This window comes from Phoca vitulina, unplaced genomic scaffold (assembly GCF_004348235.1).
Source record: "Phoca vitulina isolate PV1807 unplaced genomic scaffold, GSC_HSeal_1.0 scaffold17, whole genome shotgun sequence".
NCBI lineage: Eukaryota > Metazoa > Chordata > Mammalia > Carnivora > Phocidae > Phoca > Phoca vitulina.
Genome location: NW_022589720.1, coordinates 28,295,417 through 28,439,595, shown reverse-complemented (window position 1 = coordinate 28,439,595; position 144,179 = coordinate 28,295,417). Strand labels below are relative to the sequence as shown.

Genomic DNA, 144,179 nt, shown 5'->3' with positions numbered 1-144,179 from the left:
GTGATTTAAGTCCTGCCATTATGTTGCACTGGTGCAATGTTTCAAAGGGAGAAATGAGGCAGAGACCGGGTTTTTGCTGCTTCTGTTTTTTCTTCTAAAAGTTTGGCCATGGAGGTATATGAATTTTCTGCAGCAGCATTAGCAGAAGTTTGTGGGTGTCAAGAGGCAGGCACAGAAAACTCATTTTGCAAGTGAGGATTAGAGCATGTCTGGTTTGGTGTAGCAGCAGCTTCCTGTCCATGAAGGCCACTCCACTGTGCTGGCTTCTGGACTTTGGCAGTCATATTCTTTAGGAGATGGCAGCTTCCTAATCTTGGGAGAACCAAGAGCTCCCTTGGTGATCCAATTCTACCATATAGTTTTGGGAGCCATTTCTGAAATGTCAACCTAAATCCTTGACTCTCCTAATGATTCAGTGAGCTTTTTAATGCCCTATAATAATTTTTTTTTTCATTCTTCAACTTGCTAGAATGGCTTATGTTTTCTGGAACTGAACCCTGTCCATGACTGTGATTGGTACCCGGAGGGTTATAGGCAACAGACTCTAAAAAAAAATGGAAATTTGGATTTGTTTTTTCCTGACTTGATGGGGTTTGAAAGTAGCAATGATTATGATACCGTTAGAATATGGAATATTGGCAGTATAAGACATGGAGTGGTGAAATAGTGACTTAAAATATTGATCACTTGGAATGAAGTGCCCAGTGAGGCAAAGATTTTGGTAGAGTGCCTGCCGACCATCATGGTGAGATTAAGGAATAAAAGGTCTGTGGAGTTGGGTGGCTGTTTTACCTACATCGGAGAACTTCAAGAAAGAAAATGATATGCTCAGGATCTTAAAGTTATTGGCATGAGGCACGATGAGAGGATCAAGAAGCTTCCCTGACTTTCTAGAAGAATCATTTATTTCATGTAGTTGCAGGGCTGATGCATTCTAACATCAAATACCATTTGATCCTGTGGGTTGATGATTAAAAGACAATCTAAACTCATAGAACCACTAGGTCTTTTATGTAAAACTTTGGTTATTAATTGGGAAAGAGTGGGACCCTGAGAACTGGGACTATTTGGTGGGATTCAGCTGAACCTACGAAGATCCCCAAAATTCCATTGAACCTCTATTGCCAGTAGAAGCATCTTGTCCTTCCCTGTCTGATGAGGCTGGTCCAGCTTTGCTTAGAGACTCTGTAATGACCTTACTGAGGTAGTTTCCTTGCAAGAGGATGTCAGTTTTCTTCCTGCCCCTATTTCCTACCACTCATTGTTCTAGATCTGTAAGTAGTCAAACAACAGTATGTCCCTAGAAGGACAAGTACAATGTCTAGCTTATGAGGCAAATGTTTACATACCCAAGGAATTGCAAAACTTTGCTCATTTGTATCAGCAAAAACCTAGGGAACAGGTGTGGGAATGGATTATGAGAATCTAGGCCAGAGAGGAAGAAACTTAACTTTAAATCTGGCTTAATTTTTTTTTTTTATTTATTTATTTATTTATTTTTTTTTTTTTAAAGATTTTATTTATTTATTTGACAGAGAAAGACACAGCGAGAGAGGGAACACAAGCAGGGGGAGTGGGGGAGGGAGAAGCAGGCTTCCCGCGGAGCAGGGAGCCCGATGCGGGGCTCGATCCCAGGACCCTGGGATCATGACCTGAGCCGAAGGCAGACGCTTAACGACTGAGCCACCCAGGCGCCCCGTAAATCTGGCTTAATTTTTTTGGTGTGTGTACATTTCCCAAAGACTCTGGGTTCATTGTTCTAGTACAATGGTAATGGTTGTACTTCTTTGCCTGGCTGAATGACTGGAAATGGGACTCAGTGGTGGCCTCCATGGAAGGAAATTCAGGTGTCAGAAATCCATGGTATAATGTAGGGGGAGGAATCTAAATACTTAAGAGAAAGAACTATTAAAGTAGGTATTTCATATATGACCCAGTAACTCACTAAGGAGGCTCAGAGGGTGCTCTTTTCACTAAGGCATTGAGAAACAAAATTGTGAGAAATATATCCTTGAAAAGTATTGCAATGGAGTCCTCTCTAGGTCAGGGGTAAAGACAGGATGATGCTGAGAGATAATGCTCTTGAAATGGGCATTTTGATTGCAGTGGATCTGTTGAGATCCTGGAGTGGCGAAGGACAAGTAGCAACAAATGGGAGATGCAAGGTCGAAACAGCTTCTGGTAATAGAGCTGGGATAACTAATTGGGTAGTTGATTGGTCATGCGTAGTTAACTGATCATGAGGTTTCCAGGAATGAATAGATGGCTGATCTATCAGGATCGCACTGGACACAGTCGGACACACTGACCTGTTTTGTGGATGTCTGTAAGCCCCTCTTTCCACAGCCTGACAGCGTTTCCTCATAATTAGATTCAGGTATGCATTTTTGGCAGGAATATCACGTAACTAATATTGGGTCCTCGATGAAAACACCAGGAGGCACATGATATCAATTTTTTCCATTAAACTGAAATTTGAGACTGCCCCTCACCATTTGGGTACCATAGGCAAATGGACCAACAGGCAAAAGAGGGGTCATTATCAGGTCAGCTGGATGATTGAGCCCGGTTATCAAGAGGAAATAGGATTGCCATTATACGGTGGGAGCAGGGAGAAGTATTTTTGGAATGGAGGGGATTCTCTGGGGCATTTCATGGTAGTGCCATGCCCAGCGGTAAAAGTTATATTAAATTATATATTTAATGTGTATATTAAATATATACCTTTAATGGAAGACTACAGAAGTCAAGTATATTCAGGATCCCCTAGTGTTTAGATTCACCAGGAATGAAGATCTGGGTGACTCACCCAGCTAAATAACTTGGCCCAGCTGTGATGCTGACTGAGGGCAAAAGTAACTTACAAGGGGCTGTGGAGGACAAGAGTTATAAGACTTGCACCTGAAACTGGAACTGTCATAACCACCAATGATCTCTTCCTTGCTCTGATATGTAAACTTTATATAATTAGCCATTTCTTCCTCCCTTACCCTGACAATTTTATGTATGGTCTACCGATGGCTAATTTTACAAGTTAATTTATGTACAATGAATATCCTGGTGGAATTGAAACTGAATGGGAGAAGGAGTGAATATCACCCAAAGACAGATGCAGAGACTCATGGAAATTTGGGTCTCCTCTTTTGAGGGAAGGGGAGTACATTTTTTTAGTACAGGGACAGTTAAGTTATTATCGTTTGGAGGTTTAAATATGGAGAGAATGTCAGTATGGATGTTGACGACCCAGAGGAACAGTCTATGGCATTCATGGTGGATTGGTGCTCAATATCCACTCAGGCTTTCTTCCGTGAACCTTCATAATCTGCAGAAGTTGGAAAGTAGAACATTTTACCCAGACTCTCTTGCGGCTAAGATTTTGGAGGTCATGCAGGCTGGGCCAATCAAACACACTTGCACAAGATTTGGAAGGCGGAAGAGGAGTGGAGGCCATGCTCTGCTGTGCTTGGTTTTTTCTAAAAAGCACAGTCACAGGGGAATTTTTTTGTTTTTCCCCGTGGCAGCTTTACCATAGGTACCAGTGTCCAGGAACTCAGTTGGTTTGAGTACTAAGAGGCAGAACATCGGGCCCTCCCTTCTGCGGGTTCGTATGCAGGCCTGCGGCAACTTTCGCATGAGGGCAGGCTCCTCATTGTAGCTGCTTCCTGATCACGGCAGAGGCAGAAACTCCTTTGGAGGCTCATTCCTGCATTGTGGCTTTTTTGTTCCTGAAAGCTTGACTTGCAGGCTAGTTCTTCCGCTTTCCCAGTGATACAGGCCTTTACAGTAGCCTGTAATACATATTTTTCTTGCTTAAACTAGCTACAATGGACTCTGTTCCTTGCAAGTAAACCCTGATCTCTATACATAGGGGTTTAGGAGCCCACTGTCCTGGGCCAGTCAATGCTTTACACGAGGAGCAAGCAAAGTTCAGGTGTGGCTTGTTACTGCTGGTTATGCACCCTATTTACTCTGTAGAGAAATCTGTCAAGAATTACAGTTTATGTTTTTTATTGCTCTTTCATCTGCTTTTGATTCTAATAAACAGTATGGTCTGAAGAGTATGAGACCAAAAACTGCAGAGATACAGAGGGGTTAATGAAAACATGTCACAGCCTCTCTATGGCAGTGGTTCTCAAACTCACCTGCCCATAAGAATCATCTGGGGAGTTCTAAAAGTTTCTGATTCCTGGGCTGTACCCAGATCCACGAAATCAGAATTTCTGGGTGTGAGCCTCAGGGTTCAGTATTTTGGAAGCTCCGCAGGTGATTCTAATGTGTTTTCAAGGTTGAAGAACCAGTTAAGTCTGGGAAGAAAGAGGAGAATTTTCAGGTTATGTAGGAGTTGCAATTGGGGAGAAATAAAATACTAGGAAAGTAGCAAATTTACTATCTCATAGTCAGAAATCCAAAATGGGTCTCAATGGACTAAAATCAAGGTGTCTGTAGAGTCGGGTTCCTTCCCGAAGGCGCCAAGGGAGAATCTGTTTTCTTGCCTTTTCCAGCTTCTAGATACTGTCTGCATTCCTTGGTTCTTGGCCCCCTTCCATCCTCAAAGCCAGCAAAGCCTGGCTGAGACTTTCTCATGATGCCCTCTCCCTGGTTTTGACTGTCTTCCTCTTCCACTTTTACGGACCCTGTGATTCCATCAGGCCCACTAAAATAATCCACGTTAGTCTTCCCCCCTCAAGGTCGATTAGCCACTTAATTCCACCGCCAACCTTAATTCCTACGTGCTACGTAACCCAACAAATTCACAGGTTCTGCATGTTAGGATGTGGATTTCTTTGGGGGAGCATTATTCTGCTTATTATAAGAAAATAAGGGACAGGGACACTGGAGAAGAGACAGCCTAGGGATTCCTTCCTCACACTTTTTGAATCAGAAGAGGCACTTGGAGGGTCCAAGTCACTCAAAAACTATCATACTATTAATTCAGATGTAATGGGAAGCCTGGTACTCTGTATATTCATACAGGGTTAGCCAGGATGGGTTGCTAAGAAATTAGTTAGTAATTTGGGGTTGTTTGGTTTTGTTACTTTTCACCCAGGTGCAAAATTATATTTCAATGATTTGAAACTTCTGTGCAATCACCTGGATGCCTGGCTATAGATAACAGAATCCAAATATGCAAACCTTCTAGTTCACTGATCTGTAGCTTTTTTTTTCTAAGATTTTATATATTTAATTGACAGAGACACAGCGAGAAAGGGAACATAAGCAAGGGAAGAGGGAGAGACAGGCTTCCTGCTGGGCAGGGAGCCCGGTGTGGGGCTCAATCCCAGGACCCCGGGATCACGACCTGAACCGAAGGCAGATGCTTAACAACTGAGCCACCCAGGCGCCCCTGATCTGTAGCCTCTTGTTAGGAGCCAGGAGGGGCTTGCCACACACAGGTGGTCCTGTGAGCTAATTGTTTTTCTCTTTTTAAGAGCCACTTGACATTAACCATTCTAAAATGAAAATTATTCTTTTGGCAGATGTCCTCCAAAATTTACTGCTCTGTATCTGGTAACTGCTGCTGCAGGCTAATTCCTGTCGTTTCTCTAGGGGCACCTTGTGCCCCTAATTCATCCAGGCAGGTTCACTGGGAAGCTTTTGCTCATGAGAGTATTGCTGCAAATTTTTTTTCGTTTTTGCCCTTGCTGAGTGATTGGTAACACCTGCTTTAGGCAGAATCCGTGCCAAGATCATCAGAGCCGTGATCCACCGCAGAGAATGCCACAACCTTACATTCATTTGTTGCCGTGTTAGAGTAGACCCAGTCTCCTGAGGAAATTCCTGGCTTTGCCACAGGTATCCAACAAATGCTTATTTTTTTTACCACTTCTTCATCTCATCTTAAAAGCAGGGAAGCACCCTTAACCAGCATCTTGGACTGTCTACACCCTGGGTCTTTGGAAACCAGTCATCGGTCTGTCCCTGGGGCCATACTAAAAGGGATGGGGTGGGGTTAGGTTGCAGTAATGGAAATCAAGTTGGATATTTCTGGCTCACGGGCTACCCCCAGTCCAGACTCACAGGATCTTCGACCTCACCCTTCTGTATGCTCTTGCCCTACAATCGGCCTTGTGATTCCAGGGGCTCCTGCCTTTCTCTTCTTTCCAGGCCTGAGCTTGGCTTCATGGGCCCTGCCTCCTAGGTTGCTGCGCTGGCTGCCTGGGAACCTCTCTCTAGCTAAAATTGAGGCAAAATTCTAGGCTCTCTGTAAGCTGTCTTGGGCTTTCCTCAGTCTCAATTTTCTATTTTTATTTTGTCCCTGCTGCTGATTCCTTATTCTAATTTATATTGTCATAATACTATTGTATGGGTTCTTGCTAACAAGCTCTTCAAAACCTCTAAGCATTAATACAGGGCACAAGTAAGTATACAAGTATACAGAGTAGTGACACTCATGTCCATCTCCCCACGGAGAGACTGGTGATGAACATCAGCTGTGTATTTTATTCCTCTCCATCGAAAGCGGTGGGGATGATGCAAACATCACCCGTTTCACTATGTTGACCAAGGGAGGTCTTGGTTGCCTAAGTCAGGAGAGGGGAGCTTTAGCCAACCAGGCAATTTCCCAGGTATTCCAGATAGGCAAATGGTCCATGAAACTACCACACACCAGGATTTAATCTCAGGACCGAGTAGGTGGAAAACATGATCACCTGAGTCTTTCGTTTTTGAAAAAAAGGAAAAAAAAAAAGGAACTAAATATAGCTAACTGAATTTCCAATCTCAAAAAATGTTTTCTGGCATAAATTTAAAATATACCATTTTAGCTCAATTGGCAGCATCTAACAATCAGATTTGAAAGAAAAAGTCATTTTGGATTGTGCATCTAGGGTAGAAGTTAGGCTGAGGAAAAAACTTGTAAAAACTTGTAAAACTTGTCTGTCTGATTCTTGGTGTCTCTTTTCCTCTCCTGGTTCTCCCCACCTCTCCACCGCTTACGGTGCCTTTCTCCTCATTTTTCCTCCTCCCTTTGCCTAATACTGGATGGAGTTTCCCTGTGGGCCCCACGGTTGTGCTAATAATAGCAGTAGCTGCTATTTGTCAAGCCTTTGCCACTTGCCAGGCGCGTTGCGAAGTACCCTTGGATACATGACCTCAGTCGTTCCTCCTAGCAGCCCTCCAGGAGGGTGGGCATATTTGTATAATGAGCCTGGTCAGACATGGTGCTTAATTCCTCCATTAGGTCCTTTGTCAGCACTCCAGGTAACAAACTTATTGGTATTCTTGACTTTTTCATGCTTGGCTTAAACTACATTGGTAAATATGATGCTGGTTACAGAAAGGAGCTAGCAGGTGGACTGTGAGGAATTGGAGTTATGCTTTACATATACTTTTAATCCTTTCCCTGAGCAATAATCACTGGTGGTAAATGAAAGTCCTGGGAGATGTTGTTCTATTGAAATGTAACTGCTCCCTTGCCTGTGCTTGTTTTAATACTGGTAGGGAAGCATTAGAGCCTACAATGTAGGAAAGTGTTAAGTTTTGCATTAAACTTTCCTAGTAGGCTCAATATATATATATATATATATATATATATATATTTTATTAACTGTCATTTACAATACTTAACCATACGAGAAAAACAAAAGTACCAAGTCTCTCTACTGGGTATTTCATAGGCAAAACGTTCCAGGCTGTCTCTGGAACGTCTGACCATTTGGGTTGGAGCCAATGAATCAGGAAAGCATGGCAGGTCCACCGAAGCTGGGTTGTTTTTTTTTTTCCCCCTGTTCCTGGCGTGTACGTCACCTTCCTACCTTCCTCACTGCCCTGGTGAACCCACCTGTGTGCAGAGTTCTTCAGAGTTCTTCTGCTTCCCATGTAAAGACCTACGGTTGCTTTCAAAGCCAGGATCTGGAGCTCTGGGGACCAGCACATGTTCCCCAGTCAGGCAGCCGAGTTCTCATGCGGGGGACCAAGCCAGCTAGTTGGGTGAGAGGACACCGAGGGAGCAGAGTTTTGCATCAGACGCTGCAGATCTTTCATCATGTTGCTCTAACAATGTGGCTGGAACAGCCCCAGCTGGAGACTGATGCAACAGGACGGAAGGGGCCCGTAGCACTGGGGGTTAAGTTGCCCTTGCAGAAGGGAAGATGGGAAGGGAAGTTGAAAACAATATCTTGAGGCACTGCATTTAAATTACCCGCTGTGAATTACCGGAGACCATCCCACATCTTTTAAGACGAGCTTCAAGGGGATATAGTTAAAGTCCCTCAGAGGGTAAGTGACAGGGATGTTAGAGATTCATCAGAAGATAAACCTTTCTTAGTTTTGCCAACCTGCATAAGATCTGGACAACAGTGGGATTCTTGTTATTGTCATTAATTTGTGGATGAAAGCTTTAATGTTAAAAAATCCATAACTTATGGTTGTGGGCTGAATAAAAGCCCCCAGAGATAATTGGTGCTATTACCTGGAACCTGTGATTGTTTCTTTATTTTTGAAAGATTGTCTTCACAGGTGTGATTGAGTTAGAGCTCTTGAGGAGGAGAGGTAATCCTGGATTATCCAGCGGGCCCTACATAATCATAGCATACTCCTTTTTAGAAGGAAATAGGGGGAGATTTGACATACACAAAGGAGGAAGAGAAAGCAATGTAACTATGAAGGCAGAGATTGGAGGGGTGTATCCACAAGCCAAGTAATGCTGGCAGCCACCAGAAGTTAGAAGAGGCAAGGAAGAGAATTTGCTTTTGAGCCTAAGGAGGGAGCATGGCCCTGCTGACACATTCATTTTGACCCAGTGATACTGATTTCAGATTTCTTGCCTCCAGAACCGTGAGGGAATACATTTTGTTGTTTTAAGCCACCAAGCACGTGGTAATTTGTTAGAGCAGTCATAGAAACCTAATACACTTACCTAACTTGAACCTAGTGAGTTAGATTCTTAAGTCATAAATATAGATCTCTCTATTGAAAAATATGTCAGAACCAATATGTGCTTGTAGAGAAGAAGACACAAGAAATTGGCAGCCATGCTTGCTTCTGGGAAGAGGAATGAACCAAAAGAATAGGGTCTAAAATAAGAGGCAGACTTACTGTTCCATTTTATATATTCTGGTTCTGTTTGAGATTTTTTTTTCAAATTCCTTTTTTAAAAAAAATAAACTTTTTATAGACACATAGATCAATGGAACAGAATAGAAAGCCCAGAAATAAACCCACAATTGTATGGTCAATTAATCTTTGACGAAGGAGGCAAGAATATGCAATGGGAAAAAGACAGTCTCTTCAACAATGGTGTTGGGAAAACTAGACAGCTACATGCAAAAGAATGAAACTGGACCACTTTCTCACACCATATGCAAAAATAAACTCAAAATGGATTAAGGACCTAAAAGTGAGACCTGAAACCACAAAAATCCTAGAAGAGAGCACAGGCAGTAATTTCTCTGACTTTGGTCATAGCAACATTTTTCTAGGTGAGGCAAGGGAAACGAGCAAAACTAAACTATTGGGACTACATTGAAATAAAAAGCTTCTGCACAGCAAAGGAAACCATCAACAAAACTAAAAGACAACCTACTGAATGGGAGAAAATATTTGCAAATGACATATCTGATAAAGGGTTAGTATCCAAAATAGATAAAGAACTTATACAATGCAACACCCAAAAAACAAATAGTCCAACTAAAAAATGGGCAGAGGCAGGAACAGAAATTTCCCCAAAGAAGACATCCAGATGGTCAACAGACACTTGAAGAGATGCTCAACATCACTCATCATCAGGGAAATGCAAATCAAAACTACGATGAGGTATCACCTGTCAGAATGAGTAAAATCAAAAACACAAGAAACAACAAGTGTTGGGGAGGATGTGGAGAAAAGGAAACCCTCATGCACTATTGGTGGGAATGCAAACTGGTGCAGCCACTGTGGAAAACAGTATGTAGGTTCCTCAAAAAGTTAAAAATAGAATTACCATACAATCTAGCAATTGCACTACTGGGTATTTACCCAGAGAATATGAAAACACTAATTCATAAGGATACATGCACCCCTGTGTTTATTACAGCATTATTTACAATAGCTAAATTACAGAAGCAGTCCAAGTGTCCATCAATAGATGAATAGATAAAAAAGATGTGGTATGTATATAAAATGGAAGATTACTCAGCCATGAAAATGAGAAATCTTGCCATTTACAGCAACATGGATGGACCTAGAGGGTATTATGCCAAGTGAAATAAGTCCGAGAAAGACACATACCATATGATTTCACACATATGTGGAATTTAAGAAACAAAACAACCAACCAAAGGGGAAAAAAGAGACAAACCAAAACCAGACTCTTAACTATAGAGAACAAACAGATGGTTATCAGAGGGGAGGTGGGTGGGGGGATGGGTGAAAGAGGTGAAGGGAATGAAGAGTACACATATGATGAGCACTGAGTAAGGTACAGAACTGTTGAATCACTATATGGTACACCTGAAACTAATATGACACTGTATGTTAACTATACTGGAATTATAAATAAATAAGTAAATAAATACATAAAGTATATAAAAACTTTTAAATTTAGGAGAGTTTTAGACTTACAGAAAAATTACAAATATAGTACAGACAGTTTCCATATACCTACATCCAGTTTCCCCTATTATTAGCATCTTATATTATTAGTATGGTACATTTTTCACAATTTGTCACAATGAACCAATATTGATACACTTTACATACTTTATTTGAATTTCCTTAGTTTTTACCTAATGTCATTTTTCTATTCCAAGATCCCATCCAATATCTCACATTACATTTAGTTGTCCTGTCCCCTTAAGCTCCTCTTGGCTGTGATAGTTCCTCAGACTTTCCTTGTTTTTGAAGACCTTGACAGTTTTAATAAGTACTAGTCAGTACTGGCTACTAGTTAGTATAATATCTCTTAATTGGGATTTGTCTGATGTTTTTCTCATGATTAGACTGGGGCATGTTTTCCTTTTGCAGTTACAAACTAGCTAATAAAAAAGGGAATATATTATTAGTACAATAAAAATACTTTTATAGATTATTGTGAGGATTAAAAGAGTATATATGTGTGTGTATATGTACAAATATTGTTTAGGACATTATTTAGCACTTACTATACACTGCATAGGTATTATCTATTACTAGTACTGCAATTATGAGGTTAAAAGATTAAAAGCATATACTAAAATAAATGCTTGGATAAAAAGATGTTGTATAGGACAATGTGCTAAAATCAGAAAGATCTATGTTACAATCTCAGCCCTATCACTTGCTAGTTCTGTGATCTGGGGCAAAGAACCTCTTTGAGCCTCAGTTTTGAAATCTGTAAAATGGGGATAATAATACATGCTTAATAGGGTGGTTGTAAATATTCAAAAGAAAAATGTGTAAAGCTTGAAATGCAGCTACAATAAATTTTGTGTTGTTCTTAAGTTTAATATTGGAAGATAAACTAAATACAATGGATTGTAACTAATTTGCTTGTTTTTTAAAAAGATTTATTTATTTGAGAGAGAGAGAGTGAGTGGGGGGAAGGGCAAAGGGAAAGGGAGAGGAGAGGGAGAGGAGAGGGAGAGAGAGAATCCTCAAGCAGACTCCCAAATGAGCACGGAGCCTGACGTGGGGCTCAATCCCAGAACCTTGAAATTATGACCTGAGCTGAAATCAGGAGTTGGGGGCTTAAGACACAGAGCCACCCAGACACCCCCAGGCAACCTGTGACTAATTTGCTTGTAATATAGGTAATGTACAAATAAAGCAGCCAAGTTATTGCCTTTTTTTTTTTTTTTTTTTGAGAGAGAGGGAGAGACAGAGTGCGCAAGCAGGGGGGAGGGGCAGAGGGAGAGAGAGAATCTTACGGGGGCTCCAAGCTCAATGCCGAGCCCCACACACAGCTCCAGCTCATGACCCTGAGATCATGACCTGAGCAGAAATCAAGAGTCAGATGCTTAACTGACTGAGCCATCCAGGTGCCCCTGCCAAGTTATTGCTTTAAGTTAGTTGTATTTATAAACATCTCAGCCTTTCTAATTGTGATTTATCCATCAAATTCTTGTCTGCTGGAGGTGAAATACTGTGCAACACAAAGTTACATAAGACACAGTGCTTGCTTACAATATAACAGGGGCAGGAATGAAATAGCCCATGAGTGCAGAAGAGGAAGGGGTATTTCTGGTAGTTGAGACAGCTATGTCAGAAGTACAGGTGGCTAGAATCTTTCTCTTTTCTTGATTATCAACATTTGGATGTATACTGAAGAAAATTTGAAAAAGTATAGACAAGTAGAAGGAAAATATTCAAACTTAATTCTATTTTGGCATAATTCCTTCCAGTGTTTTAACCATGAATTTTTTTTAAAGAATTGCTGAGATCATATTATATAGAATTATATACATATTTATATAATATACATATTATATACATATTCTTAACAATTTAGTATCCAGTTTTTTTTTTCCACCTACTGTATCATAAACATTCTTTTGTGACATTGGAACTGCTTCTTAAAGCATCATTTAAAATAGTTGCATAATATTTCTGTGCAAATAGGAAACAGGTTTGACTGTTGTGAAAGAGACACAAAATAGAGTGGTTTAAACAAGATAGAAATTTGTTTCTCTGTTGTGGCCTCTGAGCCACAGAAGCTCAGAGGCTCAGCCTCCTTTATTGTAGTGTTTTGCCATCCCCAGGTGTGGACCCCATCTGCAGATCCAAGATGTCTCACTACCACATTTATGTGAAAATGAGAAAGAAGGGAAAGAAGATAGGCAAGACATACCCCTAATCTTTAAAGATGCAACCCCGAAAGTATGCCTATCACTTCTGCTCTCACATCCCGTTGACCAGACCAGTCATGTGGCCCTAACTGGCTGCAAGGAAGGGTGGGAAATGTGTTTATTTTAGGTGACTATCTGTCCAGCTAAAACCAGTGTTTCTACTTCTTTCATTTCTCCTTCTTTAGAAGGAGAAGACAGATACTGAGGGTCAATTAGCAGTTTCTGCCACACTTTGTATGGCCACATACTGCTTCTAGAAACCACATGCTGTTGCTAGAGACTTTTGATATTTCAATTTTCTTTTGCTTTAATGATAAATCTTTAACATTTTTGTGCTTACCAAGTGTCAAGTGTTTTACATATTAGTTCATTTAAGCCTCACAATAATCTTATAGATAAACATTATTTTCCTATTTTAAAATGTGGAACATGAAGTTAAGGAATTTGCTCAAGGTTATATTATTGGTAAGTGCAGTGGCCAGCATTTGAACTTAGAGTCCATATTCTATAACCACCACTATAGGCTTCTCATCTTTGACCGTGTACTGATGATTTCCTTAAAGAAGATTTCTAGAAGAAGAATTACTGAGTCAATGGTTATAGACATTTTTAAGACTTTTGATATATTTTTCCCAATTACTTTATAGAAAATTTGTACCAACTGACCATAACCTCCTATGAAAAGAAAAGATGTCCCCCACGCTGGTCCAAAACAAATCTTCCCAAGTGGGCATGTAAGTCATCGTTCCACTATCTCCCTGGAACTGGCCCCCTTGATAACTCTTCTCACACTAGGGCTTGATTTTCCCCTCACTTTTGCCTTCAGACATGGTAGTCGTGCTCATATATGGGCTATGGTTATTTTGCAGACACTTGTACCCTCCACGGTGTCCAGCCAAGTGTCAAGGGACTCATCGCACATTTGTTGAGTGAACATAAGGGACACATGCTCCTGTGGAATGTAAGCCCCGTGCCTGGCCATGGTAGGTGGTCAAAATATTTCTTACATGAATTTACAGACTCTTCTCATGTTGAAATGAATCTTTTCTTGCTCCTGTTACTTCCACGAACTATCTCATCACAAGCCTTTTTTTCATAGCCAAATTTCACAAAACCACAGCAGCATGGTTTTCTGTCCTTCTTCCCATCCACTCCCCAGCTTTCTCCCATCTAGCTCCATCCCAACACCCCCTCCCAAATGCCCTTTCACAGGGGAGTTCTTGGAATCTCTATGTCAGTAACAAGAGAAGGTAGCGCTGTATATTTAATCCACCACTGTATTCCCCTAACTCAGAGTAGATCCCCAGTAAATATTTGTTAGATGAATGAATATATCTCATGGCCCCTTCTTAATGATAAAATTATGAAATCTTTGATCCAGAAGGAGTTCAGCAACCCAAAACATAATACAGGCATAAAGTAGAAATTGCTTCAAGAAAAAACACAGGTAGTAATGATAAACATCTTTCGAAACATAGTGGTGGGAGTCTAATAAAAAATGGTGTTTGGTGATGTTGGTAATCTACACCTTCTACTAGCCTGGCTCCATATCAGGCTTGTGTTTGTCAGCGATTCCACTTTGACATCTTTCTCCAATCCCTGTTATCTCCCTTTGCGGGTCTTCTCCTACCCTGTGGTCTCCATTTTCTTCCACCCTTCAGCCGCTTAAATATTCTCATCTTTAATTTCCATTAATAACTCCCTGAGTGCCCCCATAGCTCTCTCATGAGATGTTCCTTTTGGCACTATAACTTGTATTAAAGTGGTTTCGTGGGGTGCCTGGGTGGCTCAGTTGGTTAAGCGACTGCCTTCGGCTCAGGTCATGATCCTGGAGTCCCTGGATCAAGTCCCGCATCGGGCTCCCTGCTCGGCAGGGAGTCTGCTTCTCCATCTGACCCTCCCCCTTCTCATGTGCTCTCTCTCATTCTCTCTCTCTCAAATAAATAAATAAAAAAAAAAAATCTTTAAAAAAAAAAAAAGTGGTTTCGTAATGCGTATTTGTTTCTTTGGTCTTACTTTGAATTTCCTGAGGACAGGAACTACATCTCATTTATTTATCTTTGTTCCTCTCAGGTTTGGTGCTCATGGAGTAGGCACTCAGCAATTATTTTTTTGACTTGAATTCCCCTCTAGTTGCTCATGGAAGTCCACGACAATCCCTCCTCTCCGACTGTCTTCCTTTCGCACCACCTCTCCCACTCCCCACACTTCACTATCAACCTACAGTTTCCTGAGCTCAGAGATAACTCAGTGAATAAGACTTTCTGCCCTGCTGGCCATGTCCTATATCTGTGCTGTCCAACGTGGTAGCCACTTAGCCACGTGGGGCTACTGAATACTCAAAATGTGGCTAGTGTAATGGAAGAACTGAATTTTTAATTTCATTTAATTTTAAATAAAATCAGCTAATTAATTTAAATAATGGACTTAAATAAGTTATTTAAATTAATTTAAATTAAAGTAGCCACTACCGTACTGGATAGCACAGTTCTCTAAACATGGAACAAACTCCTCAATCCGAAGCTCAGCCTGGAGAACAGGTTTTTGCAAGAATTCTGCAGAAGTGCATTCTTGAGTCCAGAAGTGAGGGCTGCTGGAAAGCTGTACAATTCATTTCCAGGCAGGTCAGTGCTCACGTTTGTTCTTGGGTTGTCTTGAGCAAGTCATCATGCAATCAGTCCATGGACTACACGTGGAGACACCGCCTGTTTAGGGTGGCAGCTCCATTGAAATAGGCTCATGTCTATAGGATAAAATGGGGGAGATGTCTAAGTGGCCTGTTATTGAATTGCCCTAAAATCCTTCAAAGGCATTCAGACACTAACTGGAAAAAATTCTCTTTTTTCCTTCTCTTCATTTCTGTCAAATTTAATTTTTTTGTTTTCTTTTCCTGTAACTCAAGTAGCTGTCAAGCATGTATTGCTGGGAGCCAAATCTGCCATTTTATCTTCGTCAGTTGAAGAACTTTGATTTTTATTTCTAAGGGTAATGCATTTCCACTTAGAGGATAGCTAAGTGAAAATGCACTCCTGAAACAAGATTTGTTCTGCCGGCTTCTTTCAATTTGTCAAAAGGACAAAAATCTCACCAGCCTCACTCTGTAATAATGCCCTGAGCATTACTTAGCATCATCTTCCACCTACTTTCCTTATCTCTATTATCTCATACGTGTGGCAGGGAAGAAGAAAATGAACACTTTTTGAATTTAGTGTTGTGTGTATCTGTGTATTGCCAAAGCTAATTGTTTTAAACAAGGTGTCTTATCACTGATTAAAATGATCAGTGCCTAAGAGTATAAAAGAAACAATAGTTGAGTTTCACAAGTCTTTCTCATAAGAGAATACTTAACTCTTTCATGTGCTGATACTGATTTCTAAGACACAAGTCTTGAGTTAAGCCATGATTATCCTTCAAAATATAAAGATGAAAGGCACATTCATTAATGAAATTTTTTGAGGTTCTTCCATGACCTATCCAGTTAGAAAAAGGGGTATTTTTTTTTTTTTTTTTTTCAAAATCCTCATTTGCAGAGAAGGAAACTGAGATCACCAATCACTTAGGGATTTTTGCTTTTTCAATCCAACTGGGTGTGAGCAATGTTGAATATTCACATAACTTTTAAGTCTCCTAAATCCCAGCACCATCTTCAGAGCACAGAAGGCATTCTTCTTGAGGTTAGCCATTTGCTTCCAACACAGACCTGATGTCTACTGCTTATATATTTGATGTTAACAATGGATAATGTAAAAGCAGAAAGAGATTTTTATTGCCATCACAAAGTGGGTCAAGTAGAAAAAGAAGGATAGGATGACCTCATTCTTGCCCTATGACCAACATTTTCTTTTCTCTGGGTTCTTCCTCTTCACCTCACCCTTCATCCCTATCATGGGCAGACTCATCATGACAATGCTATTGCTGGGTAGCTCTAGTTCACTGTCACCCAAGAGGGTCTCCTGGAGGGCCTAATATGTTCCAGGCCCTTTTCAGAGCTGATCTTCAATCCTCATGTCAACGCTGAGAGCAGGTGGTGTTTCCATTTCACACACAAGGAAATTGAAGCTTAGTGAGGTGCAATGAGTTGTCTGTGATCCAGCTGATAAAAGGTGACAAAGGCTAGCTCAGAAGTCCTGTCCTTTGATCCTAAAGCACCATACCATCCTGCTTTACTGTAGAGAATAAAGGTTTGTTTCATGGATGTGGAGCCTGGGCTTCATGGAGCTTCCAAGTACCATTGTGTTAGAGAGGAAGAGCCTTAAACTGGAAAACCCCTCACGGGAGGACACCTGGTCTTGGTATCTATGGCGGGCTGAGTCATGGTCACCCAAGGAGGTCCATGTCCAATCCCTGGACCCTATGAACATGTCACCTAACATGGTAAAAGGAACTTTGTTAACGATCTTGAGATGAGGAAATTATGCTGGATTGTCTGGGTAGACCCAGTATAATCACAAGTATCCTTCCAGGAGGGAGGCAAGATAAGAGTGAGCAGCGGGAGATATGCCAATGGAAGTAAGAGGTTGGAGGGATGCCAGGAAGGGGCCACCAGCCAGGGAATGCAGATGGCATCTAGAAACTGAAAAAGGCAAGAACATAGATTCTGTCCAGCAGCCTCCGGAAGGAATGCAGTCCAGTTAACACCTTGATTTTAGATTTCTCATCTCTAGAACTGTAAGAGAATAAATTTGTATTGTTTTAAGCCACTAAGTTTATGGTAAGTTGTTGCAGCAGCAAGAGGAAAATAATACAGCTTGTTAACAAAGAGAAAACAACCACCCAAGCATTGGGTTGGCTGACTGCTGTTCCCATTCATTGGAGCCAATGATTCCTCCCTACCCACACTTTTTTTCTGTGTAACACCCTGGTGGGGGGACCTCTTATATCAAAAGTATCATGAAGTTCTCAATTTTTAAAAAAGTAATTGAATTGTTTTTGTGTTGTATATGTTTGTTTATATATATACACACATATATATAATATATGTATACAAATATATACACACCAAACCAACTGCACTGCTGAAAGACCCAGAAGGTAGTACAAAATTAAGAGTTTGGTTTCTGTGATTTCATGAAGGAAAATAGCGTCTTCCACAATATCATATACCTTACAAAACAGAACACAGTGCCAGGCTGGGAGGAGCTTACAATGATAGGTAACTGACAAGCAAGGGTGTTAGAGATAGAATATCAAAATTCCATAAACATTGTGAATGCCTGATTCAGGGAAATTATATTCCATCTAGAGTAAAACCACCTTTCAGCTATACTGGTTCTTGACCCAGGGAAGGTTCGTTTCAAGGAACATTTAGAAATGTGTGAAGGCATTTTTGGTTGCCACGGCAACGGGGATGGGAGGGTGGGAGATGGGGATGGGTGGTGGAGAAGGTCGAGGGGTAGGGGAACAACCAACAGTGTCAGGAATCCAGGATGCCCGATGCCCGTGGTTCTCAGGGCAGTCCCTGCTGAATTGTCTCACCGAAAATGACAATAACATGTCAATGGAGAGACTCTGTAGAATGGGAGTAATGATAATAATTATCTGCAGAGTTTTAATAAAGATTAGATGAGACCATCTATGTAAAGAGCTCAGTACATAATAGGCACTCACTATGTGTTAGCTATTGTTATAAGGGAGGCAAAGGGCCAAATTTAGCTGAAAGGTTAACAGTATGCTTGCTGGACCCACACTGTTGAATTAAAAACATTAGTTCTGGGGGATGCCTGGGTGGCTCAGTTGGTTAAGTGCCTGACTTTTGATTTTGGCTCAGGTCATGATCTCAGGGTCATGAGATTGAGCCCTGCATTGAGCTCAGCAGGGAGTCTGCTTGAGGGTTCTTTCTCCCTCTCCCTCTGCCCCTCCCCACTCTCCAAACAAGCAAGCAAGCAAGCAAGCAAGCAAGCAAACAAACAAAAAAGTTAGTCCCAAGCTTGTGGCCTTGGGAAACCTATTAAACTCACCACACTTCATTTTCCTCATCAGTAAAATGGGGGATAATAGTCTCCATTTCAGAGGGCTGGCAGGACTTGATTTTAACCATGTAAATCTCTTAGAACAATGCCTGGCACAAGGTAAGCTCTTTGCTATTCTTTTAATATAGTAAGGCAGGCAAGCAATGATAGGAAGGAAATAGGAATCTAGATTTTATAGGACAATTAGTGAGTGTCTAATATAAAATGATGAAAGGGGCAAGAGAACAAATTTTTTTGAATTCTTAATAGGTACCTGGAACTTAACATCAAAGGGGTTGTTTTGAGCATTGAATAAAATAAGACACCCCCATGCCCACTGTGGGGGGTTGTTTTCTTATCCCAATTTTGCAGCTGAGGCTTACAGTTTTACCCAGAATTTCGTGATGGGCGATGGACTCTTGGTTATGTTTGCCTCTAAGTCCCTGTTGTTTCCCTCCTCCCTGCTGTGTCCAGCTACAAGAAGGGAGGTGATGCAGGTATGTGTGTGGGGGTGTGTGTGTGTGTGGGGGGGGGCACATGAGGAATTAATTCAGCTGCAGTTAGGAGTGCTACCTGGTTCCCAGGTTAATGCTTTCAAGTTCAAGATACTACGGTGCCAACCTCTTGATGACCACCAGATGTCAGTGCTAACAAGGAATTTCTGCCTTCATTCTGTGTCCAGAGCTAAGTGCCAGAGTAGACTTAATTTATCATCTGGCAAGAAGCACCATCAGATACGGCTCTCTAAGAGAAATTTAATCTGGTTGTGGATTCCACCTTCAAATTTATCCATGTGTTGAGAGACTTTGGAGGGCTGGGTCAGAGGAACGTATATTAGCAGAGCCCAGAACTGAATTTGGAATATGGGTAGTGGTAGAACACTTGGACATTTAAGATGAAAGTCCAAATCATCACTTCCTAAGGAAAAATTTATATTTGGAAAATAAAAGTTCCTTGAGGGTGGTCAGTTGTGGAAACCAAAAGGCACTTAAAACCTTGAGTTCATGAAGTAAAAAGTTATTAATTAGTTATTGATCAGCAAAGTCTTAGAAATGTAGCTTTAATCTTTTAAATCATGAAATGTAATTTATGCAGGATGCAAGCCTATATATGCACACGATTAAAATAAAAATTTCCTGAAACAGCACAATGTGTAAGGTACTCTGATATTTTCTATTCTATTCTATTCTTTCATTAAAAAATGCTAGTTGGGACCCACCAAACTGATGACCCACAGTTTGAAAAACAGTGACCTAGGAGATTATCCCACAGCATGTTTCAGATGAAGCCCTGCTTGATCAGAGTTAATTTCTAGGGTTAGAGTACTCTAAGGGAGAAAGCCACTGCTTTGGATATGGACCCAGACTCCAATTGCAACTTTGCTTTAAGTTACACATTTGCTGGAGCACCTGGGCGGCTCAGTCGGTTAAGCCTCTGACTCTTGATTTCAGCTCAGGTCATGATCTTGGCTCAGGTCATGATCTCAGGGTTGTGAGCTAAAGCCTCGTGACAGGCTCCACACTGGGCGTGGAGCCTGCTTAAGATTCTTTCTCTTCCTCTCCTCCTGCCCGTCCCCACCATCCTCCTCTAAAAAAAAAAAAAAAGTTATTTATTTGCTGAAAGCTCACCTTTCTCCTATATAAAATGGATGTAATAATGCTGTCTCACAAGACTGTTGTGAGGTGCCTGGTACACAACAGGTTTCCAACATATGCCTTCCCCTTCTGTACTTGAAGGGTTTTATATTCTATGTGGTTAGAGAACTTTATGGTTAAACTAAATGAGGGCATTCTGCTGTGAAGGGGGATTAATGCTAAAAGCAGTGAGTTAGGGATAGAGTAATCCTGAGCACAGGCATAATTGCATTCAGAGACAGAATGAGGGGAACCTCTTGGGGGCTTGGGGAGAGGAAGACATGTCCACTTTACAGGGATTCGTTCACTGGAATTCCTCTGTCTGACCCTCTCCTAGTACTGATTACGTGGATATTGTTAATGATTTTCCCTGCTAGGAACTGTGCTTGGCTAGTAAACGGTAGTTGCCCAAAATATTGCTGAATTACTGCACAATCATGGATGAGCATGGGACTATGGGTCAGACACATCATCTGGAGAATTTTAGCCATGAACCCCTGTGACGTACTGAGGGAGGAGCTGAAAAGACTGAATTTTTAATTTTCAAGGTAACAGATACTAATCACTAGGGTACTCTGATTTGTTTTATAACGGAGCTGCTTAGATAGGTTTTTTTTGGTCTGCGAGAGCCTCATAGATACGTTACCTGAGGAAGAGACCCAGAACCCCTGGCATAAGAATCCATACCACCACCACTGGGCACCTGGGTGGCTCAGTTGGTTAAGCGACTGCCTTCGGCTCAGGTCATGATCCTGGAGTCTTGGGATTGAGTCCCGCATCGGGCTCCCTGCTCAGTGGGGTGTCTGCTTCTTCCTCTGACCCTCCCCCCTCTCGTGCTCTCTCTCTCTCTCAAATAAGTATATAAAACCTCAAAAAAAAAAAAAAAAAGAGAGAATCCATATCACCATTGGCATTGTTTTCTTGTGATGTAATTCTCTCTCTCCTCCCCCATGAGATTGTAAATTCCTTGAATCTGTTTTATGCTAATGCCTGTTGTTTTGTGAGGAGCTGCTCCATGTACGCATGCTCACCTACCCTTGCAGCTACCATAGCAAGGTAGATGTTGGTATATCTCCGTTTTACAGATGACAGGAATGACGCTCAGAGAGGGGGTAAAACTTTCCCAAGGTCACACGATTAGGAACTAACAGAGCCAGGATTCCAGCTCACCTCTGTAAGGCCAGAGGTGTGGCCCGTCTCCATAGCACTCATGGCACCTCCCTTCTTTGTGGCCTCAATATGCTTGCACTCGATACATACGTATTGACGGTTGGTGAGTTGATAGACCCAGGACTCTGTGGGCTGATTCCCTGCAGACAAGCGGGAGCCTGAATTGCCAAGTCCAGACTGGAAAAGAACATTCCAGGATCCTGAGCCTGGCCTGTGGGGGGCATTGCTTTAGCGCACAGAGAAAGACAGCGATTGCATGCAATCAAGGGAGAGCAGAGGATTAAAGAGAAGGAGGGCAGGGATGTGGACAAATCGTCTGGGCCTCGGGAACAGAGCCCCAGACTCCCGCGGATTGCTGCCTGGATGGGAAGGAGCAGAGAACGATGCTCCTGGCTCCCACAACAGGTTTGTGTTACAACCCAATCCTGTTTGGCCCGACTCGATTCCAGCTAGAGAGCGTTTTCCCAGACTCGTGAAACTTTAGAGCTGGACAGGACTTTGGAGATTATTTGCTGCCATCCTGTGGCAGGATCCTTCTCTCCCTCTCTCTCTCTCTCTCTCCAGCTAAAGCCAACCTACAGGCACTGTGTGAAACAAACGTAATAGTAACAGTCAGTACTAACAGTAGCCAAAGGTGGATAGTAAAAGTACTTTATAATTGCTGCAGCATGGATGCCGAGTAATCAGAAGCGACACAGCAGTGAACAGTGGGGGTCAGGCTGTCCTGCCGCACTGAGTTTTCGGCCCCAGAAATTGCTACAGTGTATCGAGCACATGTATGTGCTAGGCGTCAGCTAAGTATTACCTAATTAAATACCCATAAAACTCCACGATGCCGATGATGCTTCACCAGAGGAAGAGACGTGGGGTTTAGAGAAGCGGTAGTACTGTCCCGAGGAGACACGATACATGAGTGGAGGAGTGTGGTTTGAACTGGGAGCGCCTGAGGGCAAAGCTCCCGCTCAGGCTTAGCCACCGGCGGGTGGGTCGCTGTCTCAGCACAGAGCTGTGGCAAGGCAGGAGCCCGGTGGCATCTGTGTGGAGTCCGAGAGTTTGAGACAGGTGGGTAGGGGAGTCTTTTCTGTTCTGCTTGGAACGACTCCTTGATGTTTCCCACAAGCGCCTCTGAGAGATGGTATGGCCGTCCTGGTCTCTGATTTCCCTCAGGGCAGGTGGGGGGAGTAGATTTGAAAAACATTTCCATTATTTTTACTTCAGGTCTTCTCTCCACTTCAAGAGGGCTCTTGCCTGAGGGAAATGTCTGGACTCAATCCAGGCTGACCCCCCCCCCCCCAGGGCTAGAAGCCATGAGGTGGGTTCCTTGATGGTATCCCAGCTCTAGAACTCCTCAGCTTTTTCTCCAAGCACGGTTCCTTGGTCTTTTTCCCATGGGGTGTCATGGGGCCTCTAAAGCACAGTGAAGAGGTTCATTGTGACTTGGGGCAAGTCACAACCTCATGAGAGAGACAAATGGGGGAAATAGAGGGGAAAATGGAAAGAAAATGTAGGCCAGACATATAGGCCCAAAGTAGTTGTAATTTCATAAATGAATAAATCTCAGAGAGAGAAATAAGGATTTCTTAAGTAGAAGTAAAAAAATTAGTCTTTGAAGAGACACTGGAAAAGTCCATCAAATGATTAAGAACCCCAGTGAGGATTTCCCTGCTCCTGGGCTTCATTTTTCTGTAATAATAATAATAATAATAATAATAATAATAATAAAGTATTATTACTACCTGATATTTTGATGGGAAAAACTGACATGATTTTCTCTTTTGCTTTTCTAAATATATTTCTGTCAACCCAGACAAGGGTCCTCATCTGCCTCAAGAAATCAGGGAAATTACTGCAGAAAGAAATTGATGGTATTCCGGTTCTGATTTTCAAAATAGAGTCTTATTTCAAGGCAACAGAGTTGAGAACAGGCATTGTGAAGAGAGATTTTCTAAATTCTCTCATCTCCTTCCTTAGCTTATCAAGACCCAGGCCAGTGAACAAGACCATAGGGTTTTCATTTGGGAGACTCATGAAGGAAGAGAAGTGGGTGGCAGAAAACCCTTCTCTTCCATCCATAGGGTGGCTGGCAAAAGAAGGGAGGCCACAGGAGCAGGTGATCCATGAGCTGAGGTGCACACAGTGGGTAAAGAGCTCTTAACCGTCTCCTTCACTGCTCTGGGCTGCTCTGCACCAACAGAGGGTGTGGTTTGCATGCCTGCGACCTCTCTCATTTCCTGTGTGGTATGGCTGTCAGGTTGGGGGCCAGCAGGTCTGAGTGGGACCCTGCCTTAGTGGGAGTGAGTTCCAGAGTTGGGTGAAGAGTATGGAGAGGAGGGGAGGGAATGGGAAGTCCAGAGGACTGCCCTGAAAGATGCCAAGCATTTATACAGAAGGTAGACGAGTTACCTCAAGGAGACCATTTAGATGGGCAAGGGCTAGGATTGTTAATCCTAAAGGGCAGAGAGAGAAGTTAGAGATGAAATAAAGGATCTCCGGCCTCTCAAACCCCAGTGGCATCCCATCGCACCTAGAATAAAATCCACAGTCCTCACAGAGGGCTGCAAGACCCTACCAGAGGGCTGTCCCTCAGGCCCTCTCTGACCCTCCCTTTTGTCCCATCCTCCTGGTCTCCGGGCTGTTCCTGCCACACAGCTTGCATTACACACTGGAGGTCTTCAGAGGTCCCCGGGCTTGATCTCTCACTCCATTCAGGTCTTTCCTAAAAGAGAGCCTCCTCAGGAAGCCTTCCCTGACCACCCCATTTAAATAGTGCTCCGATCCCTCTCCAGGCTCTTTCCAGCTTTTTTGTTCTTCCTAACAGTGATTACAACTTGACCCACTGTCTTAGTCAGCCTGGGCTGCCATAACAAAATACCATGGACTGAGTGACTTAAACAACAGAAATCTTTTTTATCACAGTTCTGGAGGCCGGAAGTCCGAGCTCAGGGTGCCCACATGGTTGGGTCCTGGTGAGGGTTCTCTTCCTGGCTTGCAGATGGCAGCCTTCTCCCTGTGGCTCCATGGGGCCTTTCCTCAGTGTGTGTGCATGGACAGACAGAGGGCCACCAATCCTGTTGAATTAAGTACCTGCTCTTATCACCTCATTTAAACTTAATTACCTCCTAAAAGCCCTCTCTCCAAATACAGTCACATTGGAAGTAGGGTTTCCACACATGACTTTTGGACTTTAGTCCATTCTAGTGCATGTTTATCGGAATGTAACTATATGAACGGAGGGACTTTATCTGTACATCCCTATGTCTATATTACCAATCACTATGTTAAATAGAGGAAAGAACTTCATTTTCTCTGGATATTCTAGTGGTAATGTGAACAAATTTATGACCCCATTATAATAACATCACACAGCACCATTTATTGAGCATGTATATGTCAGTGACTTTATTTATTTATTAAAGATTTTATTTATTTATTTGAGAGAGAGTGAGAGCGCAAGCAGGGGGAGTGGTGGAGGGAGAGGGAGAAGCAGGCTCCCCGAGGAGCAGGGAGCCCCATGGGGGGCTCGATCCCAGGACCCTGGGATCATGACCTGAGCTGAAGACAGTCGCTTAACCGACTGAGCCACCCAGGTGCCCCAGTGTCAGTGACTTTACCTTTGTTTCTTATCTAACCTTCAATAATCCTAGAAAATAGGAATGATTATTGAGCAAGTTGAAGAATGGAGAGGTTAAATGACTCGCCCAAGGTCACATAGCTCATAAACAAAGCCAGGATTAGGATAGTCTGTCGACGCCAAAGTCTGTTTCTTTTTGGACTCTAGACCAGTGGTTCTCAACCTTTGGTGTGCATCAGAACCACCTGGACAGCTTATTAAGACCGATGGCAGGGCTCTACTGTCCAAATTTCTGACTGGGGGGGTCTAGGGTGGGAGTGCGAGAATTTGCATCTCTGATAAGTTCCCAGGGGATGCTGATACTTCTGGCCTGGGGAACACACTTCTGGTCTGGGGATCACTGCTGGAGACACAGAATGCTTCAAGTTCCTTTTTGCTTCCGACTTCTGAAATATTTTCTGTCTCGATGGCTTTTGCTTGAGTCAATCAGTGATGCGTTTCAGGTCCATGCTGTTTCCATGTAGTCTGGTTGCGAGTGGCCGCGAGAAGCCCCGAGAAAGCCCTTTGCCACAGGGTGGTAGCTGCACCCCAGGGACAGTGTTGGTCCTGGCCGGGGACAGCTCCTTAGCACGCCATCCCCTGGGTTCCCACAGAGCGAGGGCCTGACTGCCTCTCCATTTCCCCTTGGCAGGGAGGCGGAGGATGGAAGGAGGCCTGGCAGAAGGGGAGGTCATTGGCACGCAGAGGGGCAGCTTTGTTCTCTGGGAGACTCAGGAGGAAGCTGGGTGGTCTCCTCGGAGTGTCGAATTGTGCCCTTCACAAAACCACCGTGCAGCGTGGTGCTGCTGGGAGAGCCGGGCCTGACAAAAAGCCCGCAGAGGAGACTGGCAGGCCTGCAGGTCCGCCCCGGCGCACAGGCCCGGGCCCCCTCCGTGAGGAGGCCTGCGGGTTTCTCCTGGTGCCAGTTTCCAGGGGTGACGGGCCTCCGCACAGCCCCCCTCCCAGAAGATGTCGGTCTTCAGCCTCCTGGCTTCTTGGTCTCCTCGGGGAGTTCCGTCCTGCTCACAGTGGGCCCAGATGGGGCCGGGAAGCACTCTCCCCTTCTCCAGCATCACCCCCACCCTCTTCTGCCTTCACCGAGCCAGTTTTGTTCTAAACATCTTAAGAATCTAAGTGCCCAAAACCGCGCTGGTGGTGTTCTATTATCATCTGTTTAATTCTCATTACATCCTCATGAAAAAGGTATCATTATATTCATTTATGATGAGGAAGTTGAAGTTTAATTTATCATTTGTCAAGCTTAGTTGACCACAGAACCCCATTATGACACTTCTGCCAATATGCGGAAACTTGATAGGAACATTGTTTTGAAGATGGTGGGTTTCATCCAACCCCCCACATGTACAGCTGAGGGCACTGGAGGGTCAGGTCAAGGTCCCACAGTTGGTTGAAAGCAAGTGAGAGGCTAAAACTCCTTTTTCTTGTCTAAGTCTGCTCTCCACTCCACCTGCCTGGTGAAGCCGTTCTAGAACTACCATTACCACGAAGTCAATGGATTATGTCTCAGGTTAACGGGGAGGATCCAGGGCCCCTGGTGACAATGCTCAAGGCTTCAGGTGTAGCAAGTGTGGATTCTGCCCAGCACTGTGTACAAGTTTGCAGGCAACCACCACTCTGAAGAGGCCTTTAGGTTTTAGGACGCATGAAGCTATTTTTAGTCTAGTTGTTTTAGTTTTCTAACTCACTTGTGGACTTTCTCGAGTTTGTTTCCTACTTCTTTGGCTAATAGCTCACCATCAACTTAAATGACACAAGGCTTCACAGAGGCCCTGCAGTGCCAAGGCAGTGGAATTTGGTGACACTTTTCAGACTGGTGTTGCTGACAGAATCTGTGAATGCTAAGTTCTCCCCAGGGCAGACCCATCATCAGTTCCTTTCATGGCTGAGCTGATCCCTGGATGGTCTTTATTTCCTCCTGCCATGTCTGCAGGCTCCTGGCTGGCTGCCTTCAGGCCTTTTATGATCCCTGAACCTACAGAGTTGAAAAAGAAATTCACAAGTTGTCATCCGACACCATTTTCCAAAGACTCAGTGCTATCTTTAACATGCGCATATGCGATGATTGGGAAAGAGTTTATGGCTTTTAGGGGCATATTTTGTCCTTCTGCAGTACCCATGGGGCCCTGCTTTTCATATGCTTCAGCCTGTGGTTTAAAGAAGGGGCTTTTGTGGGAATGATGCCCATCCTTGGAGGCTGGAGTTTCCTGAAGAAGCTTTGAAAAATGCCTCATTCCCAACTTTACAATGACTGGAAAGTGATGGTCTTTGAATAGCTCAATATGAAAAAAGTATGGGCACTTTCCTAAAAGGAGCACCCCAAATGAAAAAAATGTGTTCACCATTGGAAAAAAAATTTTCAGCCCTGAAATGAATTCCAGAAAATATTTTATGTTGGGGCAAGGGGCGGTGGTCAAGAGGAAGGAGTGAGAAAAAGGAAAAAAAAAAAAAAAAAAAACCAACAAAAAAGAATGAGAAGAAAAGAAAAACAGATGTGAATCTTAAAATATTTCAAGCATAGATATCTGAAATACTGTTTAATGTATTTAAGGCTGTTCTGTGAAATCTTTTTTTTTTTTTTAAGAGAGATTGTGGGGTGGGAGATGCAGGGGCAGAGGGAGAGAATCCAGAGCAGACTCCCTGCTGATCGGGGAGCCCAATAAAGGGACTGATCTATGACCCTGAGATCATGACCTGAGCTGAAATCACAAGTTGGACGCTCAACTGACTGAGCTACCCAGGCGCCCCAAGACTAGTCTGTGAAGTCCTAAAGGTGATTGATCAGGCTTTTTAAATGGAGCCACTAGATTTACAAGCACATAATGAGTGATAATGTCCCCAGAGCAAATAAACAGCAGGAAATGTCCCAGATCTGGACTGCCTTTTAAATCAGTGTTTTTGTTTGTAGAGAGAAATTAAAAGTTAGGATGATTATTTTTAACAAAATCACACAAACTTTTATCTACAGCATCACTTGATTGAGGCAAACAAATTGTCTTGAATTCTTCATTTCGCTTATATGTAGGTTGTTAGATTAAATAAAAATACAGGTTGCCCTATGCAATGTTTCGGGATGAACTTACACTAAAACATTGTTATTTAGTACTTACACTAAAACACTGTTATTTATCTGAAATTCAAATTTAACTGGATGTCTTGTATTTTATTCAACCACCCTGTATGTGCAGATTCAGTAAAATCTGACTTTCCAAACTGAAGGTTGAGACAAGAGTTTTGCGGCTGTGATGAGGGAAGATCAGCTGGAAAATGTTACCGCTTTCTGAGTTCCTGTCTGTGCCTGGGAAACATAAGTGATGGAATGGGAAGATGAGAATTCAGAACAGGATAGCAAAAAAGACTTTGGGAGGGGAGAGAGGCAGGGCACAAGGAGACAAAACGGAGAATAATGCCCAGAAAGGAAGGGGTTCCTGGAAGAGACTCTTGGAGAAGCAGGATGACTAGAGAGAAAAGGGAAATGCGGGCACTGAAAAATTTTTTAACAGCTTGATGGCTTTCTCATATTTATCCTCCCTCTGCTCTGCGGACCTTGGAATTCCTTATGTGCTTATCAAGCGAGTTCTCTTTAAGAGGAAGTTCAGTCCTTGGCCCCCAACCCCCGCCGCCCCGCAAAGAGCTCCGGGCTCCCCCTGGTGGCTGTCGTGGGTATCGCCCCCCCAGCCCCTGCCTCATTTATCCCGGAGAATCCTCATCTCCCACTTTCCCTCTTAGAAGCTGCCCATCAGCTTCCTTCGCTTTTGCTGTCTTGCTCTTTTTCCGTCGGCTTATTCATTCGGAGCCTGCCTTCGGCGTGACACCTCCCAACTGTTCTGGCCCCCGGGAACAGGCCACACAGAGCTGGTCATTGTTGCCCCAGTTCGGGGACCACCCGGGTGGGAACAGAGACTGCGCGCCGCCGCGGAAGCCGGATGATTGACAGCAGCCTCGGGTCAAGTGCCCAGCGGCCGCCCGGAAAGAGGGCTCCCTGCACCGCCCCCCCCCCCCCCCCCCCCCCCCCCCGGCCGCCCGGAAAGGGGGCCCCCCCCCCCCCCCCCCCCCCCGCTCCCCTCCCCCGCAGGATGCTCTTCACTGGGCTCCCAGCGCTTCCTCTAAGCTCCCTTCAGACCCGCGCAATTAACAGCACCAAAATCCCTGTTTTCAGCATGGTGTGTATGAATAAAGACTTACAAAAAAGGGTTTTATTTGGACAGTGAAACTATTTAACTTGGGAAAGGGAACCCTGCTGGGGGCGAGCCAGTGGTGCTGAAGGGATAAATATGAGAAAGGGAACACACAGAACCCCAACTTCTCAAAGCGGAGGATTTAAAAATTTTGTTAGAAATGTATTCACTTACCAGAAACATTTTTTAAAAAGTTCACCCGGAAAATTTTCAGTTAAGTTTGTGAACAGATCTGTTCCCTTCTCCATCATCTTCTGCGCCGCCGCCCCCCCGCCCCCCACTCCCAACGGGCCATATAGTCCCACCTTGACAGAGCTGCTATATCCCTCAACTCGTAACGGCGCCTCCGCAGACCCCCCACAGGCTGATGACCAGCTTCTCAGACCTGCACTGTGGAGGGGTTCAGGGTGCGGGGCAAAATGCAGCTTGAGCGGCAGAAGTGAGAAAAAGGCTGGTGACTGCTGGAGGAAGCACTTCCCTGAATGCTTTTGTGTCCGGAATGTCCTACAGGTGTACAGATAGGGGTCCCCTCAAGGTGGCCAGAGCTGGTTTGGTTCCCTCAGACTGTGAGCAGTCTCCTTCCACTTCCCCAACCATTTGAAGATCACAGATGCCTTGAAAAAAAGGATGTACTGATCAAAGAGCGATTTGTAAATTTTTTGGCCAAAAGATCCTTCAGACTACCCTGACTTTTGTGTTAACTTTCCTCTTCCTAGCTGTTTTCCTTTTGCGTGTTTCTCTGAACAATATTTTGGGAATCTGAAAAGTATATAAGTGAATCTAAAGATCAGTTTGGTGAGCATAACTTCATCATGATATTAAATCTTTCTATCCAAGAATATTGCATATCTGTCTGTTCATTGAGGTCTCTCACAGTCTTGCAATAAAGTTTTATATTTTTTCTCAGTAAAAAAAAAAAAAAAAAAATCCTTCAGAGAAACAGATGGAAATTAAAACGTCAACCCCAGAAAAAAACCAAACACACAAAACCTCCCCCACAATTTCAAGGCAAACTCATTCAAGTCTTCACAAGGATGACCTAAGGGTTTTCAGACCCTACTTAAGAACCTCTCCACTGTTACCTACAGGTAGAGAGAGGGTCAGATTGAAGAGTCTCCAGACACAACTTCAACCTGGGCATTCCATATTATCGTCTGCCAATTCTTTATTAAAAGCCTGAGGGGAAAAGCAGTAGTCCAAAAGTTGTTCTTTATGAATAGAAGGCATTCCCGAGCACAGGGGCTGCTTCTGAAACATCCCTTGAGATCTTATTCGGCTCTTTTCACAAATGGCAGCACAAATCACATAGATAAATCTACCTAATTTGAAGGCCAGGCAGGAAATTACTTTTTTGGAAGAGCCAATGGTGGTGTTACCCTTTTCTAATCCTCACATGGAAATGATTCAATTTATCTGAGAAATTTATGTGGACAAGTAAGTGCAGGCCGACACAGCAAAGTGCTTCCTTCACCAACTCTCCTTTCTGGCTCCGGTTCTAGGAGTTGGGCAGGGAGAGAGCACGTGTCCTCACTTCTTTTCTGGTGACTGGTTCCCCCAGCTCGTCCTTCCACGATGTTACCTAGTATCGTCTAGAAAAATCTGCGTGGTATCCTTTCCCAGCGTTGCCCTGAGCTCACTACAATACTTCCAGGGATGGAACATGGATTTTCCTTCAGGGAGAAGAATAACAACAAAATACACAATTATAATGTAAAACTAATTTTTTTCTTTATTGAAAATACATCTACAAAGTAATGCTTCTCAGTCCCCACTGGGCGCATGCAGATGCAGAGCCTGTGATGGGCTGGCAAGAGGATCATCCTAGAGGACTTGTTTTCCATAAGAAATGGTTAGTATAAAAAAAGATCACACTGTGTAACAGAATTAATTTGACATGATTAATTTTTTGCTCTACTGGTGTCACGAGATGCCAGCCATGGATATTAACTTTTGTAGTGTATTTCCCAAATAGAGCCTTGGCATTAAATGGTTACTCCACCACAGCCTAACGTTAACTTTTGTACACATATAATGCTCACGATCTATAGAAAAAAATATCTCTAATTGTATATTGGAGGGTGGATGTCTAGATTTTCAGTCTGTTAGCATAATTAAGTCCACTCTTTACCATTTTCGGTTGGAAACTCAAACACTGCTGATATTGTCTGATAGCTCTACTCCAGGTCTTTGAATGAATACTCCTCAGGAGGTAAAAAATGAATCTCCTCTAAACCTGGGAGCTGCCTCGCCTGCAACTGATGCCCCTTCTGGTTTTTTTCTTAGAACCACAGTGGCAGTGTCTTTATACTGATTCATCTTCTACCATTTCTCTCAGGGACACAAAATAAAACCAAACCCCACTCCTGCTGAAGGGTTTGAATGATTTGGTAAGTGGAATTCCAACACAAAGAGATATCTTGTTTCTCTCATTCTGAGAGCTTTTGATTATAGTCAAAAACCTTTTCAAATCAGAGACCACCCACCCAGCTCACGGACCCTCTATTAGAGAGAGAGCTCATTCATTTGACTTCTTTTAAAAATATATGAGAAGTGACCTTCTATGTTGATAGGCAGACTTCCTTGGGGGATGATTTTGAACTGAAGAGAAAAAGCACTTCAGGTTAAAAAAAAAAAATGAGTCTCTTCGTTTTAAATTCTTCCTTAAAGATGATCTATAATCTTGGTGTTTTAAAATCCTCTCTATAATGTCAACCATGCTCCATTCTTTCCTACCTGCCTCTTTAGTGTTCCATAGTAAGACTGTGGGCACCCTTGCTAGTTGCTAGTCTTACATTTTACTTTCTAAAAGTCTATAGTCAGTTGAGGAGTGGTGGGAGACATCCTTCCCAGAGCAGTCCCTTCCATTTGGGAAGAGTAGGAAAGAAGGGAATATTTCCCCTGTTGGGAAGAACTGAGCAGAGTTTCATGGATTATTCCACTCCTGGAATGGCCTCCAGCCTGGTGACTTGCATAACTGACATTTTGGACACAGGACCTGGTAAACCATACAGCCATCCCTCCCCTACTTAGAAAGGTTCATTCCCAGTTAAGTGTCCTTTCTGAAAGTCCCATGCTCCATGGGATGATACTTGCTATGGGATGTTCCAAGGGGGAATAGAGGGCAGTCTCTTCCATGATGTCACAGGATGTCTGGCCTAGAACAGACCGTAAAGGCGTCCAGGGAACTCACTCATTTTATAGATGAGAACACTGAGGCCTGGAGATGAGATGTAACTTGCCCATGGCCACATGGAAATTTCACTTTATGTGACTCCTCACAGCTGTGCTGGCTGTGTATTCATGCTGCCCTGCTATTAATAAAATCAGGATGCAAATCAGAAGAGAAAGGGAAAAAAAAAAAAAAAAAAAACCCTTCTACTCTCCCATTGATAACCGATTGTAGTTTATCAAGTTGTTTTGATACTAAAACTGAATTGTATTCTGAAGGATTTTTAACTTTTGGAAGTTGATTTAAAAGCATGTTTTAGCCCACTATTTGTTTGACTCTTCAGCTTATAAAAAATCACATTTACAGTTTTGTGTGCCACATAAACTTGTAAGATCTGATCTGACTCACAAAATCCTCCCTTGCTTTTGGATGAATACTTCCCAATCCTATCAGAGTACGCAGGAAAAGGGAGGTAAGGGGCTTCCTGGACAGAATGAGTTGTAACAGATGGAAACATTTTACAATGGTTTGCAAATCACCTGCTGCTCAAGAAAACATTTTTTGTGTGTGTTAGTCTACATCTTGGTTTCACTGTCAATGTGTTTCTCAGTCTCGCTTTCCTGGGCAATCAGCTGATACGGTTTCTTCATTTCATTCTCTTCGATCACGGAATTACCCATTTCCATGTCTCGGTTCTTCAGTTCGTGTCGCGACAAGTACTCCACAATGCCGGCTCCGAGGGAGTCTCCCAGCACGTTGGTGGTGGTGCGGAGGCGGTCCCTGGGGTGGGGGTGGGGGGGCAGAAAAAACGGGGCTTCTGTGAACATCACGTGATTTCAGCTCATACTTTGAACCAGCTGCTAAATCTTTAGAGGCACCTTTTAAAATTCGGCTTGGTGTATCCACCAACTGCAACATTACATAGTAGACACATAATGTTTATAACAGTAGTTACTGAAAGTCACAAGGACACATAGATGACCAATGTTCAGCTACTATGTATGTATGTCATGTGAGAGCACCAACAGTGGGGCGTGAGTCCTCCCTTTCTCCTTCTATTTAAAATTTCTCTTTGCCTCTCTTTCCTACAATTCACTTTCCTTTATACCAGTCATTCTCAAAGTGTGATCCAGAGACCCCCGAGGGCCCCTGAGGTCAAAACTATTCTCATAATAATGCAAAGATGGTTTTGGCCATTTCATTCTCCTTTTCTGATGAATGCCTAGGTGGGGTTTTGCAAAGACTACAACACGAGAGATGCCACAACGGACTGAATGGGAATAGTTAACCAGCTGTCTTGAATTAAGCCAGACACTAAGGAGATTTCCAAAAATGTAAAATGGTATCGTTCTTGTCCCTAAATTTTTGGTTTGGCAAATGATATCTTTTTCACAAAAAAATGCCATCTATGTTAAGATGTAATGAGTTTATTATTGTAACCTCTAAGTGAATTTAACATTTAAAAAATTTCTGTTTTCCTAATATGATAACTATTGATAGCTATAACCCACATAGATAAAAGCTTTTTGGGTCCTCGATAATTTTTAAGTGTAGAGGGGCCCTGAGGCTAAAAGCTTTGAGAACCACAGCTTTATACTCTAACAGTCCTCAGGGCAGGTGAGTGCTGACTGGGGCCCAACAGTGGGCTGAATGCCAGGCATCGCTGCACGTAATCCTCAAGCAGCACGGGGAGGTGGATGGCATTATCATTTCCACGTTACAGAGCAGGAAACTAGGATGGCTGGGGAACCTGCCCAACGTCACACAGGGCTGGGGCGCAAACACAGATCCAAGTGACTGTGGGACTCATGCTCTCAACTGATTACCCTCCTCCCACTTATCGTGCCCCGAGCACACCCGTCAACTCTTCATAATCCTTCCAGTGAAGGCAACATACAGTTGACTCCAGCACCTATTGTAGCCTTCTAGGCATTCCCTTGGGGCATCCTGTGGAAAATGTTTTTGCAAGTGAGAGGGAATTTATGAGAGAAAAGACGTCAGCTAGAAGGGCGAGGAGAACATGGGAGAGGGATGGACCCCCGAGATTAGGGTCTGAGGGGATGGAGGGTGCCTTTCTTGGAACATTCCCCAGAGCCCAAAGTCAATTCTACTTAATGACGCTAGTGCTCTTCCCACCGCACGACTGTCCCTCTCCCTGCTGGGTTCAGATGGGAACATCTGTGCTGCATTTACGCCATTGGAACGGGAGGCACAAGGAGGAGGGCCTGAGCCAGCGTGTGAGGCCTGTCGTTCTGCTCTGGCCACCGTGGGGATGTGTTGTGCAATTCAGAAAATGCCTGGCTCATTCATGTTGGCTTTGCAGAGGCCCGTTTCCCAATCGCTGGATGGCTCTGTGCGGTGAGAAGGGCAGTCGCCAGATGTGCCCCACGGGCTGCTGAGGGCGTGCGTGCGCGTGGCGTCTGCACCTCGGCCTCTAGACAAGGGCAGGGACTAGGTGGCGAAGACACTTTAATCACAAGCCACGCTGCCCCTCTTGGTGGAGCCTTTCTGGCAGGTGGGCCGAGCTGCCTGGCACCCTGGAATACCGCGGGGGGGGGGGGGGGGGGCGCTTGGGACAGCAAGCTGGAAGGCAGTCCGAGCTGACTCACAGGAACCAGTCCACGGCGATGATGAGCGTGATGTCGTCGGTGGGCAGGCCCACAGACGTCAGCACGATGACCATGGTGACCAGGCCCGCCTGAGGGATCCCTGCTGCCCCAATACTGGCAGCTGTGGCTGTGATGCTGTTAAAAGAAGTTCCAAAACATAAAACATTCGTACACGCCCCCCCCGACAGAGATACGCCGGCGAAGCACGACGGCGGCGCCAGGTCCGACTTGCCGGGGTAACACAAGACGATACGCTTCAGAAAAATCTCAAGGACACTGTGGAAAAACCCCACTGAGCTAACACTAATATTAACCAATATTTATCAAGGGCTTATTAGGTGCCATCTGATATGCTAAGCCTGCCTTACCTCCTTTGATCCTCACAACAACCCTTAGGAAGTCGGTCCTATTATTATAGCCATTTTTAAATGAAGACATTGGGGCTAACAGACTTTTTCACATACCTGAAAATATTTTATAGGGTCTAAAATACTGTATTGCTACAATAACAATTTGTTTCCTATAATTCCTCTATGCAAGTAGAGGATTGTAAAGATACTGAACTTGTATGATTAATGTGGTCAGGAAAAAAATTAAATATATTAATTCTAAAGCAAAATGATTTATGAACAAAGTTCTGTACCACTATAAATATTTTTTATGGAGGTAGTGTAGACCCGGTTTGTAAGGCACACAACCTTGTCTGGGACTCTGTTAAATACCTATTTGATAGAGTCTGATGTGAGAATGTGAAAATGTTTTATAAAGAGTAAAATATTACCTAGGTATAAAGTAGAATTAATAAAAGTAAGTCTGTAGAAGAGACTATTATGGTTCCCTTATATTGTTCCTCTTCTATGGTACTGGAATGTTTAGCTGGTCCATGGCTGCCCAGAATGAAGACTACATTTCCCAGCCTCCCTTGGAGCTTAGACTAAATTCTGGCCAATGAGATATGGATGAAGGTGATCAAGTGCCTTGCAGACTGTGCCCTCTTCCGCTTCTCAGTGGCTAGGATTTGAAGGTGGTGATAAGCCATCTGGACCTTTTGGATGAGGGTAATACCTCAGGAATATTGGAATCAAAGCCTGGGTCCCTTACACTGTATAAAACACCTACCAGCCTTGAGAGCTTTGAGAAAGAAAGTCACTCTTATTGTTATTATAATATTTTGCTCTGTCACATGCAACTGAGCCTTTTTTATAACTCAGGGCTTTTCAACCCAGTACACCAAGGTATGCCCAAGAATAGGTTATGGTCAGCTGAGATATTGATCTCCCAGCCCCAGTGTAGCTAGACTGTGCTCAGGGCTCCCAGAACCCTCAGACCAGTCACGTCTGGTCGTGATCAGCCTCATTTTTTAATATCGTAACGCATCCTACAGCTATTATTATTTTCTAATAACTCAAAACATATATACAGGGTCTAACATAACTTATTTCTACATAAACATATAGGTACACACACACACACACATACACAAAGTGGGGGGATCGACAGAGCTTAAAACTAGACTAAAGTGACATGAAAACCAAATGCAAGCCAAAAATCTGGATTTTATCTTGGTCTAGGGGAAAGAGTTGTAAAAGGCAATTTTGGGGCAACTGGGGAAATTTGGATATAGATTGGATATTCTGGAAGTATTTTAAAGAATCTTACTATTGTGGTTTTGTAAAAAATGATTCTTATTCTCAGGAGATGCATGTTGGACTATGTACACGTAAAATGTAATGAAGGGAGAGAAAGAAAAAAGCAAAAATGGTAAAATGTTATCAATTGTTGGATCTAGGTAGATGTTTGTTGTAATATTATTTCAACTTTCCCATTTGTAAGATAATTTTTATAATAAAGAGTTGTGAAAAAACCTGACTTATTTTGATATCCAAAATAAATTGCTAATAATAATTAAACACACACACACACACACACACACACACACAGAAGAACAAAGTCTGATCTGGCTTGTGAGGCTTAAAGTCTCCCTTATACTTACTTATTGGCCTATTGTGCATAACTGACTTTCAGTAAGCAAAAACAGGGGATTATAATCGCATATACACATGCATATGCGCGGGCTATCTCCAGAAGAATATAAAAGAAATTAGCAAGCAACAGTGGCTGCCTCTGGAGAAGGAAACTAAAAAATTAGGGGAAAGTATGGAAAGGAAAATTACCTTTCACTAGACACCTTTCACTAGACACCTCAAATATAATAGTTAAAAAAGTAGTCCACAGAAATAAAATTCTCAACTTGTTTGTCAATGGGGTCTCTTATCTATTTTATACTGCCTCAAAAATTAACCTAAGAGAAAATGTTAATCCAGTTTTTCAAGTGTATTTTAATTTTTTTTGAAAGATTTTATTTATTTATTTGACAGAGAGAGAGCACAAGTAGGGGGAGCAGCAGAGGGAGAGGGAGAAGCAGGCTATCCGCTGAGCGGGAAGCCCCATGTGGGGCTTGAACCCAGGACCCTGGGATCATGACCTGAGCTGAAGGCAGACGCTTAATCGACTGAGCCGCCCAGGCACCCCGTATCTTAATTTTTTAATACTGGCAATAAAAGCTAACATATCTTAATACCTTTTAAAACTGAAGTATAATCTAACATTTTTTAGAAAGAAATATCCATACTATGTATTCTGTAGATTCTAAAAGGAAAGAGCTAGATGTTTTATTGATGGTATATTGATAAGTCAATCCAGCAACAAGCAGTGCGTATGGCATGATTCCATTAATTATACAAAGAGAGTGTGTGTGTCTAGGTGTAGGAAAAGTTCTTTATACCCCAAACATTAACAGTGGTGACCTACAGAAAGATGGGGGGTGATGGTGGCAGGGAAGCACATTTTTTTAACTTCTACATTTCTATATTATTAGAATTTCATTATTAATAAATATATATATCTGTAATTTTAAAAAATGAATAAAAATATCTAAGTATCAAAAATAAATCTACTGCCACAAACCCCCAACCTCCTATTTAGGTTTGATCCCCTTTCCAAACAGTTTCTTCATCCAATCCCCGATCACCATCTCATTTAAAGTCATTCTTAAGAATATGTGTAGAACTTTCTTCATACCTGATTGTAATGATCTGTCCAAAGTTCAGCTCAAAGTTGTTAACTTGAGCAATGAAAATGGCAGCCAAAGCCTCGTAGAGGGCGGTCCCATCCATGTTAATGGTGGCCCCCACTGGGAGCACGAATCTGGTGACACGTTTGTCCACGCCATTGTTCTCCTCCAAGCACTTGAAGGTGATGGGTAGGGTAGCAGAACTGAGAATGGTTAAAAAAGGGCGTGTCAGCTGACTGTCCAGATCTTTTAGACCATGACTACGTGTTTGGTATTTTGGACAGAGTTCCTTCCTCTCCCATGTCCTAATTTAAAGGGAACTAAGTCAGCACTTGTATAAATAGGGGAACAGGGTTAGGAGTGTGTGGGTTGCCTCCCTGGGTTATTTGGCAGCTCTCCTGCTCCTGGGTTCTTCTGTGAGGCATCGTTTGTGATTATTCCCCTCTCCCCACACCTGCGCCGAGGGACTCTGCCATCTTTCCCTTAGGCACAGGTCAGCTGGAAGAGAGAGATGACAGTGGGCAGGAAAGGAATAGCTGATTTCCATTTGTCTCCCCAAAGGGTATACAGCCAACCATTCCCTGAATCCCAACTAGGTCTGATGAGCACCTGCGTGAAAATGCCAATTCATATGCCCTGAAGTTTGAAACCCAGAACCATTCCCTACCACCCCCCCGCCCCGCCCCTCACCACCACCACAGGATTCTGGATCAAAGTTAAGTTTGAGATACATTTTCTGATAGGGGTAAACCACACATATGTACATCCCTACCTGGAGGAGGTTCCGAGAGCTGTGATGAGTGCTTGCAGCAACCCTCCAATAAAAACCCAAGGGTTTTTCCGCGTTACCAAGAAGTAGAGGAGGGGCAAGACAATGACGGCGTGAATGAGCAAGCCAACGATGACGGTCACCGTGTACATGGCAAGCTGCCCCCCAATCACTCCCATGTCCTCCATCTCAACAATTTTCCCTGCAATCAGGAAGAGGATGCCCAGAGGGGCGTACCTATGTAGAAGCAACACACGCACGGTTGGAAGTCTGATTTCCAACGAGCTATTCCACAGAAACTACCAAGTGGCAAGAAAACATGAGAGAGAGTTGATTGCCAAACTTTTTGTACCCAGGATACTATCAGAATTTGCAGAAACTGTGAAGTTCTTTTAAAAATATAAATAGCACATAATAAGGCTTTCCTCTCACTCAGAATTTCTCTAGGTCACAATTTTTTTTTTTTTCTCCTGAGCCTATGAAAAAAGACTGGTACAGACGTTTTTAAACTCACCTCTTTTTCTAGATCACTCTCCTTTCACCCCACCTGGGTCACTTTTGTGGTCCTCAGATGCCACCCAACTCCCCCTGCCTTTTGTTCTCCTTCTAAGTACCCCGAACAGCCAGAATCCACTGAACCAATATGCAGACTTTTAGAAGCATTTCCCACATCAGAGCTGATTTTCAAGTTAAAGCAAGATGCACACAATGCCATTTCAGTGCTTTAGATTTGTAGTCATCGTTCTTAATCAAAGTCTGCTTTTATTATTTTTTTCCCACATTACACACCACTTACAATATTACTTAGCATCAGTCTTCAAATCAACTCTTAAATAAATTTACTCTAAGAATAAATTTTATGGGGGGAGCTTGGTGGCTCAATTGGTTAAGCGTCTGCCTTTGGCTCAGGTCATGATCTCAGGGTCCTGTGATCGAGCCCTGAGTTGGGCTCCCTGCTCAAGGGGGAGCCTGCTTCTTTCTCTCCCTCTGCCCTTCTCCCCTGCTCCTTCTCTCTCACTCTCTCTCGCTCACTTAAGAAAAAGAAAAAAAAAGAATAAATTTTATGATATGGTGCAAATGGAAAACTAGTACCATTTGCCATAGATCGAAGGCAACTGTATAATAAATCCAAAGCTACTAAAATTAATAATGTGCATGTACATACTACCAGGATCAGGTTATGGGTGTTCTAATTAAGTAATTATCACCCACAGGCTGCTACTGACATTTGTGATCTTCCCCCCCGCAGACTGGCAAGAAGGAACAACTGAGACACAAAATAACTCGTAGGTATGACAACCTTTGTTGCATAAAGTTCCCTCTGCCCCGCTTTCAACTCCCTTTGTCTGACGTGCGCAATAAAGCACAACCAAACTCACGTTACCAAAAACAGAGGGGCCCATCACCCTTAAGGAGAAGGGTCTGCTGGGAACTGTGGAGGTCTTATTTCAAGTTGAAAACACAATGCTTCTTTTTAAAAGTCCTTTCAAAACACAGGCCAGGAAATTATAAGACTACCTGTTTTCAGAAAAGTAATAACTCAACGTTGAATGTGCAGGCGAATGTACAGCTTGAAAAGCTACATGTGAGGTTCATTCAGCAGCCGTGAATGGGTTTCTTTCATAAAAGAGGGGAAAGGTGGAGGCATTTTAATAATATGAAGATAAATGTCCACTTTCAGCTCTGCCAGGATTTCAAAGGAGGGGCCCCAGGATTTCAACCGAGGGCTCCTGTGGAGATCACATTCTGATCAGCCTTCGTGCCCAAGTTCATATCCACCTCGTACAAGCTCCTGAAGAATGGATTTCTCTGGGCTTTGGTGGCCATAAAGACAAAGGATATTTTTAATCGTGTTGGTGAGTGCTTTTCCCAGAAATGGATGCCTTCCTCCTTCCAGTGCCAAGAAGGAGTCTGGATTAGAAATAAAGGATAAAGGGAAAGCAACCCCCACATGAGGCCTAAACCAATCAAAGGGTTCTCTCCCAGCTGGCGAGAATTTACTTTCCAAGGTCAATGTTCCTCTGTGAATTTAGTCTTTTCCTTTGTGCTCTCCTCTCAACTTTATTTGAAGGAAGTTTTGTTATGACTTGTGGATTGGCATTCTATAACACTTCCCATGAGTCCCTCAGGCAGGCAGCAGGACTGCCATGATTTTACATTTCTTTCTCAGGGCTAAAAACGGAGGAGAGGAGATCTTTTTCTGATGGTCAAGGGGGCCTCTAGGTCTGCTTTGCCCTCTACTGCGAACGCTCTTCTCTTGGCTCTTTGTGTGGCTAGTTTCTCCTAGTCATTTCAGATCTTAGCAAAAAAATCACCTCCTCAGAGGCCAAAATCCAAGCAAATTTTGTCCTTCCTCCCTAGTCACTTTTTATCACATCACATAAAATAAAATCTGCTGTTTTATTTATTTTTTTCACAGCACTTGTTACTAAAGCATCTGGTTGATTTGTTTATTTTTCTATATCCCTTAAAAGACTATAAGTTCCAGGACATCCTTGTCTGTTTTCTTCATTGCTATGTCCAGAGGGCATGGCATTGTACTCCTGGTATAGAGTAGACACTTATAACTAAACAGATACAGAATGAAGGAATGAGGAATGGTATCCCACCAGCCCTGGAGTAAAGGAGTAGACACCTTGTAAGAACAAGGAAGCGAACTTACTAAGAACGGCTTGCAGATGGGATCCAAGGCTACTACAGGCCCTGAAAATCACTGATTTTCTTGTGCTTACCCAGGTGAGATTGTTGCCATTGGCTATCCTGCCTGGTGGCATCTTCCTCAGTACGGAACCCGTGTTGATGGCAATAAGCATCTGTATACAGTGTATCCAGCCAATGGAGATACGTACCACATTATTACCGCTACCAATCTCATGATGGCTTCGTTAAGAGAATCAAAGAACTCTCTCAGGGCTTGCCCCTGCTCTTTCATGTTGCCAATCACAAATCCAAAGCACATGGAGAAGACAACTAGTCCCAGGGCATTGACCCCATTCACAGAGCCTGGAACTGGGACCAACTCCTCTGTGATCCTTGTAAGAGTCTCCATGGCCTCTGACACATTGTTTATCACGGCGCCCACGAGCGTTTCATTGGACTGGATGGGCACTTTAAAGCTTCTCTTCTCATAGTTGGTTTTAAACTTAAAAAAGAAAAGGCACAACAGGGATTAGAGGTGATTTTTGTTTTCTTCTTTTTACTTGTCTGCTGTCCAAATTTTCTCTAATGATATACATTACCTTGCATTCAGAGAATAGTGTTATAGAAGGTATTTAGCATCTACCTAATCTGTGACAAACCTCTACTACTTCCTCAGCACAGACAGACAGACACACACTCAAATACAAGACAAATCATAACAGGAAAGAGGTATCTGGTTGAAGAGTCTGAACTAAGAAGAGTCTGAACTAAACATACACATGTGCTTTTGCTTTCTTCTGAAATCCTAATAAAATGGCTAAAATGGGCTTTTAAAAAACTGTAAATCCAAATATTCACATAGTCCCTTTACTATCTATAGGATCATGCTATGGGATCATGGACAAATCACCAAGCACCATTTTGGTCTTACATCTGTGAAACAGAAATAACCACAGTGGTTCTACCTCATAGGGTTGTTGTGATGATTAAATTAAGCATAATATATGAGAATACCTTGTAAATTTTAAAGTACTACACTAAGGTTGGTTAATGGTGCTCAGTGACAAAGCCCTTTGGGGACTAGACTTAGCTGGAGATTTCAGTGAATATTAAAAATTTAAAACCCCCCTATGCACCCCTATGTTTATAACAGCATTATCTACAATAGCCAAATTATGGAAGCAACCCAAGTGTCCATCAATAGATGAATGGATAAAGAAGATTCCACACAATGGAATATTATTCAGCCATAAAAAGAATGAAATCTCGCCCTTTGCAATAACATGGATGGATCTAGAGAGTATAATGCTAAGTAAAGTAAGTCAGAGAAAGATACCACATGATTTCACTCATATGTGGAATTTAAGAAACACACAAAGGAAAAAAAAAGAGACAGAGACAAACCAAGAAACAGACTCTTAGCTATAGAGAACAAACAGATGGTTATCAGAGGAGGGGGTGGGGGGGGGATAAGAGATGGGGGCAATAGGTGATGGGAATTAAAGAGTACACTTATCATGATGAGCACTGAATAATGTATAGAACTGTTGAATCACTATATGGTATACCTGAAATTAATATAACACTGTATGTTAACTAGATTTAGTTATTTATATATATATATATATATATATATATATATATACATACACATACATATTTATTGTATGTTATACATATACTAATTCTAGTATACTAGTATTAAAAAAATTAGTGAAATTAAAAAAAAAATTAAAATCCAAAAACAATGGTCTTCAAGGCATTTCTGACAATATCAAGGCATTTCTGATAATATCAATAGATGCTTGATTAATAGTTGAGGACAACAACCCAATTCTCAAGTCTATAAAGGAATTTCTCTTCTTACTCAAGTTAGTCCTTTCCCAACAGCTTCTGCATAGATGTCCCAGACAGAAGACGCAGAGTATATAACTGTGACCATATAAAACAATTAAGCCCATCCATCTATGATTTTAATGAGAGTAGAATTCCTAGGCTTTATGTTGATAGCAGTAAAGGATCAGAGAGTAATGATGTACGGATGTTGACTGGATCTACAGTCTAGGGGAAGAACGCGCAGCTGTACATGAAGTGCTGGGCCATTTCTCTACCGAGAGTGAATGGGAGACCTTTTTGTCCAGTGGGAAACAACCGCTCTCAAACAAGGACGTGGCCAGCTGTCAATACTATGGACACATCCCTGAACAATCACTGATACTGCTGGTAATTCTAAGTAACAAAGAAACTGGCCCGTTTTGGTCTCCTGTTCCCAGTCAACTCTCAAATCTCTATTTCATTGGGATGCTTTAGGCATTTTATGGATTGTCTAGGGTAGATTTCCCATCCTGATTAGCCTTTCCTATGGCTCTAACTCTTTCCCCTTAGACACAGTTTGTAGCCTACAGAAATTGCAACCTCATTTGCATTCTGGTCTAAGACAAATAGATCTGGGAGGATACATTTGCTTCCCTTTCAAAATCCTGTAAATGCAATCCAAAACCAAATACAATAAATCTGCTCGAGTCAGCACTTTCCCCAGTGCTGCTAGAAATCAGCATTTTTGATGTTGCCCGGTGCCAACTGACTAAGTAGAATAGTCAGCCCCATGGTGCTGGGGTTGGCTGGTTGGATTGAAAGGGGTTTATTATTTATGGTTATTGCAGGTTTTGAATAAAGAAAGTTTGATTTTGGCTTCTTAGACTTTTTTTTTTTTTAAAGAAAGGATTCTGTTTGAATTTTGCAGTGTGTGCACGGATTACCTGTTAAAAATAGTCGATAACATTGGGGAGGGTGTGTGTTATGGTGAGCGCTGTGAATTGTGTAAGACTGTTGAATCACAGACCTGTACCTCTGAAACATATAATACATTATATGTTAAAAAAAAAAAAAAAAAAGAAGATAGCAGGAGGGGAAGAATGAAGGGGGGGAATCGGAGGGGGAGACGAGCCATGAGAGACTATGGACTCTGAAAAACAAACTGAGGGTTCTAGAGGGGAGGGGGGTGGGGGGATGGGTTAGCCTGGTGATGGGTATTAAAGAGGGCACTGGGTGTTATACGCAAACAATGAATCATGGAACACTACATCAAAAACTAATGATGTGATGTATGGTGATTAACATAACATAATAAAAAAATAAAAAACAAAAAACAAAACAAAAAAATAAAAATAGTCAATAAAAGTTAAAAAAAAAGGTGGGGGAACCATAGGGTGACTTGAATGAATAAAAGTTAGTCCTCCATGGGGTTGGAGTTTTATTTTGTTTGCTTTAGAGATCTTAAGCAGAAGGGTTAGGGAATTACAACTAGGGCGAAGTGACACCATCTGGAGAAATGTCCGGGAACTATTATTTAACCCAGAATGTCTAATTATTTTCCTTTTAATATTTTGGGCAACAAAGCTTTTTTATTCAGGTGAAGTGAGAATGAACTTTACCCCCTAACAGTAAAGTTGTATCCATAACAGAGAGAGCCAAGCATTGCATGTATATGGGCTAAGAGGAACTGGACCTCACTATAGCTTCCAGGCAGGTGTTTCATCCCTTTCCAGGAAGCAGAATGTAGGAACAGAAAAAGGATACAATTTGGAGTCAACACAATGGTTCTGAATTCTGGATCTACCATTTATTACTTGTGAGATCTTGTGCCTATTAAATACTCCTTCTGAATTATCATAGATGAGTTGCCTCATCAATGAAATGAAGACAATGATACCCATCCCATTCATGCGAGGACCAAATGTAACATTAGTGCTTGCCACACAGCAGGCATTCGAGAAATCATGATGCCATTTCTGATATGGTTCCTCCTTTAGAAGCCATAGGCCCTTAATAGATTTTTAAAAAACAACCCGTTGGGGCGCCTGGGTGGCTCAGTTGGTTAAGCGACTGCCTTCGGCTCAGGTCATGATCCTGGAGTCTCGGGATCGAGTCCCGCATTGGACTCCCTGCTCAGCAGGGAGTCTGCTTCTCCCTCTGATCCTCCCCCCTCTCATGTTCTCTCTCTCTGTCTCATTCTCTCTCTCAAATAAATAAATAAAATCTTAAAAAAAAAAAAAAAGACTAAAAACCTTAAAAAAACAAACAAACAAAAAAACAACCCGTTGATTTTTTAAATTAAACCCAGAAACTTGAATAATCTCCGTAATCTTTAAAGCAAGTTGAAAATGTGTCTTATACTGGAGTTTGTTTGCTTGGTGGGCTTTTGTGTGTGGAATGCGGGGGGCGTAGAGAGGGAGGGAGTGTCCTGATTGGCCTTCTTAATAATTAACAGAGACTCAATGAGTTATTTGTATGCAAGACTTAGAGTATCTGGCAACTAATTAGCCTTCAAAACAAGGTAAGACCTCCCCACCCCCGGCAAGTTCCTCAGAAAACCCTAGCGCTTTCCATCTGGTTGGCAAAAGAGTGTTTCTTATTGCAGAGAAATGGAAAAAAAAAAATAAACAAGAGGGTCCCACTCTGTGTGGTAGGCCAAAGAGGAATTTCAGAAGTGATTTAGTGGCTATAGTGTGTTTACCTGTTTAAAGCAGGCTTCCACCAGATTTGGAGGGAACATATTCCTGCAAAGAAAATAATGGTCATTTGAAAAATTTCTCAAATAATAAGTTTGCTTCTTAAATACTTTTTCATGGTGTCCAAGGTAAAGATTGAACTAAGCAGCAAATGGATAAAAAGAAAGGTTTTGGTGGATTTTATGACTTGAAGTGGGACATATGGTTATCCCTATGTGGGGCCCATGTTGTTCATATTTTTCAGGGAAGTCACAAATTCAACTCATCTGTCCTTTTGTCAGACAATGGGATTTTTAAATTTGGTCATTATCTCATCAAATCCTGCTCCCGGGAAGAACCAAAGTGAGAATGGAAACACCCTTGGTTATAAACATTCTGGTTAACTGAGGTATTATTTAATAGTGGCCCTTTTGATATTGTGCCATGTGTCCAGGGACCAGATGTTCTGAATCAAATGTCATGGTCAGACTGTGGAATTTTGTTCTCCATAAAGTCCTCCCAAAGGCCAGCTGGGGGATGGGATATTGACACTGAATTGCTGGAGCTTTTGAGGCTCTTTGGTGACCAATGGAAATATGGTTCACAAAATTTGAACTTGTGGTCCATGTGGCCAGGTTTGTCACTTTCTCAGAGCAGTGTTTTGAGTTCATGGTGGAGTTCAAGGGGCCACAGTCTAGCTGCAGAGTCTCTAACCAGCTGTGTGAACTTGGCCAAGTCACTACACCCATTTAGGTCTCTGCTGATTTATCTGTTGAAGAGAAGATTGGAATAAACTATCATTAGGGCTTCAAGGTTGAAGACTTTGGGCCAAGGAGACATGGCCCAGGAAGTTGCAGAGCCTGAGATTCCAGCAGTTGTGGGCTATCAAAGTCATGTTTTAACGTCATCAACTCTTGTCCCTTTTCTTCTTACTGCCTAGACAATCCTATTTCCTTTCCCTTCCTATCTGTGCTCTCTGGGTCTGTTTATATAAATCTTGATAGAAATGTGAGTTCGGGAGATGTCAGGAAAAATACTCGAGCCAAGTGACTGGTGGGGATAGGCTACTCATACACCTACCACTGGGGCAAGGAGAGGCAGAAACACACAGCACTCTGATAGATCAACCAGACTTGGGATGACCAAGATCCCAATTCTTCAAACAAGGAGTAGAAATTATACAGAAAGAGAATATAATAAAATACTCCTAACCTAACCTACCTGATGGTAAAGTTCATGGAAAAAATGGTGAAAAGCCTTAAAGCTTCCTATTGCTGGTGGTGCTTCACCATCCCTTGTAGGTTCCCTTAACCCTGCCTGTACCTTTCCAAACCCCTTTCGCTGATTCTTTTGAATATGCAATATGCTTCCTGCCAGGATCTGACTGACACAAGGGCAGGTGTGTAGAGAGGGTGAGCAGGAAGGTGCCAGGATCAACCTCTGGTTTACTTCATAGTTCTGTGTGAGATGACTCTACCATCAAGTCTGTTTCAAGTATTAGATAAGACTCATTTGCAATCGGTGTCTGGTTTGTACACAAAACAATGCTAAAGAAGCCATCCTTTAATCCTTTATTGCTGGTCTGCCAAATCCTTTCTTCGTGACTAGTATAAAAGGAAGACCTTAGAATGGGTATGACCAGATGATCCTTAAGGTCCTTTCTGGACAGAAACTGTTGTGCATAATGGATGATGATACAGATGACAAGTTCCACATTAGAAGAGTCCAATCAACAGGCTATAGTTGAATAAAAACTAGCCTTAAACAGCAAGACAGTAGGGTAAGACTTATTAATATTCCAAGGTAAGCTGCATAGCGGAGAGGAGAACTGAGTGATCAGATTCTGAATCCTAAAAGCAAGGCACTCAAAAGCGATATCCCCTCTCTGCCCTTCTCACCTCTTTCCCATTAGATCAGAAAACAAAACCTGTAACTTCTGTTAGAAAGAAGTAAAAATGTGACCTTCATTTCAAGCCCCGCAAGGCTGGTTCAGTTAGACAACTATTCTGCAGTCTGACTAGCTCCCCAAAAAGAGGGGCTGGGTGTCAAAATATATCCAAAGGGGTGGGCTTGCAAGGACATACCTGATCAAGTCCAGGAAGGCGTCTGCAGCAGTCACTTGAACAATTTTGCCTTCTCTGTGCATGTTTTCCTTTGTGCCCTTCCCGGGATGGATGATGATGACAATGATTATGCCAATCACCACAGCAATGATGGTTGTAGTCATGTAATAGACTACTGCTCGCATTCCCATCTTCCCTGACGCCTTACTATCTAGGGCCGCCATTCCTGGTGAAGGCAAACAGAAGGAGATTTTCAGGAAGTCAGTCCAAAGAAGTCTCCAGAGGAAGGTAATGGGGACAGTAATTCCTTCTACACCCCCTTACCCTCATTCCACCCAGCAATGGGATTTTACACAAGTTATGAGAACTTGGCATCAGATTTCATCAGGGCATCATAAAAGGTGAAGGAAAAAAGCCGAAGAATGGCCAGTCATCAGCCGTGGCAGCAAACATCTGATCACTGTTTCCTTCGTCAAGAGTTGATTTCACATGGCTCTCTAATGATTTAAAAGGGCAATCAAATTCTTTCCTAGGTTATTACTGGTTGGGGAAGCTATGAGTGTAAATAGTGAGTAGTGTGTGTGTGTGTATCTGTAGATGAAGAGATGCTCAAAAAAAATTTCTGGCAGGATAACCTGAGCATATCTCAAGTCACTGTGGTGACTCACATGGATAAACCGGCATTAAATTATTTTAAAAGACTTATTATTTTATATGTGTACTTGGGAGTCTTTTCTTTGATGTTTTTATGCAAAATGTAAGCCATTATTCTGATCACCTAACAACTTATCGTCAATATGCATTTAAATTAGACATTGGGTTATAAAACCAAAGTTCTCAAATAGTTTCTCTGTGGTTTCATTTCATCTCATCTCATCAAAACTTAAAAAAAAATTCTCTTTTTTGGTGGGGTTCTTCTCATGTTTCCACCTTCTCCCCTGGGCATGGAGTACCTCATCTCATGTTAAACATCTTCGCCCTCTCGTTTTCAGGACATCTTCAAAGTCTACCTCAGGCGAGGTGTTATATCCTAGGTAAAAAAGGAGGTGTGACTTTCAAGATTTCCCTTCCTGCTCTAGCAAATGGAACATATCTTAATGTCTCTTGGGGTGGTAAAAAATTGGAAATGACACAAACCCCTCAAAAGATTAGATTATACACAGACCTGTACCCCTGAAACAAATAATACATTATATGTTAATTAAAAAAGATTAGATTATAATAATATGGGCTCTTCTGTTTCATTAGCTATTTCTTCACTTTTCTTCTTTCTTTCCCTTCCCTAATCTCATGGAAACACTAAAATCCAAGTATAGTATAATCCAATCATAATGAAGGGACTATTTTCTTTACTATTTAAAAATTGCATTTTTATAAATGTATTAAAAGGTTATACTGTACTCCAATGATCAGTACCAGATTCTAATAGTGATTTAATCTTTAGGTAGTGACTCTGTTCATACCAACATATTTAGAGTAAGGTAAAATATTGAAAAAAAAATAGTATCCATGATAGGGCTGGGTTTGCCCCCAAAATGTGATATAATGTTAATTCCCATGATAATTGAAGCCAGGGCTTTCAATTTAGAATTTCATTTATATTTGAATCATATCATTCATAATTTTCATAATAAGCACTTACTTAGTACCCGATATGTTCTTATTTTTAACAACAACCCATAACGCAGATTAAAAACCACTTAAGTGACTAAGGTCTTAGTCAACACCAAGTAAAATGGAGTGGGTACTTGAACTTTGCTCTTATGTCACTAATTTTCATATACTTTCTGCCCTTGAGGAGACCAACTGCAGCTCCCACAAAGGAGGCCAACTTTGGCTTTAACGCATGAACTTAGCTTCTCTTACCCTTGCCCTGGGTTTCTTGAAGCCCAGGGCTAAATATCCATTGACTGGGATGGTGGCACTTCAACACTTTGCCAGCCTTAAAAATGGGCTAATCTGTTCTCAGTCAAATGTCCCATCCCCCCATTTTCATCCCCAGGTCTGAATCACATCTCAAATATCTTGGCTTCCTGCGCTTGCAATAATTTCTCTCAGAAGGGGCCCACTCTTTTTCCCATTATTGCCTGAGCTTGTCACCACTGAAGCCTGAAATTCTTCGGCGGCGAGTGGTGTGGGCACAATAGACCGGATATCTCTGCTAGGGGGTACGAGGCAGCAGTATTTTCTTCCTCCGAGATGCTTTCTTTCCCTCTCGCCTTCTATTCTGTGGTGCTGTTCCGTTCTCACGCCAAGTCTTCTCTGACGCTCCTGCCCACTACTCCCGACCTATAGCTATTCAGAGAGAGCGCTAAGTGGTCAAGGCAGAGCACTGGAAACCAAAGTGGCAAACAAAGGAGGAGGCCTAAATCTCCCTCCCTCCCACTGTGGGGGTAGGGTTGGGGGGAGTTACCCCAGAGTTCACAGCTACAAGGCTATCAACTCGAAGAAACAAAGATTCTTATTTATAGGATTTTTTTTTTTAAATTAAAAAAATGAAAACCAATATGAAAGTATTTTCTCCACACCTTTAAATTCTGAAATAGCTGAAGACAACCACCAAGGCATTGTTTTTAGCAGTGATCCCAGAAGGAGAACGGATAGTCAAATGAGAGGCCTCACCAACCTCTACATATTGACCCTTTTCCTTTGCAAGAGAATAAAGCAACAGCTGCTATTATTTCAGCCAAGGAAGGAGGGGTGTGTTTGGGGTAGGGTGGAGTATCTTCATGAACCAATTCTCCATGTAGGTCTGTTTCCAAGAGGGGGCCCTGGTGTCCCACACGGACTGCTTGCCTACCTCCGTCCCTGGTCCTCCATCCCCTCTCCCCACCTGCCAACTCTGACCACTCCCCTCTTCTCTGACACAGGCTCGTAAAACTAAAGGGACCACCACGAACAAGGTCACACACTGTCGTGAGGGCAAGAGCAGGATGGATGTGGACAATCTGCCAGACACAGGGCCTGAAAGAGAATGGTCCTGATAATGGTGGAACCAGGAAAATGGAGGACGAGCTCCGGAAGACAAAATCTAAGGTGAACAATGTCTCTCTTCCTCTCCCTTACTTCCCTTCCTCTCTTGCTCTCCTTTACTCAAACTCAGTGACCATCTCTGTGCCCTAACCTCGAGAAATCCGAGACAAAGCTCTACACCAGAGACTACACACAAATGTCAGAGTGTCTGGGGGCAAGGGTAAAGTACTGAATCACTTTGTGGAAAAGGGAACTTTGGCAGGAAGTGCCCTAAATATTTAGGAAGGGAAGATTTTAATTGAGCCTTGTCACTTTAAAATGGAAGAAAAGGGCACCGGGGCAGGGGAGACAGGCGGTCACTTGGGTGTGTAGGTACTGACGGGAGTGTGTTACAACAACTATGCGTTTGTCTAAACATACATTGGAGAAACACATTCCAGAGCAAGTAGTAAAGATAATGATCTCGGCTGGTCTCTTTTTCTTCATTTGATCTGGGTTTAGCTAAACCAGACCCATTCAAGACAACTTGACATCTTTATTATGAAAACAATCTGCCATCAGAATTGAGACCCTCTTGAAACCCAAGAAATACTATATTGCACAATTGCTACAAGTACTGGGACTGGTCTTCCAATTATAATGACATGTTTGTTATGTTTATATGTTTGGTATATTTTGAGTTAACTTTTGTGCTAGTTCCCTAATTCGCTCACAAAATCCCACCCCCAATCAATGGCACATATTCATCTAATTTCATGACAACTGGAGGTTGTAGATGTCATTGATATCATTTTAAAGGTGAAGATACTCAAGAGCAGAGAAGTTAAGTAACTTGTCCAGTGTCGCACAGCTAGCAAATGGCAGTGGCAGAATTCGAACCTGCACTCCCAAGGGATCACCCTTTCCCCTATACCTCTCTTTTAATGGACAGGCTGGAGGAAAATTCCATGGCAGTAGATCACTGAAAAAACTCTAGCACATTACTCAGCATTCCCTACCTTCAGAGGAAGTGCATTACACTGGTCACCCGAAGGACTAGCTAGAGAACTAATCAATTAGTACAAATTTCTCATCGTTTCTAGAAAAACAGCCAAGAGCATATTCTAATGGAGCATGGAGGATCACGGATACTTGCTGGCTGTGGGTACATGAATCTTATTTTCCTTTCTAAAAACCAACCCATCAAGATCCAGTCATCAAGGAAGCAATCCATCGATCATTTCTGCAAACCTATTACATGTTCACCGATGAGTTAAGCATCTAAAAGGGATTAAACAGACATTTTTTAGAATGTAAAAGATAAAGACTTTGCTTCAGAAACCTGGATATTTTAGGCAGTAGTCACTTTGAAGAGAGAGGAAGGAAGAGAAGAGAGTTTCTTAATGCAAATAGGTAAATACGCATTTACTTCTTTATTTATAAAAACAGTCTTTTGGTAATCAGTTTGGCATTAACAAATATGCACCACATTTGTGGGTTTTTGCTGGGATGGAGTAGGGAGGGAGGCTCATAAATACGTAAGTGGAACTCTGTAAGTCTGTATTGTAAATTGGATTTCTTTTGGTATAATATTTGGTATGACTTCTTGGATAAATGAAATATGCATTCAGAGAAGTATAAAAGGATAACATATAAATAATGTCAAGTTCTCTCTTATTTGCATGGATTTTATTCTCCCATCTGCTAAAAATCCGTGTCTTATCCATTCATGTGTTTTACTCCACTTCCCCCAATAATTCCTGTCTCTGGTTTTGAAAATTGAAATTTAAGGATGAAGCCTTCTGTGATGAATTGTCTTTCTACTCATCCTCATGGTGTTTCATTGTTCTTCCAGGGACTGGACCAGGCCCAGAAAGAACAGAAAATCAGCAACTGCTGATTCAAGAATATTGTCTGTTTTGGTTTTTGTTTTATTTTAGAGGCACTCCTTCTCCACAATGGGCTTCTCAAATGCTCATGTAATGAAAGCCGCCTGTTCTCCATCCTCCTAGAATTTCAGGATGGGCAAACTTACAACAAGGAAGTCAAGGAAGAGCTCCAGCATGTCATTTGACTGGAAGGTGCTGATTTTTTTTTAAGGAAAGTTAAATTCTAAAAATACAATATACTTCCTATTTACAGATTGAAAAATGAACTCTTGTATCCTAAAGCAACTGCCCGCTGCTGGAGGAAAAAGGGCACACTGGAACCCTCAGAAAGGAGAGTGAGCAAGAGGGTCAAAAAGCTCAGAGGAGAGGAAGGGAAGGGAGCGCGGGGGGGGGGGGGGGGGGGGGGGGGGGGGGGGGGGGGGGGGGGGGAGCGGCGGAGGGAGCGACCATAAAATAAATCATTTTAAATCTGTCTAAAACTATATTACGTTTTTCTTCACTAAACTATTTTCTTCTGGCCCCTTTATAGACTCAATCGTAAAACAAGTAAAGTTCTATGATTCTATGGGTTGTGGAACAGAAGAATCTTTCAAAGTTAGGTTTGCTAATGATTGTATCACAATTTTGAATCACAATTAATAAGCAGGATGCAGCCTCAGAACTTAATCTCAAAGACAACAGTTAAACTACTTAAGGCCAACCTCAGGCATTTTGGAAGTGTATTCTTTTTTTTTTTTTTTGCTCAGCGATTAAGAGTTTAGGCTCTGAGGGGCGCCTGGGTGGCTCCGTCGTTAAGTGTCTGCCTTCGGCTTGGGTCATGATCTCAGGGTCCTGGGATGGAGCCCTGCATCGGGCTCCCTGCTTGGCGGGAAGCCTGCTTCTCCCTCTCCCGCTCCCCCTGCTTATGTTCCCTCTCTCACTGTATCTCTCTCTGTCAAATAAATAAATAAAATCTTAAAAAAAAAAAGAGTTTAGGCTCTGAGGTAAAGATACCTGGATTGCACTTTTGGCTCTGGTAGCTTATGACCTCTGTAAGCCTCCGTTTGCTCATCTGCAGTATGGGAATCCTGACAGCCCTCTCACTGGCTTTTCACTGGCATTAAAGGGACTTCCGTTCCGAAAGCACTTAGCACAGAGCTTGGCACAGAGTAAGGATTCAACAAATGTTAGCTGTTATTATTAAGTAAGCAGAACAGTAATAAACAAGCTATTCACTAAGTATTATTTGCCTTCTCTAAGCCTCCATTTCGTCTAGACAAGAAGCTAATAATATTTATACTGCAAGCTTAGGGAAAACTTACATGAAGAATCCAGACAAAGCAGGTTCTTGATAAATGCTACTTACTGTATGTCTCTCTCTACTAAAATTTTAGTGCCAAGAGAGCAGAGCCATGTGTTTTATTCACTAATGTAGCCTCAGTGGCCATGGAATGGCGCCTGCACAAGAAGTATTTGTTGAATAGTCATTCTTATCACCGCTGTTGTTGTTACATTGGGGAGAGGCCACACACACTTTTTTTTTTTTTAACATTTAGGTTAGGTTACTGTGAATTACAAGTACTAAAGTTGCTTTTGTTTAAAATACTCTGAAATTTGGATTTGTCAGTTTTAGTTGCTCTTCCCCCAATTAATCCAAAATCGGTTCATTCTATCTTGGAGAATGAGAGACAGCCCTGGTGGGGAAAGAGTGACTCAGCATCACCTGGAGCTTCATTTCCAGAGCTGGGGGGAGGGGTGGGGTGGGGAGGGGGTGTCACTGGCAGCAAGGTGTCCGGGGATGGTCAGGAAGGCAGAAGGCTGGCACACCTCTACTAGTCACCGCCAGGAGCACCCTCCCTCTTTCCCTTCCTTCTCTCTCTCCCACTCCTGTATTATTTTCCCTCTTTTACTACCACGAGGCAGTGATGCAGAGGAGCCTATATAAGTAACTGCTGAAGTCCTATCCGTCCACATGTTAACAGAACATTGAGTGAATAAGTGAAAAACACACCGAAGGGAATGGAAGACCGGGCTAGGGGTCTAACACGTGCTTATGATGCAGCTCATGGGTTATGACTAGTATTGTTTTCCATTAATGAAAGAGAACAGAATAGGAAATACTAAAGGGTATCACCTGTGGTAAAGGTAAGTATCAGTTTGTGAAACTTTTTTCAGCTGTGTGTATGTATTGTGCGTGGCTGGGTCACAATGTAAAATACATTTGTGTTTTTTTCCCTTTTTTTGGAGGGACACCCAGATATGAATACATTTGTATTTTATCTGTAGGTTCTAGTAAAAAAAAAAAGTAGTTTGCAAACACTGGTAGATACCCAGTTAATAGGAGAGGCTTTACAAAGGAACCATGAGCTATGGTCTCTCCTTCCTGTCATCCTCGCTTCCTATGACTTTGGACTATCCCCAGCACCCAAGCATTTATTTCACCGAGCTAGTGGAGACTAAGGAAATAAGGGGGCTGATGTCTAATATCTGGTCAGTTGAGTTGAACAGAAATTCTGTAGACATTGTAATGAGGGGAGAAGTTTGAGAATAGATTCGCTTCACGCAATTTTGAGCAAAGAGGCATTTACTTTAATCAGTGATTCTTAGTGAAGAAGAGTTAAACCATCTCCATAAGCAGATGAGAAAAATTTTGTGGAATTCACAGTCAATTAAATCACAAGTATCTTCACAGGGGTTTTCGCCCTGGCCAAAATTTCCTTCCCATATAGCTGTTTATAATGTCACAAAACTTGATATTTCATTCACCTATAATATCACTTAGTTTTATGAGGTTATATTGCGTAAGAATGACAAGGAATCTTCTTTACGAATTTATTGCTTGTGATAGCATATAATTTGTCAGGCAAATTGATTTTTTAATTTGACCCTTAAAACTGTCAACAAAAGTCTTCCTTTGAGTTCCACTGTTCACTAGTAAAACGAACTGTGGACAGGCAAAAGGGAAACATTCTATTTTGAAAGACTGTTAAATAGAAAAATCCCAGGGGAGCAGACAATATTATTAGTGGCATAAAAAGTCACATAAATCACCCTTTATCCTCAGCCTGGTAGGACCAAGCACACAATCCCTTTTCTCTGGTTATTGCTGTCCTCCGAAAATGAACCTTCATACGGGGAAGCAGTGAGGGGAAACTGAGGCCCAACTTTAACTGCTGCTACCTCCAATATCAAAGAGCATCCGGTGGCCTCCTTGACCTTTGGGGTGGAGAATGTTTCTCCTGGGTTACCAGCTGGTGAGGTCCTCTGAGTGGTCAAGTTTGCTTTTCTCTACACTAGTCTTAACCATCCGATAGACTCTCATTACAGCCTACCACAGCCCTGCAGTCACTCCAGTGATGCGATCTGCCAGAAAACCCACCACGGGGACTTCCTCTCTCTCTCAGCCAAGGTCTCAAGAAAACCTCGGAAGAGCCAGCTCTGAGAGTCACTTCTCAGGCACACAGCTGCTGGCACAAGACCCACCGAGAGGTGATTTAGATACCCATTTACCCTTCACATTAGCCCATCCTTCGCTCACGGTATTGGAATGTGCTGCACAATATGCTTTTCTGAAGAGGAACCAGGGAGTAATTCATCTTCTTTATGTGTGCTAAGCAGAGCAAGAGGGAGAGGCGAGCGGGACCCATGATGGGCTGGGGAGTAGTGATTAGTAACAGCTGACAGCCTCAGACCAAGACCCTTTCTTTGGTTACCTCATTGTAATAGCCGAGCACAAAGGAATGACTGTCCTCTCGCCAAGATTTAGAAACCCAGGACTGCAGAAAATAGCAGCTAAAAGAAAAAGCGTGGGTTGGGCCATGGAGACGAGGGGCTGATCAGACCAACTCTTGGTTTTACCTGTGAAGCTTGGCTTTGAAAAGAGACCTCTATCATGGGCAAAGATGTGCCAACACGCAGTCGGCCATCAACCAGCCCCCGCCAGGACCACCGATGTGACTGGGGAAAGTAGGTGACTTCACTCACAGTAGAAAGACCGTGCAGAGAGCAGCAAATTGCTTCAGTTTAAAGAGAGGAAGTTCTTTGAGGGCCGGAGCTCCAGCCCCCTCTGCCCTTTTCCCCAAAGAATCATGATTTACAACCAACCACTGGATGAGTAGTTTGCAGTTTCCAAAGCAGCTCTCTTTACTTTGGATTGAATTACTTGCTGTGGAAAAGACCTCTATGTGCTGGGTCCCATGCGACTTTCTTAGGAAGATGATGGTCAAGACAGCATGTCTCCCAGCTGACAGAATGCTGAGTGGGACTGAATTCCACAACTGGGCCAGACTTGTCCAAAGTTAATCAAAAGGCATCTCAAGCTGACTGCAGAACATGTCAGACTCAAGGGGTTCCCTTTCTTCCCACGGAAGGCCTGTCCCTCACAGGAGAAAAGGAATTGAAAGCCTCATAGACATTGAAAGCAACACATGGACATTAAAAACCAATTCAACCTGGCCCCGATTCCCAGAACAGCTGAGACAGGAGTGTGTCCCCACGTCCTGAAATGAGGCTGGGAAGCAGCAGAGATTCCTGGGGCCAAAGGAGCCTTCCCCGCGGTTGCAACCCAACATCCACCCCATTCCTTGCCATCAAATGATTCTGGAACCATAAGCCAATCTGAGAACTTGGAAATGGACTGAGGTTAAGTTTGTGGCTTGAAACTGAAATTAACATACTTTAAAAAGATATATTTCTTATATAAAAAAAGAAATGATTGAGAATAAAATGCGTTCCCTTCGGCTATTTTCTAAATTAAATCCAGGACATGGGATCTTATATACAATATACAAGAACAATTTTTAAAAAATTTTACTCCACGTTCTGGCCAGTGAAGAGAGCATGCCAATGAAGTCTTTGGGGGACAGAGCTGGGGTTGAGAGAATGACAGAAGGAGGGAGAAGAGGGAAAGCATGGAATGGAGAAAAAGTTCAGTGGGTGCTTTTATCTCAGTCAGCATATTTCTTGGGCTGTGGCCAACACACCCCTTTTCAGTTGTGATTAATTTTCTCAGCATTTAAAACTTCCCATCAGTTGTTCTTATCTAATCTATAAAGGAATAGTCGCACCCAGGGAGTGGGAGATTATGCTCCCAGCTACCTGACCCGAACAATAAAGCAGTATCACTTCACTGAGTGAAAAAGACTGTCGCAAACCCTAGACGTGGTTGGCTTCCCTTACCTCTGCCTGAAGTGTAGTAAGAGAACATTTTCTCCCTGAAACAGGAAAAGCTGCATTTTTTGCCCCCTGGGCCAAGGGCGACAATGGAACGGAGTTATTCCTGATATAGTCCACCAGGAATGGTGCAAGGCTGTTGCAGCTCTTCCCTTCCCCTGAAGGGAGTTGTTTCTGCCTATTCTACCTCAGTTTTGTAACACCTATGTATGTAGTTTCTATGTGCTTCTCAGTTTCATATTTTGATGCTTTTTTCAAGGGGTATTAGAAATTCCTGTAAGTTCTCCAAAGAAAACTACGGGCAGCCCCTTCTCTCCAACTCCACTTATCCTGAATAGACTTCAGGGATCCAGGAAGGTGGCAGAGACAGAAAGTGAAATGGTGTTTGGTTGAATTGAGACTGATGTTGCATAGGTTGGATTGTAAAAATTATTCTTTAACTTGGAAAATGGGGATAGGGTGGATAAAAATGTAATTGCCAGTGCTTGGGAAAAAAACAACTACTGGATGGGTCTTGAGTAAAATCTGGTAACATTAGATGGCAAAAAACTCCCCCCAAAACCAAAAAAACCCCCACAACAACCCCAAAAATCCACCACCAGAAAAACCATCAAAAAACAAAAAAGAGAGAGAGGGGAGTGAACTGGGGACATTGTTGTTAAAAAGGGATAGGAGATAAAAGATTTATAAATAAGGTAAATGAAAATAGGGTGCAAAACTGAACTCAAATGAATGATCTTTTTTTAAAAAAAGATTTATTTGTTTGACAGAGAGAGAGAGAGCACAAGCAGGGAGAATGGGAGAGGGAGAAGCAGACTCCCCACTAAGCAGGGAGCCCAACTTGGGACTCAATCCCAGGACTCTGGGATCATGACCTGAACCAAAGGCAGATGCTTAACTGCCTGAGCCACCCAGGTGACCCTCAAATGAATGGTTTTAAACAGCCAGGGGAACACGACTGTAAAATGTGAGAACTCAGTCTGTAAACTCTACCTCGCTAGGCACACGCTAAGGACTTCATCTCATTAAATCCTCCCAGACAACCTGCAAGGCTGGGATAACAATGGCCAATCCCCATTTACAGATTAGGAAACAGCGAGGTTAAATCACTTGCTCGGGATCACACAGCTAGTAAGTGGCATTGCTGGCTTGTGAACTCAAGTCCTTCTGCCCCCAGAACCCCTGTTTAATCCCTACATCATAGGTCTGGTGATTCTTTGTAAAATAAAGTCTCCTTTGCACTGGACTTAAATCAATTGTTGACTTGCATTTGATTCACCTAATGGGGACTTCTGACAAAAATCTGTCAAATTCATATTTGAAAGGATGGTATACATCCCAGCCAAAAACGATGGTGCAAATATTGAAAAGTAAAACACTGATGATGAGCGGCTACTGTCAAAGCACTGAGTAGCCTGCACTAGAATTAGTCTGACATCTTCTTGAACTGCAGAGTTCTAACATGCCGGCTTTATTCAGAAGTTGAATCAAAGAAGAAAGAAAGAACACTCAACCATCGGTAATTCCGCACTGCAAAGGCCTTGGGTAATTCCTAGAACTCCCACGTCTCTTGGTGAAGCTGCAGATTCCCCCACCCCCACCCCCATTTCCTTCAGAGTATCTGTTATTAAACTTTCTCTGAGCCTAACCACAATGGCGCTCACCATCTCCTTAGCCAGCTCTTCACTGTTGGGTAGCTTTGAATTTTAAAACAGAAAGAAGCTCAGAAAGAAGCAAAATCTGGTTCCTTATAAACCCTTTTCTCCTGAGATAAAATTTTCCTTCTGGAAGAACACAAAGTGAGTCTGTTTCACATTTACCAGAGGGAACTTGGTCTTTTCTCCAGACTAAAGACTCAACATTTCTCCAACTGATCCTTATGTATCATGACTTCCAGACATTCGCCAACCTGTAATACCTCCCACTGCCTACCAGTCAGTGCCCTCATGCTCTGGTCCAAACCTTCTTTGCCCAGTTTTATTACCTGCTAAGACCTACCCCATTCTTTCAGGCAACTTAGTATACTCATCATTCCCTAGCCAAGCCTTGAGTTTTCCTGTCTCTACATCTTTGCTTTAAGGCTTCCTCTGTCCTTGTCCTCATTTCCTGTGGAAATCCTACCCTTGGTCCAGCTCCTGATTCCCATAGCCCTTTCCTTGTGCTTCTTGGCTTCCTAGTCCGCTTTGTTTTACAGTCATGTGCGTACCTGTCCGGCTCTCCATTTACATTTTCAACTCCTTGAGGCTATAGACTGGCAACGTCTCTTCATATCTTTATTCCCCACATCGGTTAGCATGTTGCCTGCCCCAAACAGAAGCCCAACAAACGTGTCTTAGATTGGATTCGACACCCTCTCAGTAGCTACTTTGCTTTGTCAAAGTCACTCTTGAATGTGCTCGGAATTAACAAATCACTCCCGATGTAGTGTGTACCAGTGCAGAGGACGGTGAACTATTAATAATTATAACTGACTAGATTCATTCTTTTTTAGCCACGACATCCTATTGTTGGGTCATATTAAGCTTTTAGTCACATGAACTGGTGCCAAGCTCAGTCTTTCCCCATCCTGTAATTGCACAAGTGCCTTTTGAATCTAAAAGCAGAAATACACATTTACCCCCCGCTCAACTTTATTGTGTTGGTTTCCACCCAGCACTGCAGCCAACTGAAGTCATTTTGAATTATGATCTTAGGCATATGTGGTAGGAGCCATTCTTTTGGGGCTTATGTCATCTGAAAACCCAGTGTAGGTGCCTCCTAGGTCTTTAACTTTTTGATAAAAATATGAACAGGACAGAGCTTTTAAAGAGTACAACAATGCCCTTCACTAGGTGTCCTTCCAGCTTGATACGGGGCCTTAAACACTCTTCAGGTGTAAACGTTCAGCCATTTTAAAATTGACTTTGCTATTTTATTAAGTCTTATTTTACTTTCAAAAGTATCACAGGAGACTCAAAACTTTTGAGAATGACCCAAACAAACAGTAACAGGAATTCCACAGCTAAATGTTATAGGAAGGGAGTATTTTCACAATATAAAGATTCCTCACAGTGCCTGGAACAAGCTGTTTTGTGGGAATAAAGTAAGCCCGACTTTGTAACTTTAGGAAACAACTCTCTTTTCCTAAAAGAATCAGCGGTATCAATCTAGAAAGGTATATACTGATAAATATCTTTTTCTGTGAAATGGGAACGTAGTATCATTTGAGTAAAGATATAAACACATCAAGAATTAATGCAAACAGGGCGCCTGGGTGGCTCAGTTGGTTAAGCGACTGCCTTCGGCTCAGGTCATGATCCTGGAGTCCCGGGATCGAGTCCCGCATCAGGCTCCCTGCTCAGCAGGGGGATCTGCTTCTCCCTCTGACCCTCTTCCCTCTGACCCTCTTCCCTCTCGTGCTATCTCTCATTCTCTCTCTCAAATAAATAAATAAAATCTTTAAAAAAAAAAAAAAAGAATTAATGCAAACATAAGTTATTCATATTAGAAAGAAATAACATAATAATTATTTTAAGCTTCAGGAAAGTTTATTGGATAGTTCACTGGAAAAAAATTCTGGATGTGCTCTCCTGATCATCGAAAAGTTCCTTATTTGATTATATGCCTTCAATTCATCTTTGCTTGTACTCCTTCCATGGTAACACGTCAGCTTGTGATTTTCCAGGTTATAGCCCTTCCATTATAAATATACACGAAGGCCCATACTTATTGTTATACTCCCAGTGGCTATCATAGTAGGGACTCAATAGGTATTTGTTGAATGAATGAAGACTGACATGGTCTGCAAATTCAGCAGGTAAGACTAAGCAAGTGTAGTCAACCCACAAATCAATGTGTTATTGAAGTAACATCTACTGCAACACAAGCTCATCGCTGCAACCAGTGCTGGGATGCAGGTGCACAAACAGAAGCCCCTATCGCTAATGGAGCAGACAAGCCCGAGTCTCACCAAATAATCCAATGTTCAATCACACATGATGTAAAAAGTTAAGTGCACAAGAATGGGAAAACTGTGGAAAATATCTAGTTCATGTGGAGAGAAGACTTTACCATAAGCTGTAAAATTAAGGCAATGGACGCACTTTAGTATTATACATTGATCCAGTATAATCTAGAAGCCGCACTACATTAGGGGCTGCGTGGCACTACAGAGAGGGGGTTTGAGTGACAAACGAATGTGAGTTTGAACACAGATTCAGCTCCTTGCTAGCAGGGAAATCTTGGGGACGTTTCCTTGTCTGTAAAACGGAGACAGTAATATTACGATTTTGCAGAAGGGATAACAAATATGTGTGTTCAATGCCTGGCATGTCTTTTATACTCAATAATTGTTAGCCATTATTATGGCAGGTAAAATAAAAAAATGTCACTGACCAATCAAAGAATAAATAAATCTGCAATCCAGATGATCATTTTATGACTTCAAGGTGAGAGTAAACATGATTTGAATGATGATGCCAATGATCTCATACATTTTCAGCTTCAGATATAAGCTACACATTATGTGCTAATTATTGAGAAGTTACCATGTGCCAGGCTCTGTCCCAAGCTCAGTAAACCATGGAGCATTGCCTCTAATTTGCACACATCTTAATGCTATGGAAACTTGATTGTAGAGAACACAATCCCACAGGGAATCTGCGAACCACCTTGGAAACCAAGTCTTTTATCAAAAAGCCAAAATTAAATGCCTAAAACTGGGGCTAAGTCATGGCTGAGGACCTCCGGGTTTGGAGAGTGAGGCCAAGAAACCAAGATTTGTGCATGTGATGTATAAAATGACACCTCTGGTTAGTGGTGAGGCTAAAGCGGAATGAAAGCTTCACCAGGCCTTCTCTTAACGCGACACAGTTTAAAGCTTTGCTCTAGCACACCAACACGAAACTAAGTTTATAACAAGCCACATTTTCCCAATCTTGGAAGGTTGGGAACTTCTTGGCAAGTGGGTTTTTTATTCTAACGTAGAAAATATAGTGACTTCAGTTGCTTACTCAGGCTCACCCACAAAGCAGTTTTCTCATTCAGAAACGCAGATAAGCGGCAGTGGGCATGATGTAGGAAGCAGCAAGTCTGCTGAAAGGAGATGAGGTTACATGCGACAGGAGCTCTGAAACTGGCTACCACTCAGTGCCGAAGGCGAGGTGGGGTCAATGAGGATGCCTCAGATGGCCTGGGCCACCACTAAGGAAATGATCCTCTCTGGGCAGACCCGCCATGCACAAGCAAGGAAGGGCCTTGAACCTGACACTCACCAGCAGGGAAGCCGAAAGGGCCTTCCAAGTTGATGTTCATAGTATGGATGCAGAATCTGAGCGGCGGTATTCGCTCACATTAGCCGAGTGCCTACAATTCACGTGCAGCATGCTCACAGCCACCATCTCAACCGAGCTCTCCTCGGGGTCCCCCGTGTGGCACGGACAGCCAATATTTCGCTTACTATCACCACTACTATTTCCACTCCATAAATGAGCCCTGAGTGCCGAGGCGGCTCCCCCGCCACCCCAGCTCATCAGTACCAGCGCCGTGTGCAGAAACTAGTCCTAAGAACCAAATAGAGATCAGCACAAATAAACAGAGCCAGAGTGAGCCTCCTCCTTAACTTTTCAGTGTAAACTTCGCGTCTTTGCGGAGGACGGGATCCAGGCTCCGGAGGCCGCGTGGGACGGCTCGGTGACTTCCTTCCTCGGCACCTAGCACAGCCCACGGAGGGAGCTCGGCCCTGAGCGAGTTATCAACCTCAACCAGACAAGAGCGGCTGTGCACCCACGCAGAGCACAGACGCCGGCGGGACCAGGAAGGGAATGAAGCATGAGAACAGCCGGCAGATGCTGTGAGGACTGCTTCGTGCGCACGCGGCATGACCACGGGAATGAAGGACCCGGGCAGTGCGTGCCCCCCCCCGCCCCCGAGGTGTATCGATGGGCTCACGGAGGCGGCCGCACAGGTGCATGCCTCCTGAACACTTGCGGAGTAACTCTCCAATGAGTAAAAAAGTAAAATATTTCAAGTAGGGAGATAAACTCTGCAAAGATGCGAGGCACACGGGATAAACCGCCCACGGGGAGATCAGTAACCAAGAGACCCAGACACCCCCTTCATCCACCACTGAGTGTTCTGAAGCCTGAGGACATTTCCGCCGGCTCCTCCGACCCACTGCGGATTTTCTGTACGCACAATTTTCTGTATGCTCCCCAGCGGCCCCTGCAGGGGCACCCGAACCCCCTCAGAGGTGGAGGCTGACCTTAAAGCAGACTGATAAGAAAATATGAACATTTTCCTTTCTCTTGGCTCGCTTGAGATAAATTTATTGAACCCTTATTGTATGCCAGGCGCAGAACTACAGATGGAAACACAACCTCGTGCTTGCTCTCAGCGCTCACAGGGCAGGCAGGGCAGGGGTGCAGGGGGTGGGGGGAGCCTCAGACGGGGTAGGGGGGTGCTGAAAGAAGGGACTGGTGTGTGTGTGTGGAGCCTCAGACAGGGGTGGGGGCTGCTGAAAGAAAGGACGGGTGTGTGGCAGAAGAAGAGAAGGGCCTGGAGAAGGGGATTTAGGGAGTGGTAATAACCTATCACCCGGGGTTCTGGTAACACTTAACTTTGCTGTCAGGGACAACTTGAAAAACACATTTAGAGAGAAGAAGCAGTTTCAGTGCCAAATCAGATCTGCCTGTGCACGTTTACCAGACTGGACTTGAGAGCCAAGGATTTAGTAGTGATGTTGTCAGAACCCATAAACGGGTTAGGAGAACTGGTGAGGGGTAAACGTGGAGTCAGAGGTTAGGTATTTATGTGAACACTGGAACACATCTAAGGCATACAGGCTATTGAAATTCTAATTATGAGACATGAAATAACCCGAATTTTGAAAGCTAGGACCCCTCACAACACTGCCAAACACCTAGCATCTGTTCAACTCTATTAGGAACCATTTCCTCCGGGAGGGAACGTGAAAGAATTGCAAGCAGCTGCCAAGAAGTGTGCTTGCAGGGGATGCCACGTTCATGCTGTAAATTTACGTGTGACCTTATTCATTACGTAATACCACTGACCATGGACACGCCGCAAAATGGACGACGCATTCGTCCCAAACCCATGTGAGGTCAAGGCTTCCAAGAGTTCGTAAAACAATTTAAGAAGTACCTCTTAGAAAACACACTAAAGAGCAAACTAGCACACCAGTCTGACTCGTCACATTTGGTTTCTGAAGCTGAACCTGTATGCTCTGCAGTGGACGCATTACAATCTTCAGGACCCTCACCCTATCCATTTCCAAGCCTGCAATTTACAGTAGCTGTGTCAGTTTCTCTAATTCAGCCTTTAGCGGGTTTAAGTATTTTGTTGGTGGGTTCCTAAGAATTGTTTTTGGTGATATTTTCTTCCACCATGCGTTTCCTCACAGAGTCACTTTGGAAGGAGAATAATCAAGCCATGTAACACAGCTGTGTTAGTAACACGTAGCTATATTGGGTTACTTTCTTTTTACTGAACATTTCAGGCCCAGTTTTGCTCCCTGGGTAACTCTGGGAATTCTCCAGAGGCAGGCAGGAGACGTGAATCTAGCTCTTTGTTATTTGTAACTGTACACCTGTTATTGATGCAGAGGATGAAAAGAAAACACCAAACACACATTGTTCTATTTTTAAGCCGTTGTACTCAGTTCCAGGGGAGGGAAAGATGATGCCCTTTCTCCCCTTGAAAGTTACCAAGAGCCAGCTATTCTGTTGTAGTGAAACTTAATTTCCCAACTTTCAAGATAGATGATCTTAAGGACTGAGGGAGAGAATATGCAGTGTGTGTGTGTGTGTGTGTGTGTGTGCGCGCGTGCTCGTGTGTGTGTATGTGTGTGAGCATGCGTGTGCATACCAGTTGGAGTTAGGGGTGCCAAAATAAATCTTTCCTCACATCCGGAAATGCCTATCAGGGAAGTGAACTAGCTGGCAACCAGAAACCTCTCATGTAATGCTCCCTGTTTTAACCGGCACACGCTCTCATGTCCTGGGGCAGAATCGCTTGCATGTCATGCCTTTAGCAGGCACTCCACTAAATGTGAACTGAAAGACTGAATCAGTGAATCTTTCCAGGAATAGCACGGCAAAGCACTCTGCCTATTTCAAAAGCAAGCAAGCAAGAAAAAAGCCAACCACATAAATTGGCAGTAGGGTGCAATATTTCTCTGTCAAGAGTCCAAATGTTGGCTTTACTGTTCAGACAGTGCTCAAGGAAGCCATGTAATAAGTTTCAGGAACAGCGAGGTCACCTTGGAATTTTGACTCTTCTTCCCCTCCTATGTGCACATCTCCAAAAAACGTTATGTACTGTGTAACCCTGTTTTACACGAAAATGGAGGCTTCCCGGAGACTTTCTAAAGTAACTGAAAACACTCTGGTATCTCAGAAAATGATTGTTGCCAGCCTCTGGGGTTGGAGAACCAAACAAAATGGTTCCTTGCTTTCATCAAACTTACAGTTGGGTGGAGGAAGTGGGGAATGACAATGGCGCCACCTGGTTATACTTCAAGGGTAGGGAAGGTTTCCTGGAGGAAGTGACATCCCAGGGAGGACCTGAGGGTAAAGGGGGTGGGGGTGAAGAGGCTGGAGAAGAGTCAATGCAGGCACAGGCCGTGGAAAATGGATAAGCAGGAGCCATACAGGACATACTCACAAATTTGACCTTCATCTCAAAAGCAATGTGAGGGGTAAGCTCAGAGTTGAGTTTTAGTTAGACTATACAACTTCATGTAGAAAAGTAGGCAGGGGGACTAAGCGGGGAATTGTTACAAATTAGGATTGAGACTCTGTTGGACTAGGGTAGGGACGGAGGTCTTGGTCAGAAGTCAGAGTTGAGGGAGTAGAATCGACAAGCCTGGGGGTGGGGGAGGAGCCGGAGGAAGAGACTAAGCTTCTGGCTTAGCTTCTGGTTTCTACATTTCATTTTGATACAACAACAACAACAACAACAACAACAACAACAACCCTTTTTAATAGTTTTCCTGCTCTTTCTTTCTAAATTGAAAATTGCTTAATTCCCCCCTCCATATTTATATTCTTTCACCAGGAATAAATTTATTCTATATGAACTCACTATCTTCATAATAATGAATCAGCTCTTTAAAATCTTAGTAACTTGAGATGCTTGGATGGCTCAGTTGGTTGAACATCTAACTCTTGATTTCCGCTTAGGTCATGATTCCAGGGTTGGGGAATCAAGACCCACGTTGGGCTCTGTGTTGGGCATGGAACCTGCTTGGGATTCTCTCTCTCCCTCTCCCTCCCCCCGGCCCCACTATGCTTGCTCTCTCTTTCTCTCTCACACACACAAAAAAAATCTTAGTAACTTGGAAGGGACCAGTGGGCCCTTTCAAAGCCAGGAGGAGAGCTTAGAATTATGAAGTCTTTACTGGGCCTTTAAGCTTATTTTGCATACAGTTCTAGTTATGCATATACCTGTTGACTCATTCTGTAACTCTTGTCCATTTTGAGAGGAATGAAAGAATCCCATCCTCAAAGGGTAGCCCTGCCTAACTTGATATTCTCTGGCCAATTGAGTTTTATCAGCTCCTAAAAGCTGTGGTCACTGAGATCCCTTCAAGGCCTCTTTCTGCTACAGACTTTTAGAGCTGGTATCTGTTTGTGAATCTCTGGACCTGAAACCATGGTCTGAGGGACAGAGAAAGATGTCACACAACACTAGAGAGATATTATCAGCAAAATTCAGATTGTGGAAAGTTAATTTTACATGACAAACAATCTGATCTCTTCAACAAACAAATTGCAAAAGAAAAGGATGGGACAGAGAGAGAGAGAGAACCTATAGGTTAAGAGATTTAAAAATACAAAACAAATCCAACCTAAGATGTAGCTTGGTTCAAACCAACACATTGTAAAAAGAGAGGGAGAAAAGAAGGGGGGGGGGTATTTGAAAACCCACTGGTTGATATTATTAAGAGATTACTGTTAATTTTTAAACTAATGATAATGGGCAGTATGGCTATGTTTAGGGAAAAGAATTCTCTTTTTAGACATAAATGACTTCAACGGAAACCAGACTTTCCCTCAAACTACGGAAAGTCCTGAACCTATATCAAGGAGAGAAAGCTTTCACTCTCATCCCAGAGCTAGCGGTCAAGGTAGAAAGAGTGAACAACTTCACCTCACATTTAATCTTATTTCCCCACCTGCCTCTACACTAAGAGTTGCATTGCCCCAGACAAAAACAGAAAGGTAGACTGGTATTCCCAGACTCGACTTTCACGTTTGCCTAGCAGTTTATTCCTGAAGAAACTGAAAGCGAAATCAATGATTCTAAAAGTTTGAGTTAAATTTTAAATGCACTAAAGCAATCCATGGTGGAGCATTTTATAATTCATTAGTTTTGGAAAATGCACAGTTATTCTCAATTGGGAAGGCACATCTTTCTCAAGGGTTGGGATCGGGGAGGGGAGAATGAGTATCAGGGTATCAGAAAAATCTTTAAGGTCCTTTTAAACTATAAAAGTTTACATAGCTCCTTCTGCTCTCCCCACACCAAAAAACCAAAAACCAAAAACCCCCCAAAACCAGAGAGATTATATTAGCTACTATTAATTATTAAGAAGAGTGATTTTTATCCCTCAGGTATGTTGGAACCGGAAAAGTTTTGAGAACCTTTCATCTGGACTTTCCTTTAGGGTATTTTCTCAAGGTGAACTATACCTTGATCTTTCAACAGTCAGAAATTGTTTTAGAACAAATCTGTTGGAATGAAGTTCTTGAAAGAGATAGGAATATCTTTCTTTTTAACAAATAACGAGCTACATTAAGGTGAGAGCCCTGCTCTTTATGTCACTTTTCAATCTTGGTATTATGAACCAACAAAAGAGATAGGATTGTTTTTTTTTTTTTTCTTTGAGAATCTCCCAAATAGGAATTTAAGCCAATTGCCCATTTTTTCATGATAGAGATAACAAAATACAGAGCATCCTTTACCCATGAGCTAATCAGATAAACTCATTCAGTTAGGATTGACTTGGTGACTTTTATAATTAAACATACATAAAGACTATAATAACTGAACTGTACAATTAGGGCTGTTCATTATATGTAGCAGAAAAGTATGTATTTGCGGTGCTCCTTTTGAATGGTTTTTGTTTTCATATTTTTTTCTTCTACTGAAATTTTAGTAACCTTTGAGCCACAGGTCATTTATGCAGTTGGAGTCTTGAGAGATCAAATCCGCACTTTTGACATTGAGTCTTTCGACAATGTATGAGGTTGAAAGGAGTAAGAGAGAGAATCGCCATCTGTAAAGACCAGTAACACGCTGGGCCTGCTCATGCTTCAAGAAGTTCTTTTCAAGTCCCTTTCCTGATGAGGCTGCACTTTTTGAATATGGATTTCAACTATCTGTACATGTGGGAAGCTGGAATCAGTAGATCCGTGTCACAAGGACAAGGGGTTTATCCTATAAGAACACCGTGATCGTGAACAAAGCCCATAGAAACCATAAATACCTTCCAAGGGTAACCAAAGGTTCTAAGAGCCAAACTTTCAGACTGCACAGAGAGGGAGACAGTATGAAATATGGTACAGAGTACATTTGGAGGGTGTTCAAAGATCTGATTAATTATGGGGACAAAAATGGTAGATTTTGCAGGCTCAAATTAATTTAAGAACTGTGTTCCAAATTATATTAGTCATCACTAAAAATATCTTATTGACACAAACCTCAAATTCCTTGGAAAGTTTCTAAGTTAAAATTTTGAAACTTAAATTTGTTGCTCAGAGTGGCCTAGTCCTACGTGTAGGTAAAAAAATCAAACATAGAAATCTTTTAAATTTTCATCTCAACATGGAGACAATGCAATAATTTTTAAAAGCTTAGTAATGGGAAGGTATTTAGAAGAATAAAGTACTATTTCTTGCACATCTATGTGCAAAAAAAGGATAAATACAAACCAAATGGTAAGTTTGAAGTTGATTAATGCCTGATTAAAAGAAAATTCTAAGTGATCACACAGAAATGCAGAATAGTTTACATTAATCCTAATTCTATAATGCTGTAAAAAATAATAGTGATTCAGATAACAGGACTCTAAATGCTCACTACTAACTCATAGCTCTCAGAGCCCAGTTTAGCCTCCTCTGTGTAAGGGTTGGGATAAATTAAAAACAAGAAACAAAAAAGCCGTGAAAAGAAACTCCTCTCTTTTAAAACATAGTAATGGTTGTCACTGCTGCCTTTTCTCGAAAACTGATTTTAGATGTAAAAATAAAATAAAATGGATGATTGGAGTCTGGATGTTTGTTAAGAAAATAGTCTTTCAGTCAAAATTTGACCACAATCTCTGCCTTTTTCTGGTGCTGACAAAAATCTCTTTCCATGAAAGAATCGTTGATTTAATCTTAACTTTTATATGTACTCTTCCGTGTTAAGTAGACCAATGGGTAGATTGGCAGGAATAACGTACCAAAGTAAAATTGATTAAATTCGCTCTAATATATTTGATCTCTGTTCCTCTCTCTCACCTTTTCTGAGCAAAGTTGGGAATTTTGAATGCCAAAGAAAATGTTTACTTAACAAAGATACTTTGAATTTGAGTGTATCTTGATTGAATGTCCAGAATGAAAACATTTATTTGGAAGGATCGAGTATGCTCTGCTCCAGAGAAATTCATGGCAGCTAATTTTGCCTTTTGTACATTAAAAATAATTAAATTATTTCATTCAAGTCCTCTTAATAAGTTGCATTATGACCGGCATGTGGCTACAAATAGAAATTGGTTAACAGTGAGTGTTTGTTGAGTACTCACAGGACTCATAAAGTATTTTAAGAGGAAATGATCAACTTAGATTCTTACTTGAAACAACCAAGGAAGAACTACACATTTCCAATAGGGTAATCGAAGAAGACAAATGAAAATTAAAGCTTAGCTGTGCCGAATCATGAAGCTTCCTTTGCATCTCCCATGTGAGTCTGATGTAGGCAGAGTCTAATTCTATTACAACTCTCACAAATATGTATTCTATAACGTGGTGTCATGTGGGATATATATTTTATTACAATAGATACATTTTGGGCTGTGGACAGAGATGATTTCAGTGAGAAACATCCCACGGGACCAATTCTATCCCTAACTCTTAGATCCCAAAAGCACAATGAACATGGGGTCTCTGCTTCCCCCACAGACACTGTTTGTACTCCACCAAGGCAGGAATTACTTGTACCTGCGAAGTTTCAAGAATCTTTCTTTCCTTCCTCAAAAATTCCTCTCCGAGCATTATTTGTGAGTAATGTAATTTCGATTTCTCGCAATAAGAAATATTGAAATACAAAGTTTTCAAAGACTTAGGAACCACTCAATGGAATTTTCTCCTTAAAGAGACCACAAATATGATGCCACAAATTGTTTTCCTTCTAACATCCAATTCCCTTGTCCCAACAGGAAGGTTAAATTGTCATTGTCAACATGGGCAAACTGCAGCACAGCACGACGCTGGGGGCACCTACTGAGGAGCTTGGCCACAAAGCTTAATCAGAGTGGAGACACACTGTCTGCCTTCATGCAGCTTGCATTTGGGGAGGACACTCTGGCCCTGAGCCACCAAAAGCAAATCACAGGGCTGAAGAATAAAGCCGACACACATACCAGAGTGTGGTTTTGTCCAACCACAGGGGGCAGACATTACTGAACCATGTCTAACATTTAGATTTCCAAAAAGCTTGGGATGTTTTGTTTATTTTTTTGAGGGCTTTAATCTTATGCCCTTTGTGTGGATTTCAACACAGAAAGGATAATCTGAAACAGCAAAATAAACAGAGGAAACCAATTGTTAGTGAAAAAAATCCAGCCCTTGCTATCAAGGATAGTTCATGCAATACTCTATTGGTGTTCTTTAAAATTCCAGAGTTCCCTTGGTTAGAACAAAAATCCATCCTGTGTCTGGCAGCAGCGCCAACCCTGCCCTCTTGGATAGCGGCTTCAAAAGACCCAACCAGCTTTAGTTTTCCCTTAATAATATACCTTTTTTTTTTTTTTTTAAGAAGTGTTCAGTGGCTTAAATTTAGCTTATACCAAAGAGTTTTGGGGGGCTTTCTTTAATGGACACAAAGGAATGACTTATAATTAGTCCGTACATTACGTCTACCTCCATAAAAGGATGTCAACACCAACCCAAGAAGTTGCTTGGGCCGGAGTCCTATTGAGGCATAAAAATTAGCAATAATCAGGGGCGCCTGAGTGGCTCAGTCGTTAAGTGTCTGCCTTCGGCTCAGGTCATGATCCCAGGGTCCTGGGATCGAGCCCCGCATCGGGCTCCCTGCTCCGCGGGAAGCCTGCTTCTCCTTCTCCCTCTCCCCCTGCTTGTGTTCCCTCTCTCACTGTGTCTCTCTCTGTCAAATAAAAACAAAATCTTAAAAAAAAAAAATTAGCAATAATCAGGATCATGACAAATTAGCTCATCAAGTAAAAGTAAAACTTGCTGCTGGGAATTCAAGAAATGTGATGGAAGCTGAATGAAACAATCTAACTGAGAACGGTCAGTTTGCAAACATCACTTTGGCTCTCACTGATGGTCAAAGGGCTGTAGAAGTTACTCTTCAAAGATGCAGAGTTAAGATTTGGATTTGAGGTCTTACTAGTGCTTTAAAAAAGGGAGTGTCTTAAAAACCTAACTTGAGGGGCTCTTGTAATCACCCAAATGCAGACACCTAAGGAAAGCAAACATTTACTTTCTGAATTGAACATAAATGACCCTGGAATTATAGCTCATCATAAAAAGAATGGTAAGAAATATGTAATCCAATAGTATTGTAAAAGATCTGAACGGAATTTTCACCACTGGGGCACGGGGCCATTCCATAAATCGAGATGTACCAGGCCACTAAGGCAGCTTATAAAATCTACCCCCACTCCAGTATCAGCACTGCAGTCTTGGCATCCACATTCCTTGAGTTGGGGGGCTTGACCATGTCATCCAGAGGTTCTTTTGCTTCAGTCTGTGTCTTCCCCAATCTTACCCCCAACCACCTCCTCAAGGCAACCACAGGGGCAGCTGAGGAATATGTCAAGTTAGAGAGATTATCTGATCATGGCCCTCAAGAACTTACATTCTGGCTAACCCAAGTATCTATACTACACATTTCCAAAAGTGAAATCCAGGCATAGGGAGAAAGCTCTATGACTCAAGCAGTGTATGATGTCCATTGAAAGCTTTGTGTAAAAACTGTAACCGTGGTAGTTTAGAATGTTGAGCAAACAACCACTTAGAGTGTGCCTTCCAAAAGAATTGACATTAAAATGTTACACCTCCCTTATTAAAAAAATTTTTTTTAATTGTGTTAAAAATCATATGACATAAAATTTATTATCTTAACTCTTTTAAAATGTACAATTCAGTAATGTTAAGTATATTCACATTGTTGTGTCATGTGGCTTATTTTTAAAATTAGCTTTATTTTTATTCACTATAACTCAAGAAATTAACACATTATATTTTAATGTAGCAAAAAGTTATGATTAGTCTACATATATTCTAAAGGATTTCAATAATATTTTAATATAGCTAAAGACTTAACATTTGAATTTTACTATTTTTGGAATGAAAATGCACAATTATAATGCCCAGACTACCTATCTTATGACTTCAAAAGTTTTAACTAAAACATAGATTTTTACAGGTAAAAGCAAAAGCAAAAAAAAAACAAAAAACAGCAAGTGCTGACAAGAATGTAGAGTAATTTGAAGCCTCATATACTGCTGGCAGGGATGTAAAATAGTGCAACTACTTTGGGAAATAGTCTGGTAGTTCTTCAAAAGATTAAGCAGAGTTACCATATGATTCAGCAATTCTGCTTCAAGGCATATACCCAAGAGAAATAAAAACATATGCCCGTAAATGTTCATAGCAAAATTATTCATTATAGCCAAAAAAAAGGTGAACAACCCAAATGTCCACCAACTAATAAATGGATAAATACAATGTGGTACATCCATACAATGGAATATTATGTGGCCATAAAAGGGAATGAAATACTAAGACATGTGACAACATGGGTGAACCTTGAAAACATGCCAAATGAGAGAAGCCCGTCACAAAGGACCATATATTGTAAAATTCCAGGCATATGAAATATCTTGAATAGACAGATCTATAGAGAAAGAAAATAGATTGGTGTTTTTTGGGGCCGGGGAAATGGGGTATTTAGGGAATGATGGCTAAGGAGTGTGGGGTTTCTTTCTGGGGTGATGAAATGTTCTAAAATGGATTGTGGCGATGGATGCCCAACTCTGAATGCACTAAAAGCCTTTGAATTATGCACATAATTTGGGTAAATTGCATGCATGTGAATTATATCTCAATAAAACTATTAAAAAATAAGTGCCTTCTTGAAGGGGGTTCCTGGCTGGCTCAGTTGGTAGAGCCTGCGACTCTTGATCTTGGACTCATGAGTTCAACCCCATGTTGGGTATAGAGTTTACTTAAAAACAAAAACAAACCAGTAAATCAAAACAAACCATATTTATGGTGCGGCTGGCTGGCTCAGTCAGTAAAGCATGCAACTGTTGATCTTGGGATTGTGAGTTTGAGCCCCACGTTGTGTGTACAAATTACTTAAAAATAAAATCTTAAAAAAAAAGTGCTATCTTGAAATAAGATAAGCCTAAATCTATCAATACCAATGAATAATTTTAGAGGCTTCATAGAAATAAAAGAACCTCCCCCTCTATGGTAAAAGGGCTTATATCATTTTGCCTATCTATCTATCTATCTATCTATCTATCTATCTATCTATCATCTATCATCTATCATACTACATCCAACGTGGGGCTCAAATTCATGACCCCAAGATGAAGAGTCTCACACTCCTCCAACTGAGCCAGCCAGGCACCCCTGGCTTCTATCATTCTAAGGAGCAAGGGGAGGTTAGTGGTGGATGGCAAAGTTTTGCAGCAAGAGTCTCTAGCAGTTGAAAGTCTGATACATGTTGTTATGTAACACTCTTTCACATAAGGAAAGCATGCTTATGTGATGTATGCAGCACTTTTCAGGCACTTGACCTCACTTGGTAGTTGTTAAGTTACTGTTCAGATATTTATTTAATAGGAAATTATATAGAGGCTTCAAGCCATGTTCCCATTAAACATCTGTGTTGTGTTAAGCTAAACCCAAATGTTTTCTGCTAAAAGCAAATGATACTGGGTGCTTAATTCAGAGGGAAAAGTGATGAATAAAGTCGATAGATTGAATTCTCTCCGTTTAAAATTTTTCCACCATAAATTTTTTTTCTTTCTTTTCTTCCTTTTTTTTTTTAGAAAGAGAGAGTGCACGCAGGGTGGGGGAAGGGGAGAGGGAGAAGGAGAGAAAATCTTAAGCAAGCTCCATGCTCGGCATGGAGCCCCACGTGGGGCTTGAACTCATGACCATGAGATCATTGCCTGAGCGGAAATCAAGAGCTGGATGCTTAACTAAGGCACCCAGGTGCCCCCACCATAAATTTTTCTTAAGACTTTCTTAACCACTAGTGTCCTGAATGCTAGCAGATAAAAGGGCTTGAAAACTATGAAATACTATACCTAAACTTAAAATTGCCAGTCATGCTTAGGTTAATAGCTTATCCATGGAAATGTGTTTATAGTTTGCCCTTATACTGCATGAGAGCCATATTGTCTTATAGTAAGACATATGTCTTAATATGCTCCTATATCATACAGAATTTAATATGTAAACATTTTTTAATGTACCCATAAAAGTGTTATGAATTTTGTTATTTCTAGATATGATTAAGAACTACTACACTGCCTGGCTCTAAAACTGTGTTTGGGATCCTTGCCAAATAGGAATGCTTGCAGATAGGTCATTAAGTATACGTCCCAAGATACGACTCCCAAACTCAATTTTAAAATAAAAAAAACATGGCAGGATTCCAGGATAGAAGCACTAATGTTTCCAACTTTTCTTAAATACTTAGTGTGTAGGTTAGGTGTGCTGATATTAAGGATTTTTTTTTCTTGTATGTATCCCTATATTATAATTTGGGAAACTTTTGTGACATACTTTTTGGTAGATAGCTTTAAAATAATGAAACTTTACCTCCTAGCACAAACACCCTTGAAAACATTGCATTCGTATTATAGCTTACCTAGAAATAATCTAATATAGAAACAAATTTTGGAAAAGTTGTAAATGAAAAGAGTTACCAACAGTTGAGGCACCGACAGACTTTTTTGAGTCAGAAGGACCTTGGAAAAAAGAACAAACATACAAAGCTATGTGTGCACATGCACACACTCATATTATGCTATAATGAAGATTGTGCCCCCAAGTTTCATAGTATAAACATCTATTGCATCATCCCCTTCTAAAGACATATCATGCTCTGGTTGCAGAAGAGTTTGGTAATCGAAGTAAAGCACTGGTAGCGGAGTCTGTAAAGTGGAAAGGAAGTAAAGCGCTTGGTTGACAAAACTTTCTTCAAGTGATTGACAGCTCTTGGAGTATGTGTGTATGTGTTGGTGGGGGCATAGGACATTAAAGAAATAGAAAATATGTTAAAATCATCTTAAAATACTATACCTATCTTGTGTTTCCTTTGCTTTTAGAAACGTAATGAAATATCTGGCATTTGCTTCAAAATAATCCAGTAATGGGACAGAGCGTAGGTTGGGGAGGCAGCCCAGGGATACTAGAGGTGAAACAAGACTGTGTGTGTATACATACAGATATTTTTGCTGGAAAGTACTGATAAGTTCTAGCAATATGGATGTTGTCTTAGCAGGTTGGATCTAGGAGACCTATAGTCATCTTGATCTTATGGAATATTTTCTGAAACATTAGCCAATAGCTCCTTCTCACTTGTTTGCTTGTCTCCAGAAACTCAGACACTGGCCACCTTTCCTCCAACACCCCGTGAAAGGAAACCCCCTTAGTAATTTAGGGGAATTTCCTTCCCTCTGAAGAAAACTTGGATGGAAACTCAAGTAATTGTTGAAAATAAATAAATAAATATACAGATGGCAAAACCTCTTTCCCCACATGAGGAAGTTCAGGAAATGGACATTTGAAGACAGTGTTACACTGGTATTGTAGATATCGATGGGTTCATAAAGCAAGTGTGATCATGGGTCGTGCACTGGCTTGTAGCCTGGGGATCTGACATTATGAGGCCAACACTGTCTTCATGAGGAAACTAAAAAGAAGTTTAAAACCTAAAAACCTAGATTCTGCCCAGATTCAAAACTGGCTGGATTATTCCAGCAGATCAATCCTCCAGCAGAAAGTAATACTACCCCAAAACCTTCTTTCTGCTTATCATGACACGCTCTCTAAACATGAAACAGAGGGATGACGGGGTACTTAGCATGCCTGGAGACATACAATCCATGACGCTGTCACAGAAAGCCTGTCTGGCTCTAGAAACTCTCTCTCTGTGTACATGTGTGTGAATGTGCATGCATATGTGTCTTTCTGTTGGTAGACACTCCAGCATCTTTTTTCTTGGCTTTCTGGGACACAGACAAGACTTTTATTGATTGATTTATTTGTTTGTTTGTTTATTTAAAATTTTTATTTATTTATTTGAGAGAGAGACAGAGAGAGGAACAGAGGGAGAGGGACAAGCAGACTCCACGCCCACCGTGGAGCCCCACACAGGGCTCGATTTCACAACCCTGGGATCATGACCTGAGCTGAAATCAAGAGTTGGAAGCTTAACCGACTAAGCCACCCAGGCGTCCCCAGACAAGTGTTTTATAATGGACACAGGTTCCCAAACATTTTCAGGGGAAGTGGTTCTCCTAGAAGAAGTCCATTCAAATCAGAATCAATAGACTGGGTGTCTCTGTGTGCTCGGGAGTACTTTCATGGTTTGCTCTATATATTTCTATATGGTTTTGCTCATACAAATCGTAAGCATTCATTTTACTTAAATGATTTCAACTAAAATCATATGGAATAAATCATGCTACGCCTTTGGGAACATGCATTAGTAGGGGCGAGGGAAAAGCCAGAACGCTTCCTGGAAGACGGGGTATCTGAACTCATAAGGACCTGACATAAGTAGTCATACCCCCAAAGGACGATGCTAGAAAAACTGCAAAGTGGTGGTCCTTAACCCTGGTGCATAGTAAAATCCTCTGGAGAGCTACAGAGAAACATCAATTCCCAAGCCCCATTTCAGACCAATTAATTGAAGAATTTGGGGGTTGGGAGAGGGCAGGTGATGCCTGGGCACTAGGTCCCATGTAGTGCAATTAACCTGAATGGGACAGAACATACTCTCAGACTGTGACCTCCAGAAGTGAGCAGTGCATCAGACGCTGTCTCATTGTAGAAGCACCCCCTGCCCCCAGACCCCACCCACCACTTCCAGTCCTTGAGCATAAATCTCCAGTCAGAATTCATCAGGTAACTTACTCTCCCGGAAGCCATTATGGCATCAACAGAAGAAAAACATCTATTCCCAACACCCCCCCCCCCCCCCAGACCTATAGTTCCAGAGTGGTTTGAAGGAAATTATCAAATTGGTAATATAAGGGGGAAAATTTATTTTTCTTAGAGAGTGATTTAATTTTACAAGAAGCTTTTAAAATTTCTTTCTTTTTAATTTTTTTAAGGAAGGTTTCAAAAATTTCCTACAAACCAGAACTGATAGAAACCACAGACTAACTTGAAGCTTCTGCAATTTACAGATAAGAGTTCCCAACTAATGCAGGCCCAAGCCTTCTGGAAGGTTGCATCTGACAGAGAGCCTTGAGCCTGTGGCCTCTGATCTTTCAACTCAAGAGCTGTTCCATTTTACACCACAAACATGTTTCCACAAACATTCAGTTCTTAGGTGACCACAGGCTGAACTCCTCTGAGCTCCTGGTTTGTTGCAGCGGATACAACAGCTGGCCCAAACCCAGCCAGTGAGCAGAGGGTTGGGTCCAGGTCGGTGTCCCTACCCTGACATGTGACATCTGGAGCACTGGGTTCAGTTCTGGTAGTGGGCTACAAGGGAGGGCAGCCAGGGTGGTGAAGGGCTCGGAAGACCTGGGACACTTAGCTTGTGTTTAGGTGTCCTTTGGATGGTTGGAAAAACTGTCATCTTCCACTGCTCCATATAGCACAATTAGGACCATTGCGAGAACCTTACAGGAGACAGACTTCTCAACAGTTTGGACCATCTGAGAGTGGAATGTTCAGGTGGCAGCTGACAGCCCCCTTCCAGGGGTGTGGAGGGGGCGGTTCTCACTGTGGGTGCCAGGCTGCCCCCCATCACCTCTGTGTGCCTTCCAGCTAGGAGAGCCTCAAGTCTCCAAGTCTCCCTCCTGAAAGGGACAGTTTCTGTGGTCAACACCCTGTCAGGAGACTCTTCTCTCAGACTTCACATCCTTGAGGCCACATTCCCGGGGCGGGGGAGGGGAGGTGATTTTTGCTGGGAAACTCGCAGGGCCCCACCCCTGGCTCTTACTGCATTTAATGGGGAAAGAGTCAGGTGTGAGGAAAACAATGAGGAACAACCACAACAGATGCTCCTTCTCTCCCGCTAACAGAGTTGTGTCCTGCTAGGGAGCACTAGTGTCCTGAACCCTGGAGAGTCCGGAAGAGGGATGGTTGCATTGCTCCTTGTGTCCTTTGTTTCCCACTGGGCTCATCCTGCCTAGGTCACCACTCCCCTGTCACACTGCAGTCCCAGGCCTCTCCCCCAACCAGACTTGAACTCCTTAAGGTCAGGAGCCTTGTCTTCCTCGTTGTGGTATCCTCAGGTCCTAGAAAAGTGGCTGGCATGTGAAAAGTCTCTACAAATGTTTACTGAAAGAAGTTGTCTGTAACAGAAACGTAGACTTTTTCTGAGATAGCTAGACTTACGTGATTTTGTCTACATTCCAACAAAACCCCAAATCCACTAAAATTTTTTAAAATAAAATGTAAAAAATAATTACCCAGATTTCCTTTCAATATGATGCAAAAAAGAAAAGAAAAACAAAAAGTCAGGCGATCTCTACCCCACAGATGGGTCTTCCCATTATATCCTACTCCCTCCTTCTCTAGATGGACATTCCTTGCCTTCCTTTCCATGTTTCTGAGCAGCTCTAGAGAGAAAATAAAGCAGGACCAGTCTCATTTGGCCTCAAATGAGCTGGGCTGGGGCTTCTTTGGCTTGTTTCCAAGCCACCACGAAGACTGTGTGCGTGCTGAGACAGGACTCAGTTTGTCTCAAGTTTTGGTTTGCGGGGAAGGCTCTGCTCACAGCATGTGGAACCCGGGGCCCTGTGGATTCCGGGGTACCACACACCGGGCCTGAGTTTCTCAGGAAAGACTGTGGAGTTGTATAACCAATGAAACTATTTAGAATTGTGCAGCTGGGATAAGGGGATCACATCCCATGCTGGAGGGCAGAAACCAATCCCCTGCAGTGGTGAGGAAAGAATTCTCTCTGGCTCCCATGTTGTTACTTGATTAACTTCACGGTTTCTTAAATTTACCTTTAATGGGAAAATGATCGTGGCGAGGATCACACACAGGAGACAGTCTGGAGGCTTCGTGCCATGCCTCTGAATGGAAACTGGGTCCTCTTGCTCTAGAACTTGCATTTACACAAAGCGGACCACCAGGACAGCTCTTACTGATGTTACTATGATGGCCAAAAGTTACTGCTAACTGAGCACACGTTTGTGCCAGGCATAAATCCTCACAACGTAGGTACCCACGACACAGTACTGTTATCACCTTCGTTTTACAGAGAATGAAAGGGAGGCCCAAAGAATCTCCTCCCCACTTATGATAGACACATTTTTCTTCTATAAAATGTATGCATGGGGAGAAGGGGAGAAGTCTACAGTCCCTTTTCTCATACATAAATGCCTAGAGTATTTCAAATAGGCCTTAGCTATAGCCCAGGCCTGTGACAATCAATAGTTTAAAATATTAAATTTTGCTTACGTGATTTTAGCTTTCATTTTTGCAAGCCCTTAATAAGCCCTTCACATGTCCAGGTAATCGATTAGGAATTGCCTAGTTCTTTTTTTTTTTTTTTTTTTTGCCTTCTCATGTTAAAAGAAATGACAAACCTTTAGATTATTCTTATTGTAACTGCCATTTTTTCTGAAGCCAGAGAGATATACTTGGAGGTACAACACTTATTGTTCTTTTATTTTCTCAGGCAAAAGAGCCCTTGTTGGTGATGGCAGCTTGTTGGCCTTAACGATGGTTAAGTGCTATGTTCCACCAACTACACTGGTCAATAGATTGGGGAGGAAGCTGCCTACGGAATACGTGACATGTCTCAGAGCTTGTCACATGGGGGAGGAAGTACAGGCAGGCAGGTAATGTTCTGTTTTTCTGGATTTAAAAATACTTGTTTGTTTGATTTGGGATATAAACAGAATTGTTAGTTTTCCAAGGACAAATGGGTTCCAAAGATCTTTTGTCCTTGGGAATGTTTAGGCAGAAGCTGGACAATGACTTGGAGGAGATACTCCAAGGCTGGTTGGACCAGAGTAGTGTTTCCAAAGTAGAGTAAATACAGTGGTATTTATTTATTCTGGTGGGACAGAAACCCCTCCGTAATTAACATTAAATCACATAGTGAGAAAGTCATTCTTTTCAATTCTCTTTCAGTCCTTGTATTACAGGAAAGGTAAGTCTTATTGTGGTACTCAAATGCATTTAACACCTCATTAACACCACCCCGGCCCTCCCCCCACCGCCCCCACCAGGCACCTTTTTAAACAATGAGAGCCCAGGTCTCAGGCTCTCAAAACCTTTGGCAGGCAATAGTAGCAATCCAGAATTTTATTAGATTGTAATTTATTATCTCCACAAGACAAGTAACAGGAACTTTCTGTAATGATTTAAAGCATTGGAAGAAAAGTATGTTGATTTCAAGAACATTTTAAGGAAATGAGAATAGGGGTGGTAGGCATATACCTTTGGGATGGAGATGCCATGACTCAGAAAGTCAGATTTGGGATCATGTTCCTAAAATCAATCAAATGTCTTTCTTGTTGCCCTGGTTGCCCTCCCTTGTACCCCACTCCCAGAATTTAACCCAGTGCTCCAGATGTCACATGACAGGGTAGGGACACCGACCTGGACCCAACCCTCTGCTCACACTGGCTGGGTTTGGGCCAGCTGTTGTATCAGCTGCAACAAACCAGGAGCTCAGAGGAGTTCAGCCTGTGGTCACCTAACAAGAGGTCACCTAATAGAGAGCGAGCCTTACTCCCTCATAGTTGGAATTAGGATTTGCTTAAAATATTGTGTGATTTCAGAGATGCAGGGAAGCTCTCCCTCTTCACCCAACATACATCCTCTTGGGGATCGTATCTTCGTGTTCATGTCTCTCTTGTGCCTAGCTCAGTGTCTGACATAGTAAGAGCTCAAAAGATAGCTGTTAATGAATGAATGAATGTTAAAAGATACACTTCATCCATCTCATAGCCTCAACTCCAGAGTGCCCTACATGGGCCCCAGACACTGCCCCCACTCTATTGCTGTTGGCCTTCCCCTACTACTCCCCTTTTACTTACACTATACCCAACGCCACAGAGATCATTGGTCAAGTGATGCTCCCCGCTTCCAGAAAGCTGGAGACACAGTGTGAGTTAAGTAATTGAGGAGGAATACACATTTAGATGAGAAAAGAAGAAAGTACTAGTTTTCTGAAAAGATGAAGGAGGAGGTGATAGTTGTGTCTACAAAGCACAACCCGAAATGGAGTTTAATTATTATCCAGTAAATTTAATCAGGCTAAACCAGCCAAACCAACTCATATTTCTGGCATGAAATATCTAGTTTGGCTGCCTATGCTGACCAAATCAATAGAAACTGGCGCCAAACCTCTATTTTATTGTGTGGTTTGTTGGCACAGACTTACTCTTCTTGTTCAAAAACACAGGTACTTGAGTACAAATCCAGCATTTAGGCTTGCTCCCAGCTTCTCTCTGGCAGCTCCAGAATGCTAACACACACCAAGGGTATTTGGAAAGATTGGAATTTCGAATTTGGGAAGAGGAGGACATGGCTTATTGGAGCTTTAGAGCCCCAATTCACAAATGTGGATGTTTCAAATACAAAAACCTAACTTAGATTTCTGAGTTTAAATAGGACTTCAATATAATTAAATGTACAGAATCTTTTAAAACAAAATACCTAATCCAACAAATGCAATAAGGGCTTCGTGCATTTCAATTTCTGTCTGTAGAAACTCTGCAAGTTTCGACTTAAAGGCAGTGATCTGTCAAATATTTTCCCACTGGGAACTATTTCTAGGGGAGCATGAGCCCTGAGTTCTGATTCTGGTGTTCCCGTCAGGTGCAGGAAAGATCAGCACAGCTCTGACACAATGAGGTTATGCCTAGAAGATGGAGAGAAGTTTTCTAATCGCTATTTGTTTAGGTGGGAATAAATGTGGTGTTTAGGAATATCATGTCGAGTGGAGCTTTGGCAAGGAACTGTGAATAGTTGAAGAAGGCCATAAGGGAAACCCAGTGATCTATGGGTGTACCCGGGTAGCAGTGCATCTCTTACAATGAGTAGCACCGACATTCAAATCTGAGTTCCTATATTGGTAGCCCAAGAGTTGGTTTGGGTCTGCAAATGAGCTTTGTTTGGCTTGCAGTGTTTTGTTCTGTTAATTGTAACAACACTGAAAAATCTGGAGGTTCTTAAAAATTTTTTAATTTCTGGGCTGTCTTGAAAAATCAGCAGATTTGACAGATGGCAAAAATTTTGTCCCTTGTCTACACTATTCTGTAGCTGGATCACTTTCCGCTTATCATCACGCTTGTCCCTGTTACTTCTCCTGTCAAAGAAAACTGTTTTTCTGTATCCATGCCTCTACCAAAGTAAGAAAACAAAAAGTAGCCTGAAAGGGCAGCTTCATATATAATCATCACCTGCTTGGCCGTGGGAGGCATTTGAGTTTCCTTTTCCATTCTAAAATAACGGCCCTGACTTTGTTCCCTTCCTAGGCAACACATTGTCCGACACTTTCTCCACATTCTCTAGCATCTCCCAACACACACAGGGGTCCTCCAGGGATGCACGCAATCTGCAGAAGTCCCCCCATTCTGTTCCTCATTCCCATTGGGTCATACCCTCTTGCCCCCCTTTTGGTTTGGAATCACTGTATTTAAAACCCTGAAGGAAAGTCTTATTGAATCAATCATTCATCATAATTGAGCATAAGTATCCAAAATACCATGTAGCTTGGAAATTACTGCTTTGAGGTTAACACTTTAAAAAGATCTTTGGCAAACTAAATTATGTCCCTTGTCTTAACACAGTCCCGGAAAAGGGCTGAGACTCTTCATGGTCCCAAGTGGCAGCGTCCCCAACTTGCAATTAGGTTACATTTTAAAAGAGCATTTAGTATTGGTTGCTTGCAGCTTATAATTCCTTTCAATATTATAAATGTTGCTAGTTTTTCCACGGCTTACCCACAAATTTCTTTTCAACCATGCAAAGGGACTGACTGCATCATAGTGTTTTTTTCCTGCAAAATCATTCAATGAAAATTTGCATTCCTTCAATAAAGTTGGTGTACTAAGTATTAGAAAACATCAGGAAAATCCACTTTGAGGTAACTGTCAAGTAAGATTGCTACTAAGGGGAAGTAATATTTTCTCTAATTATACCAAATGAGGGCTTCCTCTTAGAATGAGTGACACAGGGGGTTTTTAGCACAATTACCAGAAAGCAGAAGCTTCTAAACCCTGGTTCCACCCTCGAAGAGACAGTGTAAAGGATCCAGAACCCCTCAAGTTTGTGTCTAGGAAGACCGCAGTGACTCAAGTCAGACGCCAGCCAGTAGGACTGAGCAAGAGGGATGCCCTGCTCCACTAAATAAAATGGCACATGTGAGTGTGTTCTGTCCTCTTGGTGCTACTGCAAGAACTTGCTTCCCAGAAAAATGTCAATACGTGGATAAGAAAATGAGAATGTAAGCTCACGTCAGCATTTAATCTAGCTTCTGTGATAAGAGCTGGGGCTGCTACGGTTACCCATGGTCAGCAATGGGCCAGGTCACTTCGGTAACAAGCACCCCCATTATTCTGCCTACATGATTATTTTATGGGCACTTTCTCCTCCAATGGGAGACTTGCGTACAGGCAATCACTTGTTTAAAGATCTGAACAAGTGGAAGCCAGTAGAGATCCGCGAGGCATTGGGGAAAAGCTGACATAGTTCCTGTCCAAGGAAGGCTAGCCCTCCCAGGCATGTAGTAGTCAGAATCTTGCCCCATGACTTTTAAGTTGTGCTATGAAGTTCTTACTACACAGAGATCTTGAAAAGAGATTATAAATATCCTTGAGAACTCCCTGGGAGGGGAAAAGATGCTCAGAGCCAGCTCACATAGAGGGGGAGTGATGTGCCCAAGGAGGGACAGTGAGCCAAGGGTGGAAAAGAGAACAGGGTCAGTAGTACCTGAGTTCTGGGCTTTAGCTACAAACCCAGAAACCATCCTGCTGGGACAGTGTCTATGGACATTCTTTCTTCATGTCAGAGATGTGCTGTGGGGAAAGAGAAGAGTGGGCAGGAAGGAATGTATAGTAACTTTTTTTTGCAACTTCTTGGCTCCGTTGGTATTCCCCAGTCACATGTACAAATGACTCCTGAAGCATTTCCCACGCAGGCGTCAACTGCTAGCTTACTGTCACAGAAAATAGCTCCTACCCTGCAGAGCGTCCACTCATTGAAAATCCAAGTGTCAACGGACAAAATATCCAGATGGGGAAATCTCCCGCCCCCTCCCCATTCTCCCAGCAGCGTAAAAGGTAATGGGGGTGGGGGACAACCGGAGAAGGAAATGAAATCATGCGGGTTCACCAGGAAAAGATAAAGTGTTGGTGGCAGCAGAGTTGGTGAGTGTGTTGTGGGTATTACCTCTTGATGAGGCTTCCAAGAAGGCTCCCGCTCAAGTCCTGGTGGCTCTGAGAACAAGCATTCTTGCATCAATAGCTAATAGGCTGTCCAACCAGATGTTATCTGGGTGGGATAAGAGGGTGAGAAAACAGACCTGTTGTACGCTCTTGTCAACTATATCGCTGCGGTCAGAGAAGGCTGGTGTGTAGTGTTTAGCAAGATGCCTCTCTCGTAGTGAGGCAGACCAGATTACGTGGTTGTTCAAATCCGTTTCCTCTTGTGATTGGTAAAATACGAGAGTTACAATCATTCATGCATTACTAAAGCCTCTTCTCCATCATTTTGAAGGGACTTTTTTTTTTTCTAGAACAGAGCATGCATCCAGCAGAAACCTAAAGCATTTGCTTTTCTAAGTGATCTTTTGCAATAAGCACACTTAAAAAAAAAAAGGAAAAAAAACCAAACTGCATATGGTACCTGTGACGAGACTGGAGATGATAAGCGGTAACACCAGCATCTGTAACATCCTCATCAGAAGTTCTCCAGGAAAGGAGAAGTACTTGACTTCCCGGTAGCTCATTTTGTAGGGTCGGAGGGTAAATCCAAGGATCGTACCTGAAGGGGGGAAAACCGGAGAAAAATTGAGTCTTTTTTAAAACCGAAGTCATAGTCCTAGGGAAATGAGGAACTATTTGGCTGGTGGTCACTGCTGTCAGACAAGAGTACATTTATTTAAGCAGCAAATATTTGTGCTGCTTTAGGAGCAAGGGGTATTCCCGTCTCTTCGGTTGTAGTCTGGAAGGATCTGGCTGAATCCAGGGCTTTCAGCAGAACTTAGAGAAAAAATGTTACTGGCTTCAGCAAATGAAAAATTTCTTTGTCTAACTTGAATGCAGTAGAACCCATTTTGACATGGCTCAGTACAGAGTTACAAAGATAGGGCATAACTAGGAGACAAATCATGTATCCGTGAACAAGGCAATATAGGAAAAAAAAAACCATAATGAATTTCCTTTGTAACAACAGATGTTAGGACTGCCAACATAACCACTTATAAAGGGTAGTGTAATTTTATTTTTTTTCCAATTAAAAAAATTCCTCTTGTTCACATTGTTAATCCATTTTCATCATCTCCCTGTCTGCACACCATGCTTTCTGTCTACGTGGTCTTGATATTACCTTGGCAACTGTATTGTACAGACTTGTTAGTTGCTGGCAAAAGAAGACTCCAAAATGAGCAGAGACTTTTTTCCAAAAATTTTCCCTGAAAACTTAGGGGGGAGTAAGAGAAAGAGAAGGCAATTTTCCCCTTAATTTTCCTTCTGCTCCTGGAACTTTAAAATATTAAAAAAAATAACTTTATCTGTAAATTAAATTATGCACGATAGCTTTTGAAGTGTTCAGAAATCAACAAACACATTGAATAAATTTACTCCCTCCCCCCTTCCCTAATTTACTTTCATTGCCCAAGAAAATGTATTTATTCCAGTATTGTAAATATTTTCAAAATTTCTGTCCAGCTATGACTAAAACATGTGAGCTATAGAGAAATATTGAGTTATCTAGAAGCTAGAGGTTGGGGAAGGGGGAGAGAATACTGGCTAGACATAAGTTTTTCCAAGGGAAGCAAGCAGTTCTTTTTTTTTTTTTTTTTAAGCAAGCAGTTCTTTAAGGAAACTGAATCATCCTAACTTCTTATTAAATGGGCTTCTTCTCGGGGGCGCCTGGGTGGCTCAGTTGGTTAAGCAACTGCCTTCGGCTCAGGTCATGATCCTGGAGTCCCGGGATCGAGTCCCGCATCGGACTCCCTGCTCAGCGGGGAGTCTGCTTCTCCCTCTGATCCTCCCCCTCTCATGCTCTCTGTCTCCCATTCTCTCTCTCAGATAAATAAATAAAAAATCTTTAAAAAAAAAAAAATAAATAAATGGGCTTCTTCTCTTAGGAAATGAGGCACAAAGTTCATTTCAGCTGTCACAGCAACTCCAATTTCATTTCTTGGGTCTCAGCAACCATGAAGTATCCATTCTTTGATTATATAATGTGATATTCCAAGTAAGAGTCTGAGTCTATGTGGCTAGAAAATCTGGCTGATCCAGTTTTCAGGGCCTTTGGGAAAATATTTATCGCGTTTTCCCAATGCAACAATAATACGTTCAAGAGAGAAAAGGGGATTTGGAAAACACAGAAAAGAGAGGCAAAAGCCTGCCTTTCTTGGTTCGACCACTTAAACAGCAAATAGCTAATGCTCACTGAGCTCCTGCCATACACCAAGCATTGTCAGTGTTTTACTTGTGTTGGTCTGGATACTTAATCCTCACAAAAACCCTCCGGAGGTAGGTACTATTTTATCACCAAAGCACTGATGGAGAAATCTAATCACAGTGAACTTCGAACTTGCCAGATTCCAATAGCTATTCAATACCAAAGTCAAAAAGGCACTCAAGTGACAGAGCTGGGATTTAAACCCAGGCATTTGGACTCGGAGCTCACATTCTTGACCACCTCCCAGACTACCTACCTCTCCAGTAGAGCTAAACAACCACTGTTAGGGCTTCTGTGAGTTTCTTTTCAGAATGTTCTCATACAGAGCTAAATATATGGAAATCACACAGAATATACTTTTCCATATACAGTCACCATTAAGCATCGCTTTTAGCCTCATGATATCAGATCCAATGATTGTACCAAATTTACTTAATACTTCCTTTGTTGTTGAGCAGTTAGGTTGGTTAGCATTTTTTCCACTTTTATGAAGAACACCACGATGAATGTATGAAGGCTGTTTTAGAACTAGAAATATTTTTTTAGTGCAGTTTAGAGAAAGGAAACCTGTGCATTGAAGACTATGATGACCTTGATTGATGTTATCAAATTGCTTTCCCAGTGGGGTGGCCGCTCAGTTCAATGCTTCGTTAGTGAAGCATTGAACTGAACAATGCTTCCTATTGCTAGGAGCTGGGAGAATTATCATAAAAAACTGTTAAACAAAATTTGTGAATGTGATGAGTAAATAGTACATGTTTCTTATTTCCTTTCAATTTACTTAACATCTAACGAGGTCAACCATTTCTCCTAATTGTATATTCTCCAAGCATTTACTAAATCCTAATAGTTGAAGAGTTTATATGTGTATATGTGTGTATTTGTTTATAAATTCTTTGCATAATAAAGATAACTACCCTTTGCCTATGTGTAAAATATTTGCTCTATTTTTCTAATTGCTGGCCATATATTATTACTCTAAAATACACAGGTATTTTGCATTTTTATAAAATAAAGTCTGCACATCTTTTTTTATTAGGTGATTTCTTCAAGAGTTATACACTTTAATTTCCTTCCTTCCTCCCAAGTTAGATAAATCTTTAATTCGTTTTTCCTTCTTTGATTGTTTGCTTGCTTTGTTTTAAAATATTGAAGCTTTAATCTTCCTGGAACTTGGTTTGGGGTAAGGCATTTAATTCTAATTTTCAGTGTGCATTATTCCACACCGCATCATCAACAGCACATAGGAATTCTAAAAGGCGCTGGTAATATCTAGTTTTTTCCTGCCTGTTTAAATAAAGACCAAGTCACAGCGAAATAACTGCTTCATCTTATAAGTAAGTAAATAAATAAGTATTCATAAACCTTACTTTACTTCCAATTAAATATAATTTTACTGGAATTGATTGTTTTCTGATCTTTATTTAAATGCATTTAAACATTTGTCATTCAATTATAACATAAAATGTGCACAATAAACACAAGAAACTCATCTTGGTCACCTGGGATTTGACCATATCAAGATATTAGGAATTTTAGATATCTGCCAAATAACAATTTAAGACCAGGCTTGGTTTTACAAGTTCATTTCTAAGTTGGCCGTTTCATTAGAAATGTATTTACTCAAATATAACACTGTTTCCGAGGAGGGGTAGGATCCTGGCTAGTCCAGAAGGTATTTATTAGTTAAGTTATTTAAGTTGTTTAAGAAATTTAAATTATTTAAGTTATCATTTAGAATGGTACAGGTCCTAGGAGGAAGAGACAAGCCAATATCGATGAAGGAAGGGGATTAATCTTTCTAAATACTAGGTGCATTAGATCCCGTTTCCCAAAGTCTAACCTTCGCCAACACTGATTGTATTCTTCTCTCTACAGCCATAGCAGCCGTAGCCAGACTCTCTCTCTCTGGGAGCTCTATGCACTTTCTCTCTTCTCCCCCCATCAAATCCCACATTTATCCAGTGCCACCAATTTTCATCTAGGTGCTAGGAGGGGAAGTAGGCCAGCTCAGTGAGTGAGTCCTGGGCAGGGGTGAATGATGTCTCTTAACTCCAGTCCACCAGGTAGATGTCTACCAGAGCAGCAGAAAAACAGCCAGGGGGCAGAGTCTCAAGAGGTGATGATACTTTTCTTCTGTTTTTCCAGTCAACAAGCCTCTTGCTTGGAAGCGTAGTCCTGGCATCAGCTACTCTAGAATGTCTCAGTTTCTTTACATTCTCCAATGTGGAACCCCCGTTTTCTTAAAGCTCTTCTTTATAGGTGGGACAGCAGATAGGAGTCACCATCTATTTCTTCATAAGGGATAGTTTCAGGTCGAAAGCTTTGAAGAGAAGAGTTGTTTAGAGGGATAGCACATGGCAAATACTCTTTGAATCAATTTTGCCCCTGACTAAGCTTTGATCTGTTTATTCTCTCTGGGTTTACCAAGTGAGCCATTTCTACTCCTAGGAAAGAGGGGATTATCTTGGGAAGGGGAATATTTATTGAGCCCTTAATAGGCTCAATGGTGGCCTGATCCTCATCACAACTTTATGAGGTAGATATTATCACGTTTATTTTAAAAAATGAATACACTGATTGATGTTCAGAAGCTAGTTAACTTGCTACAGAATTATTAAGGGCTTGACTCGGGAATTTTAAAGAAAACCCAGAGCTCTTTCTACTACACTGTAATGCCTCTCAAACACAGACCTATCCTTGTAGCCAGGGCCTGAGGACAGGTCTCAAATCAACCTGGCTCCTGGGTCTTTAGCATTTCTAACTCCTGAACTCTAGAAGCACTTGAGTAATAATCTTGGACCTGCTAGCGATGTCCCAGAGGCACCCAGTCCATGCTGAAACCCATCGTAGGTCCCGATATGGTTATCATAGTACTAGATCACTGTTTAAAATGATTCACCAAATCTCTTTTGATGGAATGATTTAACTCAACTTACAAAAAACTTATTAATTAAAATAGCTTGCCTCTTCACCCCACTTCACGCATCGTAATCCTTGGAAACCATCAGTAACAAAGCTGGAAAGGACATGAAGTGAAAACATGCTTCAGGCTCCCATGTTTAATGACAATAGCTTGCAGGCATCGAGTACATGCAAGATGTTGAGCCCTCACGAGCACATTGGAGAACCACAGAGGCCAGGACCAGTATTACCTACACCTCACAGATGAAGAACTGGAGTCATTGAGAGGGTAGGTAAATTGCCAAAACCTCACAGCCAGTGCAGGTTGGGGCCACTGTCAATGCAGAGAGGGGTCAAGCTGCTTCCCCAATGCCAGGTGAATGGCTGAGGTGGGCTTCACACCCAGGCTCCCCAGCTCCAGAGCCTGGACTCTCACCTACTCTGCTGTACTCCTGGCCTCTCAACAGTCATGGTACTAATTTAAAGAGCCTAAGTTTAGGACGCAAGTTTATTTCGCCTACCTTTTTGTTCCATTTCAAATTAGTTTAACTAATATAGAGCCTGAGGTGGGCAAAGGTTTTGTTGGTGTTACTTAATGAAGTCAACATCCAGCTTTTTTCACTTCATTTGTTGAATGAATAAACAAAAGACATTTTTTTTTTTCGGCTTTTGCTCTGCCAGGCAGCATTAGAGGTGAGGCCAGGGTGGTAAGGTCAGGCAGCTGTCAGCGACCAATCAAGAGGAGCAAGTGCTCTGAATGCAAAGACTGCTTTTTTGGGGTAAGCAGTTCAGGTTTCTGATTATGCAGCCCAGCGATGAAACGAGTCTTCCCTGAAACATCCTCATATCCTGATGCACAGATTTCTCAGAGCCCTCTACTCTCTGCCCTTCCGACCAGTTAGAGGCAGCAGGGCGGGGGGTGGCCTTCTTCACTGTGCTAAAGCTGCTCACTCATGGCCTCTGCACGTCCTTGAAGTGCATTGACTGAGGTTCCCAGAGCTAATAAAAACCTTGATGGCCACCAGATCTTTAATGCAAAAGAACAGATCCTTTATTATTGATTACTCTGCAAAAACAACGATAAAAATCAGAATAACCTCCCCGCGGGATTTGTTACAGCTGAAGTACACTTTGTAGTTTGCATCTTGGCGACATTATATAATACACGGATGTCACAGTTCAATTCGGATTGCTCATTCTCAGTCAACAGTCTTCTATCATTCCTGTTTTGGTATTTTACCGGATTTTTGGAATCTAGGAAATATCTTAACTGGAACATTGGAGGTGATCAAAATGAACTGTGCTGGCTGAATTCGATAAACAAAGATGCATTTTTGTTTAAAGATGTTCTCCTAATACAAAGAGCTCAAGAAGTGAGTCCTTCAGGGGTTCGCTGTTTCCCCTAGAGAGTCTATACCACAAACACTTCTTTGGAAGATTAAATATCACTTCGCTTTTCTAAACTAAGTTGCAATGTGCACACTAGAGCCTCAGAAAGAACACACCACCACAGGCTTCCTTTTGAAAGCCAGACACGCACAGCAAGTTAAAAGCTAAAGACATCTTTTAAGAATTTGGCCCATATTTAATCTGATAAAATTAATAAAAATATTAAGAAGCCAGAAAATATGTAAGAGTAGAAAAATGAGGCACAATTTGAAGTAAAATTTGGACCGATTCAACTTTTAACTTTTGATAAACATTGGAGTTTGAAATAGTAAAATTTTACTCAAGTTCCCCCGCCCTATCTCCAAACTGTCACGAACAGATTGGCAGACCAAAGCTTTCTAGATTTACTGCTCACCATACAAAATTCTCCAGGAAAAAGACAGGTTGCTCCCAAAGAGCTCAAATGCCAAAAGGGAATCTAAAAGTAATAGTGGCACTGACCTTGAGAGGAAGATTTTCCATTTTGAGGCCACCCTATGAAAGCTACCAAAATGTCCACCCAGGATGAGCCAATGAGCTCTTCTAACATTGACCCTGCAAACCAGTCAGCGGACATTCAAACTCCTACCCAGAATAAGCTTGGCCTGCAGATCTTTAGCCAGAAAGAGTACCATGCTGTCCGCTCATATGCAAGATGGCACGAGGAAAATAATGATTTCAAAATTTCTGTTGATAGCACACACTGGTTTTATGTGACAAAACACTACTATTTCCCAGGTAGGATCTTTTCATTTATGTAGCAACAATAACAACAACAAAAGACCAGCACTACTTTGTCTCAAGGCTACAATGATCAATGTATGCAGCAACAAAAGCACAGGAATGAGTCCACCACTTTCGCCACGTTCTACTGGTTGGAAGCAAGTCACGCGTCCCACCCACCCACCCACAACAAGTGAGCTGCCCTGGGCGGTTAGGGGCTGTCCAATGTGCAAAGGTCTTTCGGCCTCTTTATCAAGTGCTTCTCGTGTGGTGTAGACACATGCATAGAGAAGATGCTCTATAGATGTTTGGTGAATGAATGATGTTGCGATTGTAGTCCTAGCCCTGCCTTTAACTCTTAATGTGATCTTTCTTAGGCCTCATTTTTTTTTTTTTCCTAATTTATAAAGGAAGAATGCTCCAAGATTCACACATCACCCTCCTTCTTGCCTGGGCCTATGGCATAGCTTCCAACTGGTCTCCCTGCTTCTGCTTTGCCGTCCTACAGCCTCCCCCTGACATACTACCCAGAGGTGTTTCAAAACCCAAGCCAGAGCGTTGTTCCTCTCTGTCCCCTCATGGCTCCCCACATCACGTGGGGTAAAAGCCCAAAGCCTTGTGATGGCTGCACCTGGCCTGCTTCCCCAGCTTCACCATATTCAGAACTCACCCCCCACCCCACCACCCGCCCTGTTTCACCATTTGCCTCCTCGCCGTTGCTCCACCATCAGACAGGATCCCACTTTATGGGCCTGGTGCTGGCCCTGCTCCCTGCCTGGGACACTCTTCGCAGGAGTTCCCATGTTTACTTCCAGACTTCGTTCCAATGTCACCTTCTTATTGCAGCCTACCCTGAACTTTCTTCTCCCTCGGCTGCCTTTGTTTCAGGAGTTCTTATCACCTTCCAAAATGCGATATAATTTTCTAATTTCGTGTGCTTGCTGTTTATTGTTGTCTCTGCCTCCTCAAGTATAAGCTCCAAGAGATCCAGATTTTTCTTTCCTGAGGCATTTGTTTTTGTTCACTGATAAATATTAAGCCCCTGAAACAGTGCCTGACACATAGTAGGGGCTCAGTATATTGCTGAATGAATGAACAAGCAGCATGGCTTAGTTCTCTTTCAGATGATCCACACCCAGCATGTCCTGGCCAACCCCCTCTCCGCCGTGCTGCACACATTTACCAAATGGAGGAATTTGGAGGAATCGCTTTGCTCTGTGCTTCACAGTAAATCCCGTTTCCCACTGTGTTCTGTGAGCTCAGTGACTAACCCTCAGGAACACCCCTTCTTCCAAACCGTGATTTCTCTCTCGTGATCTGTGAAACTGGGTCTCAACTGAACCTCGATTTCTCATACGGCTTAGGTTTTTAGATTCACAAACCAGGCGTGATAGCTCCTGATTCCTGGTTCTTCCACAAGGCTTGATTTTTTTGAATATGAAGGAGAGCAGGTGTGAGGCTCTAGAAAGATCATGGACTGAGATTTCAGAGATGAGGTTCTGGGTCTCATGTTGCCAGCAAATGATGCTGGTGGGTACTTGACTTAAAAGATTGAATCTTCATATCAAACGTGCAGGATTTAATATCGCCCTCTTACAGAGGAGGAGACTGAACCCTTGAAAGAAGAAGCCTCTTGTTCTAGGAGACAGGGCCAGTGACTGATGTTGGGAGAATGGGGTTGCAAACTGAGGTCTGCCCATTTCCACAGTTTAGTCTTCAAATCATGTCATCTCTTTGGACCTTTTTTTTTTTTTTTGTGGTCCACAGAATGGGAGGGATAGATCAGAGCAGGCAGTATCTAAAATCTTCTTGAACTTTAATATTCTCGGTGAAAGGTTCTGAGTTTAAAAGAACCATGTAAACCAAAAGCATTATAAATCTTAGCTGCTATATTATGAATGTATCTTGTTTCTTCTCATGAATTCTAAAGTCCTTGATAAGGCGTAGGAAAGCATTTTTTAATAGGTCAAAAAATGCTTTGTCAACTTGGCCATTATAGTTATTATGGCAGGTAGGCAATAAATAATTATTTGAGAGATCAAATAGAAGTTTCTATTTTAGAACTGGGCTAGCGTGTAGCCCAAGCTGGAGAAGTCATAAGTCCGTCTCAAGCAAGCCTAATGAAGCTGGTGGGCATAAAGTTCCACTGGTTTATTTTTACAAGAAGGGCAAGGGTGTAATGGTCAATTTACCTGCTCCAGGGGTCTGCTGCTCCCTGTCTTTGGTTTCACCCCAAACTTCCAGGCATTTCCTGGAGAGAAGCTACTCTGTGGGAGGCAACCTTTCAACCCTCCCCCACTCCTCTGTTCCCACATCCTACAGAGATTTGGGCCCTGGCTTGGCTCATTCTTTTGTCCTTTGGTATTTCCTGTTGCTGGAGGTGGGAAATACCTGCTCCAGCCTTGTTCTACCAGTGGTGCCCAGGGGAAACCAGCCCTGGGTAACTGATGCAGACAAATCCACATGGCAAGCAACTCAGAGAAGACAACTCTATCAGAAGAACCCTAGGAGGGGCGCCTGGGTGGCTCAGTCGTTAAGCGCCTGCCTTAGGCTCAGGTTATGATCCCAGGGTCCTGGGATTGAGCCCCGCATCGAGCCCTGCATTGGGCTCCCTGCTCATCGGGAAGCCTGCTTCTCTCTCTCTCCCACTCCTCCTGCTTGTGTTCCCTCTCTCACTGTGTCCCTGTCAAATAAATAAATAAAATCTTAAAAAAAAAAGAAAAAGAACCCTAGGAGTTCTGAAAAGCCTGTGCTTTCTGCCTAAAACTGCACTAACATAGGCTATGTGAAGTGGCAATTAAATTTGCAAATAATCCTATAGGTCTTTCAAATGTCCAATCCATGGTCATTTAAAAAATATTCTACTAAAATCATTAGCACCTGTTGCATTCCTTTCTGGTAAAAAATAAAATAGTGTTATGACTGCGTAGAAACTGTAAGTGCAGTTTCAATTCTGGGGATGTTTCCCACAGATATACTTTACCTGGGGGAAATAACTTTTGTACAGGATTATTCATTGTACCATTTAACAAATGTATCTAAAAGTTGGAAACCATGTAAGTGTCCATTCATCGGGAATTGCTTAAATAGATGATGGTACACCCAGCTAATGCACCCCCAAGAGAGAAGGAGGAGGCTTTTTATGTGCGAATAAGGCACGATATCCAAGGTATATAGTACAGTTAAAAAAGTAAGATGTAAGGCAGGCTATATATATTATGCCAGCATTTGTATACAAAAGGCAAAAAAGGGATAGATACGTACTTATTTTTATACTCATAAAATAATTCTCAAGGCACACAAGAAACTGATAACAAGGTATTTATATCTTTTTGTACTTTTTTATTTTGGGCAATGTAAATGTATTTCATAAATAAAATAACAAAATAAATAAGCAAAAAAAATTGGCTCACTTTTTTTTTTTTTTTTTTAATCTGACTGAATTCAGCGTGCCTGGCTGGCTCAGTCCGAGAAGCACATGACTCTTGATCTCTGGGTCATGAGTTTGAGCCCCATGTTGGGTGTAGAGATTAGTTAAATAAATAAAAACGAAACTTAAAAAAAAAAAATCTGACTGAATTCCGATCTATGGTATATCTGCTAGATGCTTGGATCTTTCTAAAAAGTCACTTTGGGACTGGGTTAGTTTCTCCTCCATCTTGCTTTAATCTGCTTTAGCAATGGGTTTACTTAATTTGTGCCAGGGAGAGGAAAGTGACTATTTGTGCTCAGATTTCTAGTGAGTGGATCACTTTCTGACCTAACAGTTCTCTTTTTTTCTGGAGACAAGGAAGTGAATCTGAAAAAACTTTGAACTCAATCATTATAGGATCACGTCCACTTAGCCCTTGGAGTAACGAGTAACGAGTGCACCAAAGCTGCAAAGTCACCCTGTGAACCACTAGGCGAAGGTAACACACTCTTTCATCATCCATCATACTGTACAAAGCAATGCAATGGCAGAACTGACAAAGCCCTGGGAAGTCTATGGAATCTCAGCTTTTTTTTTTTTAAAGATTTTATTTATTTATTTGAGAGAGAGAGAATGAGAGAGAGCACATGAGAGGGGTTAGGGTCAGAGGGAGAAGCAGACTCCCTGCTGAGCAGGGAGCCCGATGTGGGACTCGATCCAGGGACTCCAGGATCATGACCTGAGCCGAAGGCAGTAGCTTAACCAACTGAGCCACCCAGGCGCCCGGAATCTCAGCTTCTTTATACGACTATTTCATTCGCCTTAAAAAAGCAAATGGAAGTCTATGGAATCTCAGCTTCTTTTTTTTTTTTTAAGATTTTACTTATTTATTTGTCAGCAAGAGAGAGAATGAGAGAGCGAGCACAAGCAGGGGGAGTGGCAGGCAGAGGGAGAAGCAGACCCTGCTGAGCAGGGAACCCGATGCGGGACTTGATCCCGGGACCCTGGGATCCTGACCTGAGTCGAAGGCAGATCCTTACCTGACTGAGCCACCGAGGCGTCCCTGGAATCTCAGCTTTTTTATATGTCTATTTCATTTGCCTTAAAAAAGCAAATCCAAGAGGACAAAAGTAAATAAAAAAAGAAGATGGCTCTGGTCATCGGCAGTCTGTTAAAAGACTCAGAATTTCCTTCTCAATTCATCATTCACATTCAACAAGTTCAAGGCAGCAGCAAGCACACGGATCCCTGGGGTTTTGCCTTACTTGCTTTAAAGATGAAATTTCCAGGGATGCAATGTGTCTAAAAGGATGAGAAGGGCAGCAATTATCCATCTCTCATTAGGGACAGATGAGCTTCATCTTACAAGATTCTGAATAGAAAGTCTCTCGCTAATAGCCTATTGTTTACCTCTGGGAAGCAGAAGCGGGCTGTGGCCTGGAATCATTGTTGGAGAACTGGAGAGTCTCTTTGGGTACAAGAAGAATGGAGGTGCCCTTTCTGGAGACAGAGACTCAGTCTTGAAATTCAAAACTTAAGGGTGCCTTTTAACTCGCTGCTCCTGTATTTACCTTTGAATCTTTGAGACGATACACAGCATGAAAAAAAGAGTGCCTTTCCCCCTCTTGTCTTAATTCATCCAGGGAATATCTTCCTTTATCTAGTGTGGGGGCTTTTATTCTCTCTTTTTGGTTTCAAAACCACTCGAGGACCTCTCTTGACTGGGCATAGTGATGGAAATATTCTTGGGTTAGGGAGTAAGCGCTGGGCAACTTTGATAGCCCTGAAGCTTGACCTAAAACTCTTCATTTTTATACTCGGCGCACCCAATGGCTACACTTCGTGCCTTCAAGTGCTCTGTGTGTTTCCTCACCTCACAGCAATGATACAGCTCACCCAGCTGCCAGACCAAATAGTTGATGAATGATAGCACCCCAGTGTTCCATAAATATCAAGCGCTCCAACACCTGGAATGCACAACTTGGACAAGACGGGGCTTAAATTCCAGTTGCCTTTTCCAGAAAATGTAGGCTCTTCCCTGCCTTGTTGGCTCTACAGCAAAAACAGACTCGCCACCTTTCTCCTCTGATTTGTGAAGGATGGGCAGAAGACTGCAGGGCACAGGCCTGCCTCATCTGTGGGCTCCAACCTGGTTATGCCACCCAGAGTGCAGGAACATGATGGCCCTCAAGAATTTAGTGGGAGAGAAGGGGGCTGCTTGTGGATGGGAGAGACTGGCTAGAACCGGTCGGGAGATCAACGGTATGGAATAGAGGTCCTTGCAATTGTACAGCGTCAAGGAGTGGAAAGAAAACACTGGCGTGTTTTATCCATACATTCTGCTTTAGAGGAAGGCAAAGCAGACGTTAAATGATAGAATTTTGAAGTCGGAAGCAGACATTAGTCGAAACGTGATCTGCTGACGAGGAAATCTGAGGCCCAGAGATTTGTCCTGAATCATAAAGTGAGTGAGTCGATGGCGGAGCTGCGTCCGTAACCAGGACCTTTAGACTCCCAGGGATTTCTCAGCTGCATTCCGGACATGTGCAGATACTGCTCAGAAGGAGGATTGACTGGGCCCTGGACTCGCATTGCTAGAGAAGCGCACTGGGCAAACACTTTGTAAACTAGAGCACCGCAACAATGGAAGGTATTATTACTGCAGGTAATGGTTCCGGACACACCTGCTTATTTGATAACCTACTTAAAAGAGAAACAAATTTGAAGTTGCCTGCTCAGTTTTCTCATTACCTGAACGAACAGGAAGAAAACAGCAAAGTAAAATCCAGAGATAATCTTCGAATGACATCAAGCCCTCTACCCCGTACCAACTCTCTTAGGAACCAGCAACACTCCTCCCAGGTTTCCAGAACCCCTCAACTAGCCTGTCCCAACTCTGATAGGGATGGCAGGTAATGGGCAGTAGATCCCAAAACGCTGGAGAAAAGGAAGAAACCAGGGAGGTGGTGAACTAGCAGATTGGTCCCAAGTGGTATGAACAAAAATGCACGATTGAGTAGGTTAAAACATTTATTGAAAACATTTTCTCAGCAGCTCTCCTTGCCCGAGACATCTACTATCAGGCACGCCCTCCATTGAGCAGTCTGTATTGTGATAAGGGCTGGGCCCGGGGATTCCTTTCTGCTTGGGCTCAGGAGGCCAGGTGGGTGAGGGACAGATAATGACAGTATCACTTACTCTAAGCCTTTCATCTCTGCCTCTCAAAGCCCTTTATAACCACTAAATCTCTTCCTACAAGTCTTCTTGGCTCTCTTCTCTAGCCAAGGAAATAGAAGCCACTTATCCTAGACCTCAACCAGGTGGTCATCTTCTCCCCTTCCTGGCCTGTCCTCCCCGCACCCCAGGCTCTCAGGTCTCTAGCAGATAGCGTCATTAAATCAGTGTGTATTTTCACTTGGTGCCCCAGCAAAGACGCAAGCAAAAGATGAGGGGTGTACAGTTTCTATGGATATTCTACCTGCCAAGCCCTTAAGGAAATTATTAAAGTTTACATGGTTGTATGTAGCGGAACTGGGATATAAATCTTGGCAGAGAGGTGTTACAATTATTCTATTTTACACATGAAGGAACAGAGGCTCAGTTCCAGAACTGGGACAGAAACCTAAAAGTGTCAGACTCCAGACTCCATAGCCCTGATCCACTCCCCTCTCCCCTATACGGTCCTGGACTACATCCCCACCATAGGAGGCAGCTCCCTGGAATGCTTCTCGAGAAAAATTGAGGGCCAGGATCCAAGTAGGCCGTGAGCACATGTCAGGTAGTTATTATTGCTGTCCCTGACAATTTTTCTGTATTTCTGCTCCCTGGGGGAGAAGACAAAGCAGAAGAAAATCACTAGTCCCTACACCCTACCTTTGTGTCCCTTCTGAGCAGGGCATGGTGAATCCACGGCTTCTGAGCTCATGAGGCCTAGCCCCTCTCCTCCCAGCCCTCTGTCCCCAGGAGCCTCTGTGAGGAGCTGAGCTCCACAGCACCAGGGGAGGACCTACCCCAGAAGCCCCCTTTTCTCATAGCTTCCTGAAGCTCCCTCTCCCTCTTCTCGTTTCTAGGAAGTGTTGAAGAAACCATAAATCCCAGCCCGGAAATCTTTCACCATTCTTTGGATTCCTGTTGTTCAACTGTGTGGAGATGCCGGTCTCCTGGTAAGCAGAGAGGCTACCCACACGGGGGCCACATGGTCCCCACACCGCTAACTCCAGCCGTCGGCCCCTTTGGTCCCATTACCAGTCACTTCAGTGTGGCAGCTGCTGGTTAACCACATCACTAAACATGTTTGACTGAACTAACTGACTCAGCTAGAGAGTGTGTATGTGTGCAAGGCACAGAATACCACTACGGCCTTTCTGGGAGATACTCGCTTTATTCATAGAGAAGGGCCCAGGAGTTAACAGTGTTCTGAGAAGAGTCTCACTTACACAATAGCTTATGCAGGAGGACGGCCCGCTTCAATGATCATTATTCATTTAACCCTCAAAGACAGAACCTGTCCTGGTTCAGTCTCAACATCAAAATACCTTCAGAATCTCCCTGTATAATGAGCTTCTTGCACTGTATCTCTCTTGTGGCATTTGCATCTCAAAATCAACACGTCCAAAAAACCGAAGTCCCCCCTCCCATTCCTGCCCCAATCTTCTTCCTGTATTCTACCCTCACTGGTAGCACCAGCACCCGCAGTTACCCAAGTCAGAAACCGGAGCGATGGCCTGCAGTCCGGCTCTTCCGCTAATGCTCCCAGGCAAGCAACTGTCGGGACGCAGGAGTGCCTCGGGTACTGGGGTCTCAATTTCACCCCTCCTTTCTGTCACTCCTGTCTTTGGGTCAGTGCACACCCTTAGCTAATTGATGTCATAAAACAAGAAGGGACATGTCCCGAGGGCAGGGACCAGCACTCAGAAGAGTGGATCAGTCTAAACATAGGGCCAGATTGGTGGATTTGAATCCCGGTCGATATGCATCAGCTCTGGGAGAAGTCTCTGAGCTGTTTCCTTATCTGTGAAATGAGAATAAGGATACCTCCCTCCCTGGCTTGTTTTGAGAATTAAATAAAGCTAATGTGTTAACAACATTTACAACAGTGCTTGGCACACAGTGTAAGTGTTTGCAATGTATATAATACATGTAATGGTAGATGAGGGGACTGAGGCTCAGAGCAGTTAAATGCATCCTCTAGGATCATACAGCTATTAAATCATACAGTTGGCATATAAATCCATGTCTATCCTTCATCAAAAGCCACACTCTTTCTAGGACCCACATTGTTTTTTTTAAGATTTTATTCATTTATTTGAACTAGAGAGAGGGTGAGAGAGAGCACACGAGTTGGGGGACAGAGGGAGATGGAGAAGCAGGCTCTCTGCCGAGCAAGGAACCCAACGAAGGGCTCGATCCCAGGACCCTGGGACCAGGACCCAAGCAGAAGGCAGACGCTTAACCGACTGAGCTATCCAGGCGACCCCCCCCCGACAACCCCCACGGGTGTTCATAAGAAAGTAGAACCTCTAAAGTATCAACACAAAAATCATATATAGAACAGCATGGATAATACGATCTCACTTAAAAAATGTTTAGAGATAATTTAAAAACTCCCTGTTACTGCCTCTGAACCTTGTCTATGCCTTTGTCATCTCATTTCATCCATCTCTCCTACCGAATGACCTGAGGGCAGAGACTCCCCATTGCATAGCACAGGCCAGACACTCAACATTCAGTATTTGTTAAATTGCTGAATAGCACTGAATCTTTAAACAAAACCACACATTTATTTAGCAAACAATAGATAATAGTGGATAATATATGAATGTGCATTCAAACCATACAAAAACTTATTTAAGAAAAGTAATATTCCTTCTATTCTATTATCAGACAACCAGCTCCCAACCCAGAGGCAGCCACAACGACCAGTTTCTTGTATATCCTTCAGAAATACTGCTGAATTGCATGGAATTATGGTGCAGTTTACATTCATTGCTGAAGAGTATTAGGGAATGATGGGAAATGCTTTATACACATTTAGTCAGTACGTTTTCTTTTCCGAAAAGTCACCAATTTTTCTCAAACCCATAAAAAGGACAACCCAAACATAAAAGGTGTGTGTGTGTGTGTGTGTGTGTGTGTGTGTGTGTGTGTGTGTAGACAAACAGCAGAGAAAGGTGCTGGTTGCTGTGTTCAGGAATTCCCTCAAGTAAAACCACCCTCCAAGTCTACGCAATGCTATTTAGTTTCCTTCCCCTTGCAGCTGATCTTATGACCCATTTCTTCAAAAATTTTTAGCCTGAGATTTCATTTTTATTGTGCTATTCGTTCCCTGGACACGAAAGATGGGCATTCTGTGACTTGAACGCAACAAAGGACTTTCCCTTTCTTTCAGCGAGGTGTCTGAGGTCACTCTCATCCCACTTACCACAGTTTGAAACGACAAAGTGCCTCCTGGAGGGAGAAAGATAGTAGCCACTCTCCTCAATGTGGTTTTTGTCAGACAGATGTCTGCAACAGCCCTGGGAGACACTTTATCTCATGCTTTAATAATGAACCCTCTTAAAGGGACTTAACACTTGGCAATGCATTCTCTTAGGTTGCTAATTTGCACCCATTACGTCGCTTCGTCAGAGCATGGCACATTCAGACTTTGACATGGCTTAGAAATGACATTAGACATTAGGTCTTTTTTTATTAAAAGTGATTAAAACCTAAGAATTTGGTTCTTCTCACCTCCTCTTTGGAGAAAATAACTTCTCTTCTTCCTTACTAGCATCTTCCCAGTTTTTTTCCTATGCCGCAGCAAACGGATTAGAGAGCTGAAGTCCAGACATGTTCTTATTATTCTTTCAGGGCTGATGTAGACATGGTACCCAGTGACAAGCTCAATGGCGCCTTTGTTTCCACTGGGCCCTCAATGGAAGACACACCAAGAGATAACTGAAGGATTCTTCCTTCTTTCCTTAGTCTGTTTGCTACTAAGTTGTCTATTTGCCTTTCCAAGTCTTTGGTGTAGACTCAGCGGTCTGACTGTCAATGAGCTCTTTTTATGTGTTTCTTTGTTAGGGCCTTCTTCTTGTTACTTCTACCTCTTCAGTTTCCATTAGTAAAGCCAACCACGAGGACACCCTGCCAAGTTATCTACCCCAGCTCAGCCAACTCATTGCAGTTCTCACAAATGTTAGGAAAGTCCTCACTGGTCTAGGAAATGATCCCAGAACTCATAGAGAAAATGGACTATTAAATCCTGGCATTATCTTCCTTCTATTGGAGATTTGTCTTTGTAATCACTTAGGAACTTGCTTCTCCATCAGTCTGCCTCCCATGTGCAGGTTTTATTACTTTCCATTCCTCTCTTCTTTAACTGAAACATTTCTGTTCTAGAAATCGAACTCTTCTTGTGTTTAGAACACCGTTTTGATTAAGTGTTTCTGCATCTTTTCCAAACATACTCCAGTATCACTGAGCTCTATTATTAAGGGTGTAAGATTGCTGAATAAATGAGTATTTGTTAAATGAATGAGAGGGATGTGGCTTAATCATTTGTAGGAGAATTGTAAGTTTTCTGCTGATTTAACTGGGTAAGTCATATAGTAAAATGACAATGCGATGTGAATGCATCTAGCATTGTTTGCTAATCGGGCCTCTACCAAGTCATAGCAGCATTTCTCTTCCTGGCATTTCTCACAAGACACCAACTAGTTCACAGAGCAGGAAGGCGGGATGGCAAAGTGGTTAAGAGAATGGCCTCTGGCCTGGATAGCCTCAGTCTGACTTTCAGCTCTAGCATCTACTATCTGCATGACTTTGGGCAAGTTGCTTGATCTCTTCATGCTCAATATTTCCATCTATAAAATAAAGATCATACTAATCATACCTACTCACTCACTCATAGGCTTGTTTGAGGATTAAGTAAGCTAATATAGGCAAAACACCTAGAAAGTAGCTGGAATAGTACTATATAAATGTTCACTATTATTATCTGGCAGCTACTGTTTGGCTTGATGACTATCATTCAGGCATTTTACATCAACTTCCAAGACAATGACACATCACTGAAATACTTCTCCCAGGAATGTATTTAAATCTGGGAATCTGGGGCGCCTGGGTGGCTCAGTCAGTTAAGCATCTGCCTTTGGTTCAGGTCATGATCCCAGGGTCTTGGGATAGGGCCTTGAGTCTGGGCTCCCTGCTCAGTGGGGAGCCTGCTTCTCCCTCTGCTCCTCCCCCTGCTTGTGCTCTCTCTCTCAAATAAATAAATAAAATCTTTTAAAAGCACAAAACACAAAACCACAACAAACCTGGAAACCTACTAAAGAAAGCCATTGCTTCCCTGAGTCTGTCAGGACCTTTTCTCTTTGAACATCTCTAAAATTAGTTGAACAGTCATTAATCACCAACAATTACTAACAGGAGCAAAAGATGTTGAAATGGAATATATCTAAAGTCTTGTGACAAACTATTCTCCTGCTGTATTCCTATTTGTCTACAATTTAAGACTCCTATTTTTTTAGATTAAGTTCTAATTATATTTCCAAGCTACAAAACTTTCTTGGTTTTTAGTGTCATTACCTCTTTATATTTGACGGAGATCTTGGCAAACTCCAAGGTAGAGATTAAACCTGTACACAAATGCCCCCTCCCCCTTTTGGGCCACATAGTAGAAATTTGAGTTAGACAGTTTTTACAACATGGCCTTGGCTTATATTTTACCAGCCTAAGGATTTCTATACTGGTTCAGTCAAAGATTCCAAGTAAGTAGTTCCTTCAGCTCTATTTTAAAGTAGGATCAATGCCACCCATAGTAATAAGCGATAATTTGGGATATCAATAAATCAAACAAAAACAATGTTTTATTAGTACAGATTGCTGTTGACAATGCTACATTTGTAAGAGGCTGAAAAGTTTCAGGAAAGGGACAGCTATTTATGGGAAGAAATGAATGAAAAAGATCCGTGTCAACATTTTTCTCAATTTACTCTTTCTAGTCACTGGATGGGGGAGTGCAAACACATAAAAGATTCAGCCTCTCCCTCTAGGCGTGATACTCAGCTTCAAGTCAGCACCAGTTAGAAGATAATTACTATTAGGAACCTGTACCTCATTTTGGGTGTACTAATTGTATAAATTAGTTTTAAGTGAAAGTGACATCCTATAATGATTACATTTTGGCCAAATCTAGCAGGCATGCTTGTTTTTATTGTTATTTAACTGCTTAGGCCTAATGATTAAATTATCACTCTTTCATCCTTACACGAGACGGGAAAACATTTGATTTGTTTCTCTTCTCCGCACAATCAATTGATTTGCATAATGCCTAACGATGCTTTTTTCAGATTCCCATGTGTTTACCATATATTGCTCCAAACATGCCAACAGACTGTCATTTAATGGGAGAAAAAAAATCTTCCAGTCCAGACGAAAGCCTGGACGATTATTTTGAATACCTACAATCAGTCCATCTGATAATATGCTCAGGCAGCCAGATGCCCCAGAGAAACAAGATCCTTTTTTTTTTTTTTTTTTGGTTGTTATCAAATGACTTACCCACAATGACTGCAGTGACAGTGAGCAGCACAAAAGCATTCCGAAATAGGTAACTTTTAACATCCTCCTTTGTGATGTTCTGCACTTTCCTCTTGGCCAAGAGTGTGCGCTTACGAACTCCTCGCTGGAACCTCTCCATCCTGCCCCCCATCCTGGGCTCTTCTTCATTGCTTTTAGTCATATTTTACTTCTCTAGGAGAGGGAGAGTCTCTTCTTTGCACTTCAGTGTCTCGGAATCACCCCCGGAAAGCCAGACCTCTTTGGTGTTAGAGAACACAACTAGAATGAGGAGAGAAGAGACGAGAGTTACAGCCTGCAGGGGTGAGAAATGAGAGCCGCCCCACAGCAGGGCAAGCAGTTGGCACACTGCATAATCTCAGCAGGAATCAAGGGCTAGAGAGCCACGACGCCAGTTTTCAAGGCGGGGATGTGCATATTTTACTGGACCACGTGTGAGAGATGTGCCTAAATTCAGACTATATGAGCAATAAATAAATAAAAGAATATACCAGCAGAATTGTGTGTTCTATTTTAAAAAATCTGCCCTTCCCATTCCAAGGAGGCTATAAAAGGGTTCATCAGAGCCCTGAGTGTGACTGAGCAGCCCCCACCCCCACCTCTCCCCCGAACCTAGCCAAGTGCTTTTTGCACAATGTTCACCCTCAATAAATGTCTAATTGAATTGAATGCACAGGAAGCGCTCAATAATTACTTGATGGCTTATGTCGTGTACATGGTGAAGGCATAACCAGGTCAATAAAATGAATTAAGATATTGATATTTCACCGTCAGAGCTTTCTGTTATATATAATAAAGTAACGATTTCCTTCATTAAGGAAAAAACATGATAATATCAGTTAATAAATATGGTCATGAAAAGAATGCAATGAAAAGAATATATGCACAGGACTTTGGAAATATATTTGACTATTTTACAGGGTCACTTTTAATTTTTTTTCCCTGAAATAAGCAAAGATCTCCGAGCCCATCTATACATTATCTGAAATCGTAATTCATTTCCATTTTTATTACAAGTAGAAAGTAGTATCTGTCCTTGTGGCAATCATATCGGAGTCTTCTGAGGAAACCATCAGCGACTTCTGGGTATTTCAAAATTTGGGATTTCTAGAACAGAGGAGATGAATCCAATTTTCATTCCAAACATTACAATGTGTGGTTTCTAGTTTCTTTAAAGTGCTCCTAGGTTATTCAAATATATCTAAGTCAATCTCTCCTGGGTGGAAATCAGTTGTCTTGAAGAAATCAAAGGATTCCTCCTGTTTTATAAGATTTGTGATCCATAATCTTTCCCGTGATCAATCCAAGTAGAAATCAGTGGTGCCTGTGGACGTGTGTATATGGCAAGGCAAGCAGCCAGCGTGGGCGGCTGTGGGGGAGGTCACTAGGAAGCAAAAGACTCCTCCGAGGCTTTTGGCAAATCCAAGTGTGGAAAAAAAGACTCATCTGAACAGTTTTGACTTTTAAATAAAATTGCAGGTTGGGGTCAGTGACAATACGACCCACAGCTTGCTTAAGACTTCACAGCAGATTACAAGTTTAGGGAGAAGGGAAGGAGGGGTGACACGAGAGACCAGATTTTTTTTTTTTTTCTTTTCACTAATCTCTGGTTCCCTTTCCAGTCACTTTTTAAAACAGACCAGCTCAGCCTTGATTCTTTTCTAGCTCTGGAACCACAATCTACCCCCAATCCAGCCCGAATGACTCAAATCCAAATGAAGAGCGGACACGGCATAAATACACACCACGCGCTGGTTACATGAAATTACTAACGTGGACTTTTATCTACCAAAATGGCTAGCTTTTTACCCTCGCTACTCCTCCGCTGGGCGAAACAAAATACACTGGTGGAGAAGGGCAAGGAGGAGTGAAGCCCAGCAGGAATCCAGGACGTCAGACTTACCTTTTCTGATTTTGTAACGGGTGGCCGGGACCGCAGGCGATGACAAGGTGAATTCCGCCGCAGGTAGCGCGGACTAACAAACGCCCGTGAGCGAGGCATACACGCGCTCTCTGAAACTGCAAGTTACTATCAGGGCAACTTAAGAAAAGGGGCGGAGTCTGCGCCCGGGAAACGGGGAGTGGGGAAAAATGAAAACACCACACGGAAAGGGGGCAAACCCGAGGTTTCTGGAATATTGATTAATCTTGGCTCACCAGAAGCATGCTTGCTGGCTTTGTTTTGCTCCTTAGACCACTTTCACGCTTTGTCAGTTCACTTTCATTAGGAATGCAAAACCGGGACCAGGAAGAATTGCAAAATAAAGCTCACACACACGCTCAGAAAGCTGGAAGCCTTGATTAGAACGTTTCAAAGAAGACTTTGCTAAGACTAAATTTAATTATCTCACACTATTGCAGGTTTCCTCCCCTGAAGGAAACTCGAGAGTGTGCTCTTTTGCCTGGTTGTACAACTGTTATAAAGAGTCCCTCTTTTTAGAATTGGGGGAAATAACTGACATTTCTTGGGAAGACCCAGAATGCAACAAGTATGGAGAAAAAGAAATGCCCACTACAATTCTGCAAACTTGCCTAAAGTTACTCAAAACACAAGATGAGGCATGCCTCTGAGTTAGCAGTTTAAACTCTTCTTATAACAAATCTAATTTAGCTCAAACTGCCTGCATTACAAAGACTAAAAAGGTAAGAAACACACAGAGACCAGGATCTTTGCTGAGCTATAAAGTAAAAAGCATTTTAAGACCCACGAGTGTAAATGCACACTTGAAGGTTTGTGATTTCAAAAGATAAGTTGCTGTACAGGTAGATGCTTCCATTTTAAAGGATGCTAAATATCTCCTGCCCCCCACAGCCCTCGCGCCATTGTTTTTAGGAATTAGAAAATTCTCATTGCACTTTTAGCCCACTTTTCTTCAAAAGGAAAATAGATTGTGAAAATAGATTTTTAAAAATGAAAAAAAAAAATTTTTTTTAAGCCTGACTCAGCTCCGAAACTTAGAACTTGTTTAGCATGAAGAACAAAGTTTGAAACAAAAACCCATACCAAAAATTATAGCCAGAGTTCTGTGTTCCTGTTCATTAAATATCGTATTCTCCATGCAAAATCTGCTTAGTTCTTGGGTCTGTCATCCGACAGGAAGGTGTGTTTTTTCCCTCATTAACAAACCGAGGGAAAGTCTAAAGACACGTCTTCTGCCTTCTTCAACCATTTCGTTGTGTGCCCTTCCCAACTGGTTGGAAAGCAATGGTGAATCATGTAAATGATTGAAAATGACAAACGAACAGCATTTGTTTAACAAATCATAACAACTTTTAAATTTGGCGTAATTTTAAGAGTTTATTGAAAATATACACTCTTGACAGTCCCAGCCCTCAGGAATCTTTTCTCTTCCTGTGATCTCCTAGGTCACTTAGCATCTGGCCCACATTGGTTAACACTTAATTACACGATGTCTTCCGCTAATCCTGTCTTTTTAAAATCATGTTAAGCTTTGGCTTCTCAAGTGAATTATAAGTTCTTTGAGGGCAAGAACCAGTCCTATGCTTGGTATGTAGTAAACATTAAATAGCCCTTATTAATGGATGGCGTAATGTAAAAGTATGAAACAAAATGCTTTTCAACCTTCTGTGTTAAAAGAAAATTCTTTCTTTTTATATTGGTGCTTCTGGCCTAGGTGCGTGGAGCAGATACCACTTCTTAACGCCGTGAGTACATTTGAAAGCATTTATTTACTGCCCTAAGTCCTATCTGAGCCATGTGTTTAAGACTAATTTGTCCATATTTCTTGTGGAAGTGACTTGTATTTTAAGAGAGCTTAAGAAAGAAATCTTTAAGTGATTTTAAATGGAGTTTCAAGCCAAGTGGTGTTTCCGTTTTTAAATTCTGTTTTTTCATAGGCAAGAAAAAGGACTAGAAAAACCACACTTTGGTTAGCATAGAGATGAGAAGGCCCTATTGCCCTTTCTTTTTGCCTTTTTTCTAATCCCTAAGGCTTGGTTAAAAACCATTTCATTATTTTAGTTTGCGCAGACATTCTGGGAGTCTGGTGTACCCTTGAGAAGGGAAGTAATTCACCACTGAAAGTTTTGTTGGCTGTAATAAAACCTAATGAGAAAATGAGATGCAAAGAGTCTCAGTTCAGAGTTCATCTGAATTACAAGGTTTTAGTCTGGGGGGAAAGATTGGGAATTACTTCTTTTAAGCACCACTTTCTCTTTGGGAAAGCTATAACAATAATGCCCTTGGGGCAACTTAGGTTTACTCAACACACATCTCTACCTTTTCCCTTACTTCATAAGTAAGACCCTTAAGCGTTAAAACATTTTTTCCTTCATAGAAATACGAAATAAGTGAAAGATCAAGAAATTATGAACAAGCCTCTATAGGCCGATTTCATTTGAAGCTACTCTAGGTAGGAGACACAGAGCCAGGAAATCATATTAATTTTGGTATTCGAGAGTGGGAAAAAAAAAAATCACATGGGGCAAACACTGCTACTTTTGAAAAATCTTCCAAGAATCCTCTGTGAACATACTATTATAAAGTATGCTGTATGTACATTCTTTTTTATTTTTTGAGAAAAAAAGTCACTGTAACAACCACCAAATCTAATGTATTCTTAAAGGGACTGTTTCCATTCATTAGTCTGAAGTATGAAGGATCATGATTAACGAGTAAGTGCTGTTAACAGAGTACAGAACAATTAAATTTCAGCATTCAAGATAAGGGCATTCTGGAATTAGAAGAAGAAAATGGATTAGAAAATATTTTAACCTTTACCAAATGTTTTCTACTTTTATTTTTAATTTCATGTTTCATGAGAGATTTTGTCATTCTTTATTCAAATAGCTTACATTTTAGGATCATCATACGGAGTGTCAACTCTCCTATAGTTTAGAAATTATACAATGTGAAGACATGAACGGGAACTGATTTAACCTGAATGGAAATGTTAGAGTTGTAGTTACAGTAGAAGTAGAACTTGTGGTAGTTGGTCTTTCATTTTGTCTTGAATTTTTTCTTTCTTAGGCTTGAATGTAAAAAGCAAAACAACAAAAAAATCTGTGGTGAATTCTGGTTAGTTGGATTTTTTAGCTGACTGGGTTTATTTTAAACCCAGATGAAGCCTGAAAAACCCACCTCTAGGGGTGGGTTATGATTAACCTTTATCATATTCATTCATTCATTCATTCATTCAACAAACCTTGAGCAAGTATTGTGCTCCAAACGCCAGTCCCTTTCCTCAAGGAGCCCACAAACACACATCTGTAATTATTAGGCAGTGGGCAAGGGGAGAACTCCACAGGGAGTTATGGGAACTCTGTGTTGGGGCCTGTTTACCAGGTCTCTCTACGAGGCTGAAAGCTCCCCGAAGGAGAGCTGATTTCACATTGTATGTACAGAGGATCCAAAACACTAAAGAACTTGAACTCTACTCCCAGGCAAGACGGAGGCACAGGGTTTAAGCACAGGAGTGATTTTAAATTTGGGGGTGTTGCAAATCCTTTAAGTGAAGAAGACTTGAGTTAGGAAGTGGAGGGGAGGAGAAGCATTTACCAATTGGGAGAGTTCACACCCACATTAAAAGGAATAGTTTCAGTTGAAAAATACAGACAATCTCACAAAATTGAGGCCCTTCCAGGGATAGGCGGTCATTGACTGAGACCTCTTGCCTTAGGTGAGGTGTGTACTTCCCACGTCACTGGTCTGCCCACTTTAGTTTTCGTTTCCTTGAACATACTCGAATGTTTGGACCTTTGAAAGTGGTTTGAGCAAGGGCAGAGGCCTAGAGAATCCCAACATAAGGGGGAAGAACAAGAGGAGCCCTCTAAATAGACTCACTCATGGTGAGAAATTACACCACCCATTAGCAGCTTTGAGCTAAGAACTGGATATAATGGTGGTTTAAAAATTGAACACATTTTCTTCATCCTAAAACTAAGATGATCCACTTTTTAGTGAAGATTTCACAATTGCTGTTGCTATTAATTGTGACATATTGTGAAATGACTTTTTTCCCCAGTTGCTCCCAGTTGCCAAACCTCTGAAGGACCAGAATCTTGGTTTAGTTGAGAAAAATCATGTAAGTTAATTGGAATTAAAGTCTTTGGCTGAGTGCTAGCAATAATAATAGTGAACATTTATATAGTGCTTCATAGTTTTATAAGGACTCTTACGCATGTTATCTAATTTAATCTTTGTGACAATGCTTTAAGATACATTCTATTATTACTAGTCCTGTATATCCAGATGTTGATATGGAGTTTCATAGGGATTAAGCAGTATGCCCAGGATTACAGTCAGCGAGGGACAAGGGTTCACAATTCTGAAAATTTAGTTTCTTGGGGTGCCTAGCTCACTCAGTTGGTAGAGCATGCAACTCTTGATCTTGGAGTTGTGAGTTTGAGCCCCATGTTGGGTGTGGAGCCAACTTTAAAAAAAATAATAAAATATTTTAAAAAAGAAAAAAGAAAGAACTTTAGTTTCTCATCTTTTTCCAAAAGAAGTTCCTTGTAGATTTTATTAAAGATAAATAGAAAAGAAAGTAAAGAACATTAAAAGGAAGGCCTACCATCTGTTATTTCTTCTGGAAAGTCAATCCTAAACTTCTCCTCACTCTCCTCCCCACCCTCCTCCTCATCCTCCAATCCTTGATAGGTTGATTGCCTCCTATGTGTCCCCAGGGCTCCCTAGGCTTAACTCTCTAGAGTGATTACCACTCTGTTCTAGACTGTGGGCTCTTTGAGAGCAGAGCCTGTATATACAACCACTGCATACTCAGTAACCAGTACAGAAGGTCCTCAACGAAGAGTTGCTGCATGAATAAATGACAACATGGCCACACATATAAGAGATTACATCGATCCATCTCTAATCCTAAAACTTGGAGAAAGGACATCAATTAACATCAAACTTTAAAAAGTAGGGAAAAAAGCCAATGAATTTCTTTTTCAGTCATTACAATGTAAAATAGATCCAAGTGGGGCCACTCTAATTGAATGAGTGGGAGGTGGGTGTCATGGTCTATTTCAGTGTCCCCCTTTTCTCTTCCTCAGGTAGGCCCTGAGGCACCTCATCAATCCATGGATTCCATCCATCGTCCTTGAAAACAAGGATGAATGATGAAGTCAGGTTGACCTCTGCCATTGTTCCTTAGGGCCAGGTCCAGGTTTAGAACTTGGGTCCCCCATTCTTGCTCCCATGTGTTTTCAGTCACTAAACCACATGTTTCTCCCCTCCCAATTTTGAATGTCATCTGTAGGATGAGGTTGGACTACATTATTTTTCTCAGGTTGCTTTCCCTATTAACATTCTATGATTCTAGATTGTGTTATGCTGAAAATGGGCTTGCCTTATCCACTTCTGCCTATTTAGTTAAAGACACAAATTTTTATATGCTCTCAATGATTAATGGCTTCTCATTAGATTTCTCTGCCACAAATTAAACACAAACACATAAACAGTCACCAAAGGAAGCTCATTGAAGGGCACGGGTTTTATGAAGCACAGAGATGACAGGAATCTTTTATAACTGTTTGCTGGTATAGAATCATAATTACAGCAATCAAGAGAGATACACATCTTTTATAAGGAAAAAAAAAGTAATTATAATTTAAAAGCACAGAGCTCAAAGTTGCCATCACAAAAACGACTATTATAGCAACTATTCCGCGTTTGGACATTTTTTTGGCAGGAAGTCTGGGCATTGTTTATTGTGAGTCAGAAACAGGCACTGAGAAAATATGCAAATTTTTTAAGCAAGAGAAAATGCAGCTTTGAGTTGAGAAAACAGGGTGAATGGTGGAAACTGTCTGGGCCTTGAACACAAATCAACCTTAGCTGCTGAAATCACTTCTGGTCATTGGATGCTGTTATAGCAATCTGGGGTAAGGTCAAAATAAAGTTATTTTATGCTTTAAAACATACATTCAAGATTAGTGCTGTGCGCCTGAGTCAAAGTCTATCTTCTGCTAATGCTGTGTCTATGGATTGATTCTGAGTAGGATGACCAGGGAAGAAAGCCACCGGAATGCTCATGGATGCCATTTTCCTTGGCCAGGCAGGGGAACTGTTGTCACCTGGTGAGACAGTTCACCTATGGGTCACAGAAGAGGCGAAGGCAAGCCTCCTTCCTCACCCAGCTGCTTCCTCACACAAGATCACACCTGCTGAAGTGAAATGAACTCAGGGTGACCAGTTCATTCCTGTCAGCTGGTCTCAGTTGTGAAAAGGTGTTTCTATTAGAACTGCATTAAGTCCAGTCAGTTCTTAAAAAAAAAAAAAAACTCTTAATATCAACAGGTGAAATGAAGGGAGATAATATGGCATTGGAGAAAAATACACTAAAACTGGGTTCGGGGTGTGTAAACCTTGGCAAATATTGTGGCCCTCCCCTCCAAACGAAAGGTGAGACAAGCACTGTGTTTCAAAAAAATTTTTAACCCTTTGTTCAAATAAAATCTCTGTGATGAAACCAACAGCAATGTGGCACATCAAGGATAGGCCATTAGGTTTGCCCTTCCTCTGGCTTCCCCTTCCCCTCCCCCTTTCCTCCCCCCCACTGCCAGCATCTGGGCCCCGAGTGGGTTCCCAGGGTCAGATATGGAAACGACTGAATCAGGTAACTCAAAGTACTCAAATTCTAAGAATAACGCTCTCATAAGCTGGAATAACCTCCGAGGAAAAGACAAAAGACATAAACTCTAAGAACCCAAGTTTTAGTGATGCCTCAATTAATAAATCTTAAAGAGGCTGACTCATTCTAGTAAATTCCACGATACGTAAGATGTGTGCGCTTATGTGTTTCAGGTCTCAGGCTTAGGTCTAGGGGGTTGAGTGATGATGAGACAGACTGGACTGAGGGGCTGGTCATATTTTTTATGGCCTTGTGACCTAGCTAAGCCCCGGGACAGATGTGAGAAATGAAGCACAGCGAAACAAATGGTTTGCCCCAAATCAACCAAGTGAAAATCAGAGTCAAGACTAGAACCCAGTGTTCACTCTCAGTTCCAATCATTTTCAGAGAAACATGTCCTATAATCCCAATTACATTCAGTGAAAGCTTTGTGTGATTTGATTCACTCATGAGGCCAATGTTTTAAAATCCAATATTATAAATCTGTGTTTTCCAATATGGAAGCCACCAGCTACATATAGCTATTGAGCACTTGAATGCAGCTAGTGCAAACTGAGATGTGCTGTAAGGGTAAACTATACACTGAGTTTTGAAAACTTGATCCAAAAAATAGTAAAGTATCTCATTAATAATTATACTGATTACACACTGTAATGATAATATTTTAGGTATTGGGTTAAATAAAATATATTAAACATACTAAAATCAATTTATCTGTTCTTTTTGTTTCTTTTAATGTGACTAGTAGAAAATTTTAAGTTACATATGTGACTCACATTCTATTTATATTGGGCAGCACTGTTATAAAATGGTTATTCTTTATAGAGGAGTTTCTGTTCTTTATAGAGGAGTCCTTGGAATTGGCAGAGCTGGCAAAATCTCTTCTCTAGCCCATTATCTCCCAATTTATTTAAATAGATTAATGTAAGGTGAGAATATTCGGTCTCTGCTAGTGGTAATACTACTACTAATAAAAATAGCTACCATTACTTGAGTCTTTTCTACATGCCAGGCACTGTGCCAAGTGCTTTACATTTGCTTCATTTACTTGTCACAACAACCCTATTGTCGCTAAGTTTTATTATTCCCACTTTACCAATGAAGGAATTGAGGTTCAGAGAGAATTAGCAACCAGCCAAGGTCATAAGCTGGTTAAGTGGTTGTACTGGGTTTCCACCCCAGGCCACTCACATCCAAAGCTCGGGCACTTGAAGGCCACACAATTCCTCTTTGCCGGAACTAACATTCCCAATGAAAATACTGCCCTCGGAGTTCTACAAATTCCCACATGTTTAAAGGCACTGGAGGGAAGGTGGGACACACAGAGAGGGCCAAAATGGTTGCAGTCCTCAAGGTTATTACAATACAGTAGGGGAAAGCGAACGGGCAATGAAATATATGACAAAATGAAACCTGATGAGAGATTTAAAATGAATTTCTTTAGACAGGATGGGGATTAATTCCAGTTGTAGGGAAAAAGAGTTTCATGGAAGAGACAGCATTTCAGAAGGAACTCTGAAGATGAGGTTTCTCCCGCAGTTAGGAATAGCTTGGGAGAGTCATTCCAGGTGGAGGAACGGGCAGGAACAAAGACACAGAGTGGTGTGAGGGGACCAGCAAGGACTCCAGATGGGCTCTTAATACATGGCTAAAGGATATAGAAAAGACCAAAGAGATAGAGTATACCATGTTTTGGACAGGCAGAAAGGTGGGGTGAAAGAAGAAATAACTTGCATACCTGGAGTTCGACAATGCAGTCGGAGCATTTCTTAGGTTGAAAAAAAGTCTAGGTGTGACTTTCAAAATCAAAGAGAGTTTTACACTAATGCATTTTGTAGAATGCTAAAGTCTTTTTTTCTAGAATCTGGTATAACAAGCAATACCATTACCACCAACAAAATCAGTCCCTAAGACCTTCCAAGAACTACCCAATCTTCACGAGCCAAAAGGAATATATCCATATGTAACAAAGACACCATGGGAGTGACCCCCTGGTGGCCAACACTCTTCCATATTCCGGGATCTCCATCAGCAGAGACAGAATGCCTTCTCATTCCCCAATCTCACCCCAATCCACACTCTGGTCAAAATCTTGGCTCTCTATTCCATTAGAGGAAGATGTGTCTTGGTGGCAATAGATTCACCCAGGAATAAACATTGCTAACATTTACGAAGCAGACAGAAAAGATTAGAAAAATGCAGGTTTCACCAGATGTAGAAGAGAGTGAATAATTTTATCAGGTAATTTGTTGGAGTCCCTTTTTAGATGTCTGCTATGTTTCTCAAATGTAATATATAAGATAGAATTCACTCCTCATGCCCTTGACATAGTGGCTGACGTTTCCCCTTCCTCTAGGGCTGCTTATACTTGTGTCTTTCCTCCACTAAATCTGACAGGACTCAGAATTTTTTCTGTTGGTTCTGTGTTCAAATTCTTCTGGACAATGGAGGCACCAGGTGAAACCTGTTGTTCTGGAGTAGTTTAGTGATTAAAATGTGGTCCCAATCTAATTCCAGCCTTGTGGGTTAAAATGTATAGGGATGGGATTAGAGAAAGGAGGCATGCTGAGGGGTAAATTTACCCCGGGTTAACTACCCTTTGCACTTTTTACTGCGGATTCATCACCATTAGCCCAGCACTGGCAAATCTTACTCTTCCTGGGACTGGCCCTATTCCAGAAGGCATTTATTGTCAATCCTGGAGCTACCCTTCTGACATTCCTTTTATCCACCAGGAATATCTGGTTTTCCCAACTTCTTATCATAGAGAATTCATTGCTTCCTTGCTGGCCTTTTAGAACTGTTTTCTTGGGTCTTCTTGATGAGATTGCAGTCTTTGAGATATTGGGCTTTATGGAAGAAGCTCCTTCCTACAGGCTTGTCTTGAGCTGCTGAGAGCTGTCTAGAGATTTTATTATTATTTTTATTTTTTAAGATTTTATTTATTTATTTGACAGAGAGAGAGAGAGACAGTGAGAAAGGGAACACAAGCAAGGGGAGTGGGAGAAGGAGAAGAAGGCTTCCTGCTGAGCAGGGAGACTGATTTGGGGCTCTATCCCAGGACCCTGGGATCAGGACCTGAGCCGAAGGCAGACGCTTAAGGACTGAGCCACCCAGGTGCCCCTGTCTAGAGATTTTAAAATGCACATTGACTGCCTGATGTGATTTGTGTGATTAGGGTGAGAAAGAGGAAAAGAACAAATGAGAGAGTGGACAAGGGCACAGATAATCTTCGAAAGGATAGAGACAGGCTATGGCCAAAGCTGGGATTTTGTTTCTCATTACAAAGACTGTGTAGATTGGAAGAAGGCTCCTTCCTGATCTTTCTCTTGAGGTTGACATAACATTTTCAGATTCCTCAGCTCCACCAGCATGGGCCCTACAGATTTTTTCTCTTATTCTAGTGCCCCTTCAGTCTTGTATTGAGCTTGCTCTTGTTGACACATTTAAATAAATTTTTTTTCTCTTTAAAATGTTTAAAGACTTGGGTCCTCAAAATATCTTCTCTTCACAAAAGAGTAAAATAAATAAAGTACTTAGTGTTGCCTTTCTACACTGCCTCACATTCTCAGCCTTCTCTCCCATTCAGATGCTTGTTCACTCTTCATGCAACAAACAGTAATTGAGTCCCTACTCGGTGCCCAGCACTATAAATTTGTGAAAAAAGGAGAAGAGTTTTGGCTCTCATGGAGCTTACGTTCTGGTTGGGAGGAGACAGAGCCTGTACAAATAATTGCTCATTGCTTCTGGAAAGGGCTTTGGACCTCACGCTGAGTGGGATAGGAAGCCATTGTAGGGCTTAGCTCCATGCAGAGGAGTGGAATGCCTTTAAAAAGGCTGACTCTGGCTGCTACATGGAGAGTGGTTAGCAGTATGGAGACTAGTTAGAAAGCTATTGGAAGAGCCCAATGAGAGATGATGGTGGCTTAGATTAAGGTCACTGACCAGAGAGGTGGTAAGACGTGGTCCCATTTGGGCGTGTATCTTGAAGGAAGAACTGTCAGGATTTAATGACAAATTGGACAAAGGGTATGAAAGAAAGAGAGTAGTGAAGGATGGAACTAAGGTTTTAGGCTTGAGTAAGCAGGTAATGAGTTTAACTGAAACAGGGTGGAGAGCCTAAGGTTCAGGGTAGGTGTAAGTGAATGAAGAGTCCTATTTTGGATCCTCTCAGATCTCCAAATGGAGCTGTCCAGGTGGCAAAGGCATCTGAGAGACAGAGAGAGAAAGATGGAACTCCACATTTGGAACTTGTCACACACATGGAATTAAGAGCTTCAGTTCTGTATAAACATGCCAAGAGAGTGCGTGAGAGTGCATGAAGACAGAGAAGATTCATAACTGAAATGGAATGGAATAACTAAGAATTGAATAGTTGAGGTTATTTTGTTTAACATTATATGTGCTAGTACACCAAACACTATTACAAAGGCTAGAATTATATCTAATGGAATCTCTATTATTCTGCCTCATATTGTTAGCCAAATTTTTACAAGCATTTAATGCTTCAAAAAGGATGACACCAAGGTTTTTGGCCTGAGAAACTGGAAGACTGTAGTCGTAATTGACTAATTTGGGGAAGATCCGGAATAGATTTCTGTGGGGTGTGGTCAGGGCAAGAAATCAAAACTTGAGATAATCAAATGGAGATGTTGAATAGGCTGTTAGATATAAAAGAAGGAATTCAGGGGAAAGGTCTGGCTTGAGATTAAATTTGGTATAATCAACATCTAGATAGGGCTTAAAACTATTGTACATTTCAACAGATGTCATCTCCAGGAGTGTGAATGTAGCTAGAGAAAAGATAATCAAGGACTGGCCCTGTGGGCTCTCCAGTATCTAGAAATGGAAAACATATGGAGAAATTGGAAGAGAGACAGTGAGGTAAGGGAGGAAAAAACAGAAGTGTTGTCTAATATACTAAATTACCTTAAACATTACAAATACTTACAATATCATATAGTCACAAATTTTTTTAAAACTTAACACAAGTAGGGGTGCCTGGGTGGCTCAGTCATTTAAGCATCTGCCATGGGCTCAGGTCATGATGCCAGGGTGGGATCGAGTCCCATATAGGTCTCCCTGCTTCTCCCTCTGCCTGCTCTGCCTGCCTCTCTCCCTGCTTGTGCTCTCTCTCTGACAAATAAAAATCTTTTAAAAAAACCAAAAACTTAACACAGGTATATCAGGGCTCCTGGGTGGCTCAGTCGGTTAAGTGTGCGAATCTTGATTTCAGCTCAGGTCAAGATCTCAGGGTGGTGAGATAGAGCCCCGCATCCAGCCTCTGTGCTGGGTATGGAGTCTGCTTGGGATTCTGTCTCCCTCTCCTGCTGCCCCTCACCCTCCCTCTCTAAAACAACAACAACAACAACAAACCAACTTAACACAAGTGTAGAGTCCAAATAATTTGTCATCCAAATAAGTTCAAGGTTGCTTTCCCAAAGGAATATTTTGGAATTATGTTTACAGCTATACATTTCAAGCTAATCAGTGTTGCACACTGACCAGAAATCTTGGCAGGGTATGATATTGAGACTGCAGACATCACGGCGTAGCTTCTCAACCCTTGACTGCCATGCTGAGGTGCTCTTTAGAGTCTCTCCCTCATGAGTTTAGAGGGTAGAGGGTAGGGTGGTCACATAACTCAACTCCCAGGGGCTGATTTCTTTATCTAACACTCAAGTCAGGCTGGAGTCTTTAAGCTACCATAGGGGAGCTAGAGCACTTGATTGGACTCTGCATTTCTTTATCTTTTACAGTTATGTCAAGGTCTTTTTGCTGGAATTCTGAACCTAGGGTTTGAAGAGCCTTCCAAAGGGTCTTCTGGGGATAGAACCCAGGGATCTGTGAACTTGGATGGGAAAAAAAAAAAAATCACATCTTTATTTTCATTAACTTTGAATTGAAATTCAGCAGTTTCTTCAATTATGAATGTAGGCAACAGATCACATTCGTATCAGTTGTACCCTGACTTTGATACCAAAAGTAAACACAGATATTATCACATTGCCCTACAATGATTTCAGATATCTTAAAATGTTATCTATGCTCCTCATGATTTCAAAATTGCATAGTTATTAGACCAGACGCTATGTCTTTTTTATTGTTGGTAAAGAAGCACAAACACATATACTTGTATTTCAATATAATTGGTTCCCTTTGTAATCTTTTGCAGTTTATTTATGTACTTACAATTTTTATTTTATTTTGAGGAGGGACTTTATTATACCACCAATGGGGACAATGGTGCAGAGAGGTGGAGAAACTCTCGTGTCTCTGAATCTGTGTCTTAGCATTCTTTCCATATACTTCTCACTTCTTGGCATCACATGACTTAGAAATAGTATAATCATCTTCTACTGGGTACCTTGGGAATTTGGTCAATGACATTATCTTTGTTCACAGTATCTTTTCTCCTCTGAGGTTTTAAATTTTAGGTAGTACAGTCTACTATTTTTACTTTTTTCTCTACGGCTTCCAGGTTTTGAGTATTTCTTGGAAAGATCTTCCCCACTCCAAAGTTATAAAAGTACTGTACTATATTCTCCAATGTTTTCTTCCAACATTTTTATATGGTTTTTGTTTTGTTTTTTATCTAGCACTTTAATCCCATTGGAATTTGTTTTTATGTCTGGTATGATGTGTGAAACAGAATAAAGGAAACCTCACTGAAAATGGAGTTGGGAGGCCCAGAGAGCGAGCTCTCATGCCCCACCACTTGTTGTCAGTTGCAGACCCCAACAAGAAGAGGCCTCCTTTCTTTCCAACTCCAGCAGGAGGAAAAAAAATTTCTCTTCACCCAGCAACAAGCTCAGCCAATGAGAAACTGTCACCACCCTAGACTTTGGCTTTCCTCTAATGGACTTCCATTCAAAACAGCACCTCCCAACCTTTGCTTTTTCTCTGTAAAGTAACTTTCTTCTCCTTTTACTTCGGACTTGCCTATGGTTTGCCATGGCTTACATGTTCTTCCCAAATAAATCCATTTTGGTGGTAAAATAACTGGCTGTTTTACCTTTAAGGTCAATAACTTTAATTTGTTCTCCTAAAATGATAACGAATATTCCAAAACCATTTATTGAATAGTCAATCTTGTCTTCATGTACCATTTTTTAGAAGCTTTGCTGAATTACAATTGATACACAACTCTACATATTAAAAAGATACAATTGGATACATTTTGACATATGTATACACCCATGAAACCATTACCACAACCAAGATAGTGAACTACTCTTATTTCTTAATATCTTCAATTTTACTTATTTATCTTTTGAATAGTCAACATATTCACATGGTTGAAAATGTAAAGACATAAAATGTTTTATTATAAAATGTTTCATTACTCATACCCAATCCCAGCCTTGGTTGTTCATTTCCTTCTCTAGAGGCAATCAATGTCTTTAGTTTCCTTTATATCCTTATAGAGATGTTTATTTATACACATATTTATTTTTTAAATTAAATTAAATAAATTTTTTGGGTAAACCCTACCCCCAACATGGGGCTTGAACTTACCACCCTGAGATCAAGAGAGGCCTGCTCTACTGATTGAGCACTTATATATATAGCAATTATACCTCAGAAAAGTTGCTGAAAATATGGTAAATGAGGAAAAGATTGACTACCCCAAAATAGAAATATTTGTGCACATATAAGCAAATACATATACTATACACACACAAAATAGTGTATAATACACACTCTTTCTCTCCTTCCTATTTTTCCCTGACTAATATATTTTGGACATCACTCCATACCTATATTTAAAAAAATTCTTCATTCTCTTTTACTTCTTAGAATTCTATTGTATATATATATACACTCAACAAATATTTATTGAAAACATACTATATGTGAAGCACTTTTCTAAGCTCTGATATATTAGTGAACAAAACAAATTCTTTCCCTCATAGAGGTTATATTCTAATGAGATCTATCATAATTTATATAATCAGTTCCCTGATAATGAATATTTAGATGGTTTTCAATCTTTTGCTCCTATAAACAGTGCTGCTGTGAATACCTTGTATATGTCAAATACACATATGCAATATATTGAAAGAATACAATTCTAGAAGAGGAATTTCTGGGTAAAAGTGTATGTACATTTGTAATTGATATGATCAAAGTACTCTTGGTAGAGGATTATCAGTTCATAACTTCTACCAACGTTGTATCGATGGTGCTGGTTCTCCATGTACTGTTCGATGTGGATTTTTATTTTTGCCAATTTAATAGGCAAAAAAATGACAAGTCATTGTAGAGTTATTATATGTTTCTTCTGATTAATGATACTGGGTGTTTTTTCATATATTTAAGAATCATTTCATATTTTTTTTCCTTTTTACCTAATTAGTTGTTAGTCTTTTCTTGCCGATTTATAGAATGCATGTATTAGGAAATTTTGGCTTTTCTTCTGTGATTTAAATTTCTAATATTTTGACCAGTTTGTCATTTATCTTTTGATTATGGTTATTATGGATTTTGCTATACATAAATTCTGATTTTTATAAAATTGAAATGATCAATCTTTCCCTTTGTGGCTTATGGGAGGTTTTTATGGTACTTAGAAAAATTTTCCCCACTGCAGGATTATAAAAAACTGCAATGATTTCTTCTTGAATTGTTATTATTTTGTTCTTTGAATTTATTTAATCTACCTGAAATTATTTTTTTTCCATATGGCTGTCCCAACACAACTTATTAAATAATCTTTCTTTTCTCCATTGATTTAAAATGCCATCTTTATAACTACTAAATTTTCACATATATTTCCTGCCTTTCTGCTCTGATCCATTGATCTGTCTGCATATTCAATGTGCCAATACCACAGTTTTAATTACTGTAGCTTTATAATATAAAACCCTTTTCTTTTTTACTACTCTTGTTTTTCACAATTGTCTCAGCTATTCTTGCTTATTTCCATGTATACTTTAAAATCAGCTTACATATTCCAATATCTAATTATTTTATTGGGATTTCCCAGGAGCTCAAAATATAGCATTTCTCTTCTCTGTCCATGTTTTGAACAAATTGAGAAAAAAGGTAAAGAGTTAGGCAGATGGGAAATAAAAATACAACCTTTATTAGAGACCAAGGCTGAGCTGGATAGCTAAGTATACTTCTAAACAGGCTTGTGAGCTGAACTTCAGAGCTAGGCAGATACCTTGAGTCAGAGGTAACCTTCTGAGGTAGGAGATGTCCAGGCAAGACTTTGGAACCAATGCTCCTTGTAGTCTGCTCACTTCCAAAAAAAAAAAGAAGGAATGAATCAAGAAGGTCGATTTTATTCTTCCCAAATTTGTCAGAAGACAAGAAGGAGGAGTGAGTAAAGGGTTGGAAAGACGCCTTAAAATTTACACACACACACACCCCACCCCCCACCATGGGAAAGGAAACTGAAGTTTCCCTTCTAATAATTTGATGCTGGTAGGAGTAAATTATTACCCCCCTTTTTAAGATGAGAGACATAATACACAGAGATGTTAAGAAGTGATGCAGACACCTTCATCTTCTAGCTCAGTTCATTCCATAGGCAAAGACTTTCTTACCTTTGACAAGTCCCCTACACTATTTATTTTGAAATATTCTCTCACCCCAACATAAACATGAGAGAAATGATAAAGATAAATTTCTCCCTTGATTTTTTTTAAATTCATTGAAGTGATTTGAAATGATCTTTAATATCATCTCACAGACAAATTATCCTCAATTCAAACTTCAACGGCTTCCAGCTGCCATTTCACACCGAGCTCAACTTTCCCCAGTGGGACTTGTTCTAGGACAGCATCATCTACCTTTCTTGGCACCCGGTTTGGCTCTGTCTGACTTTCTCACCTCCAATTAAGTAACCTCAAAGTGATGCCAACCTGCGTGCCTAGTTCCCCCTGCATGGGGTGTTTTCTAGACTTGATGGTGTCTATGGGCTTACTGTTATGGATCTAAAACTGGGAGAGGAAGACCCAGCACCTTTTCTGATTTGCTAAACTTGAAGCTAGAATGATCCAGGGCTAATTATCTACCCTACACCTGTTCTACTACCCCATGAGATCTGGCTGCACTAAAACGGTCCTGTCTTTTGGAGGAACGTATCCCTTCAAGGATCCCCGAGCTCCTCCTAATCTACACGTTCCTCTAGGTGTAGATCCCCCTTAGCCCTCCAACTCTTGCGCTCCACCCTGTGACACATGACTGTGGAATTCCAGGGCAGGGGGCTTTATTCCCAGACATATGCTCTGAAACAAAATAACGCTTTTATATCGCTGTTAATATGGCAGGTGCCCACAGGAAGAGAAAGAATAATCTTAACTGTATCTCATTACTGGAATCAAAAGAGTGAATTTATTTTTGAATGTGCTGATGGAAAGGAATTCAGCTTTATTGCATAACCTCCTAAAGAACTAATGCAAGTCATGATTACATCAGGCTTTTATGGTCTCTTTGTGTGTGTGTGTGTGTGTGTGTGTGTGTGTGTGGTTTTCTTTCCGTGTCTTTCTTTCTTTCTTTTTAGTTTTAAAAATCATTCTCTATCTTTGTGCTACCAAGTTCAAACACACTCCACTTAAGAGCTTGTTAATGTTCATCACAGCATCTGTGTTGTATTTTGGGCGGTCCATGGAACTTAATTAGAAAGAAAGTTGGCTCTAATTTCGTCTTTTAGTACCCCCTACTTGAAAAAATAAAGACTGGTTGTTTGAAGATCCTTTAAAAAATTATTCTTTAGTTTCCTCTTGATTTGTGTTTATTGCTCAAAGTCTTCCCAGGGGAGGACTGGAAGCAACCGTAGGACAGTTCAGGCGTTCTGTTCTATTCCTTTTCTACCGAAGGGCTCCAGATAACAGCCTTGAAGAAGGGAACACATTCAGGCCTCACAGCAGGATGTCAGTACTTTATAATAACCTCTCCCACAGCCTGAAGCTCCCAGCACCATTCACTTTGTACGAGTACCCTTAACCCAGCACAAAGGAAGACTTTGAATGTCCCTGGACCCCACATCCCTGCTGAGAGCCTAGGATGCAGGATACTGCACAGCAGTCTTCAAAAAGCCCCCTAATTTTATTTCCATCTCTGATTTCTGGGCCAGAGTCGTCTGCTTGAATGAGGGGGAGGACAGCTGTGTAAATAAATACAGATGACTGCAACAAGCTGAATGCTTCCCCCAGCTGCCTGCTATACTCATATAGGCTCTCCCCTGACTGTGTAGGATGGGTAAAGCCATGGACCAAAAGTGCCGCAGTATATGGTATTCTTCAGGGAGGAAACTGGTGTTAAGCACGCGGGAGGGTGTTCTGTATGAAATAGGGATGCTGGGCTGCCAGGTAAGCAGAAACATTTAACTGAGTCCTATTATTGTACTTAGGAACTTTCAAAAAGCCTGAAAACCAATCAATCATTCATCCAGCAAACATTTGTTGAGTATCTACTACACGCAAAGCATGTTGCTAAATGTTTATGGGGACACTTGGCAAACCTTAGTGAGGTCTGTCTGTGCCCTTAAGCCTGTGGGTCAGAGCCAAGGGATAAGTAGTGATTAAAAGTATAGTTTCTGAAGTCAACTGCCTGAGGCTTGAGTTCTAACTCCATTGTCTCCTCACCCTGTGGCCTTGGGCAACTGGCAAAACCTTTCTGAGCTTCAGTTTATCTCTAATATTATTTTCCATATAATATCATTGTGAGGATTAAGTGATATAATGCACAGGGTCTGCCCCGCAATAAACTTTCAATATAAAGATTAGCTATCCTATTAGATAGGGCATAGACTAAGCTACTATAGACAAAAAAAACCCACCCCAAATTCAGCAGCAGAGCAAAGTAGAGGTTTATTTCTCTGTCTAGAGTCAGGCGGTCTGGGGCTCTAGGGGTATCTCTGTCATTTTCAACATGTGGCTTCATCTCTAAGGCCAAGATGGTGGCTCCAGCCCTTACCACATCCCTGCCAGCAAGAAAAGGAGGGGGCCAGGGGAGAGCATGCTTATTCCTTTTAAAGGTACCACCCAGACGTGGCACATGCTGTTTCTTGTTACATTCTGTTTGCCAGAACTTAGTCATGTGATTGTGTCAAGCTGCATTAGAAGGGTGGGAATGGCGGTGTCTAGCTAGCCTTGTGTTCAGCTACAACTCTTCACTGCGGGTGTGTGAGACGGCGGGGGAGGGGGGACGCGAACCATCCTAGCCACCGCCGTCTTTGTTAGCTGGCTGTAGGGCTAGTGACAGTTGTTGCCGGAGGAGCTTGGGAAGATCGTAGGAGGTAGACCCTTGGACATGTGGGTTAGGAAAAAAAAAAAAAAAAATCCAGTGGAGGGATAGAGAGCTCAGAGACATCAAAGAGGGGATTTGTTTAGAGTATATTGAGAAGTCTAGATTATCTGGAGTGTGGCATGCAGTAACAGAAGTGTGTGGGAAGCCAAGCCAGAGCATAGGTTAGCAGCGGCTCATGAAGGGCCCGAGAAGTCATTTTAGTAAACCAGGGATAAGATTTTGAAGGCCTGCCCTGGGCTCTGGTGGTGGGGAGATTGTGAAGACAGAGCCAGCTGGGAGGCACTTTTGGAAATAGAAGCAACAGGATATGAGAACTGACTGAGTATGGGTGCGAAGAAAATGGGTCAGGACGGCCCCCAGATTTTCAGCTTTGGTTTTCATCAGGACAGTGATGCCATTAAGAAGGACAGGGAAGCCAGGAAGAGGGGCAGAGAAGAGCTAGGGTAGGGTAAGATTTTGTAAGCAAGTGAAAGAGAGTTTCATGGTACTCTTATAATTATTTATTTTTTTGATAATTGTTTAATGTCTGCTCATTCCTTCACTAGTCTGTAAACTCACCTATAGCCGCAAAACAAATCATCTCAAACTTTGTGGCATGAAACTAGCAAGAAAGGTCATTTATTACTATTATCTTTCATGGTTCTGAGGGTTGACTAGACTCAGCTGGGTGATTATCACTGAGTCTCTTATTCGGTTATAGGCAGACAAGGATGGGAGTTGGACTCATCTCAAAACCCCCAGTGTCTGGTAGTTGATAGTGACTATCAGCTGAGACCTCAGCTGGGAATGTTGGCCAGAACATCTATATGTGACCTCTCTGTGTGGCCTGGGTTTCCTCATAGCACGATGACTGGGGTCCAAGAACGTGCGTCCCAGAGAAAGCCATGGACGAGTTGTATTGCCGTTTATCACTGTGTCACTCAGGGGCATTTCTACTGCATTCAGTTAATTCGAAGTGAGTTACTAAGGCCACTCATATTCCAGGGATTGATGGGGAGAATGTGAAAAATCTGTGGACTTGTTTTAAGCTCCCACAGCCTGTGAGGCCAGGGCCCGGACCCTGCCAGTTTTTTAAACCACTATATTGTCAATGCTTAGGAAAAAGTAGTATGTGGTGTGGTCAATGAAAGTTTGTTGAACAAGTGAATGAAGAGAAAAATCAAAGGGTTTCAGTGCCACAGATTATTCACGACAAAGACTAGGGCATATTGGCTCTTACTGTTTATTATTAGCAGGCCAGCTGTATGGCAACCATGTCTATGTGGGGGACTTGATTTTCGTCAGCAATCACTAACACCACTGGGGGAACGAGAACATTATACTTAGGGGGCCGTTGGCTCCTGAGTATGGCAAAAGTGGCTCTGAAAGGTTAAAAGATAAACGGAGGCATATTAAAAATTTTAAGAGTTTATTTGAGAAAAAATCTGCTCAAATGGGCAGCATCCAATCTAGCAGACAGAAAGGAGCTCCAAGGAGCTGTACAGAATGAAAGACTTTTAGGGGCAGAAGGGAGCAGGAACAAAGAAGTTCTGTGAAGCCAGAAAGCAGGTTGGTTATTGCAAAGTTTCTTTCCTTTAGGGAGCGGCCGGGTTCTGTGGGTGGATTACCCAACTAGTGCCGATCAGGTGATTCCTGATGGACTGAGTTAAGATTCCACTTTTCAGAGAGCACAAACTAGAATGCTCAGTTTGGTGGCATGGGGCATAGCATAAGCTTCTCCAGTCTGGTTTCTAAGTCAGACCTGGTCTCACCCTGAACCCAGTCCGGTTCCTAGTTGGACCCAGCTCCACCTGGACCAGTTTCTAAGTTGGACCCAGTCTGACTCTGGCCGGTTTCCCAGCCAGCCCACTTCCAGACGCAGGGAAGCAGCCAGCTCAAGGGACTCCACAGGTACCTATGTTTGGCTGCTCTGTTGCTCCTGGGGACCCTTGGGGTCTCCTCGGTTCCCTCTTCTGATACTAAAACTGTTGAAAGATAAACCGAGGCATATTAAACATTTTAAGAGTTTGAGCAAAAATTGATTTAAATTGGGCAGCATGGGGTCCAGGAGATAGAAAAGAGTTTGGAGGCGCAGTACAAAATGAGAGACTTTTATAGGCAGAAGGGAGCAGGAACAAGGGAGTTATATGCAGCAAAAAAAGCGGGTTGGTTATTACGAAGTTACTTTCCTTTAGGGAGCGGCAGGGTTCTGGCAGGCAGATTACCTAACTAGTGCTCATCAGGTGATTCCTGACTGACTGAGTTAGAATGCATTTCTGGGAGAGCCCAAACTATAATAAAGTGAAGTCTCAGTTTGGTGACCTGGGGCGTAGCACAATTATTCCGCTTTGGGCCTGTTGTCTTGTTTTTAACAGAGGCAACACCTGAACCGAACGCCTACACCTACTGATGTAGCAGTTTTTGGTTTTTTTTCTGATGCATAACAAATTACCACAAATTTAGTGGCTTAAAACAACACTCATTTATTAGCTCATATTTCTGTAAGCGAGAAGCCTTGGGTTCTCTGCTTAGGGTCTTCTAAAACTCAAATCAAGGTGTTGGTCAGACTTCATTCTCCTCTAAAACTTAGGGCCCTCCTCCAAACTCATGAGGTTGTAGAAAAATCTAGTTCCCTGTGGTTGTAATACTGAGGTCTCTGTTCCTTGCTGTCAGCTAAGGGTCACTCTCAGGGATAAGAGACTGCCTGCATTCCTTGCTGTGCGACAACCCCCCCCCCCCCATCCATCTTCAAAGCCAGCAATGGAGAATTTCTCTCTCATCGAATCCCTCTTTTTATGCTTCAAATCTCTCTGACATTCTGTCTCTGATTTCTAGACCCAGATTTAAAGGGCTAGTGTAATTAGATCAGACTCACCTGGATGATCTCTCTGTTTTAAGGTCAACTGATTTGAGGACTTAATTACACCTGAAATCAGTATTCGAATAACTAGGAGTTTGCAGTGTTAGTGTCTGAATAACTGGGAGGTATGTGTACACCAGGGGCTAGGAATCTTGGAGGCTATTTTAGAAGTCTGTTACCACAATGGGAAATTCCCCAAACATAGGAAGGTGTATAGATGGTTCCAATATTAGGAAAAAAAAAAACAACTTTACAAATGTCTACCACAGGAAGAAAGAGGACAAATGAAGATATAGGAAAACTAAAAGGTAAGCATCTGAGATTGAAGTTATGAATTCTACTAAGGAACTACAATGGACAGAGGAGTGAGGAGCAGTGTTGAAAGCCAAGCTAAAGTTGGATGTAGAAAATGGCACTAGAGGTCCTTGATGTTCTTAATGAATTTCTTAAGCAATTAGCTGCAGCAGTGAGTAAAAAAAGATGAAGCTAGAGAAATTGAACGCAGGTGTTCACATAGTATGAGGATTGGCACAGCAAACAGCGTCGGTCATGGAAATAGAGGATCATGGTAAGAGCACTATTGCAGGAAAATAAGCTGGAGGTCTGAATTCTCCTTATCTATAAGGGTTTTGCTCTACACCTCAGCAATTGCACTACTTATCCAAAGGGTACAAAAATAGTGATTCGAAGGGGCACCTGCACCCCAATGTTTATAGCAACAATGTCCATAATAGCCAAACCATGGAAAGAGCCCAGATGTCCACTGACAGATGAATGGATAAGGAAGGTGTGTTTTTTGTACACACACACACACACACACACACACACACACACACACACAATGGAATATTACTCAGCCATCAAAAAGAATGAAATCTTGCCATTTGCAGCAATGTGGATGGAACTAGAGGGTACTATGCTAAGTAAAATAGGTCAATCAGAGAAAGACAAATACTGTATGATTTCACTCATATGTTGAGCTTAAGAAACAAAAGAGATGATCATAGGGGAAAGGAAGGAAAAAATAAAATAAAACAGAGAAGGAGGGAAACCATAAGAGACTCTTAACTCTAAGAAATAAACCGAGGGTTGCTAGAGGGGAGGTGAGTGGGGGATGGGGTAACTGGGTGATGGGCATTAAGGAGGGCACATGATGTAATGAGCACTGGGTGTTATATGCAACTGATGAATCACGAAATTCTACCCCTGAAACTAATAACACACTATATGTTAACTAAATTGAATTTAAATAAAAAAATACAAGTAATTCAACTAGAAAAAAAGGAAGAGGTGAGGGTTTTGCAATGGATAATGTTCTACCCCTGGCCCTGTAACATCTGTGACTCTATGGTGTGGCCACAGGGTCCTGCTGAGTGGGAAAGCAAGGAAATAATGCTAGTACAGATAAAGAATAGGGATTGGAAGTCATGATGAGGACAAAAGTTAGGGTCATTAGGATTTGATGCAATAAGAAAGTGTAACGGTAAGAGAGTGAGGTAGAAGTTGATTTTATGCTACTTCCCATAAACTTTTAAAAGTTTATGGTAATATATGTCCTTTCCCCCATACCTTTCTTTGGTCTATTATTGTGGTAGATTTTACTTCTCTGTATGGTATAATCCTCACAGTACTTTTTTGTTTGTGTGTTTAAAGGTCAATTATCATTTAAAGACTTTAGCAAGTGAAAATAAATGTCTTTTATATTTATCTGTATATTTACCACTTATCGCACTATTCATTATTTTGTGTAGGTTTGAATTTCCATCTGATATTATTGTCCTTCAGCCTGAAGCACTTTTAAACATTTCTTTTCTTTCTTTTATTTATTTGACAGAGAGAAACACAGAGAGAGAGGGAACATAAGCAGGGGGGGAGTGGGAGAGGGAGAAGCAGGCTTCCCTCGGAGCAGGGAGCCTGATGCAGGGCTGATGACCTGAGCCGAAGGCAGACGCTTAACAACTGAGTCACCCAGGCGTCCCCACTTTTAAACATTTCTTGAAGTGCATATCTTCTGGCAATGAATTCTCTCAGCTTTTGTTGTTTGTCGGAAGATATTTTTACTTCAACTTCATTTTTGAAGATTTTTTTTTTTTTTTAATATAGAATTCTAGGCTTGTTCCCCCTTGGCCCCCAGGCCCTCTTTAAACCTTCAGAGATGTTGGCCCATTTTGTTCTAGCTTGCTTTGTTCATGATGAGACATAACTGATAATTTTTATTTTCTTGTGTATAATGGGCATTTTTCTCTTCTTTTGCTGCTTTTATAATCTTTCTCTTCATCATTGGGTTTTGGCAATTTTATTATGATGTGCCTTGGCATGGTTTTCTTTTTGTTTATTCTGTTGGGATTTGTTGGGTTTCTTGGATTTGCGAGTTTATATTTTCCATCAAAATTGGAAATATCTTGATCATTATTTCTTTAAAATTCCTTCTATACTCCAGGACTCCAATTACACATATATTAGACCACTTGATATTGTCCCATGTATCACTGATGCTCTAATAATTTTTTTAAGCCCCCTTTAACTTGTGCTTTATTTTGGGTAGTTTCTATTGCTCTTTTTTTAAAGTTTACTGCACTTTTTTTTTTTTTTTTTTAAAGATTTCTTTCTTTCTTTATTTGACAGAGAGAGACACAGTGAGAGAGGGAACACAAGCAGGGGGAGTGGGAGAGGGAGAAGCAGGTTTCCTGGGAACAGGGAGCCCAATGCGGGGCTTGATCCCAGGACCCTGGGATCATAACCTGAGCTGAAGGCAGACGCTTAATGACTGAGCCACCCAGGGGCCCCTACTGGCCTTTTCTTCTGTAGTGTTCATCAGCTGTTAATCTCATTTAGTAAATTTTTCATTTTGGATATTGCATTTTTCATTTCTAGAAGTGCCATTTGGTTCCTTTCTGATATATTCTGTTTTTCTAATCATTATGTTTATGCTTTTCTTTAGATCCTTGAGCATATTTGTGATATTTTAAACAGTTGTTTTAAATCCATCATCCACTAATTCCATAATTTCTGTCATTTTTGGAGTATATTTCTATGATTAATTTTTCTCCTAATTATGGGTCATATTTCCTTGTTTCTCTGAATATTTAGTGGTTTTTGTTTGGATGCTAGACAGTGCATTTAAGTGTCTGGATCTCTTTATCTTCCTTAAATGGAAGAGCAGATAGATTTGTTCTGTCATGTAATTAATTTACTTGAGGATCAACTTCATCATTTTGAGGCTCGTTTTTAAGGTTTTGTTAAGGCAAATATAGAGCACCTTTACTCTAGGATTAGTCTGGCCCTAACTCTATGGCCTGCCTTTTATGGGGTCTTCAGTGAAAAAAAAAAAAAAATCTTCTTATTCAGTGAAGTTTCTATTTTTCTTTGATTGGTCTCATGTAGTATTACCCTGTGCATGCACAAAGTTAGTATTCAGTCAAATACTCAAAGAGACCCCTGTGCAGAGTTCTAAAGCTATATCTCTGTCTTCAATGCCCTGCAAATTTCAGCCACCTCATCTTACATAAACTTCACAGAAAAGATCTCTTCCACTCAGTAAGAACACTGTGCTCTGCTTGTTTTCCACTTCCATGACCTGGAGTCTGGTAAATGCCGTCAGAGAAAAATATCATAGAAGTCATCATCAAAATCATTTTATTTGTTTACCTTCTCTCGGGGGTTACAGTTCTCTGATGCTGGTTTCCCACTGTCTCAAAATAGTTGTTTCACACATATTTCCCAGAGAAGAAAATAGGCAAGGGACTCTTGTGTCTACCTCTGACCTTCCTGGCCTCTTCCATAATACCCCTTGTGCAATATGTGAAATTCTGTGTACAGGGGTTGAATGAGTTCTTGGAGTTAAGAGATCTGAGGTGGTGCTGGTTTCTTACTCTCCAATTAAAAATGCAGCATAGAAGAGGAGACTTCAGCATTTCTCATTCAGAGTGCTTCTGGGGAAATTATGAACTGGCTAAGGTAGGTGTTTGGGTGGTTGGTAATATGAGGCAAGCAGCAGCTATCTACCTCCTCTAGGTCCTTACTGAGTTGGGAAGACTCTCATTGATAAAGGCAGGACCTGAGCTAGAGCTTGGGGAGTGGGCTTGGAGGAGGTGGGAGCAGGGTGTAGGCAGGAAGGGGGAAAGTCCCTTGGGGGCTCAAACTCTCTGACTTTCCCCCTTGCTTTTTTTAAGGGATCCCCCTTCTTTTTCTCCCCCCCAAATTCTGATTATGTATTGCCATTCCCTGAGAGCAATACCAAAAAAAAAAAAAAAAAAAAAACAACTTTTATTGTGCCTTAAAATAAATGAAGAAGACAAATAAGAGAAATATTTACTCATTGTAGAACACCTGAAAAATACTGAGCATCCTCAGAAAACTGCCTTAGATGGTGTTTCCTTTTAATAAAGTAGTTGGTTGGAATAATATAATGCATGAAGTTGTACATCCAATCTTTAAAACCTATCATTCTAATCATTTTTCTAAAATTTCTAGCTCTGCTTTTACTTGTTGTGTTGGCATGGATGAGTTACTTAACCTCTGTGAACCTCAGTATGCTCATTTGTAAAATGGAGATAACAGTTGTACCTCCTTCAGAGATTGCTATCAGGACTAAATTAGAGAGTATATGTCAAACTCTTAGCTAGTACTTGATTTATGGTAAGCACTCATTAACTGTTAGCTAATACTTTTTCATGTCATGAAGGAATTCATTATATTATCAAAGTATGACTTTTCAATGAGTCTGTATTATGTCATTGTATAACGGCATCATGACTTATTTAACTGTTGCCCTATTTTGGACATTTATTTGGGGTCAAATTTTTGCTATTTCAATAATTTTGTGATGAAAGGCCCTTGAATATACAACTGTCTACCGTTCATGTGAAGGTAAATCCCTGGAAGTGGGAGGAACAGTTGGGGGAAAAGGAAACAGAACATCAGTGGAGGTAGAGTTTCCTTCATCCATCTCAGCTCAGACTCCTCATATAAAGCCTCAAAGGACAGCAGCTTGGGAATGGCTTCTAGAGGAGCCTGGGCTAAAGGAGAAAGGAAGGTCCTTTGGAAGATTTCTGTCTTTCCTCCTTTTTGTTTCAAATTCTCAGAGGGTTGGGACTCACTGAACTGGGGAGACCTGAAGTCTATATCCAGCTCACTGGCCAAGTATGTGACTTTGGGCATCACTCAATTTTCCTGGGCTGCTTCTTGGGTAAAATGGAGGAGTTGGGCTTCACTTCTAAAGTTCCTTTAAATCCTGGCATCCTACAGATCTAGACTCTGATGACCTCATATCCAATATCAACTTACCCCACTTCCTATTTCAAGTGGAGAATTTAGTTCGTGCAATCTTCAGTTCATTCATTTATTCAGGAAGCATTTATCCAGCTCCTACCATTCATCCATCACAGAGGTGAATTACATGGTCTCCAGTCCTTGAGGAACTCCCACTCTAGTAGGGAAATAGGACAAGGAAAAAATTATATTGACACACTGTGATAATTGCTATAATAGAGGCTATTACTGAATCCCATGGAAGGACAAAAGAGGAGATACGTGTTTTGTTTTTTAGTTTTTAATTTTTTTTCTTCTCTAAGGTTTTATTTTTTTAATTAAAAAAAAATTTTTTTATTGTTATGTTAATCCCCATACATTACATCATTAGTTTTAGATATAGTGTTCCATGATTCATTGTTTGTGCATAACACCCAGTGCTCCATGCAGAATGTGCCCTCCTCAATATCCATCACCAGGCTAACCCATCCTCCCACCCCCCTCCCCTCTAGAACCCTCAGTTTGTTTTTCAGAGTCCATCATCTCTCATGGTTCGTCTCCCCCTCCTATTCCCCCCCCTTCATTCTTCCCCTCCTGCTACATTCTTCTTTTTTTTTTTCTTACTTAACATATATTGCATTATTTGTTTCAGAGGTACAGATCTGAGATTCAACAGTCTTGCACAATTCACAGCGCTTATCAGAGCACATACCCTCCCCAGTGTCCATCACCCAGTCACCCCATCCCTCCCACCCCACCCCCCACTCCAGCAACCCTCAGTTTGTTTCCTGAGATTAAGAATTCCTCATATCAGTGAGGTCATATGATACATGTCTTTCTCTGTTTGACTTATTTCGCTCAGCATAATACCCTCCAGTTCCATCCACGTTATTGCAAATGGCAAGATCTCATTCCTTTTGATGGCTGCATAATATTCCATTGTATATATATACCACATCTTTATCCATTCATCTGTTGATGGACATCTTGGCTCTTTCCACAGTTTGGCTATTGTGGACATTGCTGCTATAAACATCGGGGTGCATGTACCCTTTCGGATCCCTACTTTTGTATCTTTGGGGTAAATACCCAGTAGTGCAATTGCTGGATCATATGGTAGCTCTATTTTCAACTTTTGGAGGAACCTCCATACTGTTTTCCAGAGTGGCTGCACCAGCTTGCATTCCCACCAACAGTGGAGGAGGGTTCCCCTTTCTCCGCATCCCCGCCAACATCTGTCATTTCCTGACTTGTTAATTTTAGCCATTCTGACTGGTGTGAGGTGGTATCTCATTGAGGTTTTGATTTGGATTTCCCTGATGCCGAGCGATATTGAGCACTTTTTCATGTGTCTGTTGGCCATTTGGATGTCTTCTTTGGAAAAATGTCTGTTCATGTCTTCTGCCCATTTCTTGATTGGATTCTTTGTTCTTTTGGTGTTGAGTTTGATGAGTTCTTTATAGATTTTGGATACTAGCCCTTTATCTGATATGTCATTTGCAAATATCTTCTCCCATTCTGTCAGTTGTCTTTTGGTTTTGTTGACTGTTTCCTTTGCTTTGCAAAAGCTTTTTATCTTGATGAAGCCCCAATAGTTCATTTTTGCCTTTGCTTCCCTTGCCTTTGGTGATGTTTCTAGGAAGAAGTTGCTGCGGCTGAGGTCGAAGAGGTTGCTGCCTGTGTTCTCCTTTAGGATTTTGATGGACTCCTGTCTCACATTGAGGTCTTTCAACCATTTGGAGTCTATTTTTGTGTGTGGTGTAAGGAAATGGTCCAGTTTCATTCTGCATGTGGCTGTCCAATTTTCCCAACACCATTTGTTGAAGAGACTGTCTTTTTTCCATTGGACATTCTTTCCTGCTTTGTCAAAGATGAGTTGACCATAGAGTTGAGGGTCCATTTCTGGGCTCTCTATTCTGTTCCATTGATCTTTGTGCCTGTTTTTGTGCCAGTACCATACTGTCTTGATGATGACAGCTTTGTAGTAGAGCTGGAAGTCCGGAATTGTGATGCCGCCAGCTTTGCTTTTCTTTTTCAACATTCCTCTGGCTATGCGGGGTCTTTTCTGGTTCCATACAAATTTTAGGATTATTTGTTCCATTTCTTTGAAAAAAGTGGATGGTATTTTGATGGGGATTGCATTGAATGTGTAGATTGCTCTAGGTAGCATTGACATCTTCACAATATTTGTTCTTCCAATCCATGAGCATGGAACGTTTTTCCATTTCTTTGTGTCTTCCTCAATTTCTTTCATGAGTATTTTATAGTTTTCTGAGTACAGATCCTTTGCCTCTTTGGTTAGATTTATTCCTAGGTATCTTATGGTTTTGGGTGCAATTGTAAATGGGATCGACTCCTTAATTTCTCTTTCTTCTGTCTTGTTGTTGGTGTATAGGAATGCCACTGACTTCTGTGCATTGATTTTATGTCCTGCCACTTGACTGAATTCCTGTATGAGTTCTAGCAGTTTTGGGGTGGAGCCTTTGGGATTTTCCACATAAAGTATCATATCATCTGCAAAGAGTGAGAGTTTGACTTCTTCTTTGCCGATTTGGATGCCTTTTATTTCTTTTTGTTGTCTGATTGCTGTGGCTAGGACTTCCAATACTATGTTGAATAGCAGTGGTGAAAGTGGACATCCCTGCCATGTTCCTGACCTTAGGGGGAAAGCTCTCAGTTTTTCCCCATTGAGAATGATATTCGCTGTAGGTTTTTCATAGATGGCTTTTATGATATTGAGGTATGTACCCTCTATGCCTATACTCTGAAGAGTTTTGATCAAGAAAGGATACTGTACTTTGTCAAATGCTTTTTCTGCATCTATTGAGAGGATCATATGATTCTTGTTCTTTCTTTTGTTAATGTATTGTATCACGTTGATTGATTTGCGGATGTTGAACCAACCTTGCAGCCCAGGGATAAATCCGACTTGGTCGTGGTGAATAATCCTTTTAATGTACTGTTGGATCCTATTGGCTAGTATTTTGGTGAGAATTTTTGCATCCATGTTCATCAGGGATATTGGTCTGTAATTCTCCTTTTTGATGGGGTCTTTGTCTGGTTTTGGGATCAAGGTAATGCTGGCCTCATAAAATGAGTTTGGAAGTTTTCCTTCCATTTCTATTTTTTGCAACAGTTTCAGAAGAATAGGTATTAATTCTTCTTTAAATGTTTGGTAGAATTCCCCTGGGAAGCCATCTGGCCCTGGGCTTTTGTGTTTTGGGAGATTTTTGATGACTGCTTCAATTTCCTTAGTGGTTATAGGTCTGTTCAGGTTTTCTATTTCTTCCTGGTTCAGTTTTGGTAGTTGAGACATCTCTAGGATTGCATCCATTTCTTCCAGGTTATCTAATTTGCTGGCATAAAGTTGCTCATAATATGTTCTTATAATTGTTTGTATTTCTTTGGTGTTGGTTGTGATCTCTCCTCTTTCATTCATGATTTTGTTGATTTGGGTCATTTCTCTTTTCTTTTTGATAAGTCTGGCCAGGGGTTTATCAATCTTGTTAATTCTTTCAAAGAACCAGCTCCTTGTATCGTTGATCTGTTCTCCTGTTCTTTTAGTTTCTATTTCATTGATTTCTGCTCTGATCTTTATTATTTCTCTTCTCCTGCTGGGTTTAGGGTTTATTTGCTGTTCTTTCTCCAGCTCCTTTAGGTATAGGGTTAGGTTGTGTACTTGAGACCTTTCTTGTTTCTTGAGAAAGTCTTGTATTGCTATATACTTGCCTCTTAGGACTGCCTTTGCTGCATCCCAAAGATTTTGAATAGTTGTGTATTCATTTTCATTGGTTTCCATGAATTTTTTAAATTCTTTAATTTCCTGGTTGACCCATTCATTCTTCAGTAGGATGCTCTTTAGCCTCCATGTATTTGAGTTCTTTCCGACTTTCCTCTTGTGATTGAGTTCTAGTTTCAAAGCATTGTGGTCTGAAAATAGGCAGGGAATGATCCCAATCTTTTGGTACCAGTTGAGACCTGATTTATGACCTAGGATATGATCGATTCTGGAGAATGTTCCATGGGCACTAGAGAATAATGTGTATTCTGTTGCTTTGGGATGGAACGTTCTGAATATGTCTGTGAAGTCCATTTGGTCCAGTGTGTCATTTAAAGTCTTTATTTCCTTGTTGATCTTTTGCTTAGACGATCTGTCCATTTCAGTGAGGGGGGTGTTAAAGTCCCCCACTATTATTGTATTGTTGTTGATGTGTTTCTTTGCTTTTGTTATTAATTGCCTTATATAATTGGCTGCTCCCATGTTAGGGGCATAGATATTTACAATTGTTAGATCTTCTTGTTGGATAGACCCTTTAAGTAGGATATAGTGTCCTTCCTCATCTCCTATTACAGTCTTTGGTTTAAAATCTAATTTGTCTGATATGAGGATTGCCACCCCAGCTTTCTTTTGGTGTCCATTAGCATGGTAAATGGTTTTCCACCCCCTCACTTTCAATCTGGGGGTGTCTTTGGTTCTAAAATGAGTCTCTTGCAGACAGCATATTGATGGGTCTTGTTTTTTAATCCAATCTGACAGCCTGTGTCTTTTGATTGGGGCATTTAGCCCATTTACATTCAGGGTAACTATTGAAAGATAGGAATTTAGTGCGATTGTATTGCCTGTAAGGTGACTGTTACTGTATATTGTCTGTGTTCCTTTCTGGTCTATGTTGCTTTTAGGCTCTCTCTTTGCTTAGAGGACCCCTTTCAAGATTTCTTGTAGGGCTGGTTTTGTGTTTGCAAATTCCTTTAGTTTTTGTTTGTCCTGGAAGCTTTTGATCTCTCCTTCTATTTTCAATGACAGCCTAGCTGGATATAGTATTCTTGGCTGCATATTTTTCTCATTTAGTGCTCTGAATATGTCCTGCCAGTCCTTTCTGGCCTGCCAGGTCTCTGTGGATAAGTCTGTTGCCAATCTAATGTTTCTACCATTGTAGTTACATATCTCTTCTCATGAGCTGCTTTCAGGACTTTCTCTTTGTCTCTGAGACTTGTAAGTTTTACTATTAGATGTCGGGGTGTTGACCTATTTTTATTGATTTTGAGAGGGGTTCTCTGTGCTTCCTGGATTTTGATGCCTGTTTCCTTCCCCAAATTAGGGAAGTTCTCTGCTATAATTTGCTCCATTATACCTTCTGCCCCTCTCTCTCTTTCTTCTTCTTCTGGGATCCCAATTATTCTAATGTTGTTTCGTCTTATGGTATCATTTATCTCTCGAATTCTGCCCTCGTGATCCAGTAGTTGTTTATCTCTCTTTTTCTCAGCTTCTTTATTTTCCATCATTTGGTCTTCTATCTCACTGATTCTTTCTTCTGCCTCATTTATCCTAGCAGTTAGCGCCCCCATATTTGATTGCACCTCATTAATAGCCTTTTTGATTTCTACTTGGTTAGATTTTAGTTCTTTTACTTCTCCAGAAAGGGTTTCTCTAATAACTTCCATGCTTTTTTCAAGCCCAGCTAGTATCTTTAAAGTGATGATTCTGAACTCTAGATCTGACATCGTACTAATGTCCGTATTGAGTAGGTCCCTGGCAGTCGGTACTACCTCTTGTTCTTTTTGTTGAGGTGATTTTTTCCGTCTTGTCATTTTGTGCAGAGGAGAATAGATTAATGAGAGAACAAAATGCTAGCAGGGTAACAACGTCCCCAGAAAATATACTCTAAACAAATCAGAAAAGACCTGAAGCAGTGGGAAAAGAAAGGGAAAGAGAGAATAAAGAAAAAGAAAAAAAAAAAAAGAAAAAGAAAAAGATAAAGATAAAAACAAACAAAAACAGAACAGAACAAAACAAAACAAAAACAGAATGTGATCAAATATGATCAGGCTGGTTTATAGATCAGTGCCACACACTAGATTTTGGGTGTATTTTGGTCTGTTAAAAGAAAGTGCCTCCCAAAATTTTAAAGAAAAACTTATATATGTACAAAAATAAGGGTTGATATGATGAAGGGATAGAATATGACTGTAAAGATGGAAATTATAAAAAATTTTATAAAAGGAATTGATAAGTTGTTTGAAAAAAGAAAGAAGAGGATTAAAAAAAAAAAAGAAAAAAAAAAGGGAGAGAATGTGATCAGGCAGGGGAGTAGAAAAAAACCATACACTAGAGATTTAGAGTATATTTTGATCTGTTAGAAGAAACTATGTCAAAATTTTAAAGAGAGAACAACTTATATATATATATATGCCAAAAATATGGGTAACTACTATGAAGGGATAGAATATGACTCTAAAAATGAAAAATAAAAATGTTTTTTAAAAAAGGGATTGATAAGATGTTGGTTGAAAAAGGGAAAAAGAAAAATTCAAAAAAAAAAAAAAAAAGACAGTTAAAAAAATAACTAACTTTATTTTTTTATTTATTTTTATTTTTTAAAGATTTTATTTATTTGACAGAGAGAGGCACAGTGAGAGAGGGAACACAAGTGGGGGAGCAGGAGAGGGAGAAGCAGGCTTCCTGCGGAGCAGCGAGCCTGATATGGGGCTCGATCCCAGGACCCTGGGATCATGACCTGAGCCGAAAGCAGATGCGTAACGACTGAGCCACCCAGGCGCCCCGGAAAAAAAAATAATTAACTTTAAAAGACTAAAGAATCATGGTAAAAAAGCCATGAATTCTATGTGCAGTATTCCCCTAGCGCTGGAGTTCTGCCGTCCTCATTGATTGGTAAACTTGGTCTTGGCTGGCTGTTCTCGCTGATCTTCTGGGGGAGGGGCCTGTTGCCGTGGTTCCCAAATGTCTTTGCCGGAGGCAGAATTGCCCCGCCCTTGCCCGGTCCGGGCTAAGTAATCTGCTCCGGTTTGCTCTCGGGAGCTTTTGTTCCCTGCAAGCTTTCCGTACAGCTTTGGAGGCCGAGAGTGAAAATGGCGGCCTCCCAATCTCCGCCCCGGAGGAGCCGAGAACTCGGGGCCCCGCTCCTCAGCGAGCCCCCAGAGAAAAGCAGTCAGTCACTCCCGTCTCCCCGGTCTCTGGCCGCACTCCGTGCTCACCCGGCCTGTGACCGCGCGTTTCTATCTCTGGCACCCGGCCCCGGGTGGAGTCTCCAAACCCAGCAGATCCCTGCGGTGCGCTCCCGCACCTCTCCTCCCGGGGGAAGAAGGTGAGTCTCCTCGGATCTGCCACTTGTTGGGTCCCTGCTGGAGGACCAGTGGCCCGACTGTGCTGCGGATCACAGTTTATGACAACCCCGAGCTGAGAGCCCGCGCCTCGGCTCTGTCTCTGCAGCCGGCTTCCCCGCTCCGATACCTGGGAGCTCTGCTGCACTCAGGCACCCCCGGTCTTTCTGTGACCCCGAGGGGCCTGAGACCACACTGTCCCGCGAGGCTTCCACCCCCCACTTAGCCACCAGAGTGACGTCCCTCAGCGGAGCAAACTTCTAAAAGTTCCGATTTTGTGCTCCGCGGTTCTATCACTTGCCAGAAGCGGCCGACGGAGGCCCCTCCCCCGCCGTCTATCCTCCCGAATATCGCCTCGGATTCACTTCTCCGCATGTCCTACCTTCCAGAAAGTGGTCGCTTTTCTGTTCAGAGAGTTGTTGCTCTTCTTTTCTTCGATCTCCTGTTGAGTTTGTAGGTGTTCAGAATGGTTTGATCCCTATCCAGCTGAATTCCTGAGAGGAGACGAAATCCAGGTCTCCTACTCCTCCACCATCTTGCTCCGCCCCACGTGTTTTGTTTTTAATAGTGCTGATTGGGTGGGTCAGATGAGGAGTGGATCACCTAGGAAAACAGGCAAGCTATCTCTAATCCCCTTGATGTATGAGGCTGATTCTGAGTTTTAATGAAAGCTTTCCTGATATGAGACCATTGTCTGTCCTAAAACATCTCCATAAGGCAAATATTGTTGAGAAACTCCAAGATGAGAGAAAGAAAGTTGACTATAGAGATGAGCTAGACATTGTCTTTACCTCCTAAATAAATAGTGATGAGAAAAGGCAGCCATGGAAGTAATCAGTATGGAAAGTAAGTGTGGAAGTAATAAAAATCAGCTATGGATGGAGCGATTTTATTCCTGAGAGATCTGGGGTAACTGTTCTCTCTGGTTTGGTGGAAAGAATGCTGGCTTTGGAGTTGGAGTGGCCAAGTAGCTCCAGGGTCTAGGACAAGTTGCCTGATAGCGGTGAGCATCAGTAAACAGAGCCAGGAACACTTACCTGGACATAATGCATGTAGATCTGGGGTGTATATCAGACACTGAAGAAGATGGTCCTTTCTTCCTGCCTCTGGTTACTAATCTTTTAGAGTCTTTGTTTACACATCCTAACGGTGTGAATAGTATTTTTCCCTGAAGGAGTATAGATGAAGTAATGAGTACGGGGGCATTTGGCACATGCCAGAGCATTACTGTGGTTCTATAAGAAGGATGTGAACTGGAATCTTAAGGAACAGACGTACCCAGTAGACTTTTTAAGGAAGATTTTGGCATTCACCAGGGAGTCGTGCTCACTGGCAGAAGGGCACCATCCGGGTGCAGTTGTTGGAACAGGGCCTGATGCTGCGTGCTAGTGGCGAAAGCTCTCACAGGAGAGGAAAATGGAGCAAAGGCGAAGGGGGACAGGGCCAGCTGACTACATCTCAGTCTGACTTGGCCCAAATGCCAGTAGGGAAGGGGCACTTAGGCAGGGTGGCATCTGGGGGTGGGTGGCTGCTCATGAAGTGCTGGTCACCTAGCACCATGGAGAATGTGACGAATAGTGGTTATCACTCCTCCACCTCTGTCCCTCCTTGTATTCCAAAGGGAAAAACTGTGATGAAAGGGTTAAAAAAAAAAAAAAAGTAGGGCAAGGGAAAGATAAACCAAGCAGGGGTTGCCAGGACAATAGTGAACAGACAGCTGGGTTGGGTGTTTGGGGCTGTGCAGTGAGGGAGAAATGCCCTGAGAAGAGCTGTGCTTTGTTCAGAATTCAGGCATAATGTGCAAGGTCCAATGTGACCCTCCCCACCACCCCTCCATCCCACCACCCCCCCAAAGTCCACCCAGACAGAGACGGAGGGAGATAGAGAGGGGGG

General features: G+C 41.8%; 1 protein-coding gene across 1 annotated transcript; it reads right to left on the bottom strand.

The window, feature by feature from the left end:
* Positions 1–31,007: 31,007 nt before the first annotated feature.
* On the bottom strand, positions 31,008–108,257 carry SLC1A3 (solute carrier family 1 member 3). Its single transcript, XM_032415148.1, has 10 exons — positions 108,124–108,257; positions 106,203–106,481; positions 86,408–86,545; positions 48,133–48,337; positions 46,075–46,117; positions 41,768–42,060; positions 38,922–39,155; positions 38,158–38,352; positions 35,077–35,211; positions 31,008–33,247 (listed from the first exon to the last, which is right to left on the bottom strand). The coding sequence occupies exons 2-10, from the start codon at positions 106,381–106,383 to the stop codon at positions 33,043–33,045; spliced, it is 1,629 nt and encodes a 542-aa protein (XP_032271039.1). The 5' UTR covers positions 106,384–106,481; positions 108,124–108,257; the 3' UTR covers positions 31,008–33,042.
* Positions 108,258–144,179: the final 35,922 nt, after the last annotated feature.

Bases quoted from the DNA above. Each gene is read 5' to 3' on its own strand.
- SLC1A3 (XM_032415148.1), bottom strand. From the start codon at position 106,383: ATGACTAAAAGCAATGAAGAAGAGCCCAGGATGGGGGGCAGGATGGAG. The intron at 86,546-106,202 runs GTAAGTCATTTG...TCCCCCCTTCAG, and splicing joins TGTCACTGCAGTCATTGTGG to GTACGATCCTTGGATTTACC. The intron at 46,118-48,132 runs GTATGTCCTTGC...TTTTCTTTGCAG, and splicing joins GCCTTCCTGGACTTGATCAG to GAATATGTTCCCTCCAAATC.